This window comes from Microtus pennsylvanicus, chromosome 19 (genome assembly GCF_037038515.1).
Source record: "Microtus pennsylvanicus isolate mMicPen1 chromosome 19, mMicPen1.hap1, whole genome shotgun sequence".
Taxonomy (NCBI): Eukaryota; Metazoa; Chordata; class Mammalia; order Rodentia; family Cricetidae; genus Microtus; species Microtus pennsylvanicus.
This window is the reverse complement of record NC_134597.1, coordinates 33,800,541-33,907,285: the sequence shown is the minus strand read 5'-3', so window position 1 is coordinate 33,907,285 and position 106,745 is coordinate 33,800,541. Positions and strand designations below refer to the sequence as shown.

General features: G+C 40.4%; 2 protein-coding genes across 2 annotated transcripts; both read right to left on the bottom strand.

Annotated features, from left to right (window-relative positions):
• Positions 1 to 35,327: 35,327 nt before the first annotated feature.
• On the bottom strand, positions 35,328 to 105,943 carry LOC142838318 (acylglycerol kinase, mitochondrial-like). The gene is made up of 15 exons (XM_075953683.1): positions 105,911 to 105,943; positions 85,496 to 85,535; positions 79,886 to 79,965; positions 69,893 to 69,968; positions 64,558 to 64,650; positions 62,027 to 62,059; positions 60,102 to 60,196; positions 55,254 to 55,323; positions 51,660 to 51,739; positions 49,015 to 49,072; positions 46,282 to 46,429; positions 45,699 to 45,796; positions 39,345 to 39,415; positions 37,422 to 37,506; positions 35,328 to 36,411 (listed from the first exon to the last, which is right to left on the bottom strand). Exons 4-15 carry the CDS (start codon positions 69,911 to 69,913, stop codon positions 36,274 to 36,276), a joined length of 990 nt encoding a protein of 329 aa, XP_075809798.1. The 5' UTR covers positions 69,914 to 69,968; positions 79,886 to 79,965; positions 85,496 to 85,535; positions 105,911 to 105,943; the 3' UTR covers positions 35,328 to 36,273.
• Positions 76,892 to 78,063, bottom strand: LOC142838292 (uncharacterized). Its single transcript, XM_075953647.1, has one exon. It carries the CDS (start codon positions 77,989 to 77,991, stop codon positions 77,377 to 77,379), a length of 615 nt encoding a protein of 204 aa, XP_075809762.1. The 5' UTR covers positions 77,992 to 78,063; the 3' UTR covers positions 76,892 to 77,376.
• Positions 105,944 to 106,745: the final 802 nt, after the last annotated feature.

Sequence of the window (106,745 nt, the reverse complement as noted above, 5' to 3'; positions counted from 1 at the left end):
GCTGTTAGTCTCCAGATTTTACTAGAGGAAATGTCAGCCTGGACTCAGACTACTTTTGTCCCATTACTGAGGAAAAGCCTTTGAAAGCATCAACACCCCAGAACTGACAACTATGTTCACGTTTACCTGGTCTAGTTATGTGCCTGAATCTCCTAGGATGGGCCAGGTTCCTGGGAGGAGTTCTTTACCTCAGGTGGCTTCTCATATGCATACATCAGTGAAAATGCAGACGAAGGCTACAGACGTCTGTGGATCCCTGGCTTACCCCTCAAGGATGCATTCTTTTACTTTGCCCTGCATTCTCATCGCCCCGATGGCCCTAAATTCTCAAAGATGCCTTCCCTAAGGAGACCTTGGGTCCCTGGTGAGCCCTGTCTCCATTCAGTGGCCTCTGTCAAGCAGGGGGCTGGCAGAGACATCAGGCACAGCTCAGGCTTCCTTTCCGGGATCCCTGCCCTACGCTGTTTGTTTCTGGCCAGTTCTGCCAACAGTCATTTCATTGATTTTTCTTCAGTGTTTAAGGTGCAAAGGTAAAGCTATTGCTTGTTGTATATCTTGGCCATCTCCATCTCTCATATCCATTCAAAAATCAACTCAAATTGGCAGGTTCAATGAGAACCTGATTGTCTTAAAGGAAGATGAAAGGATATTTGATAGAATTTAATGTCTAAGATATTTAAAGTTAATAAAACTCTTGGCAAACCTTACAAGTTTTCTTTATTAGAAACTTCCTTATCTAATAAAAGATATCCAAAAAAATTATACCGAATTCAAGAATAAAGCAACGGCTCCCATAGGGCAACGGCTCCCATAAGCACTACTCCTGTGCAGCACGGAAGGCCCCACAGGAAGTAAGGAAAGACAAGGGTGGTAAAGGTGAAGACTTTAAAAGGGAGAAACAAAACTGGCACTGTTTGTGTTGATATAGCAAATCTAAAAGAACCCATAGGCTACACAATAAGAACTTAATTAGGATGCTGATTCAGCATCAACACACACACATACAAAGTCAATTACATGGCTGTTTCCTTAGTCAGTTAGAGAATGAAATTTTAAGAGCTATATTGATAATCGCATCAAAAGTAAGATAACCAGCAGTGCATTCAGTAACAGGCAAATATTATAGAGAAAACCATAAAACTCCATTGAGAGAAATTGAAGACATCAGTAAGTGAAGAGATACATCACATTGATATCCCAGAAGAGTCAATACTATAGAAATGCCATTTCTCCTCAAATTGATCTAGAAGTACAAGACAACCTTATGAAATTTTTATGAGGAACCTAGTAAACACTCTACAATATTTACAGAAATCATGGAGCTGAAGAGATGGCTCAGGAGATAAGAGTGCTTGCCGCTCTTCCAGAGGGGCTGAGTTCAGTTCCCAGCACCCACACTGGGTGGCTCACAACCACCTGCGCAGCTCTGGGGGAAAAGATGGGCGGCACTCGAATAAAATGGCCCGAATAACTAGCTACTGAAATGAGTAAATAAAATTGGAGCCCTGTCTTCATCAATTACCTCCACAATGCATCAGTTACCTCCACAATGCATCAATTACCTCCACAATGCATCAGTTACCTCCACAATGCATCAGTTACCTCTACAATGCATCAGTTACCTCCACAATGCATCAGTTACCTCCACAATGCATCAATTACCTCCACAATTCATCAATTACCTCCGCAAAGCTCACTTTCAGGTGGCAGCTTTTCTCTTTTGAATAAAAATGAAACCAATCACCTCATGAAAATCAGTTTAAGTTGATTTTCGCTCAGCCATATATGATTAGCATTTTGCCACATTCGTAAATACAAAGATCACATATTACTTTAAATAAAAGCATAATATTCATTTAATCAACCTATTGAATGTCTTGCTGTTAAAGAATAAACATGCTTTATTAAGAGACATTAAATTTCTGACATTCTACACTCCTAAAGCTGTTTCCATACTTGGAGATAATATTTTATTAATGATAAACATTTCAAGCTATTACATCAGCTACCGTATCTGAATATTTACTGTATTTGCTTTGCAAAGCGGTGAGGAAAAAAGAAGAAGAATGTGCTCCACTAGTGACAGCAGCAGTGTCGCAGACCTTTGTAATTAGCACAGAGATAAGAGCAGTCGGCGTCCTGAATGTGGCTCACCCAGAGCTGCAATCACAGCTCACTCAGTTCAATGCATCACAGAGATTCACTCATCAGAGAACAACGGCAAAGGAGCACAAGCAATATCCTGGGAATACACTGTCACCAAAGACTAAGAATAAAGAAAATGTGTAATAGAGATTTTGTCTTCTTTTCAAAAATCCCCTGAACAAAGGACTTTCCAACCTCATCGATTCACGGTGGTTTCAGAATTCTGTGTAAGTACACCAAGAATTTAACTGTTCACGCCCACAGCTAAACAACTATACTTGTCAGGACAAGGGGTATGCATGGGTTCTAGACTCTTTATAGACACTACCAAAAATAGTGTTACAACTTACAGTCTCCTGAAGGCTAGGAGAGAGGTCTGTGCCATGCACATCACCCTGAGTGCTACTGTGCTGTGTAACACATGGAGATTTCAGGTGCTGTTTCTTTGGAATTGAACACTTTTTTAAAACCTTATTGTAAAATGTGGTTAAATGTTCTCACATAGCCACATGTGGTATATAGTCTGAGGGTAGCATAAATAATTTATGTAAGATTCTTCAGGAAATGACTCAAATTGTGGTCTACATGAAAGATGAACACAGTATAGTTCATCTATTGAGTGATTTTCCTGTTTGCTTTTTCAGTAATATGAAATAGTCGAGACTTTTTTTCTATGCCCCCTAGTCTCTCATTGGTAATCAAACCTAGGACATTATACATGCTAGACAAGAACTCTGCCATTGTACTATGCTACAACCTCAGACCTTATTACTTTTTAATATATTCTCTATAGAGCACAGCCCAGCAGAACTTTGTGATGAGGGAAATGTTCTGTATCAGTACTGTCCAGTATAGCAAGTACTACAGTAGTACACTTATTTAACCAACACAGTTTCAAATCTGGTGATATGTGTTGTGTGTGTGTGTGTGTATTCCCATATAATTAATATAATTAATTTATCGGTAATCCACTACAAATCTTCAGGCCATTCCCAGATACTAATATAGATATACATATTAACGATCCAGACATTCGGGTCACTTTGTTCAAGGCTTGTCTGGCAAGGGTGTGTGAATGAGTAGCAAAGGCAAGCATCCAAGACAAATAAATACGGGTTTTTTTTTCATGAACAGAATGAGCATGGATAGATGGATGGATGGATGGATGGATGGATGGATGGATGGATGGATGGATGGACGGATGGACGGACAGATGGACAGGCAGTCAGACAGACATGAGGGGTGCTTGTCTATCAAAACGAGAATGTTTTCTGTATATATGTAATTCAAATGCCCCCATGTTAGCGTTGGAACATGTGATATGGTTCTGTATCAAGGAATTAATATCTCAAATACACACATCACAAAGAAACATTGAATTAACTAACATAGGTCAGGTTCTAAATTGTAAATCGCTTTTACCTGTAGAGTGCTGAAAAAGTGGGCTGCTTTGATCTTCAGTGGACCGAGATACCAGTACCTTAGGAAACCAAGATGAAAATGAGAAGAGTTAGCAGTGTGTTAGAAATCATCTAGGACAATCAATGCGTCAGGATTGTACCTCTGCTATGACTGGCTGCTCTTGAGGACTGGCTTGAGGACTGTAGCATAATACAGCCATAATTTAATATAAATTTTAATAGCACACAGAACAGTATGCAATTAGATGGTAGAAAGATTCTTGTAGTTAATAAGAGATGTACAGCCTAAATTTACAAGTCATTATAATATAGACTTTTACCCATAGAATAGATTGAGTATACAGTCAAAAGATCAACAAGAAGAGAACAATAAAGCCACATAGAGATAGTGTATTATAGATGCTGTGTGACCCAATGTGTTAAAGATAGAGAACTGGGTCGTATTACTCACATTATACAGCTTTAATATGCCAAGTATAAAGCCGCAGCATAAAAATTAATTACATACTGTTAAGTGTGTAAAAGCTACCAGAGAGAGGAAGATGCCAGGTTGCAATCAGAAAGTGATATAAATGCTACTCTTTAGATGTAGCTGTACCTATTTGACTGCTCCTGACTGATTCCTGTCTGAAGGCTTTTATTTAGCTCCTATTACATACATGGAGAAAAATTCAGAAGAACACTGTAAAATTCCTACCTTTGCACCCATGATTTGAGAAGCTAACAGCTCCCAAATAATACTAATAAGTGACGACATATGTTGTAGTATAAACTGATCACTATTTACTGGTAAGAAAAGTAAAGAAGAAAAAAAACAGTGTGGTCACTCTGTGAAATAAAAGACACAGGATAAAGCACAGGTATGGAGCAGAAAGTGACTGGAAGCAACCCAAATCTAGATGATGAAAGAGGAAGGAAAAAACTTCAGATCAGAAGAGGAATCGCAGTCAGAGAAAGGGCAAGACTTAAAAATAAAACAGAAAATTGGCCATTAGGGAAGATGGCACCATAAATTGGGCCCAAATCCCAGAACAAGGAAGTCAGATAATGCCAAACTGGAGCCATTCTAAATTATCATTCAGATTAATACTGTGAGGGTATCTATGAGGGCCTTAGATATTTGGTATCTTACGGTATTTTTGAAGTCCTCTCTCTATACTCCCTTTTCCCAAACAGAAAGACGGCCCTGATTCAGGCTGTCCATTTCTAAAGTATCAGCAGTCCCTTGCACCTTTTCCAGTAGTGAACTTGACTGTGGTTGTAGTCTTCCAGTGGCCAGCAAGGGAATGGTTCTTATTTTACACCAGAAGTGACTCAGCAGTCAGTCCTAGCCAAGGTGTTATGTGACACCTGCAGATCTTAAAACTCAAGGTTCAGAAGGCAGCCCAAATATGAGCAGGGAGATGAGCTGTTCCTAAGACAGCTGACCTGCACTAGTGCTGAACTGCCGACCAGAACACCGGGAAGTGGTTTGTTCTGAGCAGACTTTCTCAGAGAAAGCTAAGCAATTCTCCCAGCGATCTGTGGGAATCCGAGATGACAGATCAAACCCAAGGTAACCTGGGGCATCAGCATAACCATGGCACACTCGCAAACAGAAAGACGTGAAGCATTTACGACTGTGGTGCAATGAGATACAGCAGGACTCTCCTCCTGACACTCCGCTCTCAGGAATCCATCACCAGGGACAACAGAGTGAAACGTGTGAGAAATCTCTGTGAAGAATGTTTAGCAGTCTGTCCATAACTGCGAGAGAGGTTCTTGATGAGAGAGCTGTACACTAACTCAATCTTACCTCAGTGCCTCTCCTACAACCACAAGCCCTGGGCTCTAGGCTAAGGAAGGACGGCACCTCCCTTAGAAATGAAATGAACCTTGGATGTTGTCTCCTTCAGTCCTGCCTCAGGCAGCTGGCCCACACTTCTTTCCTAGGCAGAAGCTTCATTCCACATGAGTCTCCAAAACTAATTCTATCCCTATGAGAGCCAGCCTGCCAGTCGCTCCTCCTGAGCCTGTTCTTGCAGTCAGCAAAGCCTTGACCCTAAGATACATGTGTGCAAACAGACGTGCCCTTCTCTTTATGGCTATTTCTTGTCCATTCAGCCTATAGGCTCCAAACTCTTACCTGGGTACTCGCTCCTATTTCATTACCAAAACCCAATTCAGGTATCTGACCCAAAGGATTTACTTGCAGACTGTTGTTTTACAAGCTCAAAAAAAAAAGGATAAAACTTTTAAAGAACCATCATGTATGAACACAGCAATCCTTTACTTACTAACTTTGACACCAGCATCTCTGAAGGATCCCCATCCGAGGCCAGTCATTGCAAACACAGGTTTCTCCTTTTCACCCTGGAAGTTAAATACAATTGATTTAGCTTCAGGAATATAGCAAATTCATAGTATCCAGAAAATGTTCTAGGTCTACTTCACACCAAGCCAAACATTTTATATGTAAGTTCAAATACTAAGGCAATTAACCCTATGCCATGGTAAGAGTGTCTGAATGATCCACACTTGCATTAGTTCTCATGAACCTACTGGCAAGGGCACATATTAGCTGCAATTTGAGTAGTTAAATTCCAATGGCTGAAGACTGATAGATACCAGGCCCCACATTCCAAGAGAAGTACAATACTACACACAACTCCAGAGTTTGCTGGAAGATAAAAGGACCAACTTAGATTCTCTCATACCATCAATTCTTTGCCATGGCCAATATAAGCTAGGATCAAGACCTGGGCAGGGGGGATGGAGGGAGGATCTTTGGCACGAGGAGTTGCTGTCCTGGAGAAAGTACGTTGCATCTTGTGCTCATGGGATCAAGGGCTCCTTCAATCCCAGCAACAGCATCATTTCACTGTGTCCAAGCCAAGCCAGGGAATTTGATAGAGAAACACACAGTAGGAGAACCGTACAAGGAGACAGTGACCGCTCACCCATCTGCTGTGCACCTGTCATGCAGTAGAATGGCATTGCTACTCTCTGTACTAAGACAAGCATGGGAAGAATAGTGGAGAGAGAGAGCAGAGCAAGCAGAGAGGGGCTGCTGAGGCACCAGCTGACTGGCACAGTAAGGACATGTTTGTCTCTGGGTGCTGAGTAGAGAGAACTTCCTCTGAGAGCAGTGGGCCAGGGGCTAAGGCACTCGGGCATGAAGAAGCTTTGAAGAACACTCAACCTGAGAATTAAAGGAGTTCAAATAAGAGGCTAAAACAGATTTCCAAACTCAAAATGCAATGCCATGGGGAGCTACACAAAATTCACATACGAGCCCATTAGAGACCCAGCAGTGAGGCACTGGCAGGTAAAAGGGAGATAACACTACCAGGTAAGCAAGAGTTTCTGCTATCCTGCTCCTAGGTTCCCACAAGAGAGAAACTAGAAACAATATGGTGAGAGGACAGTGGAGCCAAAATAAGTATTTCAGAGATACCGCTAGGAGGATAAATGACTAGTTAATATAGGGATGAGAGAAGATGCAGTTGATAAGTATCATTTGAACAGAGACCGAATCAGTACCATCCAGATGGGGAACCAGATCAAAGACCTTAAAGGCTGTTATTCAGGGAGGAGACACTACCGAAGCCTTAGAGCAAAGAAGTGATGTGCCCTAACTTGTGACCACACACTGGTTGTTACAAAGCAAAGGCAAGGTCATAGTCAGAGAGCTCTGAAAAAAGATAAAGGCCACCAGAAAGGGACAAGAGACTGAAGAAGAGATGCTGGCCTCTAGATAGGTTTTGAAGATGGAGCCCACATGGTTTCTTGCTCCTCTCCTACCTGTGGTCTTCATATCATAGGAGGAAACACATCTTGACTTCCTTACCAAATTGAAATGTTCAATGAGATGTGAGCACACAGCGAACAGTGAACCAGCCAAATATGATACCATTATAGTTGGTGATTTCTTGAGATTTGGAGAATCTTTAGTTCATATTAGCAGGTTATGGTGCTTGTGGAAGGAAGGACTGGCATCTAGCATTGCCTAGAACGCTTATGGCTTTAAGCTTTGTCTACAGAGCTTTTTCTTCAAATTCTGAATGCAATTTTCAGCAAGAAGGAGAATAGGGAAAATATCAATTAAACTAAATTGGTTCCTCAGAAACTAGGGTAGAAGGCACTGTTCCACATTTTCTAAGAATTTATTAAAATTTTTCTATTTTCTGAGCTGTGTCATTAATATACACAGATTATGAAAAATCTGACATCAATTTACAAAATCAGTATATATAAAAAGGGGGATTGAGATGAGACATTTAAGTACAAACACAGCAAGAATTTCCATTTAAATTCAATTTACTTTGTAATAAATCACTTCTAATACATGAAAAACAAATACTAAATCACTGAGTTATTAAAATAAAATCTATTGATTCACCTTGTTTGGTAATGATCATATTTTACAACAATGTCTTCATAGCCAACAATCTCTCCTAGTTATATTTTAATCACAGTCCTTTTGCTTTTTGAAAACAATTTAGCTGTATTATACACTAAAGATCAATTGCAATTTAGAGTATGATTAATGAGATCATGACGGTAAGTCTAGACATGGCTGCATGTAGAAAAATTAAAGTAGATTTGCCTGTATACTTACAAGTTTACTGTTGTTGAGTTTTTTGTTTTGTTTTGTTTTTTGTTTTTTTACTTTTGGGGGCCATTCACCCAGCTCCCAAAAATACATGGATATTTATTTATATGAATACTAACCTTATCTTGGTTTATTTCTAGCCAGCTTTTTAAACTTAAATTATGCCATTTCCCTTTAACTATGTTTGCCTCTGGGCTTTTTCGCTTTCTTTATTCTATATATCTTTCGTTCCTTCTTCTCCGTGGCTGGCTGTGTGGCTGGGTGGCTGTCTCCTGGCATCCTCCTCTTCTCTCAAGCCTAGTCTGTCACGGCCACCCTCGACCCACAAGGATGACGCGACCACCGGAGCTCTTCTCACTACAGTTTATTCCAGGACTTTATTCACAGCAATCTATCTCCTTCTCTTTCTCTCTCTTTCCCTCTCTCCTCTCTCTCTTTTCTCAGGCAAACCTCTCTCTCCTCTCTCTTTCCTTCCTCTCTCTCCCTCTCTCTTTGACCTCTCTCCTCGGGCAAACCTCTCTGAGCCCTTAAGTAGGCATGGGCTGCCAACCCCGAACTGCCAGGTGGGCACTGCCCATAGGTTCACGCATATGCAGGCAGCTGATAATCATTGCGTGATCATAGCATAGGTCAGGCCTTAGCCATCTCAGGAGTTGATTATACATCTCCATCAGGTGTGACACCACGCAGCTCGCTACACTAGTCTTCTCCTATTTATTCTCTCTGACTGCCAGCCCTGCCTATCCCAATCCTACCTTGCTGTCATCTCTTTGTTAGACCAATCAGTTGGTTTAAGGAGGCAAAGTAACAGATTTACAACAGTCAAACAAATAAAACATAAAAAATGTAACACATCTTTGCATCATTAAACAAATATTCCACAGCATAAATGAATGTAACATATCTTAAACTAATATTTCACCATAGTTCACCAATTATAAAGATGAACTTGGAAGCTTCATATGGGTTAGGTATCCCTAGCCTAAAAGCATAATGCTAGAAATGTTCCCCATTTTGGAATTTCTCAAATTTTGAATATTTGTAAAAAACTATTGATTGAGAATTCCTAACGCCAAATAAAAAATGTGGTTTTCTAATTTTGGACCATTTGGCATTTTGATTGTCAGATTAGGGATGTTCAAGCAGTATAACATCAACTTTCAGGGTGAAAGTTGGGATCATGGCACAGTATATAGATACTTAAAAGTTCTTATAAAATCACAAAATGAGTGAATTTTAAACACTCATCCAGAATGGAGCTGGCACATCTTAAGGTCAGTTGTACGCAAACACACAAGGGTCACAGTTGCAGGATGACTTAACTCTGCAGCTCTGACTTTTGAGCCATTTTTGTTCTGTTTTGCTTGTTCTTTTTGCTTGTTTATTTGGTTTTTTGAGACTGGGTTTCTCTGTAGCTTTGGAGCCTGTCCTGGAACTCACTCTGTAGACCAGGGTGGCCACAAACTCACAGAGATCTGCCTGCCTCTGCCTTCTGAGTGCTAGGATTAAAAGCAGGCACCACCACCGCCTGGCTTTGCTTGTATTGTTTTTAAGTGGGATGAAGAAAGAATACTTGTTTAACTCCTACCCCAATATGCATATTTTTCTAGGACTTTTAAAAGCTACTGACTAAAAACAGAAATTACTAATGAACTATTTCTTTCTCACCCCCATTTGTTTTTATTTTGGAAAACAATGTAATGGCAAAACTGTAAGCAGTACAATGAACACCATCTATACCTCTCACCCAGGGTCACCAATGCCAAAGTCTTCTCTTTATACTTAGCTGTTTTCATTTTATTTCTGTGTATATTTGCCTGTTTGTCTTGCACACCACATACCCGCAGTGCCCACACTGGCCAGAAGAGAGCATCATGTAGTTTGTTGTGAGCTGCCCACCCCCTGGGTGTGGAGAATCAAATCTGGATCCTCTAAAAGGACAGCTAGTACTCTTTCTCCTGCCCCTGTGTATGTTGTGTACTGTTGCTAGGTTTGCACTTATAGATATTACCCCAGAATCAGCAATTACTTACCTGAAATAGGGGCTTACCTAGGTGGAAACGCAATACCTAAATCACTCTTGAAGAATTGAAGGTTGAAATGCAGTATCTTCAAATACAGTCCATGTACAAGTATCTTTACTTATTCTAACAAAGTCCATGATTACAACTGGTTTTCATTCTTCAAAGCCAGGATTCTTTACTAGATTCGTAGGTTTTCCTCTGGAATAGACCACTGACTTTCTTCTGAATTTTCTGACAATGCTGTTTTTGAGAAGGACAGTCTAAATTGCCCACAGTTTGAATTTTTTTCATTACTTTCTCTTGGTTAGGTTTAGATTTACTGACATTTGGGACAGAAAACTATACAGTGACATCATTTTCAGAAGGCAGACATGGTCAGTTTTCCTCATGATCAGACAAAGGAGCATACGCTACATTTCTCTATTTCAAATACACATCTGCCCCTTTAACAACTAAGTAACGAACTTTGGGAATGCTTGCAGATTTGTTTCCCCAACAGATTTCTACCCATTGCATTCAGTTTCTACAGATAATCTTGACCTAAAACCAATCATCAAAACGATGACTGAAAAATAACAAGGTTAATATACTACCATTCCTTCTATACTTACAACACGGCAATTCTTCAGTACTATCACCTGGACCTCAGGAACTGTTCATTTTTATGTAGGACATTATAATCCATAACGATTAATAGTTTTTATAGCCACGCACCAATAGGTTGACCTTTAACATCTGTGATGTCCCCATCATTTTTTTTTGAGTGATTTTTTACCTGAGATTTACCTACCCTTTGGTAATCATCCTTTCACTGAGTCCTGCTAGAGTTTCGTTTTTGTTGGTGGTGGTGGTTTTTGTTCTTAAGATAGCAGTAATTGAAGACCAGAGTTTGAGTGCCCAGCAATGTGTCAGGCTTCTATGACCTTTAATTGGCACAGTCAGCAAATATATTTCTAAATCAAATTATTCTTTGGATATATACCCAAAAGTGGTATTGCTGGTCTTAAGTAGATTGTTTCCTAATTTTCTGAAAAATCACCATACTGATTTCCAAAGCAGCTGTACAAGCTTGCACTCACCAGCACTGGAGGAGTGTACCTCTTACCCCACATCCTCTCCAGCATAAGTGTTTTTTGATCTTGGCCATTCTGGCAGGTGTAAAACAGAATCTCAGAATTGTTTTGATTTGCATTTCTCTGATGGCTAAGGGTATTGAGCATTTCCTTAAGTGTCTTTCAGCCATTTGAGATTTGTTAGTGGAGAGTTCTCTGTTCAGGTCTATACCCATTTTTTTTTTGTTGTTGTTGTTGGATTGCTTGTTCTTTTGATGTCAAGTTTCTTGAGTTCTTTGGATATTTTGGAGATCAATCCTCTGTCCAATGTGAGATTGGTAAAGATCTTTCATCATTCTGTTGGCTGCTGTTTTGTCTTGTTGTGTGTCCTTTGCTTTACAGAAACCTCTCGGTTTTAGGAGGTCTCATTTATTAATTGTTGCTCTCACAGTGTCTGTGCTACTCGGTTTCTATTTAGGAAGTGGTCTCCTGTGCCCATGTGCTGTAGAGTACTTCCCACTTTCTCTTCTATGAGGTTCAGTGTGGTTAGTTTTATATTGAGGTCTTTGATACATTTGGACTTGAGTTTTGTGCATGGCGATAGATATGGATCTATCTACATGTTGATATCTAGTTATGGCAGCACCATTTGTTGAATATGCTTTCTTTCTTCCATTTTATATTTTTAGCTTGTCAAAATCAGGTGTTAATAGGTGTGTATTAATATTTGGGTCTTCCGTTCGATTCTATTGGTCCTCCTATCTGTTTTTATGCCAATACCAGGTTGTTTTCAGTAATGTAGCTCTATAGTAGAGTTTGAAGTCAGGGATTGTGATGCCTCCAGAAGTTCCTTTGTTGTACAGGACTGTTTTGGCTATCCTGGGTTTTTTTCATATAAAATTGATTAATGTTCTTTTGAGGTGTGTGAAGAATTTGGCTGGAATTTTGGTGGGCACTGCATTGAATATCTAGATTGTTTTTAGTAAAATTTCCATTTTTACTATGTTTACTTAATCAAGAGCAAGGGAGATCTTTCTGTTTTCTGGTGTCTTCAATTTCTTTCTTCAAAGTTTTAAAGTTCTTGTCATACAGGTCTTTCACTTGTTTGGTTAGAGTTGCCCCAGGATATTTTATGTTATTTGTGGCTACTATGAAGGATGATGTTCCTCTGATTTTTTTTCTGAACCCGTTTATCATCTGTAAAAAGGAGGGCTCCTAATTTTTTTTGGTAGTTAATCTTGTATCCTGCTACATTACTGAAGGTGCTTATGAGATGAAGGAGTTCCCTGGTACAATATTTGGGGTCACATATGTATACTATCATATCATCAGTAAATAGCGAGAGTATGACTTCTTTTCCGCTTTGTATCACCCTTGATCTCCTTTCCTTCTCTTAATGCTCTAGCTAGAATTCCAAGTACTATATTGAATACATATGGAGAGTGGACAACCTTGGCTTATTCCTGATTTCAGTGGAATCACTTTCAGTTTCTCTCCATTTAATTTGATGTTGGCTGTTGGCTTCCTGTATATTACTGCCTTTATTATCTTTAGTTATGTTCTTTGTAACCCTGCTCTCTCCAAGACTTTTATCATGAAGGAGTTTTGAACTTTGTTGAAGGCTTTTTTAGCATGTAATGAAATGATCATGTGGTTTTCTTTATTTGTTTATGTGGTGGATTACATTGATAGATTTTTGTATGCTGAACCATCCCTTCATCTCTGGGATGAAGTCTACTTGGTCACTGTGTTTATTTTTCTGATGTGCTCTCGGATTTCATTTGCCAGTACTTTATTGAGTATTTTTGCATGATGTGTTCATGAGTCCGATTGGTCTGTAATTCTCTTTCTTAGTAGTGTGTTTGTATGGTCTGGGTACCAAGGCACTGTAGCCTGGTAAAATGAGTTTGGAAATGTTCCTTCTGTTTCTATTGGGTGGAACAATTTGAGGAGTATTGCAATTAGCTCTTCTTTGAAAATCCTGTAGAATTCTAAGCTGAAATCATCTGGTCCTGGGCTTTTTTTGGTTAGGAGACTTCTGATGACTTTCTATTTCCTTAGCAGTTATAGCTCTATCTAATTTGCTTATCTGGTTTTGATTTAATTTTGGAAAGTGGTATTTATCCAGAAAATTGTCCATTTCCTTTATGTTTCTAATTCTGTGGAGTACAGGCTTTTAAAGTATGACCTGATGATTCTCTGGATTTCCTCCATGTTTGTTATGTCCCTTTTTGTTTCTGCTTTTGTTAATTTGGATATTTTCTGTTTGCTTTTTGGTGACTTTGGATAAAAGTTTGTCTATTTTGTTGATTTTCTTGAAGAAGCAACTCTTTGTCTCATTGATTCTTTGTATTGTTTTGTTTCTATTTTGTTGATTTCATTTCTCAATTTGATCATTTTGAGTCATCTAGTCCTCCTGGGTAAGATTGCTTCTTTTTGTTCTAGAGCATTCAGATGTTCTGCTAACTTGCTAGTATGGGATCTTATCAGCATCTTTCTGTAGGCTTTTACTGCTATGAGCTTTACTCTTATGACTGCTTGCATTGTGTGTTATAGTTTGGGGATGTCATGCAGCTATTTTTGTTGAAATTTAGGAAGTCTTTAATGTCTTTATTTCTTCCTTGACCCATTCAAGGTGAGTATTGTTCACTTCCTATGTGTTTGTGAGCTTTCTGAAATTACCGTTGGTGTTGAATTTTAACTTTAAGACATGGTAATCCGATAAGATACATGGGGTTTTTCTAACTTTTTTGTATTTGTTGAAGTTTGCTTTGTTACTGAGGATGTGTTCGATTTTGGAGAAGGTTCCATGGGATGCTAAGAAGAAAGTATATTATTTTATGTTTGGATGTAATGTTCTATAGATGTCTGTTAAGTCAACTTGAGTCATAACATCTGTTAGTTTCCTTATTTCTTTAAGTTTCTGTCTGATAGACCTGTCCAGTGGTGAGACTGAGGTGTTGAGGTTTCCCACTATTAGTGTGTGGGGTTTAATGTTTGATTTAGGCTTTTTCATATGAGGAGCCTGTGTATTTGAGGCATAGATATTTAGAACTAAGATTTCTTCTTGATTGATTTTTCCTGATACAAATATATCCTTCCTTGTCTCCTTTGATTGATTTTAGTTTGAAGTTTATTTTGCTGGATATTAGAATAGCTACATCAACTTTCTTCTTAAGTCCATTTGATTGGAAATTCTTTGTCCAACCCTTTACTCTGAACCAATGTCTGTCTTTGAGGTTGAGGGTTTTTTTTCTTCCCTTTTTTTTTGGAAGGGGGGGAATTTGAGACAGGGTTTCACTATAGCTTTGGAGCCTGCCCTAAAACTAGCTCTTGTAGACCAGGCTGGCTTCAAATTCACCAAGTTGCGCCTGTCTCTGCCTCCCAACATGTCCTTATTACTTTGATTCCTTATTTAAAATCTGAAAGAAAGATTTTACCTTGATCTGCAAGATATCAAGTGGAACCGTCTCTCCTTTCACAATGGCAATGTGGCGTCTGTAATGTGTCTAAACAGGGAAACATGGAGAAGGTCCGGTTGTAAAAGGTAAACACCACCTGCTTGAAAGCACAGCACACACACACACACACACACACACACACATGTGCATACACACCCACCCTCACATACTCAGAAGCCTAGGATAGATGTCAGGAAAAGCTAGACTTTTGAAATATTACTTCTTAATATTCTAAGAAAGCAGAAGGAAAGCATGTGAAAGAATTAGCAATCAGAACAGTACAAAGTTCTTAGAGATTCATAGAGAAAGATTTGGAGCTTATATAAGATACTGACCATTTCTTTATGTAACATTGACTGAATCACTCCACTGTGCCTGTTACTGGGAAATGTGGTACTTAAATACACAATGATAACACAGCACCCTTTAATCAGTGTAAGAAATTCAGTCATTTCCCCCTAAGAACAACTTCCTTCTCAAACAGCCAGATGGTAACTAAAGGATAGGACTTAGAGTTATCTTAGCAAACTATAAACCAGGACCCAAGATATATTTCCTTGTTTTCTAGAACTATAAAGATGTTCTGCATGTTTTTACTGTTGATTCTTTCATTCAAGATACAAGACTCTTCTTACGTACATTCTGACAATCTCTTGAAAATTATACACACACACACACACACACACACACACACACACACACACACTATTCATCAAAAGTAAATACTATGTATTACACATACAGGCAAACCATCTTTGAAGGAATTGGTTTGTTCTGAGGTCATCAAACTTTTGGGCCTAGAGTTACCATCCTTTCCTTCATAATCTTTTCCATGTTCATAGGCTCAGCAGTGACATCATCTCTTTCATCACTAAAATTAAGCATTTGTGTCTTTTCTAGTTTTTATTTTTCCAGGCTAGAGATTTGTTGACCTATTTATCATTTCCAAGAACCAGCTTTTCCATTGACTTCTGTTTTCAATTTATTGAATTCTTATTATTTTCACTTGTTTACTCAGGATATAATTTGTCTTTCCTTGTGTTAATTCTAGATTAACTTGCTTTGCTTTTCTTCCTGACTTCAGAGGCAATGTCTGAGTGTGTAGCCAGGCTGATCGCAAACTTACACTCCTCCTGAGTCACCTTCTCATATGAATGCCTCTACAGTGTGACATCACACTTAATCTTGCTTTGCCTCTGTTATAATGCATATACTACATGTTTTAAATTTCCTCTAACCACAAGTATCACTGCCTCCCACATGTTTTTGGAAGTTTTTTTTCATTTAGTTCAAAATACTTTTAAATTCTCAAGATTTCTTCCTTGACATTTGTGTTATGTAGAAGCATATTGTATAATCTACAGAAATTTGAAGACTGTCCAGTTACCTTTCCATTTTAATCTTCAACTCTTTTCTACCCCAATAAGTTAGGGAAGGGCTGAAGAATAGGTTGTAGTTGGGTTATTTTCCTTCCTTCATATAGAAGCCCAGAACCAACTAGAGTCCAGCAATCCTGTTGAATTCCAATACTATTTGAGAAGCTTGGGGTCTGAATAAATAGTTTCTCCTGATGCAGACTTTGCAAGATGACTGCTTCAGAGTATTCCAAAACCCTTCATCTCCCCACTTCTAGTACTTAGTGTAGGATCATTATCAAACTCCTGGAGTTATATCTCACACTATTATAGGAAACTCATATGGCTGGGTGCCAAGGAGATTAGAACTTCGAGAATTGACGACTCAGAACCTCAGGTTTTGCTACATCAGTACTGGTTCCCACAGCTGCTTCCATTCATTTAAGTTATGACTCTGGGACAGCTGTTTGTCTTATGTCCTCCCCTCCTATTCAGGTCCAAGAAAGTTTGTGGTTTGTATCGTATTGTTTTTGCACTGTGGTGCTGAGGATTGGGCCAAGGGTCTTGTGCATCCTGGGCAAACACTCCTATCAGTTTTCCATTTGTTTTTCCTACAAAGCTCCTCAAATGCAACCCTGAAAATTGAAGGGCCAACTTCTTTTTAAAATCAGACTTACTAAATTGGAATCCACATGCAGTACAATCTGTCGTTGTAGGCATGCCTTTCCATAGATTTTGTCAAATGTATTCATGTAACCGATACCATCACCAGAATACATATTTCTAACATCCCTCCAAGTCCTTCATCAATATTTGTAGCCAGCCCATTCCTATTCATGTAGCATGAATAATAAAAACCCAGACACAGATACTAGGGTTCAACCTGAAGATTAGAAAAGGAAAGCGGCCAGCTACTGGCTCCTTAACTTTACCTCAGACTGAAAGTGGGTGATCCTGCCTCCATGAATCCTCAGATCCTCCCATCTTATATTCCTCTCTGTGCTGGGATTAAAGGTGTGCACCACCACTACCCAGCCTCTATGGCTCTTGACTGTTGGGATTAAAAACATGTGCAATCACTGACTGACCTGTATGGCTGACTAGTGTAGCTGCTTTATACCGATCTTCAGGCAAGCTTTATTTAGTAAAATGCAAATAAAATATCTCTGTATTTCTCTTTTTGTCTAAAATAGAAAGGCTATAATAAAGCAAAACTATATATAGTAAGTACAATAACTACAAACAATATATACAGGCAGTAAATACATCAACAATATCTAGTTCACTTGAATTTGACAAATTTAGGGAAAATATTCCATATCTACCCTATCTTGGTGAATCCAAAGTCTTGTATCTAATTTACTTTCTTGGATAACTTGCTTTCTGTGTCTGGTAAAATAAGGAAAACTATAATTACAACTATCTAGTCTTCAACTCCTTCAGAGACCCAAGAAGAAAATAATATTAACTGAGTAAGCAGGAAGTGCGAGGAAGCGACTTCCAAAAAATGTAAGTAATGACAGAAACAGCTGGCTGCCTGGAAAGTCACCCAAAGTTCCTCTGCAATGCTGGGGCATCCATCTTCGATCTACAGGCCTAACATGTCCAACAGACTTTTGAGTGAAGCAGGATATTGTGAAGGGTTCTCCCTCCTTGTCTTGGCAATGTTTGGCAGTCACTTTCTTTTGTGTCCTACTTGTCTGATTAGGACAGCATACTGTCAGCAGTTGAAGCAAGGGCATTTTCTTGCCCAGTGGCTTACTTTTGCCAGAAAGAAAGCAAACTCCTTGTGGAGTTTCTTGATGCCCATTATCTTCTATGAAGTAGATTGGTGATGCCAGGAGTAGACATATCTCATTGTCATAAAAAAAAAAAGAGCCTATGTTATAAAAAAAAATCTTAAATGCCATATTCTGTAGATCTCTGAAGTGTTTGAAGATGGCAGGTCTATCTAAAATACATCTTTGTTTGACCTGGAAAATATACCCAATGTTACTATGTTGTAAAAGGAACAGCGGGCTGCATCCCACCACCCGGCTAGCTTAACCCCCAACATAACCACATGGAAACTGTATTACTTAAACACTGCCTGGCCCATTAGTGCTAGCCTCATATTGGCTAACTCTCACATCTTGATTCAACCCATTTCTAATAATCTGTATGTCACCACAAGGCTTACCGGGAAAGTCAGCATGTCTGACCTGGCAGCTTCATGGCAGGTGGCTCTCTGTCTCTGCCTCCTTTCTCCCAGCATTCTGTTCTGTCTACTCCTCCTATGCCCTATCAAAGGCCTAGGCAATTTCTTTATTTGACCAATGAAAGCAACACATAGAAAGAAGATCCTCCTACACCAATACTAAAAGTTCGATTATTAACCTGCATTTTCTTATTATCCTAAACAGTTTGTAATCACAATTTTCGAGAATTAAAAATTTGCATTGTTAAATGAACTGTATAGATACAGTAACTTGAACAAGATTAGAAATGCATGTAAAGTATGTTCTATCAAAATTAATCCAAAATTGTATCAATATACAAAATTTCTATACAATATGCAGAAATTCAACCTAATGTAAAACATTTAAAATAGTTGCTTTTTAAAAGTAGATTCAATAACCTGCCTCTTTATCTTAACATATCTATACCTTCTCTTTTTTCTTTTCAGAGTAGATTCAATAATCTACCCTTTTATCCTATCATATCTATATCCCCCTTCTTTTCAAAACAAGAACCTTGAATCTAATTTCATTTGTTGAACTTTCCTCCTGAGCAAAACCCATAACAACATGTAACCAACCCCCCCTAAACAATGACAATCCACAACCCATTGAACAACCAAAAACTACCCACCCTATCTCTTGGGAATGTGGGCATTGTATTCTTAAATTTACTTCCTGTTCTCTGGGGGTGATGGCATCTTTAGGGGGTCCTGAAAAGAGAAATGTGGGTTAGTTGTCAAGATCTGTGAAAGGTAGCTGTATCATTTGTTATCCAGTCTCTGCATAATGAGAAAGGGCAGGGCTGGCTAGAGTAGACTGTTAGGATTGATCATCTCAGCTATTGATCTCAGAATTGTTCTGAGCAGTTTTTAGTGAAAAACCAACCTTTAGGTGGTGCTTTTCAGCATAGTGATAGTGGAATAGTCATTGTGGGGCCCCATCCTCCTTATGGAGACTTCAAAGGTCGCTGTTAGGCATGCTCATATTCATTGCAGAAAACTGATAAAGATTCAAACCCGAAATAATGTACAGGAAGATAAATGAAACCTTTTTCTAGAATTAGTTAGTACTCTATATGACCATTAATATCATGATGGAAATTTTATATTTAAGATTATATATCTTATAAATCTTATACCTTCAGCAAAGCTGTTAAAGAGTCAATATGAAACCAAATGATTATGAGATTAGTGGCAATAACATAGTCCTTAAATATTTGTTATTCCTCTCTCCTACATCAGGTGGCTCTACTGATATTAAACAGATTATGGATTTCACTTTAATAAGCAGGTTTGGGTTTAGAGCAAGAGAGAGCCACACTCCAACTCAAAAGTCAGTTTTAATCTTTAACTGGACCAGGAGTACAAACAGATCATTTCCATTATATGTCTGCAGAGAACAGCAGAAACAAACATTTGGGAAGATTTATGAAATTTTATCCTGTTGGAAATAGAATATAACAATACACCAATTTACTCTTTTTCTTGAGACATTTTTTTTCTTGATGATTTTTCCTTTTTCTTCAGATGTCTCATTTGTCAGGTGGTGGTATAGGAGGTTCTTCTGTTTATGTGTTGCTTTCACTGGGTAATGAATAAAGAAACTGCTTTGGGCCTGATAGGGCAGAACTTTGGTAGGTGGAGAAGACAGAACTGAATGCTGGGAAGGAGGGCAGAGTGGGAGATGCTATGGATTTCCTGCCTGAGACAGATGCTGGTTAGAATCTTGCCAGTAAGCCACAGTCACATGGCGATACACAGATTAATAGAAATGGGTTAAATTAAGATGTAAGAATTAGCCAATAAGAAACTAGAGCTAATGGACCAAGCAGTTTTTTAATGAATACAGTTTCTGTGTGGTTAATTTGGGGGGCAAAGCTAGCTGGGCAGCCAGGACAAACAAAGGGCCCCCTCCTTATGCAACACAGTGGTCTTTGGATTCCTTAGCTGGATACCTTTATTCTCCGGAAAAGATAAAAACAACCCCCCCACCCTAATTTTGGGGAGACTGCTTTGTAGCAAGCTATATCTGAGTAAATTAGGAGCATTTGTTAGTTTTATAAGTTAGTTTAGAATATATAGCCTTAGCGATTAATGAACTATCATCTCTTTTAATTAAGAGGTGTTTCTTGTTCAAACAGAATCTTTATCAATTTTGATGGTTCCCAGCTTTTCTTCTTCTGTGGAAACAAAACAAAACCCCTTCTCCAACACAGCAGTTCTTGGTTTCCATCTGAAGTGTACATCTTTAAAGTATATTGACTGATTTACTTCTGTAATTTTTTTCTACTATCCAATGTCTCTCAGCAGCTGTTGTTCCTTTCTCATCAGCATTCAGAAGTTAATTAAGCATTATGCAAGCTATCTCTGGAGTTATTTATCATTCCTTTCTGTTTATTTAACATATCCTTTAGAGTTCAATTTGGTATTTCTAAAATTGCCTGTCCTGTTGGATTGTGTGGTATACCTGTAATATGTTTTATATTATAACCAAAAAAAAAAAACCTGTTTCATTTTCTTAGAGACAATGAAGCATCGTCTGTCTTTATTTGTACAGATACTCATAACAGCCATAACTTCTAGCAAATGTGTGATTACTGAATCATCCTTTTCCAAACTCACAGCACTTGCCCATTGAAAACCTGAAGAGGTACCTATGGTGTGGTGTACATATTTTAGTTTTCTAAATTCTACAAAATGGAACACACCCATCTGCCAGATTTCATTCCTTTGAGTACCCTTTGGGTTACTTCCTGCAGACAGTGAAGTTTGGTTGTATAAAGAACAAGTAGGATGTTTTCTTATACTTTCCTCGGCTTGTTGCCACATAACGGAAAAGTCTTTTTTTAAAAAAAAAAACTTTACTATTGACTTTATGTTTTTTTATGAAACTCTGTTCAGCACATTTCCAAATAATAGCTGATCAATTTCTGCATTACCTTGTGCCAGAGGACCTAGCAGACCAGTATGGGATCACATCTATATTATGTATATAGGATGACTCCTATTCTTGATTGCATCTTGTAACTGGATAAACAATAAAGTGAATTCTGTATCTTCTGGTATAGATTCGATGGTTTTAATATGTAAAACAACTCTTTCTGCATACTGCAAATCAGTAACTATGTTGAGACATTCTTTAAAATCCCATAGAACTATGAGAATAGCATATAATTCTGACTTTTGGACAGAATTATAAGAGCTTTGATCCACTTTACTTAAATTTTCTAATTTGTAACCTGCCATTTCTGATTAGTTTTTATCAGTATAGAATGTAGGGGCTCCAGTACAATGAAAGGAAGGATTAAGTTGGTTTTCTTTATAAGTTGAATTCTCTTGCTTCTGGGATAGTGGTTGTTAATCTCTCTCCCCAAATTACTACAAGCTCTTTGCCAGGGTTCACTGTTTGCCCATAATTTGACAATTTCATCGTTATTAAAAGGTGGTATAATTTCTGCTGAGTCTATTCCTGCTAATTGATGAAATCTCAATTTTCCTTTTATAATTAAGTCGGAGATATTTTCCATATAAGTTATTTATTTATTTATTTATTTATTTATTTATTTATTTATTTATTTATTTATTTATTTGGTTTATGTGTTTAAAAGATCCATTCTAAGGTAATATTTTCCCTCTGCAATAAAATTACTGTAAGGGAGTGAGGTGGTGGTGGCGCACGCCTTTAATGTCAGGATGCAGAGGCAGGCAGATCTCTGCAAGTTTGAGACCAGCCTGGTCTACAAGAGCTAACTCCAATACAGGCTTCAAAGCTACAGAGAAACCCTGTCTCAAAAAAAAAAAACAAATACAAAAAATTCCTGTAAGGGAATAGTTTGAGGGTAATATGACCAGAATAAAGTTAAGTTTCTGATCTATACAATCTATATGATGTGCCTTATGTAATTTCTCTTTTATCAAAGCCAATTCTCTTTCAGCTTCAGCTGATAATTTCCTGGGACTATTTTAGTTCATGTCACCATATAAGGTTTTGTTTAAATTAATCAGTTCATCAGGTTTTATCCCAAAAGTGGGCTGTAGATTGGAAATGTCTCCTAGAAATCTCTGAAAGTCATTAAGTATCTGCAATCGATCTCTTCTAATTTGCACCTTTTGGGGTCTAATTTTTTTGTAAACTTAATTTATAGCCTAAATAATTAATAGAATATCCTCTTTGTACTTTTTCAGGGGCAATTTGTAATCCCCAATAAGGCAAATTTTTCTTTACTTCTTCAAGCATTCTTTCTAAAGTATCTATGTTTGAATCACCTAATATGATATCGTCCCTGTACTGGTAAACTATAGATTGAGGAATTGTTTATGTATCATTTCCAATGGCTGCTGCACAAAATATTGGTGCAGAGTGGAACTATTTAACATTCCCTATGGGAGAACCTTCCATTGATATCTCTTAGAAGGCTGAGAATTATTATAAGTAGATACTGAAGAAGGTAAATTATCTTTTTCTTATACAGGTATAATAAACCTTTCTACAACAGCATAATTTTCTTTTCCAAGAATTAGATCTTTGGAGATTCCCATCCTCTAGCTTTACTCCAAGTTCAACAGTCTTAGGTTCTTCTCTGAACCAGCTACTCCATTGTAATTGTGGAACAGGAGCTAAAACAGTTTTAGTCAACTCTCTCCAGTCATCATGGATTACAAACTGACTACCAGTTTAACATTTGCTTCACAAAAGCTGAATGCATGCCATATGAGACTATTGCTTCCTTGAATCTCCTTAAACCTAACATTGGCACAGGAACCCATTCAGCTCTAACTCTATCATTGGACAAATCCTGTATGGTTGGTTACTGGATATATTAAGGATGGTTGTTTGAAAACCTTAGGCTGTTCCTCTCTATTCTTATAATGCAACACAGAAATTGGTTCTCCATTAAATTTCTTTGTCTGGATTTGAATATCTCTGTCATCTGTTTTATTAAGTTCTTCTAAGGCCTGTATTTTAGCCCTCAGATTAATCAACTTTTTTAGTGATACAAAATAAATGATAATGCTGATAATGTTTACAATTGCATTACATAAATCCCATCTAAATTAGTTATCCCCTCCTTTAGTTGTTCCATTTTCAAACTGTCCAGCATATTATCATACAGAGATACAAATCCCTCCAATATAATGGTGTTTCCTATTTTTTAATATGAAAAAAACATGTCTCCCTTTCAACTAATTCCTCCTTTAAGAATTCACAACTGTCTCACCAAATCTGCTGATGGTGTTCATGAAGATGTGAGGCTTATTGCTGCTGCATAAAACAGTAATATCCAGCCTGAATTTTAAGGCAGCTACCTAGTTTAGCAGCAGCCCAAGAAGGGAGTTCAGGGAGAGCCCACCAGGTGAGATAAAAGAAAAACCTAGCCAGTAGGGCTGTGACTCTGGCCGCGCATAGCCTTTAGGCTATGCCCATGGCTGTAAAGCTAGAGGCAAATGGCTTTTTGTGAATGTTGTGAATCCAACCCCAAATGTTGGATGCCAATATAGCATAAGTAATAAAAACTCAGAGACAGATATTGGGGTTCAACCTGAAGATCAGAAAAGCCAAGCAGCCAGCCACTGGCTCTTACCTCTACCTCAGACTGAAAATGGGCAACCCTGCCTCCATGAATCCTCAGATTAAGACTAAGCATGAAAACTGTCTCCTCTCATCTTATATTCCTCTCTAGTGCTGGGATTAAAGTCATGTAACGCTACCACTTGACCTCTATGTATGGTTGCTGGGACTAAAGGTGTATGTGCAACCACTGTCTGTATGGCCTGTATGGCTGACTAGTGTGACTGCTTTGTACCAATCTTCATGCAAACGTTATTTATTAAAACACAAATAATATATCACCATACAGCACCATCATTGCTTCCTGGCAATGACCATGTCCAGTTTAATCTTTAGTAGGCACTGTCATAGAATAGAATGAAAAAGCTTGAGTTTGCGATTATTCATGCTACTGACTGTATCAACATGGTAGTCAGAGTCTTTCCACGGTTAAGTAGCACTCTGTGTAACTGGAGGTTTCTCTCCCACCTGTCAATTCCCAAATAACCACTCTGAGGCTAAATATTAATTACAAACAGTATAGCCAATGGCACAGGCTTCTTACTGGCCAGCTCGACAAATAAATTAACCCATTTCCAATAATCTGTGTATTGCCACGTGCCACGCAGCTTACCAGCAACGCTCTGCATCTTACCCCTCTAGCAGTCGCTGACGTCTCTCTCCCCTCTGCCTTCTTTCTCCCTGGATTCAGTTTGGCTTTTGCATCTAGCTATACTCTGCCGCGCCATAGGTGTTGTGATTCAGCATGAGTTGGGACGGTGGCAGGTCCCATGTATGTGAGGACCTCAGGCAGGAGAAAAATATGCCATAGGGACAGAGCTTGAGTGTGGAATTTGCTGAGAGAAGGGTAGAAAGGAGGGGAGAGAGAGAGAGAGAGAGAGAGAGAGAGAGAGAGAGAGAGAGAGAGAGAGAGAGAGAGAGAGAGGCCAGCTTGCCTCTTTAGAAGAACAGTGGGAAGAAGAGTGGGAATAGGTGGGGCTTGTTTCTTAAGGGACGGGGTACTGTCTGCCATGCAACACAGGCATAAAGCAGGGCACAGAGTGTGACTCACTGAGCCAGGTTCCCAAGGGGCAGGGCTAAAGTGTACCTCAATCATAACAATAGGCCAAAGCAGCTTTATTCATCAACCAATGAGAGCAACACATAAACACACACTCATAGTGTACAGAAAGACCATCCCACAGCAACTCTGATCTATGGATGTACCACAATCTGTCCAGCTGCTGATTCAGGAACTGGCTGACACGGGCACTAGTCCTGATTTTTGACAACTTGCAACAGATTCTACAAATGAGGTTTAGGTTGTTGTCTGGATCTGTATGTTTGCATTTCCCTTAGGTAAATGCCTAAAGAGTATGACAAATTTATGTTGAATTTGGTAAAAGACAGTCATATTAGTTCCCATCAAGGCTGCACTACTGGGCATTCCTGCCATTGATATAAGAATTTCAGTTCCTGAATATACATAGCAGTGCTTGTGCCTTCTGGAAGGCCTTTTCCTTTTATTTAATGTGAGCCATTGTGAGTTGGAGAGATGGCTCAGTGGTCAAGAGTCCTTGCTACTCTTATAAGTAACACTGCTTCAATTCCAAGCACCCACATGGGGTGTACAACCATCAGTATCTCCAATCCCAGGGGATTTAATGCTCACTTCTGGCCTTCTTGAGCATCAGGAATTCTATATGCAGACAAACACCCATATTTATCTATGAACCCATTATTTTCCTTTCAGTAGAGATGTTGCCTAGGGAATGGGCAGCAAACTTTTTAAAAGTGAGTTTCTACTTGGAGGAAGCAAGAAGGACACTCACAAGTCTAGCAGGTTTGTTCTGAGACGATCTGGGTCGTGAAGGAAGCACTGCAGATGATGCATGCATTGTACTTAATCTGAACAGCACCTGGCACCCAAACTACTGCAATCCAAAAGGACTGTTTGCATTAAATGGCTTCCCTGAATTGCTTGGCAGAAGACAACTGAAATGCAACCTCCAATCTCTCACTCCCTGACAATAACTAAAGTCCTCAGAAAGAAGCACTGGGCCTGGCATTGAGGATTATTTACCTGCAACAGTCCACAGTCGAAGAAGAAAGACGTTTTTCTTCTTTAATAATTCTGCAACAGAAAATTCTGACAGCAGGGCAGAAGGCAAAGCTTTGTTTTTTTTAAATACCACCAGGCAGCAGCCATGTTAAAAAGTCTGCAAAATTCTGAGCCCAGAGCAGAGTTACTGATTACCTAAGGGCCCTGGGGCATGGTTATAGATTAGATTTTGCTAATCTTTAAAATATAAACAGAAGCAGCAATAACAGTAGTTTAAGAACATGGAAAAAACTTGCTCCTAGCCTAGGCAGTTTGGATGCTCACCTTACTAGACCTGGATGGAGGTGGGTGGTCCTTGGACTTCCCACAGGTCAGGGAACCCTGATTGCTCTTCCAGCTGATGAGGGAGGAGGACTTGATGGGGGAGAGGGAGGGAAATGGGAGGCGGTGGCGGGGAGGAGGCAGAAATCTTTAAGAAATAAATAAATTTAAAAAAAAACTTGCTCCTAAAATTCAGAAGGCTCTCAGATCCTGGGGGTGTCCACATGTAAGTGCAAATTGGCTTCTGGACAGGAAGGGTTTCTGCAAGGAAACCTGTCTCTGATCACTGATGTGCTTCTGGAAATGCTGGCTGAAGCAGTTCAATCATCTCTACCGATACAAGGAGAGGCAAACTAGCTAAAGGAATAAGGTCTCGAACAGTACAGCATTTATATCAGACCAGCAAAAATGCTCAAGCCATTCATCTGCTGTGGGAACTGCTTCAGCCAGTAGCCTTTAAGATACCAACCCTCTTGGGCGTGGCCTCTTATAGCATAAATGTCGATGTACAGGGCATGCTAACTCTTCCAGCTGCTGGGTTGGTTCCTGTTCCCATTCCTACAGAGGACTATGATCTGTGAATCTACCACTAAATAAATAACCCTTTATTATACTCCATTCTAAAATAGTGTGGGATCTCTCTTTAGCGTCCATATTCATCTATTATTATCTATCATCTCTCAAAAATTCCAACGTGCATCCAAAGAAAGTATGGCCCATTATTAGGTTTCCCATGTTTGCCAGGCCTCAGGCTGGAGAATGGCTGAAGGATCCTATAAAGGTGTGACACCTGAGAAATAGTAGAATGAGGGTACGAGAAATATCTACATGCATGTCTGGGCTTTCCTATACGCACCCAGGATTGTATGAACAACACAGAATTGTTAGAAGATATAATTGTTGGCCCTCAAAATTACAATAAGGAAAGTCAATCTATAAGAACCAGCCTAACAAAACACTCTAAAGTAGAAAAAAATTTAATCAAAATAAACAAAAATCACTTGAGTATCATTATTATTGACTTAGAAGGTCATAAAATAAATTCTGAGAAATTTTTAACTAATTCATTCAGCAAATATTTGCTTTCTGGTGTCTTCTGTCGCAAACCTTACACTGCATACGGTGTGCTGATTTCTCAACACTGTCCATTTACTTATGTCTTTTGACAACAATTTACTCAAGAGTATACTATTAATTACTGTGAATTCAAGATTACTACCTTTATGAAGGATTTAGGCTCTGTTCCCTAAAGCTTTTAAGAAAAAAGAAATTTTAAAACAAAAAAATAGGCAGAGAGACAGATACAGTCCTTTGAGATTCTGCTCTTCTGCCTTCTCTTTGAGGAAATCATTATGTTAGGTTGGTATGACTTTCCCAACTACATTACTTTTTTCTTAATACATACTTACATCCCAAATAACACACAGTGGCGGTACTGTTTCCTGCATTCTAAAACCATGCAGAAACATACTCCAGAATCTTACTCTGTAGTTACCATTTCTAAGATCTAAAGATGTAGATACTCATACATCTAGATCATTCCTGTGTATGCATACACCTCTTTCTGTGCACAGGTGTGTGGGTGGTGCTGAGGATACACAAAGAGGCCAGAGGGCAACTTCCCGGCCTGCTCCCTGGGCACTGTCCACATTTGTCTTAGACAAGTCTCACCCATGGCTTAAAACGTGCAAATTCGGCTCTCCTAGCCAGCCAGCACCCAGTTACCAGCAGCACCACCGACTACAACCAACTGATTTTATATGGATCCTGGGGAACAAACTCAGGTTCCCGTGCTCACCCTTAACTAAATAAGCCTAATCCATTCATTTCAGTGCTATCTAGTTCCTCTTAGACGAACACATCACTATTAATTTATGAAAACATTCATTAAAGAAAAGATTCTACAGGAAATTTTTCTATAGTACAGACTATTGTTAAAAGGTACTGGGTACTCTAGATTACCAACACAGCAAGTCCACCATGGGTTCATGAGAGTGACCTATGACAGAGGAGCCAGTATTGCTCATCTGCTCAAAAACCCAATCCCATCACAACTGCACTGGACTGAAACTATAGCACAAGAGTTGAGCATGGTGGTCTGTGCCTGGAATCCCAGAGACTCCAGAGACTGAGGGAGGAGAATCACAAGTTCAAGGCCAACCAGGGCAACTTATCAGGACCATGTCTCAAAATAAAAACTAAATGAATAAAGAGCTGGAGGTGTAGCTCAGTGGTCCAGTGCTTACCCAGCATGCCCAAAGCCCTGGGTTCAATCTGCAATACAGCCTATATTTGTATGTGTATGCTGATATATACATATATACATTCATATAAATACGTATATTATGTAAGTATAATGTGTAAATATGTATTCATGAATCATAAGGAGCAAAAGACAAAAGCATGACAGCAAGTAAAAACGTAAATTTATTGTTACAAGCTCACCTCATCTGTCCAGTAGCAACCTATGAATGTGAAAAAATTATCATAAACAACATGCATTTCCTTTATCATAACAAAATTAGATTCAAACTTCATGGACCACAAACTTACTTGTTTTCTTCCAGAAACAATGTTAAATGATGTCCTAGATCTTAAAAACACATCATTTTCTCAAATAAGATCTAGGCTAAATTGGATTTCATTCTTAACCTAGAAGTAATAATAAAAACTAAAATAAATTATAAAGATTCCATATTACATTAGGAAAACTATATTTTAAGGTCTACAAAACATAGCTTTACTAATGTTTATATGTTGTAGGTTCAATAGAAATCTGAGCTCTTTTCAATTATACAGAAAAGTTTATGTTACCCCCTTGAGATACATAGACAAAACGATGCCTTATTATATTCAGAAATCTATACTCGAGTGTTTCTTCCTAAGGGCTATGAAGACAAGGGGCTAAACAAGTAGTGTTAATCACTTCTTTATTTTATCTTATCCATTTTTTGAGGCAGGGTCTCATTAGGCAGCCTAGACTCACAGCATTCCTCCGGCGTCAGCCTCCTTGTTCTGGGAAGCAGGCGTGAGCAAGTGTGAGCAGTATCCTTACCCAATTCTTTCTCTTGTTCTCAATTCCTGCCCTCCTCCTGTCCCACCTTTCACCTATTCCTCAGAAAGGGTAAGGCTTCCCATGGGGAGTCAACAAAGTCTAACACATACCTTGGAGGCAGGACCAAGGCTCTTCCCCCTATATCTAGGCTGACCAGGTATCCCTCCAAAGATAATGTGCTCCAAGATGCCAGTTCAAGCACTAGGGATAAATCCTGGTCCCACTGTCAGTGGCCCCACAAGCTGCTCGAGCCTCACAACTGTCGCTCACATTCAGTGGCTCTAGGTTGGTCCTATGCAGGTTCCCCTGCTATCAGTCCAGAGCCCGTGAGCTCTCACTAGCTCCGGTCAGCTGTCTCTGTGTGTATCACCTTCATGGTCTTGACCCTTTTGCTCATATTATTGTTCCTGTCTCTCTTGGACTGATCTCTGGAAGTTCGGTGCTGTGGATCTCTGTATCTACTTCCATCAGTTGCTGGATTAAGGTTCTTTGATGACAATTTAGGTAGTCATCAATTTGATTACAGGGGAAGGCCAGTTCAGGCATCCTCTACAGTGTTCCTTAGAGTCTTAGCTTGGGTCATTCTTGTGGATTCCTGGTAATTTCAATAGTGTCTCGCTAGCACCTAATGGCCTCCTCTATCAAGATATAGCTTTCCTTTCTCTACGTCTCTGTCATTCCTCCTTCTTGAGCATCTCATTCTCTTATGTTCTCCTCCTAGCTCTCCCTGTCCCCTCCTCCCCTTCTTCTGTCTCTTCTCCCCACCCCTCATACACACTCCCCAATTTTCTCAGGAGATCCTGTCTGCTTCCCCTTCCTAGGAGGATCCATGTACGTCTTTCTTATGGTTCTCCTTGTTAGCTATCTTCTCTGTGATCATGGACCATATGCTGGTTATCCTTTGTTTTACATCTAATACCCACTTATAAGTGAGTACATAACATGTTTGTCTATCTGGGTCTGGGTTACCTCACTCAGGATGGTTTTTTCTAGTTCTATCCATGTGCATGCAAATTCCAATGTGTGATCATTTTTTACCACTGAGTTAGTTTTCCATTATGTAAATGTACCACATTTTCTTTATTCATTCTTCTGTTGAGGGGCACTTAGGTTGCTTCCAGGTTCTAGGTTCCAGTCTTATGAAAAATACTGCTATGAACAAGGCAAATGTCTTTGTGGTATGAGTGTTCATCCTTTGGGTATATGCCCAAGAGTGGTGTTGCTGAGTCTTGAGGTAGACTGATTCCCAATTTTCAGAGAAACCGCCACACTGATTTCCAAAGTGGCTGTACAAGTTTGTATTCTCACCAGCAATGAAGGAGTGTAGTCTTTACATGCTTTCTTTCACTAAGTAATAAACACTATGTTTCCTCCGAGTCTTGGTAAAACTGGATAATTCTTTTTATCGTTTTTCATGCTAAATAATCAATTACTTGGGTATGCAACTCTACTTACCCACTGACCTATTAAAGGGCACCTTCATTTCTTCCAAGTTTTGTCAGTTATTTATAAAGACACTATAAACATCCATGTGCAGATATTTTTCTATGCATAATGACTGTTAACTCTGTTGGATAACTTCCAGTGAGCACAACTGCTTGACTACGTGGTATGAGTAAGTTCAATTTTCTGGGAAACCTCTCATTTTCTATTTTGGTTATCCTGGATTTTGGTTATTCTAATAGGTAACATGACCAAACCATTTGGCATTTCTACCATCAATGAATGACAGTTCCTATCGCTCCACCCTTATCAGCATTCAGTATCGCCCATGCTCTGGCTGCTGGCCACTCTAATAGGTGTAACATCTGACTAAAGGTAAGCGATATTAATATTAGAACAAAGACAGGGCTAGGGATAAAGATCAGGAGTGCGAGCTTGCCCAGCATATAAGAGGTGTGTTCTCTAGCACTGGCTGCCAAACAACCTTAAAAGCAACATAAAAATAGAGAGACTCATATATCTGAACAAGCAGCACCTCATCCTATAAATGCAGTACTAAGAGTAAGCTTTCTACACAACAGGGGTGATGTGAGTGGGCAGAGAGGTGTTTTCTTGAGAGACTCCGTCATCTGAGAAGACCTTGTCCTCAGTGAACCCACGAGGCCATCACAGAGCTGCTGTGCACCAGGATGAACAACATAACAGGTTCAGCCTATCCGTACCCATTCTGCCCCCTGGCTCAGTCAACGTCTGAGATCTAATCTTGCTGTGTGGTCCAAGATTAACTGCAACTCAAGATCTCCCACTTCATCCCAAGTGCTTACATTTATAGAGCCTTGTTTGTTTTATTTAATTTTGTCAAACAAAATTTATTGCATATAATCCCTTCTTTTTGCTGGGAGGAAGGTTTACCAAAAGCAAGGAAGGAAAAGTACGGGAGGAAAGCTTAGGGCTGTATTAGCTGTGAGCAACAGCCCTAAAATAATGAACTCCAACAGTTTCCTTAATTCTTGTTGCCACTGTTCTAGAACTTAATTTTTATTTTTATCCCCTTAAAAATGTTCCTGGATGGGGAGGGGAGGATCCTACCTCCTGCAGTGTCCCATCTCCTCCAGCAACGATGATCACATCTGTGTTTTCCATCAGTTCCAAGAGCTTCTTGGCCTGTCCCTCATAATCTGTCTGAAATGTAAAAGAACGCTTTGGTAAATCTGTCACTGTAGGAACACAAGTTCAAAGGATGAAAAGATGATATATGCTGTCTAAAGTTTAAATTGACTCTATTTTCTCAAGAAAATTCTATGAAAACAACTAGGTATGGATTTTTATAATTGTATACTTTCTGAGTCAGGGTTATAATTCAGAAACTATCTACTCAGCTCCTTATTTTAAAAATAAATTCAAGCCCAATAACTTGTTTCAGTGATACAGCTAGCCAGCCAGCGGGGTCATTTCCAGTCCAGTGTGGCTTCTGTGACACTGGTGACAGGAAGTCAAGTGCACATGCAAATGGGGAAGCAGATGTAATGGAAAGAGCACAGACTGCAGAGCCCGAGAGACCCACAGCAAATCTAGGCTCTGCTTCTTTTCAGCTGAATGGGCTTAAACTCACTGGATCTTAATTTCCTCATCAATGAATTTCCATGCATCAAGGGAGGGGTAACCATGGCTTCCTGCACTATTGCTGCACAGCACAATCTAAGGCAGCTAGAAAAGTGTTTGCAACTGGAACTCTGCTAAGGACATGGAGACTGGTTTTGTTTGTTTTGTGTTGTGTTGTTTTGTTTGCTATGATATTACATAAAAATGCAGGTGCGTTTTCAAGTCCTCACAGAGGAGCACTTCACCTTCCCATTTTTAAGAATGCTCATCTCAGATACACACATACATGTAAATGTACATTTCAGCCACCACCAGGAGTGCATTGATATATACGGCCCTGAAGACAAATGCTAAGAGATTAAAGGGCATAAAGCCAGTGAAATAGAAATATTACCTCCAATCCAAAACACACTAGACACACCAGGAGGCCAAACCTAAATACTGAACATCAGATGGGATAAAACACCTGTAGTATATTTTGAACTATCTGGGCTTTGTGCCCTGTTCTGGTAGATAGCTCTGAAGATACAGAAGATCTCCATTTCTCACAGGAAGCGCCCCTCACACCCCAGACTATGTACTACAGAGGTAGCTTTGGGAGGATCCCTTGGTGGCTTGGCGATGGGAGCTGGCCACCAGAGAGCAGCAGATGATTTAAGGGTTAAACTGTGAGCTCCTCACCCTGACTTCCAGGGAAGAGAGAGGAGCCCAGGTGAGCTCGTTCATCAGGGCTCAATGATTTCATCTGTGGTGTTTGAAAGAAAATGGCCTTCAAAAGGGGTGGCACTATTAGGAAATGTGGCTTGTTGGAGGGAATGCCACTGCCGGGGTGAACTTTGAGGCCTTTTTCTCAAGCTTCACTCAGTGTGACAGTCAGTCTACTTCCTGTTGCTCTGAGTCAAGATGTGGGACTCTCAGCTCCATGTCTCCTGTGCCGCCATGCTTCCCTTCATGATCATAAAGGACACAACCTCTGAAAGTGTAAGTGAGCCACCCTCAACTAATGTTTTCTTGATAAGAGTTGCCTTGGTCACTGTGTCTCCTCACAGCAATAGTAAACCCTAGACTTCATCCATGAGCTCCACATAGGAACTCCTACACGTACATTTATGTCAAGAGAAATTATGCACAAACAGTAAAATGTTAGTACTCTGGGCGAAGTAGATAAATATATATGTTTTGTTTTTGTAACTTGTTTTGCATATCCAAAATTTTTTCCAAATAATACTTAATATAAAAGATAAGAAATCAACCTTTCAAAAACTAATAATTTCAAGTAAACTATAATAAGAAAATATTAATATTTCTAGTAAGATTAAAATTTCTAATACCTATTTTCTGAATATGTAAGATAAATCACATGATAGTTTTCATATGTAATTGCTGAGTATCTTAAATTAGAAAAATCATAGGCTTTTCGTATTGAGAAATTTTTAAATTTGTTTGGTCTGAAGATGCCATTATAGGTACGAAAGAAACTGTCCGTTCTTGTTAAAACATATACAGTCAAATGTTTAGGGAAAAAATGTGACAGTGTTTTATTTACATCAGAGAACGCAGCGACTTGTTAAATGTGGGTATTTTATGGATGTCCAAAGAACAAGTAGATAATGAAACCCAAGTCCTTAAAGGAAACTAGGGAGTAGCCACCCCCCATCCCCTGCCAGACAGGGTTTCTCTGTAGTCCTGGCTGTCCTAGAACTCACTCTGTAGACCAGGCTGGCCTTGAACTCAAGAGATCTGCCTACCTCTGCCCTGAGTGCTGGGATTAAAGGTGTGTGCCACCACCGCCAGGCATGTGAGTAAAATTCTTGATGTGGGTCCAGTATCTTTTCCTAACCACGTGGCACTTACGGTTAGACTCTGCAGCTACATGGTGTTCTAAGAACGAACACTGGATTCTATACTAGTCCTTCATGCCGTTACAGAAGCACAGATTCTTTTATCTCCTTACAACAGAGCAGCTCTTATCCTCCACAGCTGGCTCGGGTGAGTGATGCATGCTCATCTTCAGACTCACCTGTTGCTGATAAAGCAGAACATTTGCCTCCACCATAAACATACAGAAATAAACAGACAAACCTTATTTTTGTATTCTTCAATTGAGGGCTTTCTTGTAGGTGCTGTCTGTCTGATCCATTCATGCACTGATTTTACTGGAATGGGACATGTGGATGGGTATAACACTGTCTTTAAATTTTATCTTCCTCAAGTTCCTGTTGCTAATGCTGTCACTTTCCCTTTCAAGACGACAAGGGCTCAAGCCAACTTCAGACAGAGTAGGCCTTCTAAAGTTCAAGGTCTTCTGGGTATGAGCAAAGGAAATGCCCATGCTAGAATTAAAAGTAAATGGTACTGGGGCTGGAGAGATGGCTCAGTAATTAGGACCCAGGTTCAATTCCCAGCACCGACATGACAGCTAACAATTGTAACTTCAAAATCCGACACCCTCCCACAGATATACATGCTGTCAAAAGACCAATGCACATAAAAAATAAATAAATAAAAAGATGTTTTTAAAAAAAGTTGATGGTACTAATGATCTGGCAGGAATCCATTATGGAAAGTCAAGTGCTTTTAGTTCTCAGCTTGCAACAGACTAGAGGAAGATCTAATCAGATTGTTAGTTAAAAGATCATTATTAATATTCATGCAGTAGTATGCTTTTTCCTACTAATTTCAAAGCAATTAAAAATGATGTTATAATTCTTACATCTACTTTGTGGGCTCATGAATAATAAAAATAAAAAAGGAATATAACTGATACAGAATATCCTTGTCTCACCAAAAATAATATTTATGTATCGTATAAATGAACTAGTTAGGAGCAACAACATTCTAATAATATAATTTTTAATTACCAAAAATTCATTACTGCTTTAACTATTTCTAATAATATATAACAATAATTGTTAGAACAGTTGTTCTGTAATGAATTAGCACTTAAGCTATTTTTGCTGAGAAAAAGCAATTGATAGACAGTGGTATAGAGATGTACCCAAGGGAGAGAAAAAATAATTTAAAAATTTCATATAAAAAGAGTTCACTAGTTTATTTATATAAATAAATGAGGGGTGCATTTAAATTACACTGGATATGTTTAAAAGAATGATGCAACACTTTATTTGTAAACAATGGTATTTACACAACACTAGAAAGTACACTGACAAGTCTTTAGCTTCCCATGAAAAATGATAGATGTCAACATGAACACGTGATTTTTTTAAAAAAAAATATATAATACATTCGGGAAAAGCAGGAGTTTTGAAGTAGTTTTAAAATACATTCTCCAGGTCTGGTTGATTCAGCTGTGAAGCAGCCGTTTAAAATGAAGATTCCTGCCAGATTGAGCTACACAGCTTAGGGGTGGGTCCCAAGTCAGTTAGTTTCAACATGTGCTTCTGTCATATACATGCAAACTAACAATGAAGAAGCACAAATTTGTCTTTTAATAGCATTTTATAATATGTTAGCCAGGGCTGAAAAGGAAACAACCTCACGTCTGCTTTCCAGATTGAGACCAACCAATTGGAGCACAGAGGAACAGCACCCATGAGAGAGGCACCCAGAGAAGGCAGCTGCTTCCCTTGGATGCCCTAGGATGGTCAAAAAAACTGGAACAGTCTCCATATTTCACTCTCCACTGTGGGGCAATCACAAAATTCTAACCCTTTCCAACTCACTGAGCACAAGAACTCTTCGAACCGGCCTGAGCAAACCACTACGGAGGAGGGATCGACTACCACAACACAGGAAAGCAGGACTTAAGGGATGCTGGTCACCAAGTGGGTGAGGGTGACAGGGTATGCTCACTAGGAAACACTACAGGTCAGGAGAGGTCAGGACTACTTGCCATGAAAATTCCCTTGGGATCCTGTGACAACACTCTGGGGAAAGATGAAGCACACCCATTCCCTTGTGGTCCCACTGGTGGCGTGAAGGGCAGCCCGCCAGTGCCGTGCTGCAGCTGGATCACTGGGATGCGCTCTGCAGCATCTGCTCCCTCTTCCGGGGGTCACAGAAGAACTGCAGTTTCCTGGGCAGCAGCGTCACCTCCACAGGCATGGCTTCATACTCCTCGCTGTCGATGCTGAAGGAGCCCTCAGTTCCCTGCAGAGAGGAGGGGTTCTAAGTGCACCTCTGTGACCTTCATGATGAGGAAGCATCTGCTGAGGTCAGTCAAAACAAAATCTCCCAGTGCTCACTGGTCCTGGAAATACCTCAGTTCTCTCTCCATCCATGAAAAGGGATTTTTCTTTTTAAAACTTCTATCTCAAAAAATAATTTTGTAGCTTAAATTTTGTAGGTTAAAATTTTAAAATATTTACCAAAAGACAATAAATTATCAAAGAACTAACATGATACATAAGCAAGGATATCCATTAGGAGAAAAAATAATGACCATGTAACTGAGGGCCAGGGACTATAATTCTAGGGTAAAAGAAAAAAAGTCAGGTAATTTTCATTTGAGGGACATTGTGTCTCCTGACTCATTTTCATTATCCCCCAGATGTGGATGTGCCAACACTAGTACCACTAGAGACTCTTGGGGCAGGCCCAGCTGTAGCCCAGTTAATGTAGCATTTGCTCCATGAAGTTGCGGTGGCAGCACATGCGGACACCTCCCATTGGCCTAGAGTTCAATGCAGTGCAGCAGCACCACGGCCACGGCTCTTCAGAGACTGCAGTAAACTGTGGGGCAGCAGCAACCACATCACCTTCAATTCCTCATCTCCACGTTTGAGTCCTACTTCAACAGGTTACTACTCTAAGCATAGCACACAACAGCATACTTTACAGGAAAAAGTAAAACCCACTGCTTACCAGCTAGAAAATTCCTAGACAATAATATGATTATAAATGTCTTTTGCATTATTGGCATGAAGAAGCAAAGGGCAGGGGAGGTAAGAATCACTTTGAAGGAGGAGCCTGGCTTAGAGACTCGAAGTCCTCAGAGGCCTGATCCACATCAGTAACTTAAAGCCGTTCTCCTTTACCTCAGAACTGATAATGAGTTTGCCAAACAGAAGGTGCCTAAATGGAGGTCAGGTAATACGAAAGAAGGAGGAAGAAATGGAGGGACAGACAGACCAAAAGAATGGTTGCCCCCCCCCCCTTACCTCAGGAAGGAGGAGAGTGCAGTGGCTGGCCTGGAGACACTCAGTACCAGCTGCGCGCAGGTCGGGGTCTCTCATCTTCTTACTTCTGTTAGTGTAAGAAAAAGCGAGGTTAGAATCCTTGATGGCAGTTGCATTAGGCTGCAGAAAGCCCAGTTCTCCCTTATGAGGGCAAGGAAACCACTGAAGACCAAGGCTCAGTGACTAATTTCCTAGGATTCTGGCCCAGTGTTGTCATAGGTTCCAGGCCAGTAGACTGACGTTCTTGCTGCAGGGAGCAGCATAAAGCTGAGGCCAAGTTTCTCTCAATTGTTCTACATCTATCTAGTTTTTAAACTGTTAACCTCACGTTTCAAAATTAGGATATAATTAAATCCTCTGAGAAAAGCACCACACTTCTGTGACTCTTTATTAAAGACAAAGTAGTCTTATTCTATATTGTGGTAGATACCTCTTTAATCTCGAAAGTCCCAGATAATTTCTGATAAATCTCCATATGTAACAGCCTGCTTTGCACATTTACCTTTATTAACTGGCCTTGGAGTAAAGCAATCGGGCACAAATACACCTGACCTCAGTGCATATGTACCCCATTTTGCTAGTTATGACAAATACAAAGAGGGGAAAAGAAAGGCAGGAGTTTACGGCCAGCCTGACCTACTTGGGGAGTTAAAGGCAAGCTTGGGTCTAAGAGACCCTGTCTCAAAAAAAAAAAAAGGTAAAAAGTCTACTATCTATCTTTATTTGGAAACAATTCTTTCCTGTGGGGTTGTCATCAGCATTTCCCTTTAAGATATGTTCCTTTAAGATATGCAGGACACATGGATTGCACACATTCACACATTTACTTCCCGTAGGAACCAAGAGGAAACTTGCTGATAAGAATGCTGACTACAGCGCCATCTAACTGAGGGATACAGGGGAGGTTTTGTTTGGTGTCAGTTTTATAAAGGAGATTTGAATATGGCTGCCACCACTAGCCACAATCACTCAAGAGACAGTGATCTGTGCACACTGTAGAGAGACAGCCTTTTCCTTCTTCCTTTACTATACACCGAGAATAATCAAAGGCTGCAAGGAGCCATTCAGTATCTGAAGAATTTGTATCAAAGGCAAGAACAACACAGATTAATGAAAGCCATTCTGCTACCCACGCTGGAATCGATAATGACGCAGCCATGGAGACGCAGCTGCAACAGCAGCAAGGTCCAACCCCTAAGTGGGCAGGAGAGGGAGCACCAGGACAATGCAAAGGCAGCTGAGCAGATTGCTGGTTGCCATGGGAACACACAGCTCCACAGATACTTGAGGGTTACAGAATTCTCAGCCAATGAAGTTCCAGCTGAGGCAGGACTCTGAGGAGTCTACTGGATTACTAAAGGGAAACCTGGGCAATGTCCAGGTATGCGGTGTCCTTTCAAGTTTGTCCTTGATGCTCTGGGAACAGGGAGACGGGGAATGCATGCACAGTAAGAGATACTGGGGAGTGAGGCTCACTGTCAAAAGCCTCCTGGAGACTGACAAGCAGTCTTGAGACAGTAGACATGATTTCTTCTGTTTTACAGATGGCGAAGTGCTCAGACAAGTAGATGACCCTGGAGTTACAGGGCCAGGGAGGAGCCACTCAAGCTCCTGCACTGAACCTTGAGTCCTTGACTGTGCCAGAAACACGGAATTCTTTCATTTCAGTTGAAAGGCAGACTGTTCCATTCTCATTTCCCAAAATGAGCAGAGGAGGCAAAAGCATTCAGGCACCAGAAATGCCAGCCCCATTCTAAAAAAGAAGAGTTCTCAGACAGGCAGGCAGACAGACAGACAAGGCCTTTGCCGGGTCTCCATCTGAAGTAGGGAGCCCACTCCGAACAGAAAGAGTTAACAACACAAGTTATTTCATGAACCTCCATTTCCCACAGGCAAGGCACTTACCCTATGGTTATGAAATCTCCTTTGCTGACAGTATCAGGCTCAATGCAAATGTTCATAAAGTCTTCTTTGCTCTAGAAAGATCAAGAATATGAACGTTAAGACATGGAAATTGGGCTAATGCAGCTCTCACCCACAGGAGTCTGTATTTAAAATGTAAACATAAGCAATCTTTTGACAGGTTTCTCTGCCTGGTTCCACAGCTGTTTCCAATAAAACACACAGAGGCCTATGTTAATTATAAACTGGCTGGCCTATTAGCTTAGGCTTCTTATTAACTAATTCTTACATCTTAGAGTAACCCATAATTCTTGTCTGTGTTAGCCAAATGGCTTGGTACCTTTAACAGTGAGGCCTTCTCATCTTGCTTGCTCTTGTCAGGGTGATGACTGCAGATTGAGCTTTCCTCTTCACACAATTCTCCTGTTCTCACCGCCCCACCTCTACTTCCTGCGTGACTACTGGCCAATCAGCGATTTATTAAAAATAATGTTTTATTAAAAATAATACAAGTGGCAAGATAAAAGACCATTGTCCACAGCAAGCAACCCTTTCTATTTCCCAATAATCACTGTAAAGCTTTGTGTTTCTATCCATACAAAACCCTGAAAGATTAATCTGTAAGGAAGCACTGTGGCAAGAGGCACGATTACTGTGCCCCTCCTCATTTTGCTCCTAGTTATTAACTAAGAACATTAGCCCAGCTTTGTGAAACAACCCACCACGTCTATGTGGTCTTCTTGGAGTTCAAAACACATAGGCCCAGGAGAAATACACAAGCCTCTGAGCCCTTGCCAGAGCATCACAGGTACCACCAAAGCACAGCTGAATCTACTAGGAATCACACACGATGCTCTGACCTAATGACTGCTCAGAGTTCTCATTTCACTCTACCTGCCGAGTGCCAGCGGAATTTCAGCAATCCCCGAAATGTTTGGTTTACGTCACTAACAAAAAAACACAAGGAGTTTAACCCACAAAGAACTTACATTTCACAGTAGAGAGTGCAGGGAGTACAACAATAAGTATATTTCAGAATACAGTAGAAAATAGTTCTACTAGAAGTACATCAGAATATATTACAAAATGTCATAAATAAACGAGCCTCAGATGACATTGGTTGTAGTAACTTTTAAAATATTTATTTACTTTATGTATTTTGTTTGCATGTATGCCCATATACTACATGTGTTCAAGATGTCCATGGAGGTCAGAAGAAGGTATCGGATCCCCTGGAACTAGAATAAACTGGTTGTGAGCCACTGTGTGGGTGCTGGGAATTGAACCTGAGTCCTCTGAAGACCTGGTCTTCTGGAAGAGTATAAAGTATTCTTCTACTGCGGAGCCATCTCTCCAGCCCCAGTGAGCAATACTTTAAAGAGAGCAGGAGCCCAGGAGGTGAGCAAGAAGAAATATCTTCATCTACAACAGTCTTCAAACAACAGGTGCCCAGGGGGGCTAGACGACATCAGGATCCTGTTTGTATTTGCTGGTTTAAAGTTAATTATTGTACAGAGACTCAGACTCTGCTATCGTTCTCAGAGTTCCTTGCTCAGGGCATGCTGTGAAGCTCAAGAATTTTTATTTCAAACCATATCCAGGAATCTGATGTTGCCGATCTAAAGGCCATATATTGGAAACCATTATTCTGTGAACAAGCCATCCACACAAAGGGAGTGCCCGGCAGAGGCCTTCAGGTGGCAGAATCCCTGAAATGTACAGAGAATGGAAAAGAAATCCACGTGTCTGAAAGAGACTGAGTGGCAGGGCCAGGAGAAGCAGATGAAGATGGGGAAGAAAGCATCTTGTTGGCAGGGCTCTGCAGACCACTGTAAGGAATGTGTCTTTTAGGTTGGGTGAAATGGAGAGCCGTGCAGGGCTCCAATGAGGTAATGTAACAGGGCCACTCTGCCCACTGTGCTCTACCTGCAGAGGCAAATGAGAGCCAGGGAGGAACATGACAGAGAAATGAGAGAGAGCAGCAAAGGTCCAGCAGATGCCAGGACAATGATATGGGGGGATGATGGGACATGGCATTGGGAGCTGGCCGGGAGCAGGAGGAAAATGATCTATTCACCAAGTCTAATTAATTCACAGAGGATAAGGGGAAAGGAAACAGCATATTTAAATTTGTTGGCACAGGCATGTTCATTTGTTCCCTGGCTGCGGAGACATGAAATAATCACTCAGAAACTATATTATTTGCAATACTGTTTGGCCAATAGGTGTCTTTCTAGCTCGTTCTTTTATCTTAGTTAACTCCTTTCTATTCTGTGTATCACCATGTGGCTGTGGCTTACAGGACAAAGTTCCATAGGTTATGTGGCTTCCCCCTGACTCTGCCTACTCTCTATATCTTTTCCAGCCTTGCCAAATTCTGTGAAGCCATTGGCTGAAAGCAGCTTCTTTATTCATTAGCCAATAAAAGTAACACATATACAGAGGGACTTCCCACACCATAAACTTGCAGCAGGACAGCACAGCCGTCCTCCAGTTGGAACAGACACCAGCATGTGTTTTCTGGTAACAGCCAGAGAGAGTTACCAGAAGTCTCTATGACTGCACTAGGTTCTGCAGTATAAAACAGCCATGCAGTACTTAATATGGTAGTGTGTTCGCATTCCAACAGAATCCACAGAAACTTGAATCTGTGTGACTCCATTGACCCCTCGCTTGAAGGCGGCTGGCGGGGTGGGCCTGTGGTTAGCCGCCACTGACAGCTACTCTGCGGCTTTGTTCGAGGCAGTGATGTGGCCTGGAAGTGGCGCCTGCTGTTACTCTCCAGATTTTACTAGAGGAAATGTCAGCCTGGACTCAGACTACTTTTGTCCCATTACTGAGGAAAAGCCTTTGAAAGCATCAACACCCCAGAACTGACAACTATGTTCATGTTTACCTGGTCTTGTTATGTGCCTGAATCTCCTAGGATGGGCCGGGTTCCTGGGAGGAGTTCTTTACCTCAGGTGGCTTCTCATATACATACATCAGTGAAAATGCAGACGAAGGCTACAGACATCTGTGGATCCCTGGCTCACCCCTCAAGGATCCATTCTTTTACTTTGCCCTACATTCTCATCGCCCTGAGGCCCTAAATTCTCAAAGAAGACTTCTCTGAGGAGACCTTGGGTCCCTGATGAGCCCCATCTCCATTCAGCGGCCTCTGTCAAGCAGGGGGCTGGGAGAGACATCAGGCACAGCTCAGCCAAAGGCCTCCTTTCCGGGATCCCTGCCCTAAGCTGTTTGTTTCTGGCCAGTTCTGCCAACAGTCATTTCATTGATTTTTCTTCAGTGTTTAAGGTACAAAGGTAAAGCTATTGCTTGTTCTATATCTTGGCCATCTCCATCTCTCATATCCATTCAAAAATCAACTCAAATTGGCAGGTTGAATGAGAATCTTATTGTCTCTTAGAATTTAATGTCTAAGATATTTAAAGTTAATAAAACTCTTAACAAACCTCCCAAGATTTCATTATTAGAAACTTCCTTATCTAATAAAAGATATCCAAAAAATTTATACCAAATTCAAGAGCAAAGCAACGGCTCCCATAGGGCAACGGCTCCCATAAGCACTACTCCTGTGCAGCACGGAAGGCCCCACAGGAAGTAAGGAAAGACAAGGGTGGTAAAGGTGAAGTCTTTAAAAGGGAGAAACAAAACTGGCACTGTTTGTGTTGATATAGCAAATCTAAAAGAACCCATAGGCTACATCATAAGAATTTAATTAGGATGCTGATTCAATATAAACACAATCAGACAAAAATCAATGACATGTCTGTTTCTTTAGTCAGAGAATGATGTTTTAAGAGCTATATTGATAATCGTAACAAAAGTACGATAACCAGGAGTGTATTCAGTAACAGGCAAATACTAAAGACAAAACCATAAAACTCCATTGAGAGAAATTGAAGACATCAGTAAGTGAAGAGATACATCACATTGATATCCCAGAAGAGTCAATACTATAGAAATGCCATTTCTCCTCAAATTGATCTATAAGTACGAGACAACCTTATGAAATTTTTATGAGGAACCTAGTAAACACTCTACAATATTTACAGAAACCATGGAGCTGAAGAGATGGCTCAGGAGATAAGAGTGCTTGCCGCTCTTCCAGAGGGGCTGAGTTCAGTTCCCAGCACCCACACTGGGTGGCTCACAACCACCTGCGCAGCTCTGGGGGAAAAGATGGGCGGCGCTCGAATAAACTGGCCCGAACAACTGGCTACTGAAATGAGTAAATAAAATTGGAGCCTTGTCTTCATCAATTACCTCCGCAAAGCTCACTTTCAGGTGGCAGCTTTTCTCTTTTAAATAAAAAGGGACCAACCACCTCATGAAAATCATTTTAAGTTGATTTTCACTCAGCCATATATGATTAGTATTTTGCCACATTAGTAAATACAAAGATCACATATTACTTTAAGTAAAAGTATAATATTCATTTAATCAACCTATTGAATGTCTTGCTGTTAAAGAATAAACATGCTTTATTAAGAGACATTAAATTTCTGACATTCTACACTCCTAAAGCTGTTTCCATACTTGGAGATAATATTTTAATGATAAACATTTCAAGCTATTACATCAGCTACAGTATCTGAATATTTACTGTATTTGCTTTGCAAGGCGGTGAGGCAAAAAGAAGAAGAATGTGCTCCACTAGTGACAGCAGCAGTGTCGCAGACCTTTGTAATTAGCACAGAGATAAGAGCAGTCAGCGTCCTGAATGTGGCTCACCCAGAGCTGCAATCACAGCTCACTCAGTTCAATGCATCACAGAGATTCACTCATCAGAGAACAACGGCAAAGGAGCACAAGCAATATCCTGGGAATACACTGTCACCAAAGACTAAGAATAAAGAAAATGTGTAATAGAGATTTTGTCTTCTTTTCAAAAATCCCCTGAACAAAGGACTTTTCAACCTCTCGGTTCACGGTGGTTTCAGAATTCTGTAAGTACACTAAGAATTTAACTGTTCACGCCCACAGCTAAACAACTATACTTGCCAGGACAAGGGGTATGCATGGGTTCTAGACTCTTTATAGACACTACCAAAAATAGTGTCACAACTTAGTTTCCTGAAGGCTAGGAGAGAGGGCTGTGCCCATGTACATCACCCTGAGTGCTACTGTGCTGTGTAACACATGGCGATCCAGAAGTTACTATTTCAGGTTCTGCTTCTTTGGAATTGATTTTTTTTTAACTATAGTATAAAATGCAGTTACCTGTTTGCACATAGACTCATGTGGTATAGTCTGAGGGTAACATAACTAATTTATGTAAGATTCTGTGAACAATGACTCAGTCCCATGTAATAATATCAGCAAATATGAGTTCTCTTTCCTCAAAATTTCCCTTTGTGCATTTTCTATTTTTAGCCTTTGGACCATTGTTTAATATTGTCTCTGTTCACTTCTTATTGATTTATTTGAGGAGTTTATGATAAGGAGACCTAATAAATGCTGGTCTGTCATACTCAAATATTCTCCCTAATTGTCACTCCGAAGTTATTCTTTTTAAATAAGTAGATTAATTCATCAATATAAAATTTTCCCTAGGTGTCATGCTTAGAAAAACTTTTGTACTTTCCAAGTTTATGCTGATAATCATTTAAACTTAACTCAATACTTACCAACACCAGCCAAAACAATTTTCTACAGCAATGGACATGTTCATGTCTGTACATTTAGTATGGTGATAAGCTACATATGGCTATTGAACATGATATATGTCTACCATGACTAAGGAACTGCATTTTAAACTTTACTTTAATCCCATATACTTTACTGCCACATAAGGTTAATAACTACTGCTTTGTACAGTGCATTAAATCATATATGACAGCCTACACATGGCACACTGGCCTGTAATTTTACCATTTAGGAGGCTGAAGCAGGAAGATCACAATTTGAGGCTAGCCTATACTACAGAGCAAGACTCTGTCTCACCAAAACCAAACAAAACCCCCATATGTGTATAGCTATGGATTATGTGTTTCTCCTGGGGAATCTGAGTCTATGCATTTAATATATTCACAAAAAAACACATGTTTACTCAAGTGAAAGTTCAACTTTTTCTAGCTTTACACTTTTAAAGCTTCTGTCCCGAGTCTTCCAAGGTCACCCAAACAAGAGTCAAATACTTGTCCAGAGATCCCTGCGCTCCTGTGCCCCAATGCACTCAGCTACCACTTCTCAATGCTATTGTCTCTAAAGGCACACGACAGCCTCCTTTACTTCATCCTTTCATCTCTGTGCCCACAGAGTAAAACATAAAAATACTGAATTAATGCAAGGAAAGCACCCATCCTTTTTCCCCAGACGCCAAATTTCTTTTTAAAAAATGAGTGCACTTGCCATCAGGTCAAGCTGGCTGTTTCTGGTTGTGATGGACAGCTCAATCGTGGACAGTTGTACATCTTTCCAGATCTTTGGGCTCACTTCTCGGGAGAAGGCTGTGGGAATCCATCAGACATGGGTCAGTGCTTCTATTGACATTTCACACACACACACACACACACACACACACACACACACACACACACACGAGATATACCATCAGACATGGGTCAGTGCTTCTATTGACATTTCACACACACACACCAAGACTGTGCTTGGCTTCCTCAGCCCTTTGTCCAGCTCTCTACTTACTCTACCTTTCCTCTATGAAGGAATACACACTGGCTCTGTAACCTAAAGCACGCTCACTGAAATCAGGCACAATAGCACAATGTCAGTGACAAAGAGCACACAGAACCTGCTGTGCCCATTCACAAGGCTTTGACGCCTGCCCTGGAAACACCCAGAAGTCTGAATTCAACTGGAATGGCTGGAATGGCTCCTGCTCCACTTAGGTATCTAGAACTGATTCTTGGTGTCTGCTCCAGGGCATTTTTGAAGCAGAGCAGGGCTAGTAACCCACAGTCACCATGTTGCTCACCATCCTGTGGCTGTGCCCAGAATGAGGCAAGCCTGCGCAATATTCTCCTGTACAGAGAAGGTCGGGGAGGGATCTCTTCAGGCTCACTGGGAGGTCGCTCTGTAGGTCCCGTGTAAGAGATGGAGGCCTGATGAGTCTGAGGCCACTCCTACCAATGAAGAAGAAATCAGTTTAACCAAATCCAAAAAAATTTCTACCTCTGGGGGCTTTGCTTTGGAAGGTAACCATCTCTTCAATGGGTAGAGTTCTCTCTGCTTTGAAATGTGAAACCTTCAAGCTTCCTTTTCTTCTTAAAACCTTGCCTTAAAAACCATGAACACAATGGCCCATGGTCTCTATTACTTCCCTAACATACAGCAGGGAGACAGCCAGGTGGAACTGACAACTACTGCTAATACTTATCCAAACAATAGAAATCAGTATGAATGAGCAGGGGTCCCATAATAAACTGTGTAGACCAGGCTGGCCTCAAACTCACAGAGATCCGCCTGCCTCTGCCTCCCGAGAGCTGGGATTAAAGGCGTGCGCCACCACTACTGGCTGTCTCCATTTCCTTTCCTCTCATTTATTTCTGAGCTTTCTTTGTTATAATCTAACACTATTACTTTGGAGCTTGACAAACCTTTGGCAGCTAACAAGTTCAGAGAACACTCCCTGTTCTTATTTACACGCCTGTTGTTGCTTCCTAGAAGTTGTACTTCTTTCTCACTCTTGAAATACCTCTTCTATTGGCTGCTATATCGATCCCTTTTTTCGGCTTTTCTCTTAGTACAGTCATTTTCTAAACATTTACAGTCCTTTGTGCCATTCCTGGTCATCTGTTCTTAATGGCACTTTTACCAAACCCATACGTTCAATGGCAGTTACATCCTTAAGACATGGAAACAGATTTCTTTATCCTAGAATCTCTCTGAGGTTCCGACAGATATGCTACCCTCACCACATACAAAATAAAATTTCATCTTCCTCCATGAACTGGGTCTTACCCTAATATCATCAACATTAATGAAAAGCTAAGTTACACAACTCTAGCCCCTCAACTAGAAATCGGGATCTAATATTCTTCAGCTTCCCAGCAACCCCAGTCTGCACCGCAGCACTTACTCTCTCCCTGTCACTGGATGACCTGGTCAGTCTTCTATCTGCTGTCCTGGTCTATAGCTACTCATGCCCAACTCCTTGTGCATGCTGACGCCAAACAGGTTTTCCACAATGCAGATCTCTGTGTGATACCTGCCCAAGTCAGACCTATTCTTCCAGCTCCGTTTGCAGACAATCTACTGCACCAACCTGAATTAATGACCATGGTTTATCACACTGACTTCACACAGTCCAGTTCACTATCCCAAATGTCCCTTATCCAGTTCTACATAGTTGCAAATTTAGCATAAATGTCACCTCTCTCAAGAAGGCTTTGTGACCCTCGGTGAAGCTGGGAGGCGCTCCGCTGTTCCTGTCTTACCATCTACACTTCTCTCCTGCCATCTGTGAGTCCGCTGGTCCACTGCACTTCTCTCTGGCTCATGATGACGTCCTGAGGCCAGAAAGCCTGTGCAGTGTGTGCTCTGTGCGCCAATCACAGCAACAAGCACCTGATGAGTACTGAGCAGGGAGTGTTTATAGATCTAGAATGCCATCATCTGAACCCATGGCTACTGCTTCTCCCTAGGCGTTACCGCTTCTCCAGGAAAGTTATTCTCCTTAACAACAGTAGTTTTTACTAACCAGTTTGCTTTAGGAGTAGAAAGACCTTGGCTTTCCTGTTTGATTTTTTTAAATTATGTGTGTTTTCTCCAAGTATTTTACTGATGTTCGTTTTAGTTTTGTCTATTTAATTTTTTATCCCAAGTGGAATTTCTTAAAAGGTTAAGAGAACTACATTTTTCAGTGTGTGTGTGTGTGTGTGTGTGTGTGTGTGTGCATACAAATACCAGATAACTCTAAATATTAACACTGGAGCCTACTTTCTTACACCAATTTTCAGATTAGTGAACCAAATTTTGGTCTGCATGAAGAATGAAGATAGTATATAGTTCATCTATTGTGTGACTTTCCTATTTACTTTTTCATCTATTTGACATAGTTGAGTCTTTTCTATGCCTCCTACTCTCTCATTGGTAATCAAACCTAGGGCGTTATACATGCTAGACAAGAGCTCTGCCACTGTACTATGCTACAACCTCAGACCTTATTACTTTTTAATATATTCTATATAGAGCACAGCCCAGCAGAACTTTGTGATGAGGGAAATGTTCTGTATCAGTACTGTCCAGTATAGTAGGTACCACACTTATTTAACCAACACAGTTTATAACCTACTGATAATATATAGACTCCAATATAATTAATTTATCCATAATTGACTCCAAATCTTCAGGTCATTACCAGGTACTAATAGATACACATATTAATGATCTAGACATTCTGTTCAAGGTTTGTCTGGCAAGGATGTGTGAATGAGTAGCATAGGCAAGTATCGAAGACAAATAAGAAAATTTTTTTTTCATGAACAGAATGAGCATGGATGGATGGACGGGCAGACAGACAGACATGAGGGGTGCTTGTCTATCAAAACAAGAATGTTTTCTATAAGCATATAAATCAAATGCACACAAGTTAGTGTTGGAACATGTGATATGGTTCTGTAGCAAGGAATTAATATCTCAAATACACACATCACAAAGAAACATTGGATTAACATAGGTCAGGTTCTAAATTGTAAATTGCTTTTACCTGTAGAGTGCTGAAAAAGTGGGCTGCTTTGATCTTCAGTGGACCGAGATACCAGTACCTTAGGAAACCAAGATGAAAATGAGAAGAGTTAGCAGTGTGTTAGAAATCATCTAGGACAATCAATGCGTCAGGATTGTACCTCTGCTATGACTGGCTGCTCTTGAGGACTGGCTTGAGGACTGTAGCATAATACAGCCATAATTTAATATAAATTTTAATAGCACACAGAACAGTATGCAATTAGATAATATAAAGATTCTCATAGTTAATAAGAAATGTATATCCTACGTCTCTTTGACCCCTAAATTTTTTTTTTTTTTTTGGTATTTCGAGACAGGGTTTCTCTGTGGTTTTGGAGCCTGTCCTGGAACTAGCGCTCGTAGACCAGGCTGGTCTCAAACTCACAGAGATCTGCCTGCCTCTGCCTCCCGAGTGCTGAATTTACAAATCATTATAATACAGACTTTCACTGATATAACTGATTCAGTATACAGGCAAAAGAGCCACAAGAAGAGAGCAATAAAGCCACACACACATAGTGTATTATGGATGCCGCTTGACCTAATATGTTACAGGATACAGGACAGAGTCCTGTATTCCATGGCCCCTCCCACATAAAATGTGCACATTCATATACACTAGTATAGCTCACATTACTCACATTATACAGCTTTAATATTCCAAGTATAAATTCTCAGAGTAAAAATTCATTGCATATTGCTAAGTGCATAAAAGCTACTTGAGAGATGTCAGGTTGCAATCAGAAAGTGATGTAAATGCTACTCGTTACATGTAGCAGATACCTACATGCTACTTGACTGCTCCTGACTGATTCATGTCAGAAGGCCTTTATTTAGCTCATATTACATATATGGAGAAAGGTATGTAGAGTATAAACATGCAGAAAAACACTTTAAAATTCCTACCTTTGCACCCATGATTTGAGAAGTTAACGACTCCCAAATAATACTAACTAATAAGTGACGACATATGTTGTAGTATAAACTGATCACTATTTACTGGTAAGAAAAGTAAGGAAGAAAGAAAAGAGGGTGGTCACGCTGTGAAATAAAAGACACAGGATAAAGCACAGGTACGGAACAGAAAGTGACTGGAAGCGACCCAAATCTAGACGATGAAAGAGGGAGGAAAAAACTTCAGGTCGGAAGAGGGATCGCAGCCAGAGAAAGGGCAAGACTTAAAAATAAAACAGAAAATTGGCCATTAGGGACGATGGGACCATAAGTTGGGCCCAAATTCTAGAACAAGGAAGTCAGATAAAGCCAAACTGGAGCCGTTCTAAATTATCATTCAGGTTAATACTGTGAGGGTATCTATGAGGGCCTTAGATATTTGGTATCTTATGGTATTTTTGAAGTCCTCTCTCTATACTCCCTTTTCCCAAGTAGAAAGACACCCTGATTCAGGCTGTCCATTTCTAAAGTATCAGCAGTCCCTTGCACCTTTTCCAGCAGTGACCTTGACACTGTGGTTGTAGTCTTCCAGTGGCCAGCAAGGGAATGGTTCTTATTTTACACCAGAAGTGACTCAGCAGTCAGTCTTAGCCAAGGTGTTATGTGACCACCTGCAGATCTTAAAACTCAAGGTTCAGAAGCCATGGGGCAGGGAGATGAGCTGTTCCTAAGACAGCTGACCTGCACTAGTGCTGAACTGCGGACCAGAATACCGGGAAGCGGTTTGTTCTGAGCAGACTTTCTCAGAGAAAGCTAAGCAATTCTCCCAGCGAGCTGTGGGAATCCGAGATGACAGATCAAACCCAAGGTAACCTGTGGCATCAGCATAACCATGGCACACTCGCAAACAGAAAGACGTGAAGCATTTACGACTGTGGTGCAATGAGATACAGCAGGACTCTCCTGACACTCCGCTCTCAGGAATCCATCACCAGGGACAACAGAGTGAAACGTGTGAGAAATCTCTGTGAAGAATGTTTAGCAGTCTGTCCATAACTGCAAGAGAGGTTCTTGATGAGAGAGCTGTACACTAACTCAATCTTACCTCAGTGCCTCTCCTACAACCCTAAGCCCTGGGCTCTAGGCTAAGGAAGGACGGCACCTCCATTAGAAACGAAATGAACCTTGGATGTTGTCTCCTTCAGTCCTGCCTCAGGCAGCTGGCCCACACTTCTTTCCTAGGAGGAAGCTTCATTCCACATGAGTCTCCAAAAGTAATTCTATCCCCATGAGAGCCAGCAGCGGCCTGCCAGTCGCTCCTCCTGAGCCTGTTCTTGCAGTCAGCAAATCCAGATCTCACCTTTCTCCACCCAAACACAGTCTGCTGGCCAACTAGGACCTTACGTGCTCCCTGAGGCTAAGGTGCAGGCAGCACCTTGGAGTTCATCTAAGTATGCTGCTGTGTGATAAGCAATGCCAGTTCTTTCTTCTATGTAGCTTGAACCTAAGCTACATGTGAGAAAACAGACGTGCCCTTCTCTTTATGGCTATTCTCAGTCCTTAGCTTATAGGCTCCAAACTCTTAGCTGGTGCGCCTATTTCAGTATCAAAACCAAATTCAGCTACCTGGCCAAAAAGATTTACCCACAGACCATTGTTTTAAAATCTCAAAAACAAGGTTGGAATAAAACGTTTAAAGAACCATCACGCATGAACACAGCAATCCTTTACTTGCTAACTTTGACGCCAGCATCTCTGAAGGATCCCCATCGGAGGCCAGTCATTGCAAAAACAGGTTGTTCCTTTTCGCCCTGGAAGTTAAATACAATTGATTTAGCTTTGTGAATATAGTAAATTCATAAGTATCTAGAAAATGTTCTAGGTCTACTTCACACCAAGCCAAACATTTTATATGTAAGTTCAAATACTAAGGCAATTAACCCTATGCCATGGTAAGAGTGTTTGAATGATCCACACTTGCATTAGTTCTCATGAACCTATTGGCAAGGGCACATATTAGCTGCAATTTGAGTAGTTAAATTCCAATGGCTGAAGACTGATAGATACCAGGCCCCACATTCCAAGAGAAGTACAATACTACACACAACTCCAGAGTTTTCTGGAAGGCAGAAGGACCAACTTAGATTCTCTCATACCATCAATTCTCTGCCATGGCCAATATAAGCTAGGATCAAGACCTGGGCAGGGGGAATGGAGGGAGGATCTTTGGCACGAGGAGTTGCTGTCCTGGAGAAAGTATGTTGCATCTTGTGCTCATGGGATCAAGGGCTCCTTCAATCCCAGCACCAGCATCATTTCACTGTGTCCAAGCCAAGCCAGGGAATTTGATAGAGAAACACACAGTAGGAGAACTGTACAAGGAGACACTGACCGCTCACCCATCTGCTGTGCACCTGTCATGCAGTAGAACGGCGTTGCTACTCTCTGTACTAAGACAAGCATGGGAAGAATAGTGGAGAGAGAGAGCAGAGCAAGCAGAGAGGGGCTGCTGAGGCACCAGCTGACTGGCACAGTAAGAACATGTTTGTCTCTGGGTGCCGAGTAGAGAGAACTTCCTCTGAGAGCAGTGGGCCAGGGGCTAAGGCACTCGGGCATGAAGAAGCTATGAAGAACACTCAACCTGAGAATTAAAGGAGTTCAAATAAGTGAGGCTAAAACAGATTTCCAAACTCAAAATGCAATGCCATGGGGAGCTACACAAAATTCACATACGAGCCCATTAGAGACCCAGCAGTGAGGCACCTGCAGGTAAAAGGGAGATAACACTACCAGGTAAGCAAGAGTTTCTGCTAATCCTGCTCCTAGGTTCCCACAAGAGAGAAACTAGAAACAATATGGTGAGAGGACAGAGGAGCCAAAATAAGTATTTCAGAGATACCGCTAGGAGGATAAATGACTAGTTAATATAGGGATGAGAGAAGATGCAGTTGATAAGTATCATTTGAACAGAGACCAGAATCAGTACCATCCAGATGGGGAACCAGATCAAAGACCTTAAAGGCTGTTATTCAGGGAGGAGACACTACCGAAGCCTTAGAGCAGAGAAGTGATGTGCCCTAACTTGTGACCACACACTGGTTGTTACAAAGCAAAGGCAAGGTCATAGTCAGAGAGCTCTGAAAAAAGATAAAGGCCACCAGAAAGGGACAAGAGACTGAAGAAGAGATGCTGGCCTCTAGATAGGTTTTGAAGATGGAGCCTACATGGTTTCTTGCCCCTCTCCTACCTGTGGTCTTCATATCATAGGAGGAAACACACCTTGACTTCCTTACCAAATTGAAATGTTCAATGAGATGTGAGCACACAGTGAACAGTGAAGCAGCCAAACATGATACCATTATATTCAGTGATTTCATGAAATTTGGAGAATCTTTAGTTCATATTAGCAGGTTATGGTGCTTGTGGAAGGAAGGACTGGCATCTAGCATTGCCTAGAACACTTATGACATTAAGCTTTGTCTACAGAGATTTTTCTTCAAATTCCAAATGCAATTTTCAGAAAGAAGACAAATAGGAAAAAAAATCAATTAAACCAAACTGATTCCTCAGAAACTAGGGTAGAAGCCACTGTTCCACATTTTAAAGAATTGACTTGATTAAAATTTTTCTGCTTCCTGAGCTGTGTCATTAATATACAGAGATTATAAAAAATCTGATAACAATTTGCAAAATCAGTATATATGAGAGAAGGGGGTTGAGATGAGACATTTAAGTACAAACACAGCAAGAATTTCCACTTAAATTCAATTTACTTTGTAATATATCACTTCTAATACATATATAACAAATACTAAACTACTGAGTTATTTTATTAAAATAAAATCTCCTGACTCACCTTCTTTGGTAATGATCATATTTTACAACAATGTCTTTATAGCCAGCAGTCTCTCCTAGTTATTCTTTAATCACAGTCCTTTTGCTTTGTGAAAACAACTTAGCTGTATTATACACTAAAGATCAATTGCAATTTAGAGTATGATTAATGAGATCATGACGGGAAGTCTAGACATGGCTATACACTTGTAAGTTCACTGTTGTTGAATTGTTGTTTTTTGTTTGTTTGTTTGTTTGTTTTTTTCGAGACAGGGTTTCTCTGTAGCTGTAAAGTGTATTGTTTCTATGCCCTTTCACATATTTCTAAATCAATTGATCCTCTACACATCTACAAATAAGAAAATGTTTCACAGTTCAATAGAAAAATGAAAGATGCAGGAAGCTATAGAAAACCTTATTCACACCCTAAGAACAAGAAAGGTTGGACAGATAATCAACAATATCCTAATTTTTTGTTTTTGTTTTTTCTAGACAGGGTTTCTCAGTAGCTATGGAGCCTGTCCTGGAACTCGCTCTGTAGACCAGACTGGCCTGGAACTCACAGAGATCCGCCCGCCTCTGCCTCCAGAGTGCTGTGATTAAAGGCATGTGCCGCCACCACCAAAATAAAATCCTAAATATTCTTAAACCAAGACTTGGCGCTAAAACTCCAAGACAACCAAGTGAACTGAAAGATAAAGACCGGCTACTCCAGAAGGGCTTGAGAAAAAGTTTACCTGTCGCACAGCATGAAAGAAAGATGCAGCCAGCATTTAAACAGGTACAGAAATCAGTCATTGTTTTAAATACTTTATGAGCTTTTTTCCTTTTATAAGACAGGGTTTCATGTGGTACAGGTTAGTCTCAACTAGCTGTGTAGTTGGATGACCATGAAAGCTTCATCCTTGTGCTTTCTCCAGAGAGTAGGGATTATAGATAAACAACACAATGTCTAGCCTTGAGGGTTCTTCTCATGCTCAAAACAACAACAGATGGATTTCTTGTAGTAGGTGTAGGAATTAAAAACTAGATATAATTATATTAGGAAGTTACGCAGAGAGATTTTTGTGAGTAACAAAGAGGCAAAGAGGCAAGTTCAAAGCTAAGGTATCAAAAGGTAACATCATACATTTAACACTACTGAAGAGCAGACTTAAAATGACTACAGTTGTCAGTTTTATATCACATGATTTTCATCACAGTTACTTTTGGCGAGGTCTTAGGGATTAAACCCCAGACATGTAGACACACAATCATTTATCTATGCCTTCAGCCCCATACAATGGCATTTAAAGATGCATTATAAACATATTAATTAGTGATAACAGAATCATGAACATTGCTTTCCTCTGGAGACTAATAGTGGGGATAGGGAGAGAAAGGGACTGCCATGTTCACCACAATCCCATGTGAACTGTTGAAACTTCATCTTCTTTAACATGTCCTTATTACTTTCATAGTTTTTTCAAAATCTGAAGCAAAGATTTTTACCTTGATCTGCAAGACATCAAGCGGAACCGTTTCTCCTTTCACAATGGCGAGTGTGGCGTCTGTAATGTGTCTAAACAGGGAAACATGGAGAGGGTCTGGTTGGAAAAGGTAAACACCACCTGCTCGAGAGCACAGAACGCATACACATGTGCATACACAGCCACCCTCACATACTCAGAAGCCTAGGATAGATGTCAGAAAAAGCTAGAGTTCTCAAATATTATTATTTTTTAAAAAATATTGTAAGAAAGCAGAAGGAAAGCATGTGAAAGAATTAGCAATTCAGAACAGTACAAAGTTCTTAGAGATTCATAGAGAAAGATTTGGAGCTTATATAAGATACTGACCATTTCTTTATGTAACATTGACTGAATCACTCCACTGTGCCTGTTACTGGGAAATGTGGTACTTAAATACACAATGATAACACAGCACCTTTTAATCAATGTAAGAAATTCAGTCATTTCCCCCTAAGAACAACTTCCTTCTCAAACAGCCAGATGGTAACTAAAGGACAGGACTTAGAGTTATCTTAGCAAACTACACTCCAGGACCCAAGATATATTTTCTTATTCTCTAGGGCTACAAGGATGTTCTTCATGTTTTTACTGTTGATTCTTTCATTCAAGATACAAGACTCTCCTTATGTACATTCTGACAATCTCTTGAAAGATACACATGCGCACACACACACACACACACACTTCATCAAAAGTAATTACTATGTATTCCACATACAGGCAATATAAAATTATGCCAGATCTGCAAACAAGCCTAGAGTTTGTACTGGAAATTCAAAATCAGACATATATAAGACACAACAGAGGGTCAACAAGGGAAACATGAAGTGGCTAGACAGAAAGACATCTGCTCTCATGTGAGAGGATGCATAGACCACATCAGATACCTGCTCGGAATGGCCGTCAACCCTTCCGTTCCTCTCATCCCTCAGTCTGGCAGATGATACCACCCAGAGGGCCCACTCCTTCCAGCCTAGCAGAAGGTCTTTCACTGTGACCACTGACCTGTAGCTGTCCTTTCCTAACCACAGTCTGAACTTACTAACATTATCATTGGCCTCCTGGAGAACAAAAGTTCCCCAAAGCTAGTACAATTAGTGTACAGACCATGAACTCTCCATCAGCACAGTGCAGGTCGGACAACAGGCACTCAGTATTTGCTGAGTACAATACTTTATTCTCTAGAATTTCCAGCACAGAAACTGCAGAGAACTCCTGTATATTCCTCACTCGTATTCAACAACCATCACCTCATGACCAATCTTACTTCACAATCCAGTAAGGCTTAATCAATGAAAGAAAATGCAATACCTTAAGAGTTTATTATGTATCTTCATAAGAGACTTTTATGAGATATTATTATACTTAAAATACTGGCCCACTGTGTAACAACATATTTATTCAGTTCTCAAATTTTAACAATTAATATACACATGTATATGTTACCTCCTTTGTTCAAGTCAAGTTTCAAACAAGACACATAAATAGTGACGGGCTTGTGTTTTAAATCTCTTTCACTCTATTAACTATTCTATTTTGTTTCCCTATTTATTTAAGAAATATGCCATTTGTCTACTAAGTTTCTGTGACCTTGAACCTTAGCAATTATATGTGTAAGGCCCTGGTATATGTATGCATGTATGTATTATTATATTATTATTACATCAATATATTATTAATTACATTATTATTACATTAGTATATAATAAATTATATTAAAATGTATTTATATATAAATTTTATATATTTTCTGAGCTAGAATACAAAATTTATATCAATTCAGCCTTGAGATGTTGGCAACAATAATCCCAATGTGGAGTATATACTTTTATCAGAAGATAAAAAAGCACCTGGTTGTCTTCTGGTGATGATGGGAACTAATGAAAATAATTACCTAGATCCGTTCCAAACTAATAAAAAAAAAAAAACCTAAATTTTCTCTCCAGTCTGAATTCTAACATTCTTTCTACTTTATCTTCTATCTACCAAAGAACCTTCCCCTCATTAGCAATCTGGATACACTATAATGCAGGTCATATAAGAAAGCCAAGATTAGCCAGATGTGGTGGCACACGCCTTTAATCCCAACACTCAGGAGGCAGAGGCGGGTGTATCTCTGTGAGTTCAAAGCTGTTACATAGAGAAACTGTGGCTTGAAAAACCAAAACCAAACAAACAAAAACAAGAACAACTTAACCCTGGAAACTGAAAGGTCAACTTTGTTTTTAAAACCAGAGCTGGAATCCACATGCAGTACAATCTGTCCTTGCAGGCATGCCTTTCCATACATTTTGTCAAATGTATCCATGTAAACAATACTATCACCAAAATAAATAATATCTCTAACATCCCTTCAAGTCCCTTATCAATCTCTGCAGCCAACCCACTCCCACCACCATCATTGGTTCCTGGCAATTACCAAATTCAGCTTAATCTTTAGTAGGAACTGTCATAGAATAGAATGAAAAAGCATGAGTTTGAGATTATTCATGCTACTGACTGTATGCTCACTTCTGGTCTTCTTGGGCATCAGGAATTCTATATGCAGACAAAACACCCATATTTATCTATGAACCCATTATTTTCCTTTCAGTAGAGATGATGCCTGGGGAGTAGGGAGCAAACTTTTTAAAAGTGAGGTTCTACTTGGAGGAAGCAAGAAGGACGCTCACAAGTCTAGCAGGTTTGTTCTAAGAGGATCTGGGTCGTGAAGGAAGCACCACAGATGATGCGTGCATTGTACTTAATCTGAGCAGCACCTGGCACCCAAACTACTGCAATCCAAAAGGACTGTTTGCATTAAATGGCTTCCCTGAATTGCTTGGCAGAAGACAACTGAGATGCAACCTCCAACCTCTCACTCCCTGACAATAACTAAAGTCCTCAGAAAGAAGCACTGGGCCTGGCATTGAGGATTATTTACCCACAACAGTCCACATTCCAAGAAGAAAGACGTTTTTCTTCTTTAATAATAATGCAACAGGAAATTCTGACAACAGGGCAGAAGGCAAAGTTTTGTTCTTTTTAAATACCCACAGGCAGCAGCCATCTTAAAAAGTCTGCAAAATTCTGAGCGCAGGGCAGAGTTACTGATTACCTAAGAGCCCTGGGGCATGGTTATAGATTAGATTTTGCTAATCTTTAAAATATAAACAGAAGCAGCAATAACAGTAGTTTAAGAACATGGAAAAAACTTGCTCCTAAAAATCAGAAGGCTCTCAGATCCTGGGGGTGTCCACATGTGAGTGCAAATTGGCTTCTGGACAGGAAGGGTTTCTGCAAGGAAACCTGTCTCTGATCACTGATGTGCTTCTGGAAATGCTGGCTGAAGCAGTTCAATCATCTCTACCGATATAAGGAGAGGCAAACTAGCTAAAGGAATAAGGCCTTGAACAGTACAGCATTTATATCAGACCAGCAAAAATGCTCAAGCCATTCATCTGCTGTGGGAACTCCTTCAGCCAGTAGCCTTTAAGATACCAACCCTCTTGGGCGTGGCCTCTTATAGCATAAATGTCGATGTACAGGGCATGCTAACTCTTCCAGCTGCTGGGTTGGTTCCTGTTCCCGTTCCTACAGAGGACTATGATCTGTGAATCTACCACTAAATAAATAACCCTTTATTATACTCCATTCTAAAATAGTGTGGGATCTCTCTTTAGCACCCATATTCATTCATCTATTATTATCTATCATCTCTCAAAAATTCCAACGTGTATTCAAAGAAAGTATGGCCCATTAATAGGTTTCCCATGTTTGCCAGGCCTCAGGTTGGAGAATGGCTGAAGGATCCTATAAAGGTGTGACACCTGAGAAATAGTAGAATGAGGGTACGAGAAATATCTACATGCATGTCTGGGCTTTCCTATATGCACCCAGGATGGTATGAACAACACAGAATTGTTAGAAGATATAATTGTTGGCCCTCAAAATTACAATAGGGAAAGTCAATCTATAAGAACCAGCCTAACAAAACACTCTAAAGCATAAAAAAAAATTCACCCAAATAAAAAAGTCACTTGAGTATCATTATTATTGACTTAGGTTATAAAAGAAACAAATTCTGAGAAATTTTTAACTAATTCATTCAGCAAATATTTGCTTTCTGGTGTCTTCTGTCACAAACCTTACACTGCATACGGTGTGCTGATTTCTCAACACTGTCCATTTACTTATGTCTTTTGACAGCCATTTACTCAAGATTATGTTATTAATTACTGTGAAAACCAGGCCTCAGATTAGGCTTTGCTCCCTAAAGCTTTTGAGAAAAAAGAACTATTAAAAAGACAATTTGCCTGACTCCCAAAGACACTGTTAGACTCTCAGCAATTCAGTTTAGATGTCAGGACTTCGCTACTTTCCTTATCTGCTCCATCCTGCACTACCTACCACTCCAGGCAGTCAGGAAAGGACCTGAGTCTACTTCCTTGTTTTACTTACACACCACCATTCAGTTACCACAGGACACATGCTCATTGTCAGCACGCATACTTAAAGGAAACCATCAGTGCAAATCTTCCCTCCCTTCATGAAAGGGACTTACAATGCAAAAGCAGAAAAACTGTATGGGTCAGAGATGCCATCTCCGTATCAGCTCCAATGACATTAAGTACTCACCTCCACCCTGACTTTGGGAATTCCTATTAGATTAGGAAGGCACCACAACACAATTGGGAAACACCCCAATTCTCTGAAAGGCTGGATACTCCCTCCCAATAACGTGAAGTTTCAAACTACCAAATTTGCAAAGTCGACTGTATCATACATGTGGATCTCTGTCCTAGGCTCTATCACCTACAAAGGTTAGCATTCCATAGTGACAACCTACTGGACTTTGTTTCCACTTTCGGCAAAGAGGGTGTGACTCAAACTACTGGTCTGTCCCAGCGGGATAAATCCAATTGGAATCTTACTGAAGGTAGCCTGGTAGAACAAAAAGAAGAGAAAGTTGTACTGTTATAGTCAGAAAATTAGGTTTAACAGAGAGGCATCTGTGTGTCCTCTATGTCAAAGCAATTGGCCTGTGTCTTCCTCCTCATCTCCATGCCCCCTCCCTATGCCAGTGAGCAAGTACTCGAAGTGAGCATTTTCTAAAACAAAGCAGTCCATGAAAACACAATGATGCAGAATTTAGAAGATATCCTTGGGTGCTCAGTACTTGCAATTATTAGTATGAAACTGGGCTAAGACAGCGACAGTCTTACAGCTACTGGATCAATTAAGCAGTGTGAGAGTTGCTAAGCTATCACACTTCGTAAGACATATACAGACAAAATTCAACTAAAATATCTACTATTTCTACAGTGATGAGTGACCAGTGACAGGGGGCACTGTTTCATAAGCTATATCAAATACAAATGAGGCAAAGAATAAGTCAAATAGCTGTCAGTTAATGACATACTAGGTGATTTAACTAAATGTCACATATGTAACAGATACTTAAAGATTCTTAAAGACTATTTTCAATAAATTTCTAACAAAATCCTATAAGCCCACAACCCAGATTTAAGAATATTTATCGTTTTGTTTCTGATGTTTTATGAAATAAATTGGATCTCAAAATTAAAATAAATAAGTAAATAAATAGGCAGAGAGACAGATGAAATCCTTTGAGATTCTGTTCTCCTGTCTGCTCTTTGAGGAAATCATTATGCTAGGTTGGTATGACTTTCCCAACTACATTACTTTTTTCTTACTACATACTTATGCCACAAATAACACGCAGTGGCGGAACTGTTTCCTGCATTCTGAAACCATGTAGAAATATAGACCAGAATCTTACTCTGTAGTTACCATTTCTAAGATCTAAAGATGTAGATACTCATACATCTAGATCATTCCTGTGTATGCATACACGTCTTTCTGTGCACAGGTGTGTGGGTGGTGCTGAGGATGCACAAAGAGGCCAGAGGGCAACTTCCCGGCCTGCTCCCTGGGTACTGTCCACATTTGTCTTAGACAAGTCTCACCCATGGCTTGAAACGTGCAAATTCGGCTCTCCTGGCCGGCCAGCACCCAGTTACCAGCAGCACCACTGACTACAACCAACTGATTTTATATGGATCCTGGGGAACAAACTCAGGTTCCCGTGCTCACCCTTAACTAAATAAGCCTAATCCATTCATTTCAGTGCTATCTAGTTCCTCTTAGATGAACACATCACTATTAATTTATGAAAGAATTCGTTAAAGAAAAGATTCTACAGGAAATTTTTCTATAATACAGACTATTGTTAAAAGGTACTGGGTACTCTAGATTACCAACACAGCAAGTCCACCATGGGTTCATGAGAGTGACCTATGACAGAGGAGCCAGTATTGCTTCATCTGCTCAAAAACCCAATCCCATCACAACTGCACTGGACTGAAACTATAGCACAAGAGTTGAGCATGGTGGTCTGTGCCTGGAATCCCAGAGACTCCAGAGACTGAGGGAGGAGAATCACAAGTTCAAGGCCAACCTGGGCAACTTATCAGGACCATGTTTCAAAATAAAAACTAAATAAATAAAGAGCTGGAGGTGTAGCTCAGTGGTCCAGTGCTTACACAGCATTCACAAAGCCCTGGATTCAATCCGCAGTATAGCATATATTTGCATGTGTATATTGATATATACATACATATAAATACATACATTATTTTATACATTATATAAACATAATGCATAAATATAAATATGTATGCATGAATCATGAGGAGCAAAAGACAAAAAAATGACAGCAAGCAAAACGTAAATTTATGGTTACAAGCTCACCTCATCTGTCCTTCGAAGGACTCCAGTAACAACCTATGAGTGCAAAAAAATTATTATAAACAACATGCATTTCCTTTATCATAACAAAATTAGATTCAAATTTCAAGGACCACAAACTTACTTGTTTTCTTCCAGAAACAATGTTAAATGATGTCCTAGATCTTAAAAACACATCAATTTCTCAAATATGATCAAGGCTAAATTGGATTTTATTTTTAACCTAGAAGTAATAATAAAAACTAAGATAAATTATAGAAATTCCATATTACATTAGGAAAACTGTGTTTCAAGGTCTACAAAACATAGCTTTACTAATGTTTATATTGTAGGTTCAATAGAAATCTGAGCTCTTTTCAATTATACAGAAAAGTCTATGTTACCCCTTTGAGATACATAGATAAAACGATGCCTTATTATATTCAGAAATCTATACTCGAGTGTTTCTTCCTAACGGCTATAAAGACAAGGGGCTAAACAAGTAGCATTAAACACTTCTTTATTTTATTTATTCCACTTTTGAGACAGGATCTCATTAGGTAGTCTAGACACACAGCATTCCTCCAGCCTCAGCCTCCTGGGTTCTTGGAAGCAGGTGCGAGCAGTCATCCCTATCCAATTCTTTCTCTAGCCAATGTCTACTTTAATGTGTAAGAGCACACCAAATATACAAAATACTGTCTTTCTTTAAAATTATTTTGTAAAAATAAAGGTTGACACATCTCATCCCTTTATCTTGTCCCACCCAGCTTACTGGGTTTCAGTATTAAATGGGCTGTCAGTGGTCTACCTCATCCATACAGAACTCTTCACATCTCATCAGTAAGCTATAAAAACTGCAAGATCGTTAGCACAGACTTTTAAAAAAGGTTACTGAGGTTCAAATGACAGCCAAATAAAAAACAGGACAGTCTCTGCTGTTCCTTTCTGATCCCTTACAATGATGAAGCAACCAAAGAGAGTTCAGTCAAAGGCAACCATAATGTAGTGAGGGTGTACAGTACAGTATCTGGTAAAACTGATGAACCTGCATTAAAATTACAATCTAAACTTTATTGTTTAGATAGGTGTTCACGCCGTGCCGTACACATTACAGGTTTCAATAAACAGGTAATGACACCTAGACATCAGTATCATCTCCACAGTATTTTCATTGCCCTAAAAGGCCGGTGTGCTGACTGCTCATCCTCCCCTTCTCCTGACTTCAGGAAACCTCTTCACCTTTCTACTCTTTCTACACTTGCATGGCCACCAGTCAAACAGTGGAACTGTAAACTATGTCTTTTCATGCTTTCTTTCACTTAGTAATAAACACTATGATTCCTCCAAGTCTTGTCATAACAATAATTCTTTTTTTTCCCATGCTAAATAATCCATTACTTGGATATGCAACTCTACTTACCCGTTGACTAATTAAAAGGCACCTTTATTTCTTCCAAGTTTTGTCAATTATAAATAAAAACACTATAAACATCCAAGTGCAATTTTTTATTTGTATGTACAATAGCTGTGAACTCCTCTGGATAACTTCCAATGAGCACAATTGCTGGACTACAGGGAAAGAGTATGTTCAGTTTTCTAGGAAACCATTCATTTTCCATTTTGGTTATCTTAGATTTGGGTTATTCTAATATGTAAAGTGATTAAACCATTCGGCATTCCCACCATAAATGAATGACAGTCCCTACTCCACCACCCTTATCAGCATTCAGTATTGCCTGTGTTCTGGATGCTGGCCATTCTAATAGGTGTTAACATCTGACTAAGGGTAAGCGATATTAATATTAGAACAAAGACAGGGCTAGGGATAAAGCTCAGGAGTGCGAGCTTGCCCAGCATATAAGAGGTGTGTTCTCTAGCACTGGCTGCCAAACAACCAACTTTAAAAGCGACAGAAAAATAGAGAGACGCATACATGTGACCAAGCAGCACCTCGTCCTATAAATGCAGTACTAAGAGTTAGCTTTCTACACAACAGGGGTGATGTGAGTGGGCAGAGAGGTGTTTTCTTGAGAGACTCCGTCTTCTGAGGAGACCTTGTCCTCAGTGAACCTACGAGGCCATCACAGAGCTGCTGTGCACCAGGATGCACAACATAACAGGTTCCGCCCATCCGTACCATCTGTGCACCAGGATGCACAACATAACAGGTTCCGCCCATCCGTACCCATTCTGCCCCCTGGCTCAGTCAACGTCTGAGATCTAATCTTGCTGTGTGGTCCAAGATTAACTGCAACTCAAGATCTCCCACTTCATCCTAAGTGCTTACATTTATAGAGCCTTGTTTGTTTTATTTAATTTTGTCAAACAAGAGTTATTGCATATAATCCCTTCTTTTTGCTGGGAGGAAGGTTTACCAAAGGCAAGGAAGGAAAAGTACGGGAGGAAAGCTTAGGGCTGTATTAGCTGTGAGCAACAGCCCTAAAATAATGAACTCCAACAGTTTCCTTAATTCTTGTTGCCACTGTTCTAGAACTTAATTTTTATTTTTATCCCCTTAAAAATGTTCCTGGATGGGGAGGGGAGGATCCTACCTCCTGCAGTGTCCCATCTCCTCCAGCAACGATGATCACATCTGTGTTTTCCATCAGTTCCAAGAGCTTCTTGGCCTGTCCCTCATAATCTGTCTGAAATGTAAAAGAACGCTTTGGTAAATCTGTCACTGTAGGAACACAAATTCAAAGGATAAAAAGATGAGATACGCTGTCTAAAGTTTAAATTGACTCTAATTTTATGACAACAACTAGGTATGGATTTTTATACTTTTATACTTTCTGAGTCAGGGTTACACTTCAGAAACTATTTACTCAGCTCCTTATTTTAAAAATAAATTCAAGCCCAATAACTTGTTTCAGTGATACAGCTAGCCAGCCAGCGGGGTCATTTCCAGTCCAGTGTGGCTTCTGTGACACTGGTGACAGGAAGTCAAGTGCACATGCAAATGGGGAAGCAGATGTAATGGAAAGAGCACAGACTGCAGAGCCCAAGAGACCCACAGCAAATCTAGGCTCTGCTTCTTTTCAGCTGAATGGGCTTAAACTCACTGGATCTTAATTTCCTCATCAATGAATTTCCATGCATCAAGGGAGGGGTAACCATGGCTTCCTGCACTATTGCTGCACAGCACAATCTAAGGCAGCTAGAAAAGTGTTTGCAACTGGAACTCTGCTAAGGAGATGGAGATCGGTATTTTTTTTTGTTTGCTATGATATTACATAAAAATGCAGGTGTGTTTTCAAGTCCTCACAGAAGAGCACTTCACCTTCCCATTTTTAAGAATGCTCATCTCAGATACACGCATACATGTAAATGTACATTTCAGCCACCACCAGGAGTGCATTGATATGTACGGCCCTGAAGACAAATGCTAAGAGATTAAAGGGCATAAAGCCAGTGAAATAGAAATATTACCTCCAATCCGAAACACACTAGACACACCAGGAGGCCAAACCTAAATACTGAACATCAGACGGGATAAAACACCTGTAGTATATTTTGAACTATCTGGGCTTTGTGCCCTGTTCTAGCAGAGAGCTCTGAAGATACAGAAGATCTCCGGAACTCACAGGAAGCGCCCCTCACACCCCAGACTATGTGCTACAGAGGTAGCTTTGGGAGGATCCCTCGGTGGCTTGGCGATGGGAGCTGGCCAACAGAGAGCAGCAGATGATTTAAGGGTTAAACTGTGAGCTCCTCACCCTGACTTCCAGGGAAGAGAGAGGAGCCCAGGTGAGCTCCTTCATCAGGGCTCAATGATTTCATCTGTGGTGTTTGGAAGAAAATGGCCTTCAAAAGGGGTGGCACTATAAGGAAGTGTGGCTTGTTGGAGGAAATGCCACTGCCGGGGTGGGCTTTGAGGCCTTTTTCTCAAGCCTCACTCAGTGTGACAGTCAGTCTACTTCCTGTTGCTCTGAGTCAAGATGTGGGACTCTCAGCTCCATGTCTCCTGTGCCGCCATGCTTCCCTTCATGATCATAAAGGACACAACCTCTGAAAGTGTAAGTGAGCCACCCTCAACTAATGTTTTCTTTATAAGAGTTGCCTTGGTCACTGTGTCTCCTCACAGCAATAGTAAACCCTAGACTTCATCCATGAACTCCACATAGGAACTCCTACATGTACATTTATGTCAAGAGAAATTATGCACAAACAGTAAAATGTTAGTACTCTGGGCGAAGTAGATAAATATATATGTTTTGTTTTTGTAACTTGTTTTGCATATCCAAAATTTTTTCCAAATAAAAGTTAATATAAAAGATAAGAACTTAACCTTCCAAAGACTAATAGTTTCAATTAAACTATAAGAAGAAAATATTATTTCTACTAAAATTTAAATTTCTCTCTAATACCTATTTTCTGAATATGTGACACGAATAATATACTAGTTTTTATATATAATTGCTGAGTATCTTAAATTGTTTTATATTTTGTAATATAATTTGTAATATAAAACAAAAGGCCATAGGCCTTTGATATTAAGGAAATGTTAATGTCCTTCCTTATTAAAACATATATAGTCAAGTATTTAGAAATAAATGTGCCAGTGTTTTATTTACATCAGAGAACGCAGCGACTCTGTGAGGATGGCTGGTGGAGACATGGGCCACACAACCGTCACCTCAACCTAACATGGGAGTGGGGCCATCAGAAGTATGCTCTACCCAGTCCACTAAGGATTCCAGAGGAGACTAACACCGACTGTTGACCAACAAGATCCTGATCAGGAAATCAACATCTGAGCTAAGGCGCTGGGTCCTAATGCACAGCTAGCAGAGAAATGGGTTTACACATATATGCAGTTGGCAGGAGAGAGGGCTCAGTCACTAAGGGCTGAGGTCCACATGCAAAATCTACCAACATAACAAACGTTTATGGACCAAATTGTCTTTAAACTGTCTTGTGTTTATTCCTTGAGAATTAATCATCTGAAGACGTAAACATAAAAAGCAGACAAAACTGTCTATAGAAATGGGCAAATGCACAATCACGCTAGGAGATCTGCAACTCCCTGGCAGGATAGCTTAAAGTTGTTATTATCAATAAAAACAAAATAAAAAATTAAAAAGGGGGGGAGAAAAGTTTGCAGTACACAGTGAACAGACTATAATGCAGGTCATAAACAGAACACAATTTATCAGTTGATATGAATTACTCTTAGGCATGCACAGAACACTCATAAAAACAGACACAAACATGAATCCCAATAAGCTTTAAGATCCTGAACTTATATAGAATATGTCTTTGACAATGATGCAGTTGATTCAGAAATCACTGACAAAATGATTCCCAGAAAAACTTAGGTCTAGAAATAAAATAGCTCATAGGCCAAATAAAAATCACGATAAAAACGAGAATATAGTTAGAAATGATAATGAAAGAACTGTGTCAGAGGTCATGGGACAAGGATACACAAATGAAGCAACAGAGTTTAGAGCTTTAAATACAACTGGGGGGGGGATAAAATCAACTAATGAGAGCAACACAACAGAGAACAGAAAAACTAAATACATACATACGTACAAACATAACTGAAGAAAATAATTTTTAAAGAAAGACAGAAATGAACCAACCTTGTCAGTGAGAAAATCAACAGGCAAACTGGGTCTAGAGCAGGAACTAACTAAACTGAAAACCATCTTGGGGACTACAGAGCAGGCGCAGCTAAGGTGGGGGGTGAAGTGGACACCACACAAGCTACAGAAAGTTAAGAGATGACAGGAGCACATTACGGACACCTGGATGACAACTGACTTGAAGACCAAGGAGGAGGAACAAATTCCCTGACGAACGTACACTGCCCAAGAGAAACAGAACTTCCGCACTGGCTGTGCTATTTGGAAAGCCATGCAGTGTCTCCCCTCAGCAAAGCTCCAGGCCCAGAGTTTACCCGAGAGTTTCATCAAATGATAAGGAACTACTATTGGTCTTACAGCATCACCCTCAGGGCTCTCATCCCTAGACTGCGGCACATATAGATGCTCATGAAAATGGTTTCTCCTTTCTCCTGACCCCAAAGGCAAACAACTATAAGATCAAGCCTGACAAGTTAGAAAAGAGAATTCAAAAGTGAACAGTTACAGGACATGACCTTCTAATGACCTTCTAATTGCTGAGAGACACTCAAAGTATAATTTAGAAATCGATTACTATCAGTCCAGTCAACACTCTAGGATGGAGAAGGAGGGGCTTAGGAGCTGTCACCACTAATTAAGGAGCTAGTGCTAACTGGTGGCTTCTCAGGAAGAAAGAGATAAGTTGTCATTAAGGGGCGGTCCCTGTAGGTTCACTACACTCCAATGGAGGGCAGCAAACAATCCACTATATTATTATTATTATTATTATTACTATTTTGGTTTTCTTCGAGAGAGGGTTTCTCTGTAGCTTTGGAGCCTGTCCTGGAATTAGCTCTTGTAGACCAGGCTTGCCTCGAACTTTTAGAGATCCGCCTGTCTCTGCCTCCCTAGTGCTGGGATTAAAGACTTGCGCCACCACCACCCAGCTACTGAATTATTTTTTTTAAAGATATAAAAAAGAAGGGATTGGGGATCTAGGAGGTACAATTGAGGAACAGATCTGAGATGAGGTGGGGAAGGAGTAGGGGATGAGAATTATCAAAATACATTATATGAAACTCTCAAAGAATTAATAAAATACTCTTAAAAACAGTACTTTAGCAAGGAGGCATATATGCAAGTGTCTAGAGGGAAGAAATGGAAGGGGGAAATGATGCAATTATATTATAATTTCAAAAATAATTTAAGAAGAAATAAACCCAGGTTTGAAACACTGGAGGGGGCAGGGGCTGGCGAGATGGCTCAGCAGTAAAGTGCACTTGCTGCTCTTCCTGCAGAACTGGTTTGAGTCCTAGCGTCCACATGGTGGCTCACAACTGTCTATAGCTCCAGTTCCAGGGAACACAACATCCTCTTCTGGCTTCTGTAGTTACTAGGCGTGTGTGCAATGTACGTACACACAATTCTCTTTAATTATTTAAATATAGCAGAAAGCTGTTTTGGACTAAATGCTCACCCCACACATACATACATATGCCACCTGAAGTTCACCAAAATACCTTCTATAGATACAAGGTATATGTGCAATGCACAAACATAGAAACAATTCTCCTTAATTAATTAAAAATAACAGAAAGGTGGTTTTGAATAAATGTACTCCCCCCCCACACACAAACACAAACGCCATTTGAAGTTCACCATAATGGAAACCTGAGACAGAACCTAAAATTTACAATTTCTCCTAAGTCATGTTGCCTAAAATCTCAAACTCTAATGATATACTTTTTAAAATTCTCAGTCACAAATAATTCTTAAAAAGGAAGAAAATGTTTACCTGCTAATGGAACTATGAAGAAATTAAACCACTCAAAGTGTACGGCTTTGTACTTTGGGGAACACAGTCTGACAACTAAGAGATAATTCCATCTGCTGCCTCTCAGATGGAAAGTATAGGGTCCCCACACACCCACGTGAGCCTGTGCCCCACACACCCATGTGAGTTGTATTCCACACACCCATCTGAGCCTGTGCTCCACACACCCACGTGAGCCCGAGCTCCACACACCCATGTGAGTTATATTCCACACACCCATGTGAGTTGTATTCCACACATCCATGTGAGTTGTATTCCACACACCCATGTGAGTTATATTCCACACACTCATGTGAGCCTGTACTGAAATGAAGCAGACAAAGTCAGGAGAAAAGAAAACTTCTTTGAGTAATTAGTAAAACAAGACACAACATTGATTTTCTTCTTGTCTTAAATGAAAACATGACTTCTGTTTAGAAGGTAAGAGCAAAGGACACATGAGAAGTGGCCTTGTACAAATAAAGACTTGAGAGTCATTCTCACCTTGACAACAGTCACATCCATGCCAGACAGGTGTAAAATTGGGGCAGCATTTTTCTCAAATAGAGTTCTGGCTTTGCTGTAAACAAAGTGGGAAAACCACAATTATATCAAGACATATTCTACAGCTGAGAATAAAAAATGTAACCATGTGCCCTAAAGAACAGACTTGATTTGTTCAAGAATAGGAAGTTCACAGTGAGTTACCATAGGTAGAAAAACAGATTGTCCCTTGTCTCATACAATCAGCTTGTATACATTTGGGATGCTACATTCTCTAGACAAACAACAGTCAAACAACAAAGCCTGACCCCCTCAGAACTCCCATGGCAGGCCCAGCAGAGGAAGAGAATGGACAGACACAGGGCTGGCCTGCAGACCTTAGGCTCTTAGGATGGATGACTAACAAGGATAACTAACAAGGGGCTGGTCTACATCTCCCGAGCACAGACACCATCTCTGTTCCTCAAGCACTTGATACATCTGTCCATCAACAGTGCTTTCAATGCATGATGAGGACAGCTTTCACACTGTCTTTAGCACAAGACAGGAAACTTGCAAAAACAGATACCAGTCCTTAGTAATTCTTGAATCCTCCAACTTCTAGGAGGGGATATTCAAAGGTATTTACTAAGTATCTGATGAATTAGTGTAAGAATGAATCTGAATAAATCCCCACATGTAGGCAGGTGAATTCTGAGGAAAGGCAAACATGATTGTGATATCGTACTGGCTGTAATATCTTACAGTTAGAGGAATCACTAAGCAGCCTTGGATGGCTTTGTGCATTTCTCATGAGCATCATTCCATCAGTGCAATCCCGTCCAATCCAGGTCGAGATTCAGAAACGGTCTGGGGCTCATGGGCAGAAGTAGCAGAATGTCTCTTCGCACGAATGGTAGATTTGAAATCAAATAAATGTCAAAATGTATCAACTAGTTGGCCTGACTTTTACCCTGGTATTTTCAACTATCACACCCGCACACAGTATTAAAACATCTCACTACTACCTACATATTTACTTAGCTCTTTTCCTAAAACAGTTTCCTTAAAAACGAGTGATGTATACCTTACCTTTCTTAAGGATATTTGTATGAGAAATACAAAGGCAGCTAAGGAGGAGCACTTAAGGACTGAACACAGAACAAATTCACCATCTTTACTGAAAGCAAAACCACAAGTTGCACACAAAAGGAAGATTATCAGCAACTTCAATGGAAGCTGAAAAGACTGCACAAGATTCCACAAGAACCATCAAGGCTCTAAGTGGGAACAAAAGCAAGTTCAATATTTGCCACCTTTCCTGGTGCCTGAATAATTATCAGAAGGAACATAAAAAGCTACATGGAAATGAGTCCCCTCTTTCCCCTCCACCCCTTCTGCACCATAACAAAAGGAGAAGCTGGGGACATTGTGAGGGATGCCTTCACTGCTGGAATGATAAGAACAGAACAGCGGGGAGTGGATCAGACCATCTCCTAAAAGCAGGACTCTGATGGTCTCAATCTGTCAGATCAATCACACCAAGTCTGTAGTCTCTATGAGCTCCAGAAAAAGGACTCGAACATTTGCTGTTCATTTACATCTTTACATCAGGTCACAGGTTCAGAAAACCTCTAAAATAAGCAAAGACTTTTCTCCGATTGAAAAACACTGTTGCCAGTAAGAAATACATTACTTATTATATAATTAAGGGTGCACTAGCACCAGGCCTGAATAAAAACTTCATGTACTTACAGCAATTTCTAGACTCAGGCCCACACAAGATAATTACGCTTTAATGTATTATTTATTAACACTAAACACACAGTTATCTTATTTCTTAAGGTTCTCCTGAAGGTTTTTTTTTTTTTTTTTTTTTTTTTTTGTGAAAAGGAATCCACTTCTCCATTGCAACTTCTTATACTCATTTAGATAGGGTGCTGTAAATCCCATGCTGTCCTTGAACTGATTGTGTAGCTGAGACAGTTAACTTTAAACTCCTGATCTTTCTGCTTCCCTCTGTAAAGAGCTGAAACCACAGGTGTTGCTACCAGGCCAAGTTTATGCAGTACTGGTGACTGAACCTAGGGAAGGCCTAGCATGTGCTGGGCCAACACTCACCAATTTATTCTGATCCATGGCCCATTCCCTAGGGAATTTATAACTTAAATGTAAGCTGGGAATTTAATGTAAATCAAAGAAAGGTTTAGGTTTTTATTTTTGTAACATCATGTAATAGTAGCTTTTGCTAAAATGATTTTTTTTTTTGAGTAACTTTCACTTAAAGTCAGGGTTTGGAGGCATGTTATGAATTCAAGGTCAGGCAAGTTCAGGTGGGGAAAGCTTTCTTTCCCCACTCAGATGTTAATAGTATTTGGAGTTGTTGCTTCTGGAGGTAATTAGAATAAGATGGAATCAATAATAACATTAGTGTCTGTATGAGAAAAGAAACAGACCCAAGATAGTATGCTTGCTGTGTGTCACCATGGTCTTGTTAATACCTTGGGAAAAAAAGTAAAATTTACTTATACCCTATTAATTAGAGGGTCTCTACAATTTTATGTTTAACTGTTTTCTTGCTATTTTTAACATTTCATTCCAAATGCCCAAACAACTGCTTTTTGATGTTTTTCTATGTTTTATCTGAAACTGTATCTGTAAAGTGACCTTGATTTATCTGAAAGATTTATTGTTATGACTACTATACCTGGCAGATTTATGAAACAGCTCAGACAATTCAGTTTGCCACCTCCTTACATAGAAAGTTGCTCATCTCTGGTCCATTATTTGGATAATGCTGTATTTCATTTTATGAATTTTCCCTTTATTGCCTTGGGCTAATGTGCATCCTATTAGCTCATCACCTCCCAGGGCTTGTTCTGGCTTTTGCCTGAATTAAGTTACTATGAGGACTCACTTGAGTTATTAATGTGATTTCTTCATTATACTTTTTATATATACAGAAGGACTTTCCACACCACTTACCTACTAGGTGAATTAGATTTCAAGTCTAATAGGGAAGAAGGAAAGACCTCCTTGCATGCAAGCTTCTGGTGAATGCAATGTAGGACTTATGTTACAGTTTTAACCAAGGCAGAAGCATCGCTTTCATATTTATATATTAATGGAACTGCAAAGCTTAGGTTAAAAATATATTGAGTAAAAATATAATTAACCCATTTTCTCTCAAGATGAATTCTGCTATTCTTAGTTACTATGTTGACATGATAGTAATCACATGTTGGAAGCTGAGAGGCAAATTTGGGAGGGTAAAGGTGGTGGAGACTATCTTGTCTACAACTTCCTCAGAGATCCAAGAAGGAAATAATGTTAACTGAGTAAGCAGGAAGTGGAAGCAAGGGAGTTCCAAAAAATGTGAGAAAAGACAAAAACAGCTGGCTGTCTGGACAGTCATCCAAGGGTTCTCTGTAACATTGGAGCATCCATCTTCAGCCTACAGGACTAAAATTCCTGATAGACTTCTGTGAAACAGGATATTCTGAAGGACTTTCCTGCCTAGTCTCGGCAAATTTTGGAAGTTTTTAAAGAAATTTTTTGTGTGTGTGTCCTGCTTGTCCAATTTGGACAGTATACGGTCAGCAGCTGAGTCAAGAGCATTTTCTTGCCCAGTGGTTTACTTTTGTCACAAAGAAACTAAACTCCATGTGGAGTTTCTTCAAAAATTGGTGCTGCCAAGATCACACAAGTCTCAATGTCATAAGAAAAAAGAACCTATGTTATTAAAATATCTTAAATGCTACATTCTGTGGATCTGTGAAATGTTTGAAGATGATCTGTCAATCTAATATATATTTGACCTTGAAAACATATGACCGCAAATTTGATTGTAATAGGTAAAAAACTACTAACATGTATTACTTCATTATCCTAAATAGTTTGTAATACTAATTTTCAAGGACTATAAATTTGCATTACATTGTTAAATGAGCTGTATATGTACAATATCTTGAACAAGATAAAAAAAATCTATGTACAATATTCCCTAACAAAAATAACCTAAAATTTGTATCAATATACAAAGTTCCAAGCCAATGTAAAATATTTAAAACTAGTAGTTGCTTTTTAGGTTTAAAAGTAGATTCAATAATCTACCTTTTAAATCCTATTTTTATATCCCCCTATTTTTCAGAGTAGTTTCAAAAATCTACTCTTTTATTCTATCATGTCTGTATCCCCATTTATTGTTTTGAAAACCAGACTCCCAAATTTAATCACTTTCATTTAGCTTTTTTTCTGACCATTAGCAATAGCAACTTGTAACCAAGCCCCCTAAAAATTCACAAATATCCATAACCCAGTGAAAGGCCAGAAACCACCCAGCCCACCTCTTGGAAATGTGGGTCTTGAGTTCTTAAATTTACTTCCTGCAGTGTGGTGATGACATATTTAGGGGATCCTGAAAAGAAAATGTTGGGTTGATAGTCAAGTCCTGGGAGTGGCAGCTGCATCACTTGTTGCCCAGTCTCTGCATAATGAAAACGTGCAGGGCTTGTCTGTGAGGCTGGGTCATTTCAGCTAGCCACCTCAAAATTGTTCTGAGCAGTTTGTAGTCCAAAGGTGATCTTTAGGCAGTGTTTTTCAGCTCAGTGGTATTATCATAGTCCTGTTGGAATCTTCCTTGTGGGGGTTCCATCATCATCTTGGAGACTTTAAGCAGCTACTTCTGCTTCTGTGCATGCTCCCACCCTCCCCCCACCCCAAGCAGTTATTTCTGCTCCTGTCTAGACCACAAAGCTGGATGGCCAGCTGTCAGGAATAGTTGGTTTTTCCAACTAACTCCTACAATGGTGAAAAGAGCTCAAGGCATGTGTCTTAATCAGCTCCTTAACCAAGCAAAGCTTTTTAAAGTTTTCCATGTCCTTACAGTATAAAGAACAAGTAGGATATTTCCCTTATAATTTACCTGGCTTGTTGCCACATGGTAGAAAAGTCTTTTTTAAACCTTTCCCATTGAAATATTTTTATGACATTCTGAGTGCTTCAGCACATTTCCTATTAATTTCATCATTATTTTGTGCTACAGGGCCTGGAGACCCAAATGGGATAACTCTTATTCCCGATTATTTCTTGAAATTGAATAAATAATAATACCAAATCTGCATCATCTGGCATACATTCAGCAGTTTCAATATGCCAAACAAGTCTTTCTACATATTATAAATCAGTAACTATTCTGTAAAATACAATAATATCATCATAATAACACATAATTCTGACTTTTGGACAGAATTGTAAGGTGTTTAAACCACCTTACTTAAACTTTCGGATTTATACCTTGTCTTTCCTGATCTATTTACATTAGTAAAATCTTTTCCCATAATGAAATTAGAAATTAGAATTCCCTGGTGTCTACTGCTTCTCTAATTGTTAAGCAAAGGGAAAGAAATAAATGTCTTTTAAAATATCCGTATTCCTGCCAGGAAGGCAGGTACCAGATGGTGTGGGAAGTCCTTCTATATATGTATTAATTTTATTGGTTAATAAAGAAGCTGCTTTTGACCAATGGCAAATATTGCCAGGCTGGAAGAGATAGAGAGAGTAGGTGGAGCCAATAAGAAGCCATGGAGCTGCCAGAGGAGGAAGATGAGAGTTGCCAGTCAGAACCCTGCTGGTAGGCCATGAGCCTCATGGTAAAATATAAAATCATAGAAAGGTTTTAATATAAGATACAAGAGCTAGCTAGCAATATGGCTTAAGTTATTGGTCAAGCAGTGATTTAAATAATACAGTTTCTGTGTGATTATTTCATGAGTCTGGCCAGCCAGGAAATGAACAAGTGGCCTCAGACTACAACCAGGGACTGATGGGGTGGAGACTTAGGAGCTTTAAGTTTGGAACTCAGGCTATACCTGAAGCTGTTGAGGAAAGGTATCCTGGTTACCTACAGCATTGAAGCAAAAGGCAACCTGACTGTTGTAAGTCAGGCTATACTAACAGCTGTGAAGTGAAGGTATCATGAATACCTAATGGTGAGGAGGAAGACATCTTGACTGTTGAGAAGTGAGGTTATTCCTGAAGCTGTGTTCTGGTGGGGAATGGTCTACCTATAGAATGTGTCTATCCTGCTCTCCTCCAATAGAGACCTTACAACTGGGTTCTGTTCCACCCTGCTAAGAGCCGGTCCCAGGAGAGATGTCCATTTCATCTTAGCTTTGGACCAAGTTGTTACTTCTTTACCTTACTCAAATAATGAGGAAACACCTACAGAAATGTAGCCATCTGCTCTGGGTCCAGCAAAAGGTCGCTACTTCTGCTCTGCTGCCCTAATGGAGTTTCCCAGCAGAGGTGACCGTTTCTCCTATGCTCTGCTCCACTAGTAAGTTTCCAAGCAGAGATTCTGCTTTATTCCAGCAAAAGTAAATCTTCACCCAAAACTCATTCAAGAGATTTATTTGGGAGGAAAAAAATCCAGATTACCTGTGTCTGCCAGAGTGAAAAAGGACAACTGTCAACTGAGTAAGCACAAGTTTTATATGGTGCTTCTTAGGGTTGGAGATTTTCCAGGGAAATTTTTAGGGTGGGGATTGGTAAGATCTCAATCCCTCAGTTTGAACAGCTCAGAGATTTGCTGGAGTTTGTGTTCAGGAATTCATTGGTTTTCCTGCTTGGGGATTGGTTGGGTTCACACTCAGTTGTTCAGAGGTAGAGATTGTTTCTTTTACCTTGGTTCCAGGGCCAAAGTGTAGGTTTTTTACTGGTTCTGGTTTCAGGATCACCATGTGTTTCTTTCACTGACTCTTTTAATCAACACATAAGGGTTCATAAATTCATTTTTCCATGAGTCTGTGGGAGCAAACACTGTAAACAATGGACACTATAAAGTTTGAATAGATTTTTGCCACTGTCAATTTTTTTCTACAAAATACGCTTGTGTCACTGAATTCAAGTTTGTTGTATAAAGATCTTACCAAATACTTTAAAATAATAAGACCTCATTATTTTTTACAGGTACTCAAAGACTACTGTCATAGTAACTGTTTTTCAAATGTTTACTGTACACAAAAATTTTACTCTTGTCTAAAGTACATAATTTTACCACAATCACTATATTTTTGTTTTCTCTGCAGTATGACTTTTTCTCATTATTTTGAAGACTATCAATTATTGTAAATAGTTTGCCACACTGATTACATTCATAGGGTTTCTTTCCAGTGTATGTTCTTCTATGTACTGCAAGATTTCTGTGATGTGCACTGATAACATCCATAGGGTTTCTCTCCAGTATGTGTTCTTTTATGTATCTGAAGATAACGGTGTCATGCAAAGGCTTTCCCACATTGATTACATTCATAGGGTTTATCTTCAGTGTGTGTTCTTCTATGGCTTTGAAGATAACTGGGTAAAGGCTTTACCACACTGATTACATTCATAAGGTTTCTCTCCAGTATGTGTTCTTTTGTCTTTGAAGTTGACTATGACTATGTTGTGTAAAGGCTTTACCACATTGATTACATTCATACGGTTTCTCTCCAGTATGAATTCTTTTATGTATTTGAAGACTTCTGCGTTATATAAAGGCTTTTACAGACATTGATTTTACCACATTGATTACATTCATAGGGTTTCTCTCCAGTGTGTGTTCTTCTATGTATTGCAAGATTTCTGTGACATGCAAAGGCTTTACCACACTGATTACATTCATAAGGTTTCTCTCCAGTATGTGTTTTTTTATGTCTTTGAAGATGACTATGTTGTATAAAGTCTTTACCACATTGATTGCATACATATGGTTTCTCTCCAGTATAAATTCTTTTATGTATTTGAAGATTTCGGCGTTCTGTAAAAGCTTTATCACATTGATTGCATTCATAGGGTTCCTCTCCAGTATGACTTCTTTTATGTCTTTGAAGACTTTTGCGTCGTGTAAAGGCTTTACGACACTGATTATATTCATAGGGTGTCTCTCCAGTATGACTTCTTTCATGTTTTCTAGAACATTGACAACATTCATCAGTATTATGGTCTTCCCAACTGTATCCTATAGTAGTGAGGTTCCTGTACGTCTCCAGCATCACATCTTTGTAGATTCCTCTGTGAAGCATCCAGCAACATACACTCTTCCCATGTGGAGTCAACATGCACATCATCACTGCATTCATTTTGCGGGATCACTGCTCACCCATGACTGCCTCACAGCTCCCTGATGCAGGACTTGAAGTACAACACACAAAAACAATGGTACCAGCTCCTCTGCAAATCCAAGCTATTTCCTGAAGTTTTAAACCAGTCCTACATAATGAGATAGCTGCACAATAAATTATACATTGTGTTAGTGCATGGACATGATGACAAAAACCGTGCCATTAACTAGTAAAAACTTTGAAACAAAAAGAGCTGGAGAGTTTAAGAGTAACTGTGTCCTACATGCATGTGGAGATCTACCTTGTTATAGGAAGAAATGCACTCAGGAAAGGCCATCTGTGGCAGCATCTTAACCTGCCTTTAGATAAAGTATTATACTTGCAAACAAGAATCTGCTTTAACTTCAAAAATTTAAATCGGGGCTGGAGCGAAGGCTCAATAGCTAAGGCACCTGAAAAAGCTCAAGTGTGAAGACCTGGAGTTCTGATCCCAAAACTCACGTAAGTGCCCAGTGGATGTGATAGCAGCCAGGCCTCTGAAGACAGGGCTGGGATCCCCACAGCAGATATATTGGCAAGCTCTGAGTTTGATTGAGAGACTTTACCTCAATGAATAAAGTGGAAGAGCAACTGAAGACAGTCCCTACATCAACCTCAGGCCTCTATAAACATGTGCACACATGTGCCCACACATATGCATGCAACACACACACACACACGTTTGTGAAAAAAGGAATATTCAAGAAGCAGAACAACACACACACACAGGCACGCACGCACACACATGCACACGCATACACACTGAACTCTCTCCTGCTTTCGCCAGGTCACAGTGACTGATGGACTGGGTATTTTGGCTCTGCTGTTTAAGGACCTAGCATATGGTTTATTACTGATGTGAAACCTGGTATTTATGAAGAAGGGGAGAGGCCTAAACCAAGCTTAGCAGTAGTCTATTAAGCAAGGTTAATCTACTTAATCAGGCACAATTTACGGAACGGGTGCATACACCACTTAGTGTGGAGTCAAGCTCAAGCTTCCCCAAAAGATCATAGATATCCCCCAAACTGACTTTGGGGCCCCGGCTCCTTTTTGCTCCACATTTTGCCTGGACATTTAAAACACGACCCCAACTACTCATCACCAATGTCATGTGACTTCAATTTTATAGCATCCAACCTAATAAATATTCACAAATTACTCAAGACTCAGAAAGCACAACTGATCTAGACACTGGGAAAACAATAGGCATCATTTTTTTCCTCTTCAATTCTTTCATTCGATTTTATAAAATGTAAATCTTAAATTGCTTTTTTCCAAAATGGTCAGTGTCTTTGTATTGATCTCCCCAACTGCCTAACTAACACTGTACACTTTCTTTTTTCTGTTCTGCATTTTCCCCTCACTTATAATCACTTTGATTCCTCCGCACCCTCTCCTCGCCTTCACAATACCCCTCCATTTCATTGAGTACACACGACCAAAAAAGACAGCATTGTAAACAAAAGCCCAGCTTTCCTCACACTGAATTCCCTCCGCACAATCCCTGAGGCACACGGTCATTCTTCTCCCTATCACTGCCCTATAGGCCACATCCTCGTTTGGGAATAATGAACATGCTGCTCCAGGACCAGCTGAGGATTCCCTTCTCTGGAAAGAGCACACTGTCCTCCTGAGTCCACAGTGCTCTTGGTCATCTCTGTACATCTCTGTCTATGGTGACAGCCTGACACAATTAGTAAAGCAGGGCAACAATCACTCCCAAGAGGATCACTCCCAAGAGGATCACTCCCAAGAGGATCACTCCCAAGCTGACACAAAGCCTCGGTGTTTGTTGAAGGTCGGATCACCTATGGTTACTTCACAGGAACCTGCTACTTCCACTTTGAGAATAACTCAGAAGCTAAAATACCATTTGCAGGCCGCAGGATTGAGAAAGACTGTGGCTCTCTTCACGTGTGTGTTGGGAGAAATGAGGTGGTTACCAAACACCTGAAAAGAATAAGAATATATAATTAGGAAATATAGGTTGTTAATGGATAATCATCAATAATAGTCAAGCTTGTAGTCACGTTAGTTAGATTTTTTAGATATATAGAGATATATTTCAGTTACATAGGCATTCTTCATATCTTTCAAAGACTACAGAATATGGCATTTAAAATGTTTTAATAAATTAGGACTTTTCATGACAATGAGACACGTCTGCTCCTGGCAGCACCAATCTACTTCAAGAGGAAGATGGGCATCAAAGAGGTTCCTTATGGAGTTGATTAGCTATTAGAGCAAGAAACTGCTTTTGCCTGGACTGTTGCACAAACTGAACATCAAGAACCTGCAAAGAGAGGACTGCTGAACTTGCCTAAAGGTGAGATGATCCTTCAGGATTCCTGATTCATAAGAGTCTGTGAGACATTCTGCAGGACACAGAAGAAAGTGATTGAACTGCTTTTGAAATTTCCTGCTTCATGGAAATGTCCGCTGGAGACTATGGACATGTAGGCTGAATATGGATGCCCCAACGGTACAGAGGAACTTTGGATGACTGTATAGGCAGTGAGATGTCTCTGTCATTTCTAGAGTTTTGGAAGTTGCTTACTTCTTGTTTACTTAGGTAATATTATATCCTTCTGGAGTCTTTGATGAGTTAAAGAATGGTTAGTTATAGTTATAGTTTTTCTTTGTTATGATAAAAGATAAAATATATCTAAATATTGTAACTGTAATTCTTGCTTGATAACTTTTGTTATATGTAATTTTACTATGTTAAAATTAAAGCCTTTCTTTTTTTGTTTAAACAGAAAAGGGGAAATGGTGTAGGAGGTCCTTCTGTATTTGTGTTGATTTCATTGGTTGAATAAAGAAGCTACCTTGGCCTTTTGATAGGGCAGCCCTTAGGTGGGCGGAGTATACAGAACAGAATGCTGAAAAGAAGGGAAGTGTGGCAGACACCATGAAGCTCCTGCCTGGGACTGACACTGGTTAGAATCTTTCTTGTAAGCCATGACCTCATGGTGAACATAGATTAATAGAAATGGGTTAATCAAGATGTGAGAATTAGATAATAAGAGAGTAGAACTAATGGGCCAGGCAGTGTTTAAATGAATACAATTTCTGTATAATTATTTCGGGTGTAAGCTAGCCGGGTGGCGGGATGCAGCCCGCTCCTAATTACAACACCTTTTACTCAGATGAATATCTGAATAATTATCACATATTAATTATATGATCATCACCTACATTTTTTCAACCCCTAAAGAATTTACTTCTGGCCAAAGAACAAAAGTTCATTCATGATCTCCATAATAGAATCCACAAGCAACGTAACACAGGGACACTGCTATTCAGTGACAGTAAGCCATTTTATGTTAGGATAAAAACCTTGCTTCACTTACCAGAGGCAGTATCTTCTAGAAAATATTGCTGACTTTATTACAAGCATACAATATGCAAGGCCACAGGCTATGAGAAGGGAAGTTTAACCCATGTGGCTTCAGTTTTCAGTGGACAATCCTTTCTCTTCCAGTTCATTACTAAAACTTATCCTTCCCCACAGCTGTCAAAATCTATGTTACCAGTGAATTTTCACATCTGCATACACAAAAGAAACCCATTACTCAAGCCTTTTCCACTCCACTGGTCTAAGGCTGAGTGGACTCAAGAAGCAGAGAAGTAAATGTGAGCATTCAAACCGGCAACAGGAAGGCAGCTCAGACTGTGCTGTCTGGAGCTGAGAGCTGGGGAGAACGATAGGAAGAGCAGAAACGTGAGCTGGGCGGTGTTGGTGCATGCCTTGAATCCCAGCACTTGGGAGGCAGAGGCAGGTGGATATCTGTGAGTTCAAGACTAGCGTAGTCTACAAACTGAGTTCCAGGACAGCCAGGCTGTTACACAAAGAAACCCTGTCTCAGGAGGGGAAGAAGAAACAAAGCTGGGCTATGACAGCAGAATTCTAGAAGAGAATTAAAAAGTAAAGATTAGAGAAAAAAGTTATACAAAGATACTGTATTAAATAACTCATTCTAAATCTACCACCCTCCTGTTTGTCCATTCTTGCTTCTAAATAAACACCCTCTGAGCTGAGGAGAGGGCTCAGTGGGGAAAGGAAGAATAAAGCACTTGTTGTGCAAGCCTAAGGAACTGAGCTCAATCCCCAGCATCCAGGTGGAAAGTGGAGAGTGTCAATGTAGTCTACAGCCCCAGAGCCGGGAGGTGAACAGGTAGGTCCTAGGGGCAGCGGGTCTGGCTGGAACAGCAAGCTCTGAGTTCAGTAAGAAACAATGAATCGGAAATTAGGTGGGAAATCTACTGAGGATGACATACCAATCCTAACCTCTGGCTCACAAAGACATAAGTGCACAGACATGCACACACACACACACACACCTACCTTTCCAAATACTTCAAAAAGATATTTTCTTTATAAAAACAACTACCTGGCCCATCATCAATTCTGTTTTCTTTTTACACTTACTCAGATCTTGAAATTTTGCTGCAAAATCTCCAAATATCATAATTTGGTTGGTTCTACTCCATTTTAGAATTTCACTATCTGTGGTGGTCTGAATGAAAATTGCCCCCTTAGACTTAGAGGGAGTGGCATTATTGGAGGTTGGCTTGTTGGAGGAAGTGGGTTACTAGGGGGTGGGCTTTGAGGTTTCAGGTGCTCAAGCCAGGCCCCCATGTGGCACACTCTTCCTGCAGCCTGCCAATCTGGATGTAGAACTCTCAGCCATCTCTCCAGCACCATGTCTCCCTGAGTGCTGCCATAGTTCCCACCATGACAGTGGACTAAATCTCTGAACTGTAAGCCTGCCCAAATTAAATGGTTTCCTTTCTAAGAGATGCCTTGGTCTTGGGGAAGTAAAGGCTGGTGGGTTTCAGAGTTCAAGGCCAGCCTGGCATACAGAGGAAGTTCCAGGACAGTCAAGCTTAGGCAGTGAAGGAAACTATTGAAAACAGAAAGCTAGTGAAAATGAATTTCAACAAGGGGCCATTTTCCAGCCCCAGCAAGCAGCAGAACTTGGCAGCTTCGGTCACATAGTTCTGGCTTTAAAGATAAGCATAGAAGAAATGAGTTATGGATCTCCCTACTCAACTAAGGAAAGCTGCGGATGCCAGGATGCCAGGGTATCCCTGCATGGAGGCCTAGAGAGGTCATTGTGTGAAGCTGTAAAGGTGAAGCCTGGATTGCCCTGGAAACCCAAGATGTTGGAGATGCCAGAGCCATGGGAAACCTGACAAAGAAAGCTGCTGACATGGAGTTGAACCAGCCCAAGAGAAAACAGTCTTTCAGTCAACAAAGCTATCGAGAGCTGAAGATCTGAAGAGCACGTTGATATCAAACATGGAAATGCGGAGTTTGGAGTTTACCAGCTGGTTTTCAGTCTTGCTTTGATCCTGTATTTCCTCACTATACTCCCTTTCCTCCATTTTGGAACGGGAATGTATATCCTGTGCCATTGCATGTTACACGTATGTAATCTACATTTTTTTAAATTTTGATTTTTCATGGGCTTATAGTTAAGAGATTGCCATGAGTATCACAGACTTTGGACTGTGGACTTTCAGACATGGTTGAGACTGTGATAGACTACAGGACTTTTGAAGTTGGACTAAATGCACTTTGCATTGTGATGCAGCTACAAGCCTATGGGGGCTAGGGCATGGAATGCAGCTGTCTGAATGAAAATGGCACCCACAGACTGATAGGATAGGGCATTACTGAAGATGTGACCTTGTTGGGGGAGTGAGCTTTGAGGTTATAGATGCTCAATCCAGGCCCAGCATGGTGATCTCTTTCTATTGTCTGATCCTCTCTTCCTACTGTCTGTCCACCCAGATGTAGAACTCAGCTACCTCTCCAGAATCATGTCTATCTGAGTGCTGCCCTGCTTCCTGCCATGATGACAATGAACTAAACCTTTGAACTGTAAGGCAGCCCCAATTAAATGTCCTCCGTTATAAGAATTGCTGTGGTCATGGAGTCTCTGCATAGCAATAGAAACCATAAGACACCAGATTCCAGAGCCACAGCACTAAATTACCCCTCCTTGTCCTCATTTCTCAGTTCCTAGAGTTGCTAACCATACTTATAACTTAGGTCTAGGTTCCATAATGGATTAAGTGTGAGACTAGAGTTGAATTACATGACTTTTATTTTAGCCATTCAGTAATTTAGACTGTAAAAAGAACAGAGGAAAAGTCAAGAAAGCTGTGAGGATCAACCCACCGTAGTCACAGGGGAGGAGCTAAACAGGTGCAGGGGAGTGGAGGACTAGAACAGTAAGGAGGTCAGTACATGGGGAAAGTACCCAACAAGACCTTATTCCTGGGAAAGTATGAGGGATGGGATTCAGAACAGAGGCAGTGGAGGGTGTATCAGCACAACTACCTGGAACTCAATATTAAGTTATATTCAACAGTTACTGGATTTGATTATTAAGTATTGCATACATGTACTGGAGTAGCATACTGAGACTGAAACAGCTATAAAAATATTGGGTCAATTAAAAAAATAACCCAAAAGCTTATTTTTTGGAAGAGGGTCTCATAGTACAGTTCAGACTGGCCTGAAACTCATTATGTAACCCAGGAGGTAAGCTTGTGATACTCTTCCTGCCTCAGCTTCCCAGAAGCTAGAATTATAGGTTTAAACTACCATGCTGATCTTTAAAAGAAAATTTAAAGTTTATTTAAACTGATTTTTAAACAACTCTAAGCTACACTAGATGGTCTATCTGTGCAGAAATAAAATCAAATTCTTAGAGCATATTTAGAACCAAAGAAGGATTTATTAATAGTATCTATTGAAGTGAAAACACTTCAGAAACAAACATGAGGTCTGCCACTCACTTCTACTAAATGTGTTCTCTTTGTCATTTTAACTTTCACACATCTCTCTAGACAATTCTGACGTCATAAGCTTAAATGGCACAGAACAGCAGGGTATAAACTACACATTGGGAAGAGAGCAAACCAGGGTCTTAAATCTGAAAGGTTTGCAATTCAACTATCATCGCCACAGTCAGAGAAACGATGCTAAAGCAGAATCCCAGGGAACTGGAGAGCAATGCAAAGCCATGGATCAGCCATGTCAGGGAGACGGGCTTTAAAAGGAGGAGGAAACAACTTTAACAAGACTTGGCTCTCAGAGGAACATCTGCTCTGAACTGTTATCCCTGGGGGCGATTCAATCAGGAATGATTCAGGCTTTAGCCAGATCTTCAGGGGTAACTTCAACAGGCGCCAATTCCCAGCTCTTCAGCCAGTCCAGTTATGTGTTCTTGGGGGTGATCCCGAAGTAAACAAGTCTAAAAGGGTGGGTGTCAGAACCGCTCTTCACCAGATGGCTGACTTCCCCATCCTACTCAGAACTGGCTGACAGCCTGACCCATCTGGAGGTGAGGGAAGAGTCAAACTACATTGATGCGAGACTCCATGTGAGTCCCTTGGAGGAGCTGTCTCTCCTGCACCACGGAGATAAGGGACGACTTAATTTTATCACAGGAAATGGCTTTACCTGAGCTTCTTGACAGGCTGCTCTTCTTAGCAGGTTATCACTATCAAAGCAAACAAAAGAGATCCAGCATTAGCATTGCTAGAGATTAAGACCCAAACTGAATTGGTAGGTTCTTAGGTTGGGGAGGTACCTATAGTGAAGATTTCTTAAAGACCTGATAGCAAATCAGAAGCACATTAGGGAAATACATTCTGAGGGAAAGCTTCTGCTAGCTATTCCCACATTCTGGTGGACAGAACAATGGCCTAGACCCCGAAACACCTACAGCCCAATTTCCAGAACCTGAAGATCTGTGACCCCGCATAGCAACAGGAAAATGCAGGGAAATTGAGGACTTCAGGACAGGGAGGACATCTTGCATTAATCCTCAGTTCTGTTAGGCAGAGCAGCCTTTCTGACCATGGTCAGAACTCACATGACTCTGGGAGGGTGGTCACTTGCTGCTTTAAAGATGGAAGGGGCTATGAGCCCGGGAATGTTGTGAAGCTGGAAAAGTTAGGAAGCAGCTTCTCCCCTGAGAGCCTCAGGAGGAATGGCAGGCCTATCAACCCTTGGACTTTAGCCCATAAAATAGTAAGATAAACATCAATGGTTTGTTAAACTGTAAGTTATTAGGTAACAATAGGAAACTAATAGACGTGTCTTGTATTTTCTTATCCAAAGGATACTACTCAGGTCATTTGCCAAAGCTAAATTTGATGTTTAGCTGCTTCTACTACTATTTTATCTAAGTCCCCTATTTTTTATATCACTATCAGATACTCTATTATATCACAAATGGAAATAAGAGGCAAGAGTTTGGCTTCCAAAAATGGAAACATTCTATCAGAATGCAGTCATGTGTCTAATTACAGAAAGTTCTCCACGATGTGTGGTGAGAGCACATTACATGACTCTGATGCCTGAGAGGCCAGTCTTCAAAACCTGCACTTACACACTTCCTATTGCTAAGGAAACAACTGAAGGGTAAAACCAAACATGACTGTTCTAAAAAGCAAAAATCAACAAAACCATTCTTAATAATACTCTGCTGTACTCATAGATCAGTCGGTGCCTTATCCAGACATCAGAGAGGTCTCCTCCTACAGCAGATGGGAACAGATGCAGGGACCCCCCCCCAGCCAGAAATTATGTGGAAAGAGAGTGGAAACTTGAGGTCTCCCTCAGATCCTTCCCCCAGAGCTCAGGGAATCCTGGAAAGAGGAGGCCAAAAGAGTAGATGGAGGGAAGAGAGGACACCAGGAGAACAAGGCCGTCTGAATCAACTGAGCAAGGCACATATGAACTCACAGAGACTGAAGCAACAATTACAGGGTCTACATGGGTCTGCACCAGGTCCTCTGTATATATACTACAGCTATTAGCTTAGTAATTTTATGGGATTCCTGAACGTGAGAACAAGTGGGTCTCTGACTATTTTGCCTATTCATGGACTCTTTTCTCCCTATTGGGTTGCCATGTTCAATTTTGATATGATGGCTTTTGCTTTGTTTTATTACATTTATTTTGTTATGTTTGTTGTTATCTGTTATAGGTCTGTTCTTTTCTAATGAGACAGAAATGGAGTAATCGAAGGAGAGGGGAGGTAGGGAGAACTGGGAGGAGTAGAGGGAGGGGAAACTACAATCAGGATATATTGTATGAGGAAAGAATCTGTTTTCAATAAAAGAAAGATAGATAAAAAAGGAAAGAAAGAAAGGAAGAAAGAAAGAAAGAAATAATAGAGGAAAAGGGTTAAGTTTTCCTTATTTCCCATCATCCCTTTGATATTGCTTTATGTTTCTTGTTTTGCTTCTCCTAAAAGGTACATGTGTTCAGACCTCTAAGAATTTGGTCATTTTTTCTCTCCCAGATGTTATGATTTAAATATGAAATATCTCTAAAAGGTCCATGTTTCAGACACACAGTTCCCAGCATGGGGTGCTGTTTTCAAAGCTATGATGCCTTAGGGGGTGGTGCCTACCTGAATGAGGGTTCACTATGGGGTCAGTCTTTGACAGTGATCCTGTCCTTGGTCCAGCTGCTCTTTCTTGCCTTCTGATTCATTACCATATGTTCCCACTGCCATGCCTTTCCCATCATGATGAACTGTAACCCACATGAAACAGCAATTCAAAATAAAATTTCTGTCTATTGTTACAAGTTGTTTCTGTTTATTATTTGGGTAATAGTGATGAAGAACAACTAACACAATATGGAGAAAAACAAAAGACCAAATATAAAACCAGCCCTGCTTTCACCTACCACACATGAAACTTCCCATATTGTCTTTCTTTCTGGATTATAAACTTCTTTAAATAATGGATAATTTGCTAGTATTTACTCCTGCTAAACCCACAGCACAGACTCTTGCAGACAGTGGGAACTCAATGAATACTTGTTAATAAATAAGTGGCAAATGTTTGAACAGGAAATTGACTCACTGGGCTCAAAAGGCACACTTTATGCTTCAAGGGAAACTGAAGGTTATTCTTGTATGAGTACCTGGCAATCCTGAACCAGCAGATTAACCGAGACAGCTCTGCAGTGTAGCCAAGGGCAAGGATGAAAACCCACACTCAGGGTTATGCTGCCAGGTCAGAAGGACCTCAGACTGTGTGAGCAGGCACATGCAGCACCGTATGCACCAGGACTCTTCAAAACCAAAGCAGGGAGTTCTGACCTGATACCACGGAGCCCAAGAACTGTTCTAGTGTCAGAGATTTCCAGATACCTAATGGATCTAGAGTCTGAACGTGAGCCAGAGACCTACAGAAAACAAACTGTACATCAGTTGGCAGCCCATGCTCTGTCTATACAGCAAGGTACCTCCTAGGCACTAATAGTAAATACAATTTACAAGAGGTGCTCCAAAATGTAGTCATACCAGGAAGGGGCCTGAAGACATACTCAGAAGCAAAATGGAGGCTCTTTGACAGAAATGAATTAGAAGCTTCTGGGTTAGAAAATAAGGAAGAAGAAGTAGTCTGTTGATGTTACTGCCTGAGGTTTTAAAAAAAATATGAACTTGCCTGCTACTACAGGTAATAGGATGCTCTCAATTTATTCCAAGCCATAAATGCTTTATTTCTTACTTTAGGACTGCAAAATACAATAAGTTGTTACTTCAATAACAGCTTTACATGGAGAGAAGAATTACATTGATCCATCTTATTTCCCAAAAAGAGTATTTCTCACTACAGTTAGAGGCAAATTGTTCAGCAATTTCTACCACCAGTTTTCCCTTGGTGCGCGCAAACACTGTCTTTGCTTTGCACAAAACAGATTTCAAGTTTAGATGTTTACAGCGACCATGGAGACTTACTCAGGCTTCCTAAAATAATTAGTCATCACATTGCCAGGGGCTCCGCTCACTGGTGGTCACTGGAGAAGGAGAGATAGGGGGAAAATGGCAGCAAAGCTACAAGTGACTCTTGTGAAGTGACCACGGAGGGGAAGCCATTTCCAACTACACATTTCAGCCCCTTCCGCAGGCCCAGATACCTTCCAGACAGGTAAAGACTGCGCAGGGGCCTCAGCTGCGTGGGAGAAAACAGTGGCCACAGCACTTCTGCCGAAGAGACAGACCTCGACCCAGCAGAGGGAAGTGCAGCCTGCTGGGAAGATGTCCAATCTTTCCTTCCTAAAGTATGTCCAGTTCTTTAGGGATCAGAAAAAATGGTCAATGTGACAGGTTAGAAAACCAGGGTGACAATCCAAACGTTAAAGATTCTTGAAAGGATATGGGATCCTTCACTCTAGTATTTCTGTTTTCATGGACATCAGCTTTCCTTGTTCCCTGGCCTCTCTATGATGGACACCAAGAAAATCGTCTCAATTCTCTCAAGCACAAAATGAGAAAGAAATTCCCTAAAGTCCTGAAAACATAAAGGAGGAAAATATTCTATGGATAATAATACTAAGTGGCAACTGTCTGCATTTCAATGCCATGAAAGTATATAAACTTATATTAATAAAGTATATGAAAGAAAACAAGGAGCCACACTGACAATGGTTGGCATCAAACCCATCACAGTCATATTCCTGAGTAAAAATGGGTAAAGACAAAAGTTAACAAACTCAGACAATGTGTGTACAACAGCCTCCTGGGCTAGTGAAAAGTGAGGCAGCTTTTTGGTTGGTGTCTTAATTCAATAATGGAAGAGACATTTCTATAAAGAAAGCCAAAACCAGTTCTCCAAGAATTATCATTTGCAGCTGGGCAGTGATAGCTCATGCCTTTAATCCCAGCACTCAGGAGGAAGAGGCAGGTGGATCTCTATGAGTTCAAGGGCAACCTGGTCTACAGAGCAAGTTGCAGGACACAGAGAAGAAACCCTGTCTCGGAAAAAAAACAAAACAACAACAGCAACAAAAAAAAGCATACAATTACTTGTTAAAACAGAAGAGAGAGAAGAGATTTGGAAAAAAGTTCATAGAACACAATGAATTTAACACAATAGGTATACACAGAGGAACGAAGAAGAAGCCAGCAGGAGGATGTTCAACGATGAACTAAACACTCCCAACAAGTCTTTGCCAAATGTGTGAACCCACTTACTAAATGAGATTTGTGATTCAGCCCAGAATTTTGAATTTGCTCACTGTCAAAGCAAGGATTCCTGAATACTGGCAGCAATGTTTATTTAGGTCTGCAATCCCTGCTTTATCATCTTTGTTCTCTGACAAAGCACAAAAAGGCAAACAATAAATATTTGCAATCACAACAAATCAATGCTTTTGTCCAAAGGTGTCCACGCCCAAGCCCATTTCCTAGAATTCTGCAATTTTAAGGCTGAAAGAGTTCTTTAGAAAAGATCCAGCCCATGGCATTACAATCTCCCTCCACAGAGCCCAGCCCCCATCAATCAAATGTATGACACCACTCTACTAGTAACAGAGTTCTACAGCAGTGAGTCTCATCTTGGTAATGATATACATCCAAAGACCAACATTATACACTGACAAGTGTCACTGAAAGTAAATACACACTGAGTCTCATTATGTGCAAGGTATTCAGGTCCAGAGAAAACGAGAAGATAAAGTATTACATAGAGATTATGAAGGTATTCAAGAACCAAGAGAAAACCTAACAGTTCCTCTATAAACATCCCCATGAGATGGGATTCACTGTGGCCTCACAGCTCCACAACACATCTGGACAACTTCTGACCTAAAATCAAGTAAGTTAGTAGCTACTAATATCAGGGCTCTGCTGTTCTGAAACATGCTCCATTTGAAATGCTGGCTACTACCTAGAGAAGAGCTGTTCTCAGCACAGCTAAGATTACTTTCTGTACAGGCCTGGGAACAAGTAAAACCACTAACATGAAAATCTCCCCAATTAGGTGAAGCCAAAAACACAAGCTATAACTTAAATATACCTCCTGTCTTCCATCTTACATATAGGAAAGTACAGATACTGATTTTTTTTAAGGAAAAAATCTATTTTCTACATAATCTAGCAAAAGAACTCAGAAAGAAAGGGCATATAATTAATTTTCATTGCATTTAAAAAGTTTTTAAAGAAGTTTTCTTATTCCCTATCAAATATGGAATAACAAGCATGCTATTTAATTACCTACAAATGAACTTCTTTAAATAGCACTGATTAAAATCCCACTTTCAGCATCAGCCTGTGCACAGGCGTGGGGAGCTTGATTCAGAATGAACTTCGAAATGACAAAGTAAACTGCCTTATCAAAATTTCAACTAATGTGAAACAAAGAGAAGCTAGGAAGGGGAATAAACCTCCTGCCATCAGCCATCGGTAAGGCAGCTGCGGCAGGGGAGGCGGCCAGATCCCAGACACCTGTCTCAGAGTAAGAGGCTGCTCTGAAGGGTATCGGGATGAAGCATCTCCTCCCAGACATCCAGAGATACTGGGAACCAAAGCACAAGACGTTCCTGAAACCATACTCTCCACCAAAAGAAAACTATCAGTCTAGTCAAGTGTGGCTCATACATAATTTACCCCTGGGAGCTAACACATTCTCCTTGCCTCTCCTGTCAGGGTCTCAAACTCAGTGTGCCTAAAATAGAATATAGAATCTCTTCCTCAAACCAATTCTTCCTGGTGACTTCCTTCTCTCTGCATCACCAATTACACCAGTCTTGAAGGCCGAAGATGATTTCTCCATGTTCCTCTGCCTCAAACACCCAGTCAGTCTCCAGGGAGTAAGCTCGGCCAGCATGGCAGGGGCTAAACTGAAGCACAGTGAAAGGCATCTGACCCACACCTCCTCACTGTCCCTGAAACTCAGCTGCAAACACATAGACTTACGCCTCCTGTGGGGACAAGGAGCTGAGGCTCAGAGGTAAGTGGTTTAAGAACTTGACAAGGCCATGCAGCTGACAGGGAGCAGATCTGAAACCGGAGATGTCTGCACCTTCAAAGCTGTATTGGCCACAGAGCCACAGCTCACAGTTCCTGTGTTCTCCTTTCCTCACAACCCTGTGTCAGCCGTCAGTAGTTTTGAGGTCAACTTCTGAATGTTCCATGCACAGGAGAGTGAGTTAAACTTCTAGAATGTTACCTTGTTCATAATATTCTTTTCCCCTTACCATCTTTACTTGCAACTCAAACACAGGTGTCCTCCTACAACCTGGCTTTTCCACGGTCTGATGAAAACATGGAACTTCACTCACGTTCCTTTTCTTCCTGAAGATGGCGTTACAAGGGGTTGTGAAAGACTATGTCAGTGCTTGCAAACAGATGCAGGTCCACTATAAGAGCAGCAAGTACTCTGAACCAGAGCCACCTCTTCAGCCCCTACATCAGACTTCAGACTAGATTTTCAGACTGTCTCATCACACGCAGCATGAGAAATGGAAACGGCTCAGATCTTGTTCAATCACCTGGTAGGTCCTTGTCTTCCTGCCCCACTGGATAGCTCTCACGTCATTCACTGCCCAGATGCCATCAACACTTTGTTTTAACTCTCCTAGTCCTGAGTAGTTATTACCTCAAATTACTTGGAGCATTTATTTGACTTCATGTCTAGAATACCGTCAGCTAGAGTTTTGCAGTTACCTTATTCTATCTTCAGTGACTCACAAGACACTACTATGCCCATTCCACAGTTGAAGAGTGTCCAGCTTCAAGAGCCCAGCGTCACTCTGCTAGGACATGTCAGGGCTGACTGACTCTAGAGACAACCTCCATACTACACTACTCCCCTTCTCCTGCTACTTGTTAATCAGCAGGCTCTTTCCCACCAAAAGGGCTAGAAAAAATGGAAGACGATTGCAGGTAAATGGCTGACATGATGAACTAGCAGCCTGGAACACAATCTTCCCCAGGGATCAGAAGGCTCAGCAAGAGCAGCTGGAGAGGAATGAGCAATACTTAAAGTCCCTTTACTCTCAGCACACGGGGTCACTGCCTGCTCTTCAATTGCTCTCACAAAGCTGTGCTGAGAGAGACTCACCCGTGCTGCTCCTGACTACTACAGCAGCCTGCAGCAGGAAAATTATACAGGAGAAATCTTGAAAAAAACAATACTTTCATCTTTGAAGCTTGGGAGAAGAGAGAAAATAGAAGGAATTCTCAAAAGAAAAAAAATTTATAAATACCATAAAAATGGAATATATCCTGAAAATAAGTATGTGATATCAAAATATTAATAAGAGAAGGCAATAAAAATTAATTATTGGCAGATAAAATAAATTAAAATCTGTCTTTCCCCCACACCTGCTATAAATGCCTCCTTACCCCTTCTATTTACCTGGAACCCAAGAGAAGATGAATGTCTAAAGAAACACAATGACCCCAGAAACTATGTCTCTTACTTGAGAACAGCCATGTCATTGGGGGTCACTTACAAAATATGCCAAGTAAGGGTGCAGTCTGGGGGACACCAGACTGAAACAAAACCAAAAGATATCCGGAAAGTAACTGAAATATATCACAAACTACTGAATCCAGCAAGTAAAGACTGAAAGGTGCTCACTCATTCAACTAAACGGCTATTCATGACTTTTTCAAGAGCAAGCTCAATCAAATGATGAAATATAAACCAAATTTTACTAATCTGGTTTAAAGTGGCAGAAAAGGGTAAGAGATAAGCATTAAAAATTGGTATAAATGGAAAGATAGGTAGGACAGTAAACAAATACAATTGTCACTTGAATGGAGATAAGTTTAAGTTTCGAATGATTTTGATCAACAAGGAATAAATCTGAGATTAGGGATACAAATGAAGGAGCAGACGATGAGGGGCAGGAACAAAGGAGAGGCAGAATGACTGGCATTGGGCAGTAGGACGGCTGCCTACCCAGTGAAGGAGAGGGCACAGGTGTGCATGTGGAGAACTGCTGTGGGACCATGATCTTGTACCCTGGAAAGATTTATCAGTTGTATTGCTTTAGTAAAACGCTGATTGGCCAGTAGTCAGGAAGGAAGGATAGGCAGGGCAGCCACGCAGGAAGTATAGGCGGGGCAACCAGGCAGGAAGTAGAGTTGGGGCAACGAGAACGAGAGAATTCTGGGAAGAGGAAAGATTCAGTCGGCTGTCCTCACCCAGATGAACAGGAGGCAAGATGAGAAAGTCTCAATGATAAAGGTACCAAGCCACCTGGCTACCACAGAAAAGAATTATGGGTTAAAATGTAGGATGTAAGAGCTAATAAGAAGCCTGAGCTAATAGGCCAACCAGTTTATAATTAATGTAGTCCTGTGTGTCTTTCTTTGGGACTGGACTGCTATGGGACAGGGCAGGACAGAAAGGTCTGTCAACAGAGCACTGCCCTGTGCTCTGTAATTTTCTCTTTAAAATGGGAGTTTAGGTTGCCTGAGTACAGAGAAGGCAGCAGATGAAACAGAGAAACTCATGAATATTTCAAGACACATTTGTGAAGATGGACGAGGAGCCTGACTAGAGATGGAGCACACTTGTTTTGGGGGAATTCAACAGCCTGGGTGTGTGGGCTCAGAAGGGGCAAACACAACTGATACTTCACTCTGAATCCCGTCCTTTCATCCTCTCCAATAAACAGAATGTGTAAGGAGGAACAGAGGATGTTCCAATATCTAGGGAAATAAAATGATACTGAGTAATACCAATAACTGAGGAGCAGGTTGGGCAAGGGGCTTTTGTTTTTAGGATGCTGGGCCAGAAATACCTGTGAAACAGTGGTGTGGGAGGTCCTTCTGTTTGTATGTTGCTTTCATTGGTTGAATAAAGAGACTGCCTTGGCCTTTTGATAGGGCAGAACTTATGTCGGTGGAGTACACAGAACAGAATGCTTGGAAGAAAGGCAGTGTGGCAGAAGTCTTGACGCTCCTGCCTGAGACTGACGCTGGTTAGAATATTTCCTGGAAAGCCACAACCTCGTGTTGATACACAGATTGGTGGAAATGGGTTAGATCAGGATGTGAGACTTGGCCAAGAAGAGGTTAGACATAATGGGCCAGGCAGTGTTTAAATGAATACAGTTTCTGTGTGGCTATTTCGGGTGTAAGCTAGCAGGGTAGCTGGGACAGAATAAGGGGCCCTGCTCTCTTCAACTGTTTGGCACTCCAACATGATAAAATGACTCCAAGTAAAATCTGAGAGAGCTTCAAAAAGAATAGAGTTTAACACAGCTTCCTGCTGTTCGCTGGCAGCTGCTTTAAAAGAGATTTTTCTGATTCAGCTGTAGTAGAAAAAAAGCTGTGCAGTTTTAAAATGCTGGCTTTCTGGGCTATGCTCCTAGCACAACTTCTGTCTTTTGTAGGAGACAGAGCATTTAGATGGGTTTTGTAAATAAATTTCTATGGTGTGCCTAAAAGGGGGACATTGCGTGCCAGGGCTTAGAGATACAAGTGACTCAGAGGCACAAGCAGCCCCAACATGTTGGACTAGGCGGGGCAAGCAGGCAGTACCTGTATTCGACCTGGGATTGTCGCAGCTTAGATTCTTAAGAGCTTAGCATTTCAAAAGCTCTTCAAGACAGTAGAAAATTGAAGACAATGCAATAGGACAGATACAGACATAAAAGACCTCTAAATGGGTCATAGTGTTAGATAAAGTACCTAGGCTTAGGAGAGAAAAAAAAATATACAAAGCCATAAAATAAAGTTAATGCTTAAAAAGGGGGGGGGGGGTTAAAGTCTTTAAAGAGGCAGATTACAGATAGTCATAGCTTAAAAAAAATAAAGAAAAATAAGCCAGTAAAAACAGAAAATTCACTTAGAGTCTAGATTATGTATTTTATTGTGTTTTCTTTGAATTTTTTAATATAAAAAAGCTAAGTACAAAGAGATATTTCATTGTATGGGCTAAGCTAAACCAGCATGTATATTATAAAGGTATTATGACTTCAGAATTTGGGACTAAGGATATTATGCTTTGGAAAAGAGGTTCTTTTGTTTTCACAGAGGATGAGACCCTACGGATTGCTTCTAGACCAATATGTTACGATAGACCACGCCCTCCTAAAAGGCTGTTGTAAACACCCTCAAAAATTTCTTTGCCCAACTGCTGACTAGGATAAACTTAGCACACAGGATAGACCATGAAAGACCTGATTAACAACGCCCCTATACAGCACAAAGCAGTTTGGAAAGAAATAACTGCACGTATATTCCCAGATATTATTTACATTTAAAGGGAGATATGATATAGATATGAATAATTTGCATTGTTATCAATCTTGATTTATTGATATAAGTTTAAGGTCAATTTTGTTATATGCATATTTCTAATCTTAATTAAGTTATTGTTTAAAAATGTAATGAATATATAATTAGGAAATATAGGTTGTTAAGCATCAATAATAGTCAAGCTTGTAGTCACGTTAGTTAGACTTTTTAGATATATAGAGATATATTTCAGTTACATAGGCATTTTTCATATCTTTCAAAGACTACAGAATATGGCATTTAAAATGTTTTAATAAATTAGGACTTTTCATGACAATGAGATACGTCTGCTCCTGGCAGCACCAATCTACTTCAAGAGGAAGATGGGCATCAAAGAGGCACCTTATGGAGTTTGATAGCCATTTGGGCAAGAAACTGCTTTTGCCTGGACTGTTGCATAAACTGAACATCAAGAACCTGCAAAGAGAGGACTGCTGAACTTGCCTAAAGGTGAGATGATCCTTCAGGATTCCTGATTCATAAGAGTCTGTGAGACATTCTGCAGGACACAGAAGAAAGTGACTGAACTGCCTTTGAAATTTCCTGCTTCATGGAAATGTCTGCTGGAGACTATGGATGGACATGTAGGCTGAAGATGGATGCCCGAATGGTACAGAGGAACTTTGGATGACTGTACAGGCAGTGAGATGTCTCTGTCATTTCTAGAGTTTTGGAAGTTACTTACTTCTCATTTACTTAGGTAATATTATATCCTTCTGGAGTCTTTGATAGAGTTGAAGAATAGATATAGTTTTTCTTTGTTATGGTAAAAGATAAAATAGATATAAATATTGTAGCTATAATTCTTGCTTGATACCTGTTATATGTAATTTTACTATGTTAAAGTGAAAGCCTTTCTTTTTTTTTTTTGTTTAAACAGAAAAGGGAATATGGTGTAGGAGGTCCTTCTGTTTATGTGTTGCTTTTATTGGTTGAATAAAGACACTGCCTTGGCCTTTTGATAGGGTGGAACTTATGTGGGTAGAGTAGACAGAACAGAATGCTGGAGAAAAGGGCAGTGTAGCAGATGTCATGATGCTCCTGCCTGAGACTGATGCTGGTTAGAATCTTTCCCAGAAAGTCACAACCTCGTGGTGATACACAGATTGGTGGAAATTAATTAGATCAGGATGTGAAAGCTGGCCAAGAAGAGGTTAGACATAATGGGCCAAGCAGTGTTTAAATGAATACAGTTTCTGTGTGGTTATTTCAGGTGTAAGCTAGCAGGGTGGCTGGGACAGAACAAGGGGCCCCACTCCCTTCAACAAAGCAGCTGAAAATAAGCACTTGTATTGGTTCCTTTTTTGCTCTTGGGGTAAAATACCAGGCCAATGCAACTTAGAGAAGACGAGTTCATTTTACCTATGGTTCCAAAGATTGAGAGTCCATGACAGCAGAGCAAAGATGTGGCAGGAGGACACTGAGGACTCACACCCTGACCTACAAACAGGAAGCAGAGAGAGCAAACTAGAAGAGTGGGACCTCGAAAGCCACCCCTATTGAGACAGTTCCTCTAGCAGGGCCACAACAGCACCACTAACTGGGGACTGAGTGTTCAGATGCCACAGATAACGGGGACTCTCATTCAAGGCAACACAGCACTTGAATACACATTTAGGTGTGGAGCTCAAAAGATGTCTTTATAAAGACAAACAAAAACCTGGAACAGAACATCTAGAGATGGAACAGAAGACAGTATGGGCAGGTGAGATCACTCAGGAGAGGGCATGACATGAGAAGAGAGCCTAGGGCAAAGAACTCCCTCCCCCTAAAGGAAGAGGTCACAGAGAACGAGAAGGGGAGTGGCAAGGGGAGAAAGAGAGAGGAAGGAGAAGAAGCAGTTGGGAGGGCAGAGACAATGGGGAAATGTGTCTCCCTGTGGTAAGAAAGGTCATGAGAGTCTTCAAGGCCAGGAGGTACAGGTAAAAGGAATGAGCCAGAGCAAGTATGGAAGAAGAATAAATTACAAGTGCTAGGGGGCAGCAAACACCTACAATCCCAGCACTTGAGGCAGGAAGTACTAAGGCCATGGCCAGCCTGGGCTACAAAGAAAGACTCCATGGAACTGATGGTTGGGGGAAAAGGAAGAGAAATAAAAATAATCTAAACAGAAAAGGAAAAAGAAAATTATCTTTTTACAGATGACATGATCTTTTATACAGAACACCAGAATGGTTACACCTAAACACAGAAGTGTTAGAACCATAAAACAATGTCAGCAAAGCTGTCAGAGAGAAAAAGAATTAACAAAGAAAGCTGTACTTCCATACACAGAATGAACAATGTGTAAAGGAAATTAAGAAATCAATTATGTAAGACAACCAGAAAAAATAAATATTCATAAATAAATTTAGGTAAGTGAGAGAAATGTGTTCCACAAAAACCACAAAACAGACAGGAAGATGCCATGTGCTCAAGGATTGGAAGACAACGCTGTTAAAATGGCCACAGTACAAAGCAGTCTACCAAGTTCATGCAATCCCTGTCAAGATCCCAATGGTACTTTTTGCAGAAATAGGAGAATGCCACATCAGAACTGATATGAAATCTCAAAGAGCCTGAATAGCAAAAATAATCTAGCAAAATAACAAAGTTCGAAGCTTCTCACTTAGTAATTTCACAACTTCTTGCAAGGTTAAAATAAAACTATAGTTCGGGCATACAGACTTATATATACAGATACATGTATGGACCAGAAAACCTAGAGTAAACCTCCATTTTATATGGTCAAAATATCTTCTACAAAAGTCCCAAGACCACATGGCAGAGAAAGAATACCTTTCTATAAACAGTGACAGCCTGATACCTACATGCAAACAGTAAGGCTGTACCTTAGTATTATACCATATACACAATTAAACACAACAGCCTAAACGTGACCTAAAACTATACAGCTCCTAGAAGCAAACATGGGGGAAAGCTTTAGTGCCGTTGGATTTGGCAGTAAGTCGTTGGATGTGAGAGTAAAAGCTCGGGCAAGGGCTGAGGAGATGGCTAGGGTGGTAATGCGCATGCCCTGAACGCATGAGGACCTAAATATGGAACCCGTGCACTCACGTGAAACGCCAGTGTGACAGCTGCAATCCTAGCACTGACAAGCAGACACAGGGATAACGAGAACCTGCCGGCCAGCTAGTGTGGCCCAGTCAATGAGCCCTGGGGCTGATGAGTAACGGTCCCCAAAAATAATGTGGGGGGCAATTAAGGAAAACACCTAACACTGACTTCTGACCAACATATATATGCAGAGACATTCACCATACACAAATCTACCCAAAGCACGGGCAACAAGAGCAAAGATAGACAATGGGACATGAACTTTAAAAGCTTCTGGACACCCTAAGACACAACAACAAATTGAAAGGCCAACATATACAATGAGAAAAAAAAACTGTGAATGATGTGTTTCATAAGGGGTTAATATCTAGAATATATAAAGAATTCATACAATTCAACAACAAACTTCAATTAAGAACTGGGCAAAGAGCTTTACAAATTTTTCTCCGAATAAGAAATATAAGAGGCCAAAAAGTATGTAAAAAAAATCTCTATATTTTTAGAAAAATGAAAATAAACACCACAAAACCCATCACAACCAAACATAAGTTAATGCAGATGTAGAGAAATTGCAACTATTTTGCACTATGGTAGTACTGTAAAGTTGTTACCAAAAACATTTTGAAGGCTCCTTAAAAAAAACAAAAATAGCACTTCTTAACGTATGATCCAGCAGCCATTCTTCTAGGTTATGTCTCTAAAGGAACTGTAAAAAGAATCTAAGAGGTATTTGCTCTCCCAAGGTCACTGCAACGTTATTCACAATGGCCAGCAGACAGAAGTAACCCAATCTCCACTGAGAAATGGGTAAAGTATGACGTACACGTGCAGAGGAACAGTAATTACTCAACCTTTGAAAAAAACCTGACATCCTATGATGTGGATGAATATTAAGGACAGTGTACAAGTGCAATAAGACAGTCACAAAAGAGCAAACACTGTATGATCCTGCCTACACTGCATGTCTCTATCAGTCAAACTCATGGAAAAACAAAGGGGCTGGTGGCTTCGAGGAATGAAGGAAAGAAAACAGGGAGAGCTCAATGAGTATAGTTTCAGTTCTGCATGAACAAAGGAGTCCAAAAAATCTTTTGCACAACAACATGAGTATACTCAACAACACTGACCTGCGCATTCGCTCACAAAGGATCAAAGTATGCAGAAGAAGTGTGAGAAAGAGAAGAGGGAGACCCGAGAGCTGCATCTGTGCCTGTAACCTTGGATTTCAAGGGTGGGGAAGGAGCACGTGAGGCCTTCAGTCAAGCTGTTTCAAACCTCCTTCAGAGTGAGGCCTCTTCATGCTGGAGAACCAAAGGGTCTTTTAAAACAACTGAAGACTTCAGGGAGTATCAGAGGACCTCTGAAGACACAGTAGCTCTTCAGATCTTCACCTGGTGGGGACGGGGCACCCCCAGTGAGCCAGCATCAGTGTGCTTAGAGGCCCTGCAGTCTGTACAGACTCCCTGAGGCCCAGGTTAGAAACTGGAAGAAAGGCCTGCTAACTCTTTTCTTACCTTACAGATGCTAAGCTGTGCAGATACTAGCTAACAGAGCTTGGTGCCTAGCTCTGAGAGTACTTGCAAGGAAAGAACCACTCCGCTGCAGATTATCAGACCACACACTACAGTGTCAAGTTTTTCGTCAGCAGCAAACTGAACACTCATTAGAGTATCAAGTGTGGATCTCTTTTCCAATACAATTTCTACCTCTTCCCTGGTCAGCAAAGCAATATGGAATATATCTGGATTTCTGTGTTGGTATACATACACGTAGCACTTAGTTACATAATTATAAGACTACAATTAGGTTGATTTCTTAAGATTTTATGATTTTTATACAAAAAAAAAAACCTGCTTATGTAAACTTACCATACAAAGCCAGAATAGAAAATCTGGCACTTTCTTCTCCTGCCATGTCTGAAGGCTGATATAACACACTAAATTCCTTATTCATACACAAAGGGTGCCAAGCTGGGATCTCATTTAAATTAACCCAGACTAATGAAATAGATGAAGATAGTCACAGGGCATGGAGAAAGCAGAGCCAATGAGTACCCAGCAGACAGGGATGACAGATACAGACAGACAGAGATCACAGTAAGAAAACCTGGGCAATAATCCCAAGGAGATAAATGAGTTACAATTTCAATTTACTACTTGCAGTCATCTTCTACACATTTGATAGGCAGGAAAAGGAAAACAAATTACGCAAGATAAGCATGGAGCATCCATTAGTCATTCCTCTATGGTATCCCCTCCCCTTTTCCTTTTGTTTTCTCTTATCCACTTCTGCTGTGGTTCTTCTCCTCTTTCCCCATCTAGTAACATCATCAGCATCTCTCATCCACTCACAATCTTCACTTCCTTCTTTATTCACGTATTTCTACCTCCACTCTCCTCCTTCCTTATCCAATCACCTTTCCCTATCCATATCAGAAGGAAGGAGGAGGGAGGTAAGTGGAGAAGATTTCCAGGCTTCCTCTGATGTCTGTCTTCACTGTTCCACTACACCACTGTTGAGTATTTGTCCATTACATACGAGGAATTCAAAATACCAGCAACAGCTTATTCAAAACAGAAGAAAACACCAGGTCTTTGATATGAAAATGAGCACAGAACATGCATACAAAGCTCAATGCACGTGGCTAAGTTTTTTATGCTCATCTTCTTAATCAAAGACATGTAAATTACAAAGAGCTATTATTATTCCCATATAAAATTCAGATTTAAATTATCATTCACTGATTCACCGATGACAAAATACAACAAGAAAGATACTCTTGCCTACTCCTGTAAGGAAGGTAAATTAGCTCTATACGGAAAAACAAAATGGCTCAATATATTTATTCTGTTTTTATATGGCATCATTTGATGATATTTATATTTATCAATATGTTACCTAGCTTATCCACTAAAGTAAACCCTGAGAATGTAGGGCTTTGGTCACTGCTAGAACCTCCACACCAAGTAAGATCTGGCACATGATGGGTATTCTAGAAACATCTATCAAGTGAGTGAGTCATATAACAATTCAACTTCTTAAATGGGGAATTTTCAGAAATGTAGAAAAAACTCAAAATACAAAGTAAGTAAACATAGCAGGGAAAAGATAATCTATAACCAGCATTATCCCAATTATGTTCAAACAGGACCACCAATCAAAATCCCAATAAACAAAAGAAGAAATTTTACAAAATTTCCTCTAAGCTGTAGGATGGTAAATGACATCTTAAAATTGCAACGTACATGCAATGCTAACTTTTCTAAAATAAATTATTATCTAAACAGATGGAAAATATTCCTCCCTTTAAATATTTTTTCCCTTGGTTAAAATCCCTCCCATAGGAAGAAACATCCACACCGCAAACATCAATGAAGCAATCCAGGCTAGTGCACACAAAGTCCCAAAGGACCATGTAATCATTCACGAGGTCTTTAATAGACAACACCTGCTCTGTGTTAAGCGCAAGGGCAGGGAAGGGTTAAGTCCCACTCTCAAATGCTCATAATTGTTAAATCCCTAAGTGCAGTACAACCACATGAGCTAAGTTGCAACACAGTAAGATAAAGGTTAGGAGATGAGGACAGAAGTCCACAAACACTGGCCTAACTGGGATGGACCTGCAGGGCCAGACAGAGCCCTACGGATCAGGAGTCCACAAACACGGGCCTAACTGGGATGGACCTGCAGGGCCAGACAGCCCTACGGATCAGGAGTCAGAGGAAAGAAGTTAGGAATACGCTAAGGCCTGAGAATCTGTGTCTCTGAACTTCTAAGTGAATCTCCTAATTCCAAGTGAAATGGTATTAGGATGTAGAAATAATGGGGCAATAAGGGTGTTGCCCTCATAATAGGATTAGCACCTCTCTAAGAAGAGACACCAGCCAGATGTCACATCCCATCCATCACAACCCTCCCTCGGAAGACACAGCCACAAGACAGCCACCTGCAAACTAAGAAGAGTGTACCACACCAGTGCAACCATCTTGGATTCATAGTTCCACTTTGCACATTGTGAGAAATACTTTTGTTATTTAAGCCACCCCAGTTAGAGCAACCTGAGCAAAGTATACAAAGGCCATAAATATATTTGTGTGTGTGTGTGTGTGTTAAAAATGGGAAGGTAGTAGATTGAAGAAGTAGTTTCTCTTTTCACCCATGACTAAGACTCATATAACAAAACATATTAACAAACAAACAAAAAGGACATAAATCTATGTAATGAGTTTTACCTGACAATGAACCTTCAGAAATAAAACCCTGTGTATGTTAAATTTGATGAAGAGTAGCAAGTTGTACAGAAACATGACAGAACAAGGTGCCATGACAACAGGTCTGTTTGTTCAGGTCCTTGTGTAGCCCTTCATCTTAAGAAATAAAGGTGATCATTTCCTGCAGGCATAAGATGAGGGCCTTATACAGGAAGTCCGCTTCATGTTAGAAGAGCAACAACTTCCTGCTTCTGCTGCTTCCTTGACTGCCAATGTACTATGTTGGAGATTTAACAGGCCTAGCACCACCAATAGAGTGTAAGTACAGGATAGCTTCTAGAACACTGGTTCTCAGTCTTTAGGGTCCTTACTAAACCTTATTAGAAAGCAGAAAATATGCTGGAATTGTGTATTCTTAGTTATTACCTCCCTTCCCCCAAACTCCTTTGTTCCAGAACTGAGTATCATCTCATATTTAGTTCATTAGCAATTGCTATCATAATTTAATGTAGGTGACAAACACACCGGACTTTGAGAAACAGTAGTTTAAAGATAAAAGATGGGAGTGGAGGGAAGATATGAAAAGACTGAGTCCTCACTAAGGGCATTGGACATTATGCTGGAGACAACAGAAAGAAAAAAAACTTGAGATTTTTAGCAGATAAAGGACATAATCATATCTGAGCTGCAGAATAAAAAGACTGTGAGAACCTGAAAGGTAAAGCTTAAGTGGGGGGAGGGCTGGGGGAGAGGCTGCCATAATCTTTGGTCAACTAAAGGGAGGAACAAGAGTCCTCTTGTCTCAAGGGAGGTCGCGGTCTGGCAGCACTTGGTGACCAACTGATTGCAGGAGGTGAGAGATGAGGAAACAAACTAGGATTTGTGCTTAGGCAATGGACCAGAATGAGATTTCAAACCTTTGATTGATATTGCAGGTTTGTGGGAAAACAGTGTGCGGCTAAGGAGACTCTAGACTGTTACACCTGCCGGGCACTCTCAAGGGAACCCACACAGATGTCTGGACTTGGCTGTTTGGAAACAGGAGAGATTGGACACAAACTACAGAACTGGAACTCACGTCTGTGAAAGCAAAGTATGCGGGTTGCTAAGACCATCCAAGTGGAGGGTGTGAGACCCTCACCCCTTATTTTCAAAGCACTAGAAAGGAATTTCCTAGCAGAATGTTTTAAAATTAGAAACTAGCTTCTTGTTCCCAGAAAGATAGTGGCCTTTTCCCTCCCATTCGGGAAATTCCAAAGCACAAGGACACCCAGCCACCTGGCTGGTGGAGACTGATAAAGATGGCCTGATTCAGGGGTGGGGTAGCCTTGCTCTGAAAACAAAGAACAAGCTGACAAAGCAAGATGTTGAGAGGGAGCAAAGACCTTCAAAAAGTTACACAGTGCTAAACCTCCCTAACAACCCTAAAGGGCTGCTTGTGTTTCCTTTGCCTTTAAAAACTAACCCGACAAAGTAACTTTTAACTCCTCTCTACAACGCTGAGACGGGGTGTTGGAGACTGGTTCCAAACTAGTTCGTATTACGCTAACAATAAAACCTTGCTTATTGCAGTCTGGGCTTCTCTGGTTTCTGGTGTTCTCTCTGGGGGTAGCATGGGAAGAACATGTCAGTCGAGGGCACTCTGAGAGGACGGTCTTTACAAGCCACCTCTTCCCCATCAACTCCCTTTTTTGTTATAAATGATTCATCTGTCACTGAAGGTCGGGGAATACGCAGGCAGCCTAATGTGCAAAGAGGACTGGTCCAGCTGCCTGAACTAAATCCCAGCTTTGTCACTCACAGGTAGTTGGACCCTGGGTAAGTCAATTAACTTCTTCACTAGTAAAACGAAGAAACACCATCTGCCCTGATTACTTAATTTAGCTGTGAAGATCAGCTGTGATGGGGTTGTGACAAAATCTGTACATGTTTCCGTATCTAAGTTGTCTTCACAAATATGTACGGCATTAACAGTGTATATTCCCTTCTCAGCAGCCAGAATTTTCATTCTCATTAGCGTCAGTTAAAAACTCTCAATTCCATGTTTAAATCAGCATATATTTCCCTTTAAAGCGGGTTGTCCCCAACCGCATAAGCTCCCAAATTCTAACTGCAGCCCCTCTCCTGACCAGGAAGGTGAGGATTTTCGCACGAAAGCAGCGCTCCTTGGGGGGTTCTAGCCATCTCCATTAGCAGAACCTAGAAAACGGAATGAATGAACAGACCTGTCCATCAAATACTACTGGTTCCGTTTCTGTTCCGGGGGACCCCACTGCCCAAGGGGGTGGTGACTGAGGGGGCCACAGATTAGGGACAGCTCTGGGACTCGAACCAGCACACCTGATTCACAGGGACCAGAGGCGCGCGCACCACACCGGCCCGGCCCAGCCCCCTTCTCCCACCGCGCCGCAGCCAGCAACTGTGCGGCCGATCCCCGGGCGCCAGGAGGGTTCCCAGGACGCCCCGCTCAACCCAGCCACCCGTGACTGACCCCACACCCGGGTCACACACACCCAGCGGCCCGCACTCGCTCCCCAAACTCACCGCTGCCGTCGCTTGGCGCCCGGCCTTTCCTGTGTGCTCTCGCAAAACTCTTCCTCCCTCCAGAGGGAAACCGCGACCACCGTCCTCCGGTTCCGACAGGTGGGCTGTGCCGGCTGGGTGGGGCCCAGCCCTCCAGTGGTCCTGAGAGGTCACTGCCCTCTCTTCCTGTTCTCCCACTTGCTCATTCTTTCAATCTCTCATCCATCCACCTTTCCATCGCTTCTGGAAAGTTCACAATATATAATACGAACAGTTTTACGATTTGAAACTAAATCATAAAGTCATTAAAGGAGTAAGACAATTTTAGATAGTGGTCAATGAAATCAAAACCACACTGGTTGATAGAAACTGTGGCAAGGAGGGGCTGAGTTAAACTAAACAGCTGAAGTTTGGGATCCCCGAAATCAGGAAAAAGAGGATCAGGTCAGAAAGCACAGAAGATAGAGCAGGGCACAGAAGAATCAAGCACAAAATCAGAGACGCACTAGGCCAGTGTGAGGAAGGCAGAGAGAGGTAGAAAGAGAGACATGAGGCAAAAGAGGCCATGGAGGTGTAGGGGCACTAGAAAATGTGTCTGTTCAAAATATAGCCTGAAACTGAGCTGCGCTGCAGATGAGGGACAGATGCAGGCGAGCTTCCTGCTTTCCTTTGGTGTGCTTAAGACCCAGGCAGTTAGTTGTTAGTTAGTTAGTTAGTTAGTTAGTTAGTTAGTTAGTTAGTTAGTTACAAGACTTTGTATCTTGCCATCTCTGACTATCAAGGATATGTCAACAGAACAACACAGACGTTGATATAAAAAGACGTTGTGGAAGTCTGTTTCGAGGGCATGACATGG

Excerpts from the sequence above, each read along its gene's own strand:
- LOC142838318 (XM_075953683.1), bottom strand. The coding sequence starts at position 69,913 with ATGGATGTGACTGTTGTCAAG. Across the intron at positions 62,060-64,557 it reads GAGATGGGACACTGCAGGAG|GTTGTTACTGGAGTCCTTCG; the intron begins GTAGGATCCTCC and ends TTGCACTCATAG. Across the intron at positions 37,507-39,344 it reads GGAGATTTCATAACCATAGG|AAGTAAGAAGATGAGAGACC; the intron begins GTAAGTGCCTTG and ends TTACACTAACAG.
- LOC142838292 (XM_075953647.1), bottom strand. The coding sequence starts at position 77,991 with ATGAATGCAGTGATGATGTGCATGTTGACTCCACATGGGAAGAGTGTA.